Consider the following 143,388-nt stretch of genomic DNA (forward strand, 5'->3'; position numbering starts at 1 on the left):
GCTCTCAGTTGTGGGGTGGGTTCTACCGTTGTCTTTCAAATGATCTCCGCATTCTACTGGACAATGAATGTGACATACTCTTGTTTTACTCTGTTGCATCATCCCACCCACCAGGCATATAGAGTGCCCTGATTGGCCCACAAAGCGGATAAAGCTCTGTGATTTGTTCACTAAGCAGATAGAGCACTATGGTTGGCCCACCATTATGGACCAATCACAGCTCTTTATGTGTTTGAAACCCCTGTGATTCTGGCTGTGATTGGCCAGCCAGAATGCTGTTGGGGCTGCAGAGGTACCAGTGGAGCATGCCTAGACCAAACTTTGCAAAGCAAGAATTTGGTCTTGTTCACTAGGCTAGGTCCAGCGCACTTAGGACCAGATTTTCCTCAATGTGGCCGCTGACCTAAAATGAGTTTGACACCCCTGGCCTAAAGGAACAATACAGCTGAAGATTGTCAGTAAAGAGATGATAGGAAACATCATCGGTAAACTCCCGCATTATCTTTCCTAAAGGGAGAATGTAAAGCAAGAACAAAACCTGGCCCAAAACAGAGCCCTGCGGTACAAATTATTAAATTATTTTCTGTTCAGCTATTACCTTTACTTTCTCTGTGGTTTTCACCTCAGAAGAAGCTTCAATGGCGTTCTGCTGAGCTGTGGTAGCCTCAGGGAGAGGGCATCGGCTGGCATACTGCTGCTAACCACTTAAAAGTCCCGCTCTAATCATTTTTTTAGCTGTTTTAAATAGTTCTCAGTGGTCTTTGAACAATAATGATGCTGTTTTTAGTCAAAATCCCCAAACCTGTGCTGTTTTCTAGTACTTATTTTCTACATCATGGCAGTAGCTCATAAAAAAAATCACCCCTGGGTTGTAGGCGGAGCCATTGGCTTGGAGGACAGGGACACTCTAGAGAGGAACCCAACTTACACATAGTGTGTGCGTGTGTGTGTGTGTGTGTGTGTGTGTGTGTGTGTGTGTGTGTGTGTGCGTGCGTGCGTGTGTGTGTGTGTGTGTACGTGCGTGCATGCGCTCTTCTCAAGCCCCCCAGTGACTCATGAAGCCACCCGTTCATACTGAGCCAGGTTCTTTTCTGAACTTTCCTCCTGTTTAAGGGGCCTTTTCCTCTCTGCTGTCGCTACATGCTTTTTTACTGACACAAGTCGATCTGCTGAGTTTCCTCATGTAGGAAACACTTAACTAACTGGCATAACGAACTGAACTCAGTGCACTGATAAATACTTTCAATGGAAACGTTTATTTTGTGAAGTGCCGTGAGACCACTTTTGTTGTGATTTGGGGCTATATGAAGTGAACTGGATTGAATCCAGTTTATTATGGATTTGGGGGGCACCAAAAGTGTTTTTATTAGACTAAGTGTAAAAGGTCATTTGTGAACCATTAAACATTTATCACAAACAAACAACAACAAATATTCCTTTTTTTAATTTATTTTTTATCCACAAACGGCCAGTTAGATCAAACTTCTTGACCTTTCATGGCTGGTCAAATCCTTTTAACTTTTGTTTTTCCACAGATGTGCAGCTGCTTATCTTTGTGAGTATTCCCCAGATGGTTTGTGGGACTTAGTGTCCTTGTACTCAGTCAGAAACATGACGATTATCTATAATTTCTTATTAGGAAGAAAAAAGGAAAGTGACTCAAAAGGAAGTTTCTTTCACTTTTATTTTTTATTTCATCTTCAATAGCCTTTTAAACTGTTGTTCTGTTGGCCAGAATGATGCTTTTTTCATCTTCTTTATTCTCAGGTCAACATGTGTTTCATTTATTTGCTCCAAGATTTTAGTCACATCGCTAGATTAGTCAAGAACCTTTTAAACTTAATTCATCTTCTTCATTGAGGATCTATTTAATAATTGTTGGAGGAAGTGCTGTTTCAGTGAATCAGTGCGTGAGTTACCTGGAAACCAGGTCCAGTTTCCTCATCCCAGCGGGGTTAAAAAGAACAGCTGAGTCATGGAAACATGACCTGGGTTGATTTTCAGAGGAAACCTTTGAGTTTGTCTTTACTGGATACACAAAGACTGGGCTGCGTGTTGTTTTTATGCCTCCCTGCTGCAGCTCAGCAGACCAGAACCTGTTATTCCCTGAACAGAGTCGAGCGTCCTTGAGACAGCTGACCTCCTCCTCTTCTTCAGTATCTGAAAGCGAACTTGGAGCAGAGCCAGCCTGAAGCTCCAGTAACCTTCACGAGCTGCAGTGGTGTGCACGGAAGCCGGCACCCTGAATGCTGATGGGAAAATCAAGGAATCTCTGTGTTTGAGAACAAACAAAAAGAATCAATGATGCATGAGTGAATGGTCATCGTAGATTTCAGTTTCTCTTTACGTAAAGGGTAAACCGAAAGATGGCACGAATGCCCAGGAGCAAAGAAAGAGTTGTTTAATATTAGCACATCACTATTTAACTTTCCTTTCAAAGTTTTAATGTTGCATGTAATTTAGTTTATTCGTGCAGTTACTGAATTAATCATCAAATACTGCTGTGTTTTGCTTACACTGAACAAAAATACTTTGTTTTTGCTCTCATTTTTCATGAGCTGAACTCAAAGACGTGAAATGTTTTCTAAATACACAAAGACCCATGCCTGAATTATTGTTTACAGATCTGTCTAAGTCTGTTAGTGAGCAGTTCTCATTTGAAGAGATCATCCATCCCACCTCACAGGTGGACAGCATGAAATCTGCACAGGTGTGCAGTAGACTGGCCACAATAAAAGGCCACTCTGAAATGTGTAGTTTGACCAATGCCACATATTTTGCAACTGTTCCACAAGGATATGGAAAGTATTAAACAGTATAACTAAAAACCAATTAAAAAAAGCATTTCCCTGGGTACTTAACAAAAGGAACAAGAACTATTAATGATCTTAATGAGGTAGTAAATGATGTTAATGAATTATTTGTAATTATAGGGTTCAAACTGGCAGAGGAAATAAAGGTTGATGGAATAGATAGGGACACTGGTGAAAATATTGAAAGGAATAAAAATTCGATGTTTTTAAGAGCAGAGGAGGACAGGGAGATTTATGACATAGTTACAGGATTTAAGAATAAAACCAATACAGATTGGAATGATATTGATATGGTAACAATAAAGACAGTTATTGATGGTATTGTAAACCCAATAAGACATATATTTAGCCTGTCTCTTCAAAAGGGGGAATATAGTTTATGACCCTGAAAGAATAAACAACACTTTCAGAGACTTTTACCAAAACTTTGTACTCACCACAGATAAACCCATCAGATAACGAGATTGATGAGTTCCTTGACAGGATAACACTTCCTAAATTACCAGACAGCCAAGTTACAGTCCTGGACTCACCACTAACATCAGCGGAGCTCCAGGAAGCCCTTAAATCCATGACGAATAGCAGTGGCGGCTGGTGAAAAATATTTTTGGTGGGGCTGTGCTACTTTTTTTTTAACAAGCTTTTGCTTTCTGAGCTTTGTGCACAACTTCACTATTTCCTGAATTAAGCACAGCTCTTTTATTTCCTGTCTTACGTTATTGGACAAAGGGATTAATCCACGTGTGTCTGACTATTGGCACGCTGCCTTGCGGACCAAGGTTGAAAAATACTGCATTAAATTTCACATAAAATAGCATGACCATAAATGGTCCACATCCACATTACTGTTTGTGAAACTAACATACTGGAGAATTTCATCACAATAATATTAAATAAACAAGTATGTACCTGGTCTTTTGCATGCTGTTGGTGAAGCTCTGGATGACCCCTGTGATGGAGACAGAGTCAATGTTCCTCTTCTGCAGCTGGTTGAACAGCATGTCCACATGTGGCATGATCTTGTGACACAATGCCAGCAGAAAGCAGAAATCTTCTTCCTCCAGCATTCTCACAAAGCCTCCTGCCTCTCTCTCAGTGATTGGATCAAAGTCATCCGAGTCTCTGATCATCTGGAAAAATCTGAGGAGGCCATCCTTGTGCTCATACACTGTGTTGACATCTCTCTCTTGGACAAAATGTGCCGGTTCTGATCTACTTCTTCCTTGTGTTTCTTCACTGCAAGCCTGTGCCCCTCGTCTCTAGCTGCATGGCAATGTTAGCTCTGCCTAGCATAGCTAGCTTCACCGTGTTGTCCATGTGTGCCCGAGATAACTCGTGTTTCTTCACCTTCTCAGAAAAATGTTTCATGTCCGTAACTCCTGACTCAATCCTTGCCTCATCTGTCCCAGTCATTTTGAATAACAAACACAGAAAGCAAAATAACGCATTAGCGTGATTGCATCCATCTAGCCAAGCCTTCCTGGTGTACCAATTTCGGGAGAAACCTGTGTGTACAGTTTGCCTCTCTTCTTCTCCTGCTGGCTTATCTTTACGTCGGGCTGATCTGGTCCAAGCTATTTGACATTAAGTTTTTCCACCATAGTTCTCCTCTCGAACGGATACTGGAGAAGAGACCGAACTGAATTCAGTGGCTGCTTAGATCCGGTATCCATGCTGGTTGTAGGCAGTCACTGGCGGCGTCCATGTCTATTACATCTGCGTCACGACCAAAAACGTGCTGGAGTAGTCGAGACTCTGCCGAGTTCTACCGAACACCAACAAAAGCCTTGGGCGGTAGCTCTATTGCCCATCATGCTTCTGAAACAACGTCAACGCTGATTGGATACATTCCCATTCCTACCGTTTGATTTTCTTGTCAGCAATTGGTCGGCTGGTTCCGTGCTGTTTGGGCGATTCAAAAACAGCCTACAGCCTTTCTGTTGCCTCGTCTTTCATCATTATTTCTTAGCCAACAGGCTGCAATATGTACTAAGATGGTTGCAAGATAAACCACTAGATGAGTCCTGGTTAGATATAGAACAGACACTTTGCAATACAATAGAGCGTTCAGACTTACCATTTATTAGCTCAGTCATAAGAAAACATGAAGGCTTCAAAGTATTGATATCAGCACCTCTCTGGCAGCATGGTGGGAGTATCTAAAAATGACAGAGTCTTCACTAATACCATGCGGACGCATACCTATCTGAAATAATCCTGATATTTTGCAAAATAACAAAATGAGGAACCTTCCGGACTGGGAAAATAAAAGGAATCATATACCTGGAGCACATATATGAAGGACTGGACTTCATCCCATTTAACAGAATAGTCTCCTAATTTGGAATAGATAAGAATAGCTTTTTTAGAATATCACCAAATTAAATATGTAGTTGATCAAAAATTTAAGCTCAATAAAGTAGAATTAAAAACACCACCAAAGGTATTAGACTTCTATAATTTCAAACCCCCCAAACTACTGTCTAAAGTGTATAAGACACTGTCCAAAATAGACGATAGAATAGCAATCCATATTGAAAAATGGGAGGTGGATCTATCAGTCAGGTATGACCATAACTTCAGGTCCCAAACTTGTTTAAAAACTTTTAAAATGATCAGGCACCCCAATTTACAATAAATTCGGTACAAAATTCTACACAGAGTACACTATACAGGTCATCAGGTGTTTAGGATTGGGTTTGTATCGTCTGACACCTTTACACTCTGCCCAAACAACATTCCTGACAATTACATTCATGCACTGTGGTCAAGGCCGGATTAACCATATGGGCAACTGGGCAATTGCCCAGGGCCCACGAACTCTAAGGGGCCCAGGGCAGCAAGCGCACGAGCAAAATACTGTAGGCATATCTGTAATCTCCCGCATTATATTAAACTAGGGTGACCGTATGTCCGGTTTTCCCCGGACATGTCCACTTTTCACTCTCTGTCCGGGCGTCCGGACTGGGGGTCCGCGGTCGTATTGATGAAAATGTCCTGCTTTTCATCCAGGAGCAGGGATCGAATTATGGGGGAGCTGTATATCTTACACATCCAGGGGAGTCGGAAACAAGTTTTCTATCTATATTACATCATTTATGGACTCTTCTGAGCAGAGAGCACAGAGAGCGGCACAGCGCGTTCTTGCGCAGCGCTCCAGGCAGCTGCTTCCAGCGCACGGTCCATTCTCAAAGTGGCGCAACCAAAAAACTATAATTAGCACACGATCATTCAAGTCCGCACATATTCTCTATTTTCTGTCTTATTTGTGCCTGAAGCGCTCTGCTGCTGCGCAGCTCATCATCTGTGCTGCGCGGTGCTGCGCGGTGCTGCGGTGATTTCACCTCACTGACGCCGCATCGAAAGGCGCACTCCGCTTTGCGGTCAGGAGATCCCTTTGATCTGCTCAAAAGTAACTGATGAGGTGAAAAAGTAAGAATCCTGGCAGCAGCAGTTTTTTCTGGAGAGTTTAGAGGAGACGCAGGAAGATGAGAGACAGACAGGACAGGAAAATAGTTAAATAAAAACAAGAAAACTAAACAAAGTGTTGAAAAGGAAAATGTAGATTTATCTCCACTAAACGTTTTTACTTGTATAAAACAATAAGTTATACACATGTCATATTTATACATCTGATACAATTCAGATCACCTTCAAAACTCAGTCACACACCCAGGGCCGTTTCAAGACATTTTGGAGGCCAAGGCAAATGACCCCCCCCCCCCCCCACTGGGCTCCCCAGAAGCCTCTGTGTAATTCATACCCTCTCCAGTAGTGTTAGTTATACAGTGTTTGTAAAAGCCCCTCAGACATCACTGACATGGTCTAATATTATCAGATGAAAAACTAAATTATCAGACATGCTGTCTCATCTGCTTCTTTTCTAAACTTGCAAAAAGTAACAAAATCATTTGAAAGCCACTTGTGGATTATCTGAAAGTTTCCATGGAGTGTGTGACAACTTATTTTATCATTGATCCTATCGTCTAATCTCACAGCTGAAACAAGCATCCTTAATAATCTGTGCACAGGAAGCTTACCGATGCTGTAGTAAAACAAAAGGTATAATAATTTCTTATTAATAAAACCTTGTTGCAGCACTAAAGCAGAAAAATTAGATTTTGCAATACATATGCTAAATATTTACATATGAATTGTTTTAGAGCCCTTTTATTGGCAGAATCTGATATTAATTTAGTTCTTACAAAAAAATGGGTCCCAACGTGGTTTGTGTGGCGTTGCCATAGTGTGACGTCATAGGCACAGATCCCCTGTCCTCTTGTTTGGAAATGGAAATGTGATCACCCTATATTCAACAAACTGTCCACCCGGGCTTTTGCGCTGCACAGAGGCGCTTCGCTGCCTATGACTTTGAACGTCAGTTGAGAGTCAGTCTCATGCAGACTGACCAATGAAGAGAGGGCCTCAAGTTAAGACCCTCTCCTCATTGGTCAGTCCACACAAGGTGGGTCAAAGGTTATCCTGAGCGGGTTACGTGATGTCAGGCATTCAAGTATTGAGTATATTTACTGCATATTACAGTAATATATTCTGTATGTGACCATATTGTGGTGATCCTTGGGTCGTGATGATGGGGCCCTTGAATATTGTTGCCCAGGGTACAACGAAGTCTTAATCTGGCCCTGACTGTGGTCCTGTCCACCTGTCCAGGAATTTTGGGGTAGAGTATGTGAAGACCTGTCAAAGTGTCTGAAATGTCATATCCCAACTTCCCCCTCTCTTTGTTTGCTGGGAAACCTTGACGATGTCCCGATTGGAACATCTTTGGTTCACGTGGTTCTGACTGCCATATGCATCACTAAGAAAACTATCCTCATGAATAGGAAAAATAGAGATACTCTTTGCATTAACCAGTATAGAAATATTTTGTTAGATCATATTACACTTGATACAGCCTCTGCTTCCACTTCAAGTCAATCTCTTTGGGCTTCTTTGATCGGTTCCATCACATAGTAGGGGCATTGATATTGTCCTGCGGGATGATGTGGGTGATGGGGTGGAGGGTCTGAGTTTGGAGTATCCGGTCGTTCCCTGGGGGTGGGTTCACTGGAGGTTTCTGGGGCTGGGGAGCTGCTGCCCCCCTCTGGAGGTGCTTGGGTTGCCTCAGGGGGTGGACTACTGGCGGTTGTGAGTGGGGCCCCTTGGGGGTCTTGGTGGTGGCCATGGGTTGTTGCCTAGCGGCTGCATTACCCCTGAGTAGGTCTGGGTGGGGGCCTGGGGGCTCAGGGTGTGGGGGTGGCCGGCCCCGTGTGGGGATCTGGCCGGGGCCTTGGGGGTCGGGTTCTGACAGGTATGCTGCCAGGAAGAAGGTGGGAACATGCAGCAGTGCCTGGCCCGGGCTCAGGGGCATCAGGTAGACCTTGGCTCCTCTGCTGTCCCATCACAGCGGAGGGGGATGTCTAGGAGGGGGAGGACCCAACCTTACCTGGATGCCCTATGTTTTATATATTCTGGAAGCTGTGCAAATGCAGAGATAGGAGTAGATATTCTGCTGGGGTGGGGCTGCGTTGGTTCCTGCGGACTCTGTGGAGCTCTGTGATGATGCTTCTTTGGGCCCTGGTGACATGGGCTGGGGCCTCCATGCCCTGGGTGGCATTTTGGCAGTGGAGGTGCCTATTGGGGCCAGTGGGGGAGCTGGCTCCCTGGAGGGCTTAGGCCAACCAGCCATTCCTCCCCTTCCCCACATATTTTTTCTCCTGCTGCTCCCTCACATCATCATACAAATGTGCATATAGGACCTTGGGGGGTGGACAAGTCAGGGGGTGTGGGTATGGAGCCCATTTCCGCATTCCTGTGGCAGCCTGCCCCCCAATTTTATTTGCACATTCAAAACTTCCACCAACGACATTCCATGCAAACACAAACTTAGGGCCTTGGGAGTGAGCACATAAAACTACATTTGGCAAGGGGATCTTTCAGCCTCATCCCAAGTGCCAGTGCCCACTTCAAATTTTAAACTGCACTTAGACACAGAGGGCTGCGGGATCTGCATCCCTGGGCTCTGTTGGCCCCCCGGCGGGGCTGGTCGCCCCTGGGTCCCGTGTCGCTGAGTTTCAGGCTCGGGCCAATCTGTGGCCCCTCACACCCTCTGTTGGATTCTCCTACAGAGAAACTTTACATATACAAGCGCGTGTACGCACACAGGTGCTCACATAGTGCTCTCATAAGTATGGACTTGGGCACAATCAACACATGTCTTAAGGCTGTGGTTTGCACTTAATGCACTGTGATTTATTATCCTGATTGTTCAGTAAAAATGTTGATTTTATATTTCCTCATCAGGTTGACGCGGTGATAGTTTGCTCCTGTTGTATTGTTGTCTGTCCCTTTTATCTTTTTTTCTTTCTCCTTTTGCAGGTCTAGAAGCCGACTGTTGTTCATCATTGATTGTCTATTTTTGTGGACCCCCCCACCCCCCACCCCCAGACTCTGGGACCTTAATTTCCAAATGAAATGCTAAATTTACTTTGATCAGAGAACATAGCTTTGGACCACTCAGCAACAGTCCAGTCCTTTTTGTCTTCAGCCCAGGTGAGATGCTGCTGACACTGTCTCTAGTTCCAGAGTGGCTTCAGCTGAAACCTGCCTTGCACACGTCTGTGCCTGGTGGTTATTGAAGTTCTGACTCTAGCTGCAGTCCACTCTTTGTGAACCTCCCCCACATTGTTGAATGAGTTTTGTTTCACCATCCACTCCAGGGTGCAGTTATTCCTATTGTTGTACACTTTTTTCTACCACATCTTGTCCTTCCCTTCTCCTCTCTATTAACTCATTCGCTGCCAGCCATTTCCTGATCGGTAAAGCCCTTCACTGCCAGCGTTTCTCACCGTTTTCACAGTTTTTTTTAAGAGTCACAGAATGTTACGCGCTAGGATGATGTCGACGCCAAAACAACCAAAACAAAGTGGAGGCTCACCTCTTACATCAGGAAGAATCAGCACATTTCAAGCTTTATCCATTCTTTCATAATCCGTTGTTGACTTGTGATTGGTAGAAGCTTTTCTTGTTCACGCCTCACTTTTTTTTACAGCAGCGGCCCGAAACAATATCCTAACACATGGAATTTTTGGTTTCCTGATCACGTGATGTGTGACGTATGCAGATGAAGATTGACTTTAGAGCTGAGATTGTCATGTTGGGTTGTAGTTTTTTGACCCACGACATGCAGAATCACACAAGAGGCAGAAGGTAAGTAAAAATATTTATTTTTGCTCGGTGGAGGTGTAGACGAAGGTTGGGGTTCGGGTGGTTCCGATGGATTCCTGAAGCAGAAACAGGAGTGAGTAGTTGCAGATCAGCGGGCATAAAGTGTAATGAGAGTTGGCTTATGGTTTCCTGGTTGTTGTGGAGTTTTTGAGAGGAGGGTAAGTCAAGGCTCACTGAGCTGGTCGGGTAAGAGACAGAAGTAATGGCTGGGAGCTAAGCACCGGAATCCAAGGTGTCCAGGTTGTCAGGTGGGGTTGGAGAACAGGCGGTCAGGGGCGAGCGACGGGGCTGGCAGGCAGGGTTGATCCGATGAGTCTATTACTTTGATGATGGAAATAGGCAGGTGAACAAGAAGTACCTGAAGAGGTCGGAGGAAACAGGGCAGATTAGTACGAGGGAAGCGAGGTACACAGGAGACAAAAAAACAAACTAGAGACAGGCAAGGTACTGGCGAGAATACTAACCAACACTGAGTAATCATCCGGCACTGATGAGTTGTCCCGACACTCCTTAAATCCCCTGACCACTGATGAGCAGATCTGCAGAAGCTGCTCTCCAGACACACCCACCTGCACACAGAAGGACTCAGCACAAAACAGAAGTCAACTCAGCACAGACCATGACAGTGCCCCTTCTCAAGGGCCGCCATCCGGCGGCGAGGGAGAGGAGGAGGCGCGCGATGCGTCAAACTCCCTGATGAGGGACGGGTCATCAATCCAAGAGCCGTGGATCCATTGCTGATGTTCTGGACCATAACCCACCCAATCCACCACAAACTGGCAACCCCGACCACGGGGTCTGGCATCCAGGAGACGACGCACATGGTAACCCAGGCTACCGTTGGCAAGACGGACAGGCGGAGGAGGATCAGAGGCAGGGGCAGGACACAACGTACTGGATGAAATGGGCTTGATGAGCGAGACATGGAAAACAGGGTGGATCTTGAGTGAGGGGGGCAATGAGAGACGAACTGACCAAGGGCTGATGACCTCACTGATGTGTAGGGGCCTATGAACTGGGGGGAGAGTTTCCTGCTGGTGTCCTTTAGTTTGATGTCCCTGGTGGAGAGCCAAACCTGTTGCCCATAGGCATAAGGTGGAGCAGGACGACTGTGGCGGTCCGCCAACCGTCGATTACGCTCGGCCGTTCATTACAGAGCAGCACGAGTCTGGATCCATGTCTTCTTGGCCCTGCAGATGAACGGTGGCACTGTGGTGGCGGTAGGGTGATCTGACGGAAAAAGCGAAGGTTGATAGCCCAAAGATGATTCAAATGGAGACTGACTAGTAGCGGATGAAACATGGGTGTTGTGAGCGTACTCAATCCAGGGAAGTTGGGTGCTCCAGCTGGTAGGATTAGAGGAGCACACGCAACGAAGCATGACTTCCAACTCCTGGTTGAGTCACTCACATTGGTCATTGGTCTAGGGGGTGATAGGCGGAGATCAGGGAAACGTTGTCTCCTAGAGAGACAGCAAACTCTTTCCAAACCTTAGAGAGGAACTGGGGACCAAGGTCGGACAGGATCTCGTCAGGAATGTCATGAAGTCAAAAGACGTGTTTAACCAGCAGCTCAGCAGTCACAGCGGAGGAAGGAAGGGACGTTAAGGGGATGAAATGGCAGACCTTAGAGAATCTGTCGATAATAGAAAGTATAACAGAGAAACCCTTTGAGGAAGGTAGACTGGTAACAAAATCTATTGCAATGTGGGACCATGGACGAGAGGGAATGGGAAGGGGTCTTAGTAATCCAGCGGAAGGTTGATTAGTTCCTTTGTTACGAGCACAAACCTGACAGGCACTGATGTATTCTTTGATGTCGTTAAACATAGAGGGCCACTAAAAAGACCTGCGGACCAGAGCAAGGGTACAACCAACTCCTGGATGGATCGAGAACCTGGCCGTATGTGCTCAGTGAATGACTGACCCTCGGACCTGTTGAGGTACATATAATTTACAGGGAGGGCCGTTACCAGGGTCAGTTCGTTGTGCATCCAGGACCTTTTGCGAGATGTCCCAGGTAATAGATCCCAGAACACAGGACGGAGGGAGGATGGTAGTAGGTTCCTGGTCTTTGTCTGATGAATACTGGCAGGATAGGACGTCGGGCTTAACGTACTTGGTTCCGGGTCTGAAAGAGATGATGAAGTTGAAACAAGTGAAAAATAGGGACAAACAGGATTGTCTGGACCCATGCTTTCGTTGTGCCATGCTTCAGCGTCAGCCTGAAGAAGCCGGCAGCTGTTGGCGAAACCGTAGCTACAAACAGGTAAACAAAACTGTTTCTGTGTTTAAAAAAGAACGAAAGCATGGATTTACAAAGACACAGCAAGAACACACCTAAGATGTTCAAGGGATTGTCTGGAGTTGAGTCTTTTGGCTTCCTTAAGGTAGGCGAGATTCTTGCGATTTGTCCAGATTATGATGGGGTGCTCAGCTCCCTCCAGCCAATGGCACCATTCCTCCAAGGCCAATTTAACAGCCAGCAACTCCCGGTCACCCACATCATAATTTTGTTCTTCCGGCGAGAGTTTTCTGGAGAAGAAAGCACAGGGGTGGAGCAGGTTATCAGAGGTAGATGTCTGGGAGAGGACAGCACCCACCCTGGAATCCGAGGCATCCACTTCAACCGTAAATTGAAGGGAGGAATTGGGGTGAGACAGGATCAGAGCTTGGGAAAAACGAGACTTTAATTCCAAGAACGCCGTGTCTGCCTCAGTAGTCCATACAAAAGGTTTCATAGTGGATGTTAACTGTGTGAGGGGTGACGCTACTTGACTGTAATTGTGGATGAATCATCTGTAGAGGTTAGCCAAACCTAGGAACCATTGTAACTGTTTACGTGTAGTTGGGATAGGCCAGTCGGGTCTGTCTTCAACCGCCCCGCTCTCCAAGACGAATCCAAGGAACTTCACTGATGAAGCGTGGAATTCGCATTTCTCGGCTTTCACAAAGAGGCGGTTTTCCAAAAGTTGCTGCAGGACTGCACGGACATCATGGCGGTGTTCTGAGAGGGTGCTGGAGAATATGAGAATGCCGTTGAGGTAACCAGTAAAAAACTTTTCAATATAATCGTTGGGTACTGAGTTTACCAGTGACTGGAAGACAGCGGGGGCGTTGGCGAGGCCAAAGGGCATGACAAGATATTCGTAATGGCCCAGAGGGGTCTTTAAAGCTGTTTTCCACTTGTCGCCCTCTTGGATTCGGACAAGGTGGTAAGCGTTATGGAGATCCAGGTTGGTGAAGATTGTAGCTTTCTGAACAGGATCAAAAGTTGAGGACAATAGAGGCAGAGGATACTTGTTCTTTATGGTGATTTGATTAAGCCCTCTGTAATTGATGCAGGGGCGCAGGGAACCGTCATTTTTAGAAACAAAAAAAAAATCCTGCCCCCAGAGGGGAGGTGGATGGACGAATTATACCAGCAGCTAATGATTTGGAAATGAAGGTGGCCATGCTCTCACGTTCAGGCTTAGATAAACTGTACAACCTGCTGGAGGGTAGTGTGGCTCCCTGTAGCAGATCAATACAGCAGTCGTACGGATGATGGAGTGACAGAGAGGCGGCTCAGTCCTTACAAAACACAGCTTGAAGGTCATGGTATTCGGATGGAACCAAAGACAGGTCGGAGGAGTCGGTGAACTGGAAACCGGAACCGGGGCAGAGAGGTTAGCAGACAGGAGGCAATAAGACAAACAGTACGGACTCCAGGATGAAATCTGACTAGTTCTCCAATCAATGTGGGGATTATGGGTGACTAGCCAGTCATGTCCCAGAACAACCGGTGATTGGGGAGAAGGGAACACAAAGAATGTTATAGTTTCATGATGGTTGCCTGAAAACTGTAATTTAACTGGCGCTGTCTGGTGGGTGATGGTTGTTAATGAGTTACTGTCCAGCGATGATGCCCTGATAGGGGTGGAGAGCAGAGTGGTTGGTAAATGGAGTTGTTCCACAATAGTCTGGTCCAGAAGATTCCTTTCACAATTGGAATCCACCAAGGCCTTAGTGGGAAAACAGTCCTGATTGAAAGAGACAGAGCAAGCTAGAGCACACCGGGAGGATTTATCGTCCAGACTTCCACCCACTAATACTCCCGGAATTATTGGTGGTCTCTTCCTTTTGGGTGAACCGATCAACTAGACAGGAAGTGACCAGGCTTACCACAATATAGGCAAAGCCAGGAGGAGAATCGGTGTTGTCTTTCCTCAGGGAATGGACTGGCCCGGCCTATCTGCATGGGCTCGGGGGCTGAAATATGAATTGGTTTAGGGGGTTATGTGGAACGGACCAACTGGTTTGGCAGAGCTGGCTGAAAACATGACTGAGCAGGTTTTGGGCAGTTTCTTAGCCTTTTTTCTATGCGAACGGCGAGACTGATCAGGTCCTCCAATGTCTCTGACTCAGGGCAGAAGGGTAGCTGATCTATATCTTGTCAATAAGAGCTTGGGTAAAAGCTCCCTTCAGAGATTCTGGATCCATACCTGAGGTGGTAGCGAGTGTTCTAAAATCAATGGCAAAGTCCAACACAGTTTGCTTTCCTTGCTTCAGGCTCCAAATAGTCCTAGATATCTCCGTGGGAGTCTCAGTATGGTCAAAGGTGCTTTTAAAATCAACGAGGAAGTTGTGCAGGGAACCTTTAAGAAAATTGGGATCTCGGCTTTTTGCTTCCGCCCACTGTAGGGCACGGCCGCGGAGCAGACCTACGATGTAGGAGATTTTAATAGGGTCACTGCTGTAAGTTTCTGGAAATGTTTCGAATGTTAACATGCACTGAAGAAGAAATCCCCGTACCTGGCCGAACTCACCCCGGTAAGTGTCCGATTGAGAGGACTCCGGGACCCGGAAATGCAAATGGGGTGATGGAACAGCTTGAACCGGAAGTTCTTGAGCGGCTGGTGGAGGGACGGGAGGGGTGGACACAGTGAGCTTGTTGTTTAACTGCTGGATAATGGATTCAATGTGGGGGAAAACTTCCGGGAGAAGTAGGCGCATGGGTGAGCTTAAAGTCCGGATCCCGTTGTGAGAGGACGGCCCCCGCTCCCACATCAGAGGCGTCCACCTCCATGACGAAGGGTCGGGTCTGGTCCGGGTGGAGGAGGATGGGTTCCTTAATAAAGCGCCCGACCAGATCATGGAAAGCACGGACAGCCTCTGGAGTAAGGCGGAAAGGGCGAGGCTGGTTGGTGGTTTTGGTGAGGGAGGTCAGAGGTGCTGCGAGGGAACTAAAGTTGCGTATGAACCTCCGGTAAAAGTTTGAGAAACCCAGGAAGCTTTGCAACTGCTTCAGGGTCGTGGGTAGAGGCCACTGAGCTACTGCCTGAACATTCTGAGGGTCCATCTTCAGGCCCCGGGAGGAGATGGTAAAACCCAGGAAGGAGGTGGACTCCTGATGAAACGCACACTTCTCCAGTTTGCAGTACAGTTAATGGTCCAGGAGGCGGGACAGAACAGCCTGAACATGCCGGATGTGCTCCTCAGCCGTGCGGGAGTAGATGAGGATATCATTCAGATATACAAAGACCCAGTGGCCCAACATATCTCTTAGCACATCTGTAAAGAACCGCTGGAAGACGGCGGGGCTGTTGCAGAGGCCAAAAGGCATCACCAAATATTCATAGTGGCCGGTGGGCGTGATGAAAGCGGTCTTCCACTCCTCACCCTCCTTGATATGGATTAGGTTGTAAGCACTGTGCAGGTCCAGTTTGGTGAATACAGCGGCTTGGGTGATGGCGTCCAGGGCGGTGCCCATGAGAGGAAGAGGGTGACGGTCCTGGATCGTTATTTTGTTTAACCCTCGATAGTCAATACAGGGCCGGAGATCTCCCTCCTTCTTTTTTACAAAGAAAAACCCTGTGGCACCGGGGGACGTTGAGGGACGGATGAACCCCTTCTGGAGGGCATCAGTTATGTAATTGTCCATTGCCCGGGTCTTAGGGCTTAAAACATTTTTATTTGATAGGGCCTATGGTTAAAGTCTGATGTTAGCCTTTTTTTTTTTTACCGTGTCCTGTCTGGCTGTGAAGCAAGCAGAATTGATGTCTGAATGCTGGTGACAAGCCTTACAGATTTATTCTCAGGTGGAGCATCAAAGCGTTTGCTTTTAATGTCACGCCTGATACTTAAAACTTTATTGTTATTGTTGCTGAATGCTTTGTAATTCCGACCAGACACGGAGACAGAGGTGAAAGAGAAAGGAAAAGAAAAGGTGGGGAGAGAGAGGGGGGGTTCCACAAAAATAAACAATAATGAACAAGAGTCTGCTTCTAGACCTGCAGAAAAAAGACAAAAAAACAAAGGGACACAAAAAAGGGACACAACAACAATACAACAAGATCTACCTCTCACTGCGTCAACTTGATGAAAAGAAAAAAAAAAATATATATATAATCAACATTGCTTAACTGAAGAATCACGATAATAAATCACAACATATTAAGTGCCCACCATAGTCTTAAGACCTGTGTTTAACGTGCCCAAGCCCATACTTTTGAGAGCACCATGTGAGCACCTGTGTGTGTATACGCGCTTGTTTATTTAAGGTTTTTCTATAGGAGCGCCCAACAGAGAGTGTGAGGGACCACAGATCCATCCCCCAAAGATGCGCAGGAGACGGGGGGAGCTCCAAGTCCCAGAGATCCAGGCGCTGCCCCAGAACGCAGGAACCCCAAGGAGACTGCAACCAGGAAGGCCCCCGCCCCCCTCGAGAGGCACAGAGGATCGCCCCGGGGGGCCACAACCAGCAGCCGGCAGAGTCCCCGGAGATATCAGCGGCAAGCCCTCAGGCCCGCCCGCAGCCTCCCACCCCCTAGCCGGCCGAGCCCGGGACCCAGCGACCCGGGACCCAGGGGCGACCACCCCCGCCGGGGACCCAGCAGAGCCCAGGGACCCAGACCCCACCAGGCAGCCACCGGGATCTAACAAGCAGATGCCAAAATCTTTAAACCCCCAGACCCGGTTGCCACGAACACTCAGGCAGACCAAGGCACAAGCCCCCACACCAGGTGTGGCAGGGGGAGGGGGGACAGAGATCTATATCATCAAGAGAAGTTCCAGGAGAGGGGAGGACCCAAAGGCCCCACCTGACATATACAGTCATACACAAACACAGTCACACGCTCCCTCCCTCATGCTCACACATGCACATACAACCCAAGACTTACAAAAATGCACGCCGGACAACCCACTCATGCTCCCCATACACCCCCTATTCACTCTGGTCCCGGTACTGCTGCACATGGGGTACAACCATCACCGGTAACCAGAGTTTGACCCTTTCTGCTGGGGTGCTGATGAGCAGGCTCCCCCGCCCAACGCTGAGCACAGCAACCCACCACCCCAGACCCCAACCAGACGGCCAGATCTCCCTCCTAGCCTCCAGCCCCAGGAAGCCCAGCAACAACAGAGGTGGCTAAGACCCCTAGTCTCCCTCCGCCTGCTCCAATATAGTGTTGTGTGATCATGAGGTGTATTCCATGGCTGTGGTGAGTGGGCAGTGCGGGCATCATCCAGCATATGCCAGCTGATGCCACCGCACCACCCCACTTACACCCTCAGCCATCAGTGTCTAAGTGCGGTTTAAAATTGTAAGTGGGCACCGGCACTCGGGAGGAGGCTGAAATATCCCCCTGCCAAATGCCGTTGAATGTGCTCACTCCCAAGGCCCTAAGAGTGTGTTTGTGTGGAATGTCATCAGTGGAAGTGTATAAGGTGCAAATAAAATTGGGGGGCAGGTTTCCACAGGAATGTGGAAATGGGGTCCATACCCGCACTCCCTGACTTGCCCACCCCCCAAGGCCCTATGTGTATGTTTGTGTGATGATGTGAGGGAGCAGGAGGAGAGAAATATGCGGGGATGGGGAGGAATGGCTGGTTGGGCTTAGCCCTCCAGGGAGCCAGCTCCCCTACTTGCCCCAATAGGTACCTCTGTTGTCCAACTGCCACCCAGGGCATGGAGACCCCAGCCCATCCTGCCAGGGCCCAAAGCAGCAGCATTACAGAGCCTCACGGAGTCCGAGGGCACCAACCCAGCCCCACCCCAGCAGAATATCTATGCCCACCCCTGCATTTGCACAACTTCCAGAATATATAAGACATGGGACATCCAGGTAAGGTTGAGTCCTCCCCCTCCTGGACCTCCCCCTCCCCTGTGATGGAACGGCAGAGGAGCCAAGGTCTACCTGAGGCCCCCGAACCCGGGCCAGGCACTGCTGGGTGTCCCTGCCTTCTTCCCGGCAGCATACATGTCAGGACCCGACCCCCAAGGCCCCGCCCAGATCCCCACACGGGGCCGGCCACCCCCAAACCCCGAGCCCCCAGGCCCCCACCCAGACCCGCCCAGGGGCATTGCAGCCGCCAGGCAGTGACCCATGGCCGCCGCCAAGATCCCCAAGAGGCCCCACTCACAACCGCCAGCAGTCCACCCCCCGAGGCAACCCAAGCACCTCCAGAGGGGGGCAACGGCCCCCCAGTCCCAGACACCCCCAGTGAACCCACCTCCAGGGAACATCCGGATACTCCAAACTCAGACCCCACACCCCCCCCCACCCACACCATCCCACAGGACAACATCAACGGCCCCCCACCCTCGCTATGTGATGGAACCGATCAAAGGAGCACAGAGAGATTCGTCTGAAGTGGAAGCAGAGGCTATATCAAGTGCAATATGATCTAACAAAAGATTTCTATACTGGTTAATGCAGAGACTTTCTCTATTTTTCCAATTCAAGAGGATAGTTTTCTTAGCGATGCATATGGCAGTCAGAACCAGGTGAACCATAGATGTTGCAATCGGGACATCGTCCAGCTTCCCCAGTAAACAAAGAGAGGGGGAAGTTGGGATATGACATTTCAGACATTTTGACAGATCCTCACATACTCTACCCCAAAATTCCTGGACAGGTGGGCAGGACCACAGTGCATGAATGTAATTGTCAGGAATGTTGTTTGTGCAGTGTGTACAGGTGTCAGACGACACAAACCCCATCCTGAACATCCGATGAACATACTCTGTGTAGAATTTTGTACTGAATTAATTGTAAATTGGGGTGTCTGATCATTTTAAAAGTTTTTAAACAAGTTTGGGACCAAAAGTCCTGGTCAAAGCTAACTGATAGATCCACCTCCCATTTTTCAATAGGGATTGCAATTTTATCGTCTATTTTGGACAGTGTCTTATATACTTTAGACAGTAGTTTGGGGGGTTTGAGATTATAAAAGTCTAATACCCTTGGTGGTGTTTGTAATTCTATTTTATTGAGCTTAAATTTTTGTTTGACTACAGATTTAATTTGGTGATATTCTAAAAAGCTATTCTTATCCATTCCAAATTGGGAGACTATTTGATTAAATGGGATGAAGTCCAATCCTTCATATAAGTGTTCCAGGTATAGGATTCCTTTATTTTTCCAGTCCGGAAGGTTCATCATTTTGTTGTTTTGCAAAATGTCAGGATTGTTCCAGATAGGTGTGCGTCTGCATAGTACTAGTGAAGACTCTGTCATTTTAAGATACTCCCACCATGCTGTCAGAGAGGTGCTGATACTAATACTTTTGAAGCTTTCATGTTTTCTTATGCTTGAGCTAATAAATGGTAAGTCTGAAAGCTCTATCGTATTGCAAAGTGTCTGTTCTATATCTAACCAGGACTCGTCTAATGGGTTATTTTGCAACCATCTTGGTATATATTGCGGCCTGTTGGCTAAGAAATAATAATAAAAGTTGGGTAAATCCAGTCCTCCTCTGTCTTTGGTCTTCTGAAGTGTTTTTAAGCTAATCCGTGGAGGTTTATCCTTCCAAAGGAATTTAGTAATTGAGGAGTCCAGAGATTTAAACCAGTCAACTGGTGGTTTGTTTGGGATCATCGAGAATAAGTAATTTATTCTGGGTAAGACCATCATTTTAATTGTAGCCACTCTCCCCATGAGTGATATTGGTAAGGATTTCCATCTTGCAAGATCATCTTCCACTTTCCTTAAAAGTGGGATGTAGTTTAGTTTGGTTAGATCTGCTAACTTGGGAGAGATATTAATTCCCAGGTATGTGATATTCCCTGACTCCAATTGTGTATTAAGCAAATTGACAAATGAGAAATTAATTGGTAGAACTGTGGATTTTAACCAGTTTATAGAGTAATCTGAAACTCTTGAAAAAGAGTTTATCAGTTCTATTGCTTGGGAGAGAGAGGATTGAGAATTCTGGAGAAAGAGTAAAACATCATCTGCATAAAGACTGATCTTATGTTCTATTTTCTTACACTTTATCCCTTTAATATCTGTTGTTTGCCTAATTGCTGCTGCTAGTGGTTCGGTAAAGATAGCAAAAAGTGAGGGGGAGAGTGGGCATCCCTGCCTGGTCCCCCTCTGAAGACAGAAGCTAGCTGATATTTGGTCGTTCGTCCTGACACGTGCTGTTGGTGAACTGTATAATGTTTCTAGCCAGTTTATGAAGAAGTTCCCAAAGCCAAATTTATGTAAAGTTGCAAATAAGAACTTCCAGTTAACTCTATCAAAAGCTTTTTCTGCATCTAGAGATAATATACTAGTTTCTATGTTTCTACTGTAAGAGAAATCTATCAAATTAAGTAATCTACGTGAGTTTGTGGATGACTGTCTACCTTTAATGAAACCAGTTTGGTCAGGGTGTATTATGAAGGGGGTTACCTTCTCTAATCTTTTGGCCAGGGCTTTACAAATTATTTTGAGATCAACATTAATAAGAGAAATTGGGCGATAGCTGGTTGGAAATGCTGGGTCTTTGCCTGGTTTTAACAAGAGACTAATATTGGCTGAATTCATGTTTGGCTGTAATCTGCCGCTCTCTTCGATTTCCCTCACCATTCTGAAAAATGGTGGAGCCAGAATGATCCAGAATTCTTTGTAGAATTCTACTGGGAACCCGTCTGGACCTGGAGCTTTCCTATTAGTCATGGATTTAAGGGCTTCCTGGAGCTCCACTGATGTTAGTGGCGAGTCCAGGACTGTAACTTGGCTGTCTGATAATTTAGGAAGTGTTATCCTGTCAAGGAACTCATTGATCTCATTATCTGATGGGTTTATCTGTGGTGAGTACAAAGTTTGGTAAAAGTCTCTGAAGGTGTTGTTTATTCTTTCAGGGTCATTAACTACATTCCCGGTTGAGTCTTTAACAGCAGATATAGTAGTTTTCTCTTTATTTATTTTTAATTGGCTAGCTAAGAATTTACCTGATTTATTACTATGTTCAAAGTTTTCTATTCGTAGTCTTTGTGCTAAAAATTGTGTCTTTTTGTCAATAATTCCATGAAGTTCTAATTTAGCTTTACGTAATTTGCTCATTGACTCTTCTTCTGTGGATGCTTCTAAAGACTTGATGATTTCCTCTAACTCCTGAATAAATTTGTTTTCTGTTTTTTTCCTATGTGATGAGAAAGATATTATTTACCTCTCATCACTGCCTTTCCTGCCTCCCAAAGAATAGGTGCTGATGTTCCAGGCAGGTCATTATGTTCTAAATATAAAGCCCACTCCTTTTTAAAAAAATCTATAAAACCTTCGTCTTTAAGCAGTGATGTATTAAACCTCCAGTTTTTGCTTGGTGGGATTGTCTTCTTATTTACCAGAGTTAAAGAAACCGGAGCATGGTCGCTGACAACTATGGGGTGTATTTCAGTGTCTGAAATGTCAGCCAACAATGAGCTGCTGACTAGAAAATAATCCAAACGTGAGTGAGAGTGATGGACGTGCGAAAAAAAAAGTATACTCTCTACGGTTAGGATGAAGAGATCGCCATGCATCACAAAGCCCATAATCACTCATGTACTGTTTAACTATGTTAGTGGATTGCCAATTGCGCTGAGTCCCAGCTGTACTGAGCCTGTCTGTTAAGGAATTCATCCAAAAATTAAAATCACCTCCAAGTATAAGTGGACAGTCCAAGTGTTCGGAGAGTACAGAGAAAAAATTATGAAAGAATGGAGGGTCATCAATATTTGGACAGTATATGCTGACGATACATAAGCGTTGGTTCTGTACAGATAATTTTAACATTATAAATCTACCCTCTGGATCAGAAACTGTGTCCAATACTGTGAAATTGATGTTTTTGTGTATTAAAATAGCTACACCTCTTTGCCTAGAGTTATAGCAGGCAGAGAACATGCTGGGAAACTCAGGTGTCTTAAGTTCATCTGCAGATGTGGCAGATCTATGAGTCTCTTGTAACAATATTACGTCTGCTTGCACTCTCTTTAACTGATCAAAGATTTTTAATCTCTTCTCTCTAGAGCCAGCCCCATGTACGTTCCATGAGACAAACCTTAGTGCACCCATAGATGTGTGTGTGAGTAGCTAAAATATGACGCCTTCATGTGAATAGGATGGAATGAGTATATAAATGTATAAATAGTATGTTAATAAATAACAAAAAAAGTAAATAATAATAATAATAATAATAATAATAATAAAGATCCAACAGTGTTTGTGGTTGTATTATTTGACGCATAAATTATGATATTGTGCTATGAATTTAATATATCTGTGTGTGTGTGTGTGTGTGTGTGTGTGTGTGTGTGTGTGTGTGTGTGTGTGTGTGTGTGTGTGTGTGTGTGCGTGCGTGTGTGTGTGTGTGTGTGTGTGTGTGTGCATGTGTGCGTGTGCGCGTGTGCTGTGTGTGTGCGCGTGTGCACGTGTGTGCGTGTGCGCGTGTGTGCGTGTGTGTGTGTGTGTGTGTGTGTGTGTGTGTGTGTGTGTGTCGAGTCTGACGCAGTGTTGGAAAGTTGTGTGGTTGTGCCACACAGGTGTAAAGGAACAGAACCAAGTAAAGAGGAAGGGAAAGTACAGATACAGGTTAAAAAAGAAGAAAGAACTAAAAAGAAGGGGTGATGGGGTGTGAAGTGGTGAAGAACAGGTGACCTTATCATCTAGAAAACGGATTTAGCAGCTGTTTAATCCTGACGTGATCAAACCCAGTGAATCCTGATAAGAATAATAAATGTCTGACCTGATGTTGGGCTAATACAGCCAGTCAGTCACTCCTCGCTCCTTGTAAAGCTTATTGTCCACATAAAGCTTATCCACCAAGATGACAGCTCTCTTCCCATCCTGGATAAACTTTTTACGCAGCGGAAAGAGGACCCGGCGTCGATCCAGAATCTCCTTCAAGAACTGATCATTCACGCTGAAATCTTTTCCTTTGAGCTCTCTTCCGTGACTTTTAACAAGCTCTTTCTGCTTAAAATGTTCAAATTTAGCCACGATGGGACGAGGTCTTCTGCTGTCCACTCGTCTAGCTCCAAGGCGATGTACCCGGTGAAATGTGATGTTTTTTATTGTTTCTTCTGGAATCTTCATTTCTGTCTGGAGAAAGTTCTTGATTGTATGTTCGCAGTTCTCCGCCCCTCCCGTCTGCTCCGGCAGGCCTGCGAACACCAGATTATCCCTCATGCTGCGGGCCTGAAGGTCCAAAACCGTCTCCTTCAGAGTCTTGTTGTCCTGGGTGAGCCGCGTCATTCCCTCTTCCAGGGAAGAAACGGACTCCCGCAGAGAAGCGTTCTCAGCAGCGAGCCGCTCAACCTGCTCCTGGCTGAACTCCAGAGATGTTCGGAGGTTCTGAAACTCCTGGTGAAGAACCTCGAGCAGATGAAGTCGCCCCTCAAATCCCAGAAGCCGTTTATCAATAGAATCTAATAATTCTAATATGTCCTTACGGGGAGATGAGGCCTCAGGCGAATCCTGAGGACGGCTCCTCTTGGTCCCAGCAGGTGTTTCAGCCTCAGCTGCTGATTTCTTCGGACCCATGACGAATAACTCAAAAACTTCGTCAATATAATTTAGTAAACTTTCTGAATTTTCTTCACTTACCTCCAGATTGAGTGAGTTATACTTACCAGATTATTTTTTGCGTTGTCAGTAAATAACTTAGGCGAAAATGTGTCTTAATTGTTTGTGGATGTTTGTTAACGAGCTGCCATCAGCTTCAAACGCTGCTGTGTATCCGGTGATCGGCTGTCAGCGCATGCTCACCATCCTCAGCGCATGCTCACCATCCTCAGCGCATGCTCACCATCCAGTCTGATGTTAGCCTAAATCTGGACAAGTGGGGGAGTAAAGGGAGGTGGAGTGTACAGTCGGTAAAGACGGCTCTCCCTTGCCCTGACTCCAACATGCCTCAATCTAAATAGGATAGATTATCCTGAGTTGTCTCTGTAGTTATGCTGCTATAGGCTTACACTGCTGGAGGACACACTGACCACTTTTCACACTCTACTGCTTTCTTCTACAGTCTGCTCTTTAACTGTACTATTTTCTGCAATTTCAGCTGTTAACTTTATTTTCTCTGTAAGTGTTTTTCTCCCCAGAAGAAGCTACAACGACGTTCTGCTGAGCTGTGGTGGCCTCATGGAGGGGGCCATCGTCTAGCACACTGCTGCTAACCATTAAAACATTATCCCTCTCCTGATAATAACTTTTTGCTTTCCTTGACGTTGGAGGTGCTACTGCTAGTTTATCCGTTTAATTATCGATTCACTAGGATAAATACATTTAAGTTTATCTCTCACCAAATAGAATATTTACTAAGACATCACAATATAACTAAAGACACATTACTTGTCTTTGTGTGTGTGTGTGTGTGTGTGTGTGTGTGTGTGTGTGTGTGTGTGTGTGTGTGTGTGTGTGTGTGTGTGTCTGCTCTGTCTTCTCGATCCCAAGTGAGTCGTGGAGGATGGCTGCTTATACTGAGCCAGGATTCTCTGGAGGTTTCTTCCTGTCCACTGTCGCTGCATGCTTGCTTAGTATGAGGATTGCTGTATAGTCACTGACACTAGTCAGTGACTTGATGCAATTTGCTGAGTTCCTTATAGAGGAAACATTATTTCTGATTGGCTTAATGAACTGACTTGAATTGGAATGCTTATTATGTGAAGTGCCTTGAGATGACTCTTGTCGTGATTTGGCGCTATATAAATAAACTTGAATTGAATTGAATTGAATTGAATTGAAGTCAACTCAGCACAGACCATGACAGAGATGTTTATTCTCATGGTGCGGGGGCTAGTTCTGAGGCCAACACAGTAAAAAAAAATGCTAATGGCGACTTTAGTCATCATTGGCAGTGAACGGTTGGATTTAAAATGATGACTTTAGTCATCAATGGCAGTGAATGAGTTAATGTGCTTGGACACAGAGCTCTGTGCCTCTTCAGCAATGACCTTCAATTCAATTCAACTCAAGTTTATTTATATAGCGCCAAATCACGACAAGAGTCGTCTCAAGGCACTTCACATAATAAACATTCCAATTCACAGTTCATTAAGCCAATCAGAAATAATGTTTCCTATATAAGGAACCCAGCAAATTGCATCAAGTCACTGACTAGTGTCAGTGACTATACAGCAATCCTCATACTAAGCAAGCATGCAGCGACAGTGGAGAGGAAAACTCCCTTTTAACAGGAAGAAACCTCCAGAGAATCCTGGCTCAGTATAAGCAGCCATCCTCCACGACTCACTGGGGATCGAGAAGACAGAGCAGGCAGACAACGACACAGACACAGACACACACACACACACAGACAAGTAATGTCTCTATAGTTATATTGTGATGTCTTAGTAAATATTGTATTTGGTGAAAGATAAACTTTATTGTATTTATCCTAGTGGATCTATAATTAAACGGATAAACTAGTATTAGCACATCAAAAGTCAAAAACAAAAAGTTATTATCAGGAGAGAGAGAATGTATTAGTGGTTAGCAGCAGTGTGCTAGTCGATGGCCCCCTCCATGAGGCCACCACAGCTCAGCAGAAAGTCATTGTAGCTTCTTCTGGGGAGAAAAACACTTACAGAGAAAATAAAGTTAACAGCTGAAATTGCACAAAATAGTACAGTTAAAGAGCAGACTGTAGAATAAAGCAGTAGAGTGTGAAAAGTGGTCAGTGTGTCCTCCAGCAGTCTAAGCCTATAGCAGCATAACTACAGAGATAACTCTGGATAATCTATCCTATTTAGATGTAGGCATGTTGGAGTCAGGGCAAGGTAGAGCCGTCTTTACCGACTGTACACTCCACCTCCCTCTACTCCCCCACTTGTCCAGATTTAGGCTAACATCAGATTTTAACTATAGGCCCTATCAAATAAAAATGTTTTAAGCCTATTCTTAAAAGTAGACAAAGTGTCTGCCTCACGGACTAAAGCTGGGAGCTGGTTCCACAGGAGAGGAGCCTGATAACTAAAAGATCTGCCTCCCATCCTAAGTTTAGATATTCTTGGAACCACCAGTAGACCTGCAGTCTGAGAGCGAAGTGCTCGGTTAGGGACATATGGAACAATCAGATTACTGATGTATGATGGACCTTGATTATTAAGAGCTTTATATATGAGAAGAAGGATCTTAAAATCTATTCTGAATTTAACAGGTAGCCAACCTGTCGTGTCCTCTTTGTGTAAGTTGTCAATGGTCGTCTTTTGGGAAACTCTCAAGTCTTCCCCATGAGTGTGTTGCCTACATAATTAGACTGAGAGACCATTTAAATGCTTTTGCGGGTGTTTTGAGGTAATTAGCTGATTAGAGTGTGGCACCAGGGGTCTTCAGTACTGAACCTTTTCACAATATTTTAATAAACTGAAGTTTGGATTTTCATTAGTTGTCAGTTAATCATTAAAACGAAAAAAAATAAACATTTGAAATATATCAGTCTGTGTGTAATTGAGGAAGCTAATGTACAAGTTTTACTCTTTGAATAGAATTACTGAAATAAATCAACTTTATCATGATATTCTAATTGTATGACCAGCACCTGTATACACACCTCCACACTAGCAGATACCAGCAACAAATTCCCAACCTGTAGTGAGATTTTGCCAATGTTGCAAAAGCTACAGCCACATCGTATAAGAAGATGACTCTGTCTTCAGAAGGAGCATAAAACAGAGTATTTATCATTAATAAACTGACAGTTATAAAACAGGAGGGAATGTGCAATACTGTTTTTGCCACCCATTAAACTCCTCGGGAATTGATTAGGAATGGGATTATAGCCAGAATTGACAATGGCATTGAAACTGATAAAAACGTATCAATTCCCACCACCAGTTCTGGTGCATTTGGGCCGGAGTGCTACTGCAACCGTGCGATACCCTCACAAGGGACGAGCAAAATATCAAACACGTTTGAAATTCATGTGATTGCACAATTACTGATCGGGAGCAGGTTGTGAAGTGTTCATCACCTTTCATTACACCCTGTATACAACAACGCATGACTCCAAACTCGCTCTGATTTCTTCTCACACAAGAATAATATCGACTCAAAATGGACAAAAATTGCACAGTGGATTTTCAGCTTAAGGCGCACCTGTAAATTATTCAGGCTGTCAAATCAGCACCTAGATATACCACATCTGTGAGGTGGAATGGGTCATCTCGGCAAAGGAGAAGTGCTCACTAACACGGATTTAGACAGATCTAGACAGAATATTTGAAAATAATAGGTATTTTGTGCATTTAGAAAATTTTTCAGATTTTTAAGTTCAGCTCATGAAAAAAAAGGAGCAAAAACAAAAGCAACAACAAAGTTTTGCATTTATATTTTTGTTTAATCCATCCAGAGGTGGAAAGCTTAAACTATTTTGTTTTAATTTTGGTTTTTACACTAAACTTAAATCAACAACTTCATTATATAATAAACTGTAGAGTCTATCTCCTGGGCAACAAAATTTACTTCTGATTGGTTTATGTAATTAACAGTGGGTGGAGGGAAATTATGATTCTCTTTTTGTTGTAAATCTCAAAAAACAAAACTGTTAAAACAGACATTTAAGTGAGATATGCACTGTTTGCCGTAAGAACGAACCCTTTTTTAATGAAAGGAGATGTGAATTTGTGGTGAAAAGTGCAACAAATGTGTGCTTTTTGAGGTTTATCAGAGTTGTGAGCTATTTAGCTGAATTTGTTTTAGTCACTTTTATGGAAATGAAAAGCAACAACACGAGTCACCGTGGTCCTGCAGGGTGTGTTGTGTGCTGACTCCAGGAGTCTAGGTGTTTGTGCATATTTGCACCCACCACAGGACTTCTGGTGGTCAGTTTACATGGGATTCTATCATTGTAGAAACCGCGGGATTTCCTCAGTTTTGCCCAAGAAGCAGAAAATGAATGCTTTCTTAAATGTGGGATTCAGAGAAAACCTCAAAGGCCATTTTGACGCAAATATTCCTCGTTTCCCTCCATATGATGTTACCTTTCAGATTTCTGGAACTATTAGAATTACTATTTTTGTGTCAGTGTATGAGACATTGATAAAGTTTTAAGTAAACAGTGTCGTTTGTTTAAGCAACATAAAAAGCTTCAAATGAGTCACCAGCTGCTACTGAAATCTCCAGCCACAACACTAGTGTTGGTCCAATCATTTCAGGGGAAAGCTGAACTTCCTAGGAACCATCAACTGTCTGGACCGCTGATGAAACTGAGACATGGAGGAGGAAGTTGGTCACAAGTTGGCCTGTTTTAGCTAAAGCCACGTCAGAGCTGGCCAGTTTCATGATAGCAACCCCACCGTTAAAAAAGGGACTTTCACTGAGGATGTTGCTGATCTTTAAGGTGTTTAATTATATAACTGGAAAACAATGATGTTGTTGTGGGGCAATATTTTGTTTGGATTTTCCATTATCAGTAAAAAGGTTGACTTGAAAAACAAACTGTATAAGATGGTGGGTTATGATGAAATGTGATGAGTCATCAGAAATTACCTTTAATCAGAATGACAATAGTAATGCACATTATTATTTGTTGATATTATTCAGAATCCAGGACATTTTTCTCATTATATATTGTAGACTCCTCATTTAAAGGGATGCTCCACCCAATATAGACTTTTTGTCTGTTGACATATGTTCTAGAATTAGATAAGTGGGAAAAAACATTTGTAACCAGCCCAGTCAATGAGTGCGTTTACATGCAGCCAGTAACCCTTTTAAAACCCGAATATTCACAATAACCCGGTTCCGCAGGTCCATGTAAACACCGCCAAAAACCCGAATATGCTCATTACTACACCTGGGGTAACCCTTTTCTAACCCGAATGTTTGGTCGTGTAAACGCATATCGGGATATCCCCATCAAAGCGTGTGTTCTGCACATGCTCTGTTCGCAAGGAATCTTGGTCTTTTGAGTAGCGAGACGTCTTGTATGTGCCAGAACACCAGAAGTAAACAACAAGTTGGGAGCAACATGGCGAGTCGCGGCACAGCACCACACTTTTGGAGTGACGAGGAAACTAAAGCGCAAACAAACGCGGTCGCTATCGCTTCCGAACTGGGAAACATGTTGTTGTTTTCACGGATACCGGAACAAGAAGAACCGGAAATATTGCGTCTGGACATAGTTAGGGGTAACTCTTTCTATTTATGCTTGTAAACGGGTTATTCTGATCAACTCAGAAACCCGAATCCCGACCTTAACCCGATCATAACCCGGATATTGGCTGCATGTAAACGTAGTCATTCTCCTGACTTGGCTGTCCTACTTTAGCTTTAGCTTAGCATAAAACACAGTAAGTGAATGGATCCAACTAGCATTGTGAGTAAAAACGTCCTTAAAGTCACTCAAAAATGATCCCATATCTGCATGGTGACCTAAATAATCAGACTCACTGCAAGTGAAAATAGTTAGCAACATGAAGGAATCACAGGCACCATTTTAGACTCGGGACTACTTTATGACACAGCACAGCTGAAAGGTGCAAGGCAGCCCCAAAGACACCTCTGTAAACACAGATGCACACGTTGTTAGCGAACCGTCCACGTCTCTGCAGCGCTTCATTCCAACACAACACCCCCACTCTACCTGGGACAAGGCAAGGGCAGAGGCAAACCCCCACCCTGATTCTCAGTGCCAGCAATCAGTCCACCTTCTGGGATGGTGCTTCTCGCCAACCTCTCCTCCACAGGACTCGTGCGTGCACCTGGCAGCTTCTCCAACCAGCTTTTCCTCTATCTCTCAGGCCCTCCTCAGTCCCTTATATATCCCATTAATGAGTCTGTTGCACCTGTGGGTGTTCCACACCTGTTCCTGCCAGTTTACCTGTTTATCTGGGGTGCTCCAGAGAGGGAAAAACACTCAAATCACCAAAGCATATCAAACGAACATATGAAATCATGCTAATACAAACAAAAATCATGCCAAAATGTACACCAACCATGCAACTTCAACAACTAAAATACAACAATTTCCCACTGTGCAACACACACACACACACACACACACACACACACACACACACACACACACACACACACACACACACACACACACACACACACACACACACACACACAGAGAGACCTCACAGACTTGTGACATCACAAGGAAGGTAGAATAGAACTACCCCTCACACGCAAGAGAGATCAGCTGCTGGAGGCGCTGCGGCTCCCCTCCAAGCCCCTCCCAGATATCTGAGTTTCTTAGCTCACAGCAGCCTGAGTGGGGAATGGGTGGGCGTGGCCACCTCCGGCTTGTTATCTTAAAGTAGCAGAGCCCTCAAACGGCTCATTCTGGAAGGTACTGACAATGTCAAGAACAAAACAGCATGAACAGCTGTTTGTGTGACAGATTTAGTGCAGAGGACTTCCTGAACATATGTTTTATAGATCATAGAACTAATATAATTAAAGAAAAAAAATGTTGTAATGTGCTCCCATTTAAAGCTGCTTTCCAGAGTTTTCCCCTTTTAGAAATGATGCATGATTTTTCAGGAATCCGAAAAAGTGATTATCTCATCATGTATTTTGATAAAATGTAAGCAATATGTCTTTTTTTTTTTGCTAGGCATGACCCCTGCCCCACAGAGCTCAGTGCAATAGGAAACTGAGTGCAGACCAGAACTAACCAATAGCGTTAGACTACTGCTAACTTGCTTCAAATTTAAGAAATGCCTCGGCTGATGCAGAGTTGATGAACTTTTCACGAACAAGTAAGTCTCTGCCTTCCCCGTCGTGAGTCAAGATGGGTGAGCCCATGAATGTTAGTGACAGTGTGACGTAGATCTGTCAGGATTTTCTAATCCTAGAGTTTCACTGTCTATTTTCTATCAGAGGCTAATGCAGGAGATAGGTGTAGGAGACTATTTTCATGTTAGCCTGCATTAAAAACTCAGGGAGACTGATTAAAATTTAAAATAAGATTTAAAAAAATTTCTGTGAACCACAGCATTAAAACAAAGCTGGAGAGGGAAAAAAGTGTCGAATTTGGATTGATCCACCATCACAGCTGACAGCAAGAGGAAGTAACGTGAGATGGACGTGTTTGTGTTCAGAACCCGTTTGAGTCTTCTGTAACCATGACGGCATCACTGACCCTGTTCTTTGACACACTTTGGATATCAGAGTGCGTTGTATCAAGCAGCTCTAAGCGGAAGTTTTTCTTACAGATATTACTGAAAGACACTCAGAACTAAATAAAGATAAGCACAAATCTTGCATCTGACATTCAGAGTCATGATGAGTTTCAGATTTACTCCACGTAATTTCTAATGCTAAAAATACTGAAGTGATCCCTGTGGAAACCCACACGCCCACATCAGACTATGAATGATTTCACACCTCAAAGATCTCCCTTCTCGTTAAGTTTCCACTGTAGGAACTCTTCAGCTGACTGTCTTTCTTTTGAATAACCACAACAGGAACAAATAAAACATCTGAGCTATCTTTAGACTTTCACACTAAACGTTAATGTGCTGACGTTACCTCGTAATTCAGATTGTTTTGACAGAACAGATTTGAGGTCCCCATCAGCAGATCTGTATGTGGTGATAGTAGGAGGGGGATGATGTTCTGGTTTCAGAAGGGGAATTTAGAGCTGAGTCCTTGCACACACCACCAAACAAGAAAACGTTGGTGTTTGTGATTCTCCCTTTCAGAGACTTTTGTCATGTTGTAGCTAAAAACGAGGAAAGAGAAAAAAAGCTGACATTCAGAAACACCTAAACAAAATTTCCCAACCTAAATCCTTCTGAATGTCAGGGCCACTCGATACTCTTGTGATGCTTAAGCCGGGCGTACACTGTGCGACTTTTTCACTCGCAGCGTTCAGCTTCAGCTCACATGTACGACTTCCTCGCAGGGCAGATCTCACGAGTCATGTGCTCACACTGTACGGCCCAGTTCTTGGATGCGACCTGACTGCTCACACTGTACGTCTGGTAGCAACACGTCGGCCCTAAAAATATGCTAAAAATAGCAGTTTTTACTCAACACGTCAGACTTTTTTGTCTTGTCTTGCCTGTTGTCCTTCGGGAGTGCTGCAGGAGGACACACAGGGATTTATGGGGGTTGGATGAGGAAAACGAAATAAAGAAAGTAAATCTGGGTTTTATGATCAGTTTAATTTGACATGAACACGACAAACACGCTTTCTTGACAATCTTTGTGAGTAAAAAAACGTGTAGAAATAAAAACGAACAGCGTGTGTTATTAGGGAAATATCGGGTGAGTGGCGTTGATGCAGGATTGCGCATGCGCCGTGAGCGGTTCTGATACTTTTTGGATCGTAGCTGCTCGCTGCGCCTCTTCAACAGTGCGATACCCTCACGAGGGACGAGCAAAATATCAAACACTCCAGAAGTCCGTGCGACCTCACGACTGCTGATCGGTAGCTGGTCACGTGGTGTTAATCGCCTCTCGTAACCCCCGTACACTACACGACCGCTCGGCGCAAAACTCACCCCGATCTCTTGGATTATCGCACGAGTGGAAAATCGGCTCAAAAAAGTGAAAAAGTCGCACAGTGTACGCCCGGCTTTAGGCTGCATCTCCTCAGTAGGCCCTACCTGACCTTTGACCTTTATTTCACATCAGCTCATAATAAGAAAAGGAGGCTGAATGGAGAGTGAGGGAGATTGTTTAATGTTGTGTGTGTGTGTGTGTGTGTGTGTGTGTGTGTGTGTGTGTGTGTGTGTGTGTGTGTGTGTGTGTGTGTGTGTGTGTGTGTGTGTGTGTGTTGAAAATTGATGAGAGCAGACCAGCGTGATGGAAAGCCCAGCCGACTGCTAACGCAAACACACCGGAGGCTGAGCAGAATGACACAAGAGACAAGGGATGAGGTTGGAAAGGTGGGGGCGGAGTGATTCGTGTCAGCTTCACCTCACAGACAGTTGTCATTAAGATGTTGATGTTGGCCAGCACTGACATGTGCTTACACTGGAGTCCATTATCAAGTTTGCTCGGCAAAGAGAACATCCATATTTCATCCCTCACACACACACACCCTCCCCCTGTTAGCGCACAAGAGTAAGGAGTTTCACACACACCTATCAAAGAGCATGGTGTGTGTTTTCATCATTATCATAATTAAGAGTGACTGCTAAAGCAGGGGATGGAATGAGTGTTTGGCTCTCCTGCTTTGAAAACATCAAATCCTCATTTGATGAATGAATGAATGAATGAAAGGAGAGGCACATTTGGCTCGGGTCCAGTATCCAGAGAGCCAGACGGGGTCAAACTCAGTAGATAAAGGTTCTCCCGCTGCTGGCACGTCATCACAGCTCGGGCTTAAGCAGAGCATGTCTGTTTTATTTGGCAGACTTTTAAATGAGGCAACCAGGATCGTGCTAAGAAATGGATTAGCTATGTCCCTATGAGGCGCTGATAGTAAAGCAACACAAGCTCTTCTAAACAATAATTATAAAATACGACCATTTTAGCCACTTTGTCATCACATTAGTTTGGTAAATTACAATGGAAAGTGCATAACTCTTCAAACATAAATGGACATTACAATGATAAATGTAAATATTTAGAATCAAATAAAAACATGCAAAGATACATCTGATTATTTAAGATCTAATCCAAATATACAAAATGACACATATAGATGTTAAAATCTAAATAAAACATGCAGATTTGAAACCAAATGTTAAAGTCTGCTTCGTCACTGGAAGACGTGCCGGTGGGATTGAGGAGGTCTTTGAAGTACTCTGCTCACCGATCCATGTCCCGAGCTGAGTTCAGCAGCACACCGTCCCCGCTATAAACAGTGTTGGTAGGCACTGCTTTGTCCTCTTGAGGCACCGGGGGTTGGACCAGAATCTCCTTGAAGCCCTTGGGAAGTCTTGCTGCTCCCACATCTGGGTTTTTGCCTCTTTGACCACCCGGGCCACATTCCGCTACCATCAGCTGCCTTTGGAGTCCCACAGGCCCAACACATCCATTAGGGTTCTTTCTTAAGCTTGACGGCATCCCTATTTGTTGGTGTCAACCAGCTGGTTTGGGGATTGCCCCCACAACAGGCACCGGCGACCCTACAGCCACAGCTCCGATCGGCTGTTTTCAACTAACCTCCACACACTAGATGATGCTGTGGTGTTCATGTACTATGGTCAACCTTTAATATGTTAGAGTGATCTTGAATATTTTCTTTTTTAAATGATTATTTAGATTTATTTTGAGGTATTTTGGTTTTAGTTAAAGTTATGTATTTAATTTTATTCTAAATATTCAGGTTTAAGTTTAAATATTTATAAGCTGAAACTTAACGCAGGCCTATGTTTTTTATAATTTAGATTTAACACGTGTTTATATGTAATTCTTTATTTTTAGGTGTGACGGCAAATGTTTAAATCAACTTATTTTATTTGGGTTAAACTTGTTTTGGAGTTTCTCCTATACTTTTGATTGAATCTAAAAATTTTCAGTGTAACTATTTAAACTTTAAATGTTATACTTTTGTCCATCATTGAATCTAAATATGATACATTTTATGTACTTATTGTGATACTTTATAAACGGCGCCCCATAGCCTTTCTCTTCAGATGCGCAGTTGTTTAGAGTCTCTGGCTGCAGCTCAGCGGTGAGGAAAGATTACTCTCTCATTGAAATCGTTACACAATGGATCCCCCTTCCTCCCCCTCTGCAGCAGCAGCTTGTGAACCCCGCTACTGACCTCCGAGCACCCCCATCACCCATCCACCATCCAGCTTTGGGTTCCCACCCCAACAGAAGCCCTCGTGGTTCTCAGATGCAGCCTCATCCAAGGAAGCATTTCTGGAATGACCCGCATCTCTCTCTCTCTCTCTCTCTCTCTCTCTCTCTCTCTCTCTCTCTCTCTCTCTCTCTCTCTCTCTCTCTCTCTCTCTCTCTCTCTCTCTCTCTCTCTCTCTCTCTCTCTCTCTCTTTCTGTTTGTCCCTCCCTCTTCCACTCTACAGCAGGACTTAAACGCGTCGTTGCTATGGCATCCGCCTGCCTGAGTCTGTTCAATGGTTGAAACGCGCTCATTCTCCTGAACCTGGAGCGTCATGTGTTGGGTCAGTGTACCGGAGGAGCGTGTCGCCTGAACGCAGCTGCGCGAGACCTGGGAGAGGGTGGGGGGTGGCACACCTGAAAACAGATGGAGGGACGGTGTGAAACAGTCTAACTACGGCTTCACCTTGTCAACCGGGCAGCGCGCTTTGCTAAACTCCTCTGACCCGGTGATGTGAAGAGGTAACCGGGGTTAGAGAGACGTCTCTCTCTGCTTTATTTCTCTTTAAGTGAAGGACAATGTCGACGCGACAGTCCCGGCTTTTGTTCGTGCGGCCGTGGGCGCACGGATCTGAGTTTGATCCGGTTCCTTCTCCTTGAATCGTGGACAGGATGACGTGCTGGCCGCCCCGCAGCGACCCTCGTCTGTGCGTCCTGCTCTGCTGCGCGGTGCTCGCAGTCTGCGCTGCAGCGTCCAGTACCGGTGAGTGGGTCAAGGCTCATTAGGGACCAATTACATAACAACCCACAATAACTATATGGGCTGTTATGTATAATGTTATAGCTGTTATCAATAATTCCAGCGTTTGTACCTGCATGTGATGGATGAAAAAGGTGCGTTTATAATTTGGCATATGATGCACCAAATTATAATCAGCAGATTATAATCAGTAGGAAAGATGCCCCAGATCAGGTCTGGATGGTGAAACCTACGTTTCAAACCCCCAAATTGAACTCTGATCAATTATCAACCTGAATCAACCTGATCTGCTAAAGTCTGCAGGAACATCTCCGACCATCAGCAAACCAAGCTCTCCTCTAACCGCCGTATTGCATTAAAACCTCCACCCATCACCTATCTGATGGGTTACTAGAGGTCAGAGTGCTAATTGGGTCAGAGCTGCCTGATAATGGGTCTGTTAATGAGGCTCAGACCTGCATGCTTTCTCTGGCCTACATTCCAGCTCCATAAATCACCGAGAGTACTCTGGAAAATTGGATTTAGCAGATAAATTACTTCAGTAAATCATTAATCCAACTACAGGAAGCCCAAGGTGCACATTAGACCCTTTCTCACATCCTTGGTGTGTGTGTTTTTAAAAGTTTCAGTTTAAATAAAAGTTTGAGGTACTCCACGCATCCATTCCAACATTTCAAGCACCTGTTCCCACACTCACCAGTATGTGCTGGATGTGACCTATGAGATTCTGAGCGGTGCTTCCATCATCGAGGGGTAAACCAGATTTAAACGTCATCAGAAGCTGCACCGCATGGCTAATGCATGTTGACACACACACTCGTTCATATGCTAATCAGACACTCTTTTTTATCCTTTTTTCTGTGATTGTTGTTAGGAGCTGGTGTGTGTCAGTCGCCCGGTGTTGCCTCATGCACAGACTGCCTCTGCCGTGGACCTCAGTGCGCCTGGTGCTTCCAGAAGGTGTGTGTGTGTGTGTGTGTGTGTGTGTGTGTGTGTGTGTGTGAGCCAGGCAAAAGGGAAATAAAGCAAACAGTAGGAACGTGGCAGACTCAAGTGCATTCCTCAGATGACACGCACCAATGCTTTCATGGCATTCGCAAACAAGGATCGAATGTGTATGTTTGGGCTGAGTGGTGTGCATTATGTGATCTGTGTGTGTGAAAACGTCGGTGTGTGTTTTCTCAGATGAAGACACTTTCTGTCTTTGTGTTTAGTCTCTCCGTCTTTCTGCATCAGCCCGTGTGTTTGTCTTTATCTGTCTTGCATGTCTTGCTGTCCTGTGAAGAGCCCACCCTGATTTGGCCTTGAGAAGCTTCGGTCTATCAGTGCCACACCACACACACACACACACACACACACACACACACACACACACACACACACCACACACACACACACACACACACACACACACACACACACACACACAGAGAGAGAGTGACATCACACTGATTGAAAGTGTTTTTTAGACTTCAGGTGCTTTCCCACCCTGTTGAACCCTAAACTTCTCTGACATCATCTTTGGGTTGGGTCTACGTGTGTGTGTGTGTGTGTGTATGTGTATGTGTGTGTGTGAGGGCCTTCAAACATCACCCTTGTAACCTCTACACACACACGTCCACGCCTGAACGAGCTCTGAAAACACATCTGTAACTGTATTCATGTAAACATGTGCCCACGTGAGACGCTGAACTCCCAGGTCTTGTGAAGGAAAGTCCCGGGAAGTAGCCAGTCTTAAACTTTTTGGTGTTAAATGTTAGGCCAGTTGTTTTTGTGAGGATATCAAAGAGTATACAGAGTCTGGTTTTCAGGCTCAGCTCAGCGTCAGTCATGGTTGTGGAGTGCATGACGCCTGTGTGGTTTTTGTGCCCGAGTTCTGTAGAAAATGACTAATGAGGTTTAAGTTTGTTGTGCTTCCTGGGTGGTGACAAAAAGTGTTTCTGAATATCAGTCCTGAAACTGAGCTGGAAAGCTGGGTAACCAATAAAACACACACACATATAGTCATACACACACACACAGACCCAGCGAACATGCCCGTTTGGGCCCACCATGAGCTTCTGTGGGCAGGACAAACCCACACTTACCCTAGAGTTCACCCACAAGGATCTTGTGTATGTTTGCATGAATGGGGCCCATATTTGTTTTCCTACGTGAGCCCCCTTTAGATGTAGTCAAGGGTTAGGGTAGGGTTAGATTTAGTTAAGTGCAACCCACAGGTGCATCAGCCCAAATCCATCCCTTGTGGGGTGCCCTGGATCAGCCCAGTAGATACCTGTGATTATTTCTGTGGGCACCCCACATTGGGATCTGCCCTAAAACTACCCACAGTGGCCCCGTGAGTGTTAGCCCATGTGGGGAATTCAGGGGAATCAACAGATCTTTAAGAAAACAGAAATGTAACTTACATGACACAAGTTCTCTAAATAAGGTTTTAGAGCTATTGTAATATTTGGTGTTTGTAATGGTGGGGCAGCGGCAGCTCAGGTAAGAGAAAACGCTTTGGGTCGGATGAAAACTGCTACGTAAATGATGGAAAGCCCAGCCATGCCAGGGTTCCACCGAGAAATGAGGCGCACACGAGGGCCCCACAGCAAAGGGCCACAGTGGGGCCATAGCGGGAAGCCCACATGTGTGGGCCGTGCTCTGTTGGGCCCCTACATGGCCCCAAATAATTGTACCCGCATATGCCCTACATTTCACGATGGCTGTGGGTCCCACTGTTGGCAACCCTTCGTAGGCCAGATTTATGCCCAGAGAGATCACACACGGGGACCCAAACAGGCATGTTTGCTGGACACAAGAAACAAAGAAACACACACACACACACACACACACACACACTTGTATTTGTATCCTTGTGTCGACACTCCGTTGACTTCCTTTAATTTGAGTGACTCCACTATGCCTAACCCATACCCTAACCCTACCCATAACCAACGCTGTTCTATTTTTAACCCTAATCTAAACCAAAAGTTAAACATCACACCTCTAAAACCACATTTTAGGGTATTTTGTCGTTGTATGGACCAGCCAGATGTCCACCCACTACAGCTTCAAAGTTAAAATCTGTCCACTTAAGCATAAAAAAGACAAGTGCACACTTGAGGAGCAGTGACTGTGGTATAAATAGAAAGATTACAGCAGCAATGGGCCGACATTAGGAACAGATTTACAGGTTGTGTCTGACTTCATTTGTGTTTCTTGAGATTGTTGAGGAATAAAAAGAATTTGCTCAACGATTTACAGTCTAGAATATTGTTAAATAAAGAGGCTGACCTGTGTTTGTCCCTCAGGACTTCCTGTACGGTTCTGAGCCCAGCCGTCGCTGTGACCTGCCAGAAAACCTACGCAGGAGAGGCTGCGGGTCAGAGTTCATAGAGCAGTCTGAGGTCAAGGTGGAGATCAACGCTACACTCAGTGGCACGCAGGTGTCACCACGAGGCATCAGTATCACCCTGAGACCTGGTAGACCACCGTACTACTCCACATCTTTCATTTACACCTAATAAAAACAAGGTTATACCCGAATGTCATCCGTGTGTTCAGGGTCTCAAGCCAGTTTCATGGTAGCGGTGAAGCAGCTGCAGCGCTATCCTTTGGATCTGTACTACCTGGTGGACGTATCAGCCTCTATGCAGGAAAACCTCAATCATGTCGGTGTTTCGATTCTGGTGCTAGACACTCCTTTTCCTGTCTCGCCCTCTTCTGATTCTCTTTGATGTCTGTCTACGGTGCAGCTGAAGACGGTCGGCGTGGCGCTGTCTCTTCGTATGACGGAGCATACCTCAGACCTCTGGCTGGGTTTCGGCTCGTTTGTTGACAAACCCGTCTCCCCTTACATCAGCGTCCATCCTTCTAAGATCAACAACCCCTGCAGGTGAGGATTTTCTGCTCTGAGAAAGTGCCACAGTCCCTCAGTTTGCAACATATTCTGTTGGTCTTGTTGCTATAAATAGAGCAGATCTGTTGCATTCCTTAGATAATGTTCTTTTTTTAACGTCTTCACTAGAATTTTTGGACATAAAAAAGCCACAACGAATGTTTTTCTCAAGATGAACTAATGAAAACCCTTTATAACAATTCTCACACTAGTAAGTAAGTAAGTAAAGTTTATTTATAAAGCGTCTTTCACTGATATAAATCACAAAGCGCTGTACAACATGAGTGAAATCAGGGCAAATACCTCAAACCAATAAAAACATCATAAAAACAATAGCAGTGACGACAATAGTAACCAAAATCAGGAGTAAAAACAAAGTCAAGGTGTGAACAAGAACAAAGCCATCTTTTAGAATATTTAGCGGGGGAAAGCCTGGACGAAAAGGGTTAGGCTTTTAAGATGTTTTTGAAGACCTCTACAGATTTCAAGAGACGGAGATTTGAAGGTAGACTGTTCCAAAGTCTGGGGGCAATAGTCTGAAAGGCCCTGTCCCCTTTGGTTTTTAGTCTGGTTCGACGAACAGCCAGGAGGTTTTCAGATGTGGATCTAAGGTTCCGAGAGGTGGTGTGTGGGGATAAAAGCTCAGATAGGTAGCTTGGAGCCTGGTTGTTAAGAGCTCTATAGGTCAGGACTAAAACTTTAAACTGTATTCTATATTCTACCGGGAGCCAGTGGAGGGACTGTAAAACTGGGGTGATGTGAGCTCGTCTGCTGGATTTGGTTAGGAGTCTGGCTGCTGCATTTTGGATGGCTTGAAGGCGTGAGAGGGAGGTTTTGCTGAGACCAGTAAAAAGAGCGTTACAGTAGTCTAAGCGTGATGACACAAAGGCACGGATGATTTAATTAAATTAAATAAACTTATTCACTAAAGCAGAACCCCACAATATAAAATAAAATATGTCCGTGGACTTTAGTGTAATGTCCCTTTTGTTCCATATCTCAGGTTTTTGCTCAGCCCAAAACTGTTTTTTATCTGCTCATCCTTCACTAATCCCCCCATACGAGACTCTTATCCTGCTGCCATCATTTCTGCAGAGGCAGACGGTTAGACTGAAAGACTTTCTTTAACAAAATACATAAAGCAGCAAAACTCTCAGCTGGTAAAAACAGAGGAGAGGAAAGGAGTCAAAAGGAGTTTCTCTTCTTTTTCTCCCAGGTGGGATTCCTAGTATTGTTCACAACCCAAACAAGTGTGTAAGACTCACATCCGGATTTAGATATAATCAGCTCTGGATTGGATGGAAAGTACTTTGTGGACGTTTTTCTATTGTAAATGAAGACCGAGTCAGATTTTATGGAGATGACCTAAGTGTGTGAATCGTGAATTGTTGGAACAGCTTTCACCGTGAAGTGTCGTTGTTGCGAGACTTGAACCTGACCCTGAGTCTGATTTGTTGCTCTGGCCAGCGATTACGAGATCCGCTGCCGTCCGGCCCACGGTTTCCATCACGTCCTCAGCATGACAGGCAACATGAGCGAGTTTACGCGTGTGATCAAACGCCAACGCATCTCTGGGAACATGGACACACCTGAGGGAGGCCTAGACGCCATGCTGCAAGCTGCCGTCTGTCAGGTAAGCATCTGTCTGCGTGGTGCTGGCTCTGAGGCAGTAGAAGCACTCTGACTCAGCAGAGCACGCTCACACTGCAATCCTCTTTATTGCAGTTTTTCCCAACTGTTTACACACGTCTTCCGAAGGAAAGAACTCTGCACACAACTCACAACGTACAAAACTACACCTGTGTAAAAGAAAACTACATTTTAAACAATGCTTTGCTTTCAAATGACTCACACAGACCTTCTTGAGTTGACATTTATAAGAACCAGTTGAACACTGGTGTGTTAAATGTAAAACATTATGACCACCAGCATCATGGGTCCCCAGAAGAACGAAAAAAAGTCAACGGGGCTAAAAACGCTATTTTCTAACCCGCTTTGCCTTTCGCCCTGGATCACACATATGTTGTACTGCAATTTAAATGAAATGTACTGAGATTTATTAGCTTGTAAAAGTTCGTAATTAGCGTGACTACACACTAGAAATCGGCACATCGCATATGTGACGTCACCACATAATCTCCTCTCCCCTAGCGTAGCTGCTACTTACCACATGGCCATATTTATGGTGGTTCTTTCCTGCTGTGGGAAGTTTGCTGAACCTACAGCCATTTTCCCTCAGTTTCCTCCGTGTCTGGTTCGATGATGTCACTTCCGTGAAGCACATTTGTAGTTCTGGACTTATTTTCACATAAAACCTAAAATATTGTTACCCCCTGCTCGAAAATAAGCGCGTTCTTGGTATCAAAATGTGTCTTTCAAATTCACGGACATCATATGTGAAATTCATGGCACAAAACAAGCGGAATTGGAAAATAGAGTTTTTAGCCCCTTTGACTTGCATTCATTTTTATTCTTCCGGGGACCCGTGGTCCGGAAGTGGGCTCACTATTGTGTGCAAACAAGAAACACGCACACACACACACACGCACGCACGCACACACAAACACACACACACACACACACACACACACACACACACACACACACACACACACACACACACACACACACACACACACACGCCTGTCTTTCTATCATAGTGAGGACCCTCTATGGACTTCCATTCATTTTTGTGATTTTACCATGCCTAACCCATACCCCAACCCTAACCATAACCAACGCTGATCTATTCCTAACCTTGACCTTAACTAAAACTTAATTCACACTATACCTCTAACTGGTATAGTAAGCTTCTGTTTCTAAAAAAAAAGGTAGGACCAAAAAATGTCCTCACTTTGTAGGGAAAATGGTCAAAATGGTCCTCAGTATGTAGTATGCACACACACACACACACACACACACACACACACACACACACACACACACACACACACACACACACACACACACACACACACACACACACACACACACACACACACACAGTTCCATTTTCTCACACTGTCTAAGATGATTCACAGACATCCAGGAGTCTCATGGCTGATAGTGGAATTTCTGCAGCTTTTCTTATCATTTGGGTTACTGAAAGACCCGATCATCCTGGAAACTAATGCAGTTCAGATGAATAAAATGTCTGAGTGTGCGTCTTTCTTTCACCACACTTGTAAATCCTGAAAATACGAAACATGCAGCGTTCCCACATCAGTGGTCTTGAACGTCGATAAGCAGAGATTTATGGGATTAACAATGGGGGGATTGGAGAAACACATTTGTGGTGGTGTTTGGTATTAATGCAACCCAGCTTCCAAACAAATAAAAATCCACTAACACAATGCACATTGTGTCCTAAAGACTAGAGTTTAAGCTTTCTGTAACTTCTGTTAATATCTTCCCACACCATCATTCATATCACCATGCTAATCTATACCCAAAGTGTGGTTTTAAAGATCAGCTTCATTGAGAAACAGTTTTTACTTGTTATTTTTTAGATAAGATCGGTCACTTGAGTTTCACCACAGGCTAACTGCGAACATAGTCTTCTACCCCTATATCCTGCATGAGCTGCTGGTGGAAAATAGATGAAGAAACGCTCGGATTAGAAAAAAACGCTCAGATCTGCATTACATTGAAAATTAACCTTCGGGATCTCAACCACCTTTGCTCGTGCCTGGAGATGCTGTTGTTGGTTTAGCATCCAGGAAACAGCAGAACACGTCTTGAGCAGTAGAAGCTATCCAGAGCAGAGTCAGTGGTAGAGTCATGATGCTGTTGTCCAGATTTCCAAATATTACGAATATTAATGAGTAAGAGTCATAATCCTGCTGTTTTCTGCTCACCTCTGCTCTGGTTAACTTCTACTTCCTGAAACAGGAGCGCCAGAGCTTTTACCTACAGAGATGGACTCTATAGGCACTCATTTATACTTGAGAGCACGGCAAATGTGTTGTAAAAATGAGTGAATGAGAGCAGACATTAAATTAAAGTTTATATTTTGAAAGGGTAAGTACATTTCACTTTTTAAATAAAAAATTCTGTCTAAATGATTTGCAAGTTAAAATTTGTAAATGCCAAACGCATCAATGACATCACGGCCTTTTATCTGTATCCTGGTCAGAATGCGGTGGGATGGCGGCCAGAGGCGAAGCGTCTGTTGCTCCTGATGACCGACCAGCCATCTCACCTCGCCCTGGACAGCAGACTAGGGGGGATCGTTGTCCCACACGATGGCCAGTGTCACCTGGAGAACAACGTCTACACTGGAAGCACCAGGATGGTCAGCTAGCTCAAACTGGTGATTCTCCATGAAGATCACAAGGAGAAAAATTGTATCTTACTTAAAGGTTTTGTCACCTTAACAGGACCATCCCAGTTTGGGCCAGCTGTCTGACAAGCTACTAGAAAACAACATTCACTCAGTCTTTGCAGTGGAGAAGCAGCAGTATCAGTGGTATGAGGTAATCTGAGTAACAACACTGGTCTGATCTGCATCAGATGTCATATACAGAGATTTTGTTATTATTATTATAATTATTATTATTATTATTATTATTATGGGGCGACGGTGGCACAGGAGTTAAGTGCTCGCCCCGTAATCGGAAGGTTGCAGGTTCGAGCCCCGCTCAGTCTGTCGCTGACGTTGTGTCCTTGGGCAAGACACTTAACCCACGTTGCCTGCTGGTGGTGGTCAGAGGGACCGGTGGCACCTGTGCTCGACAGCCTCGCCTCTGTCAGTGCGCCCCAGGGCAGCTGCGGCTACATCGTAGCTCATCCCCACCAGTGTGTGAATGTGTGTGTGAAAGGGGGAAATGACTGATTGTGTTGTAAAGCACCTTGGGGGCTTCCAGGACTCTAGAAGGCGCTATATCAAATTCAGGCCATTTTTTTATTGTTATTATTATTATTATTATTATTATTATTATTATTATTATTATTATTATTATACTGACATCTCTATCTCTAGGAACTTGTCCAGCTGCTTCCTGGGTCCTACTTGGGAAAGTTGGGTATCTTCCAGGCTCCAAACCTTATAGATCTGGTGGTGGATGCATACAAGGTAAAGTCCCCAACCTTTAAGAGTGCTTTGTCTTTGTTTTCATTCTCTCAACAAAGACTCGGACCAGAGTCATATGTATTATTCATCAAAATGTTTCAGCTAAGTTGCTCCTCATGCTGTACTTTCTGCACGATAACTGCTACTTTTGACCTTGTCCTTTCCTTTTTAGATAAAATTTTATTTGTGTAATTAATGTTTTAACAACAACTGTTTTATTTCCTCTGTGTATTTAATGTGTTATAGAATGAAGCTGCATTGCCTGTATGTGGCGATATGAATGTAGCTCTTAAATGTGGAAGCATTGGTAAGGTGTAGGTATTTGCAGGACCCAAGGTTGCTGTTGAACAAGTAGCCTGGGTGCTAAGCGGAGGGAAGGTGTGCAGCTGAAAGGAAAAAACCAACAGAACCAGACACCGAGCAGTTAAACCTTCAAAGAGGCGATATGATTAGCCACTCTGAGTTAAACGTGCAGGCTGAGCATGAATATTGCATCCTACACTTATTTCCTGCATTATCAGAACCAGGAGGGTCTGACTGCCACATGTGTGAGAAATCACAACATTAGGAAATTGCTGCAGTACTTGCAAAAATATGAGATAAGCAAAAATAAGAAATAAGCATAATAAAATATAATATAAGAGGGCAATAATTAGAGGAACGGCTAATATATAAAAGACAGTGTAGGTACTGTAGATCAGAGCAGAACAGTGCAGGTGCAAACACAACACATGGTCAGGTGACTAGAACAAAGCACTGGAGTGGGCAGTCGGTCAATGATGTTCTAGAGGGGAAGAAACTGTTTCTATGGGAACAGGTTCCAGTCTGAATGGATCAGAACTTCCTGCCAGATAAAATTATGTCAAAAAGACTGTGACCAGGCTGACACGGGTCAGCTGTTATCCGACCTGCACGCTTCAATGTCCTGGAGGTGTACAGGTCCTGTATGGAGGGGAATTTCTAGCCAATGACCTTCTCAGCAGAACGTACAACATGCTGCAGTCTCTTCTTGTCCCTGGCGGTAGCTCCAGCATACCACACAGTGATTGAAGAGGTGAGGTTGGACTCGTTGACTGCGGTGTAGAACTGCCTCCTCGACTGTGCAGATAGGTTGAATTTCATCAGCTGCCTTGGGAAGTACATCCTCTGATGGGCCTTTTTATGACAGAGGTGATGGTTGGCTCACACGTGTGGCCCTGGGTGTTGGTGGTGCCCAGGGAGCGACATGAGTCCACCATCGTGATGGGAGTGTCAGACAGGGTTATGGGGGAAAGTGGGGCTGTGTGCTTCCTAAGCTCCACAAAAATCTCCATCGTCTTTTAGATGTTTAGCACCAGGTTGTTTGGGGCGATGGTGGCACAGGAGTTAAGTGCTCACCCCATAATCAGAAGGTTGAAGGTTCCAGCCCTTCTCAGTTTGTTACTGTCATTGTGTCCTTGGGCAAGACACTTAACCCCTCTTGCCTGCTGGTGGTGGTCTGAGGGAACGGTGATGCCTGTGTACGGCAGCCTCGCCTCTGACACAGCGCCCCAGGGCAGCTGTAGCTCATCCCCACCAGCGTATGAATGTGTGTGTGTGTATGGGTGAATGACTGATTGTGTTGTGAAGCGCCTTGGGGGTTCCAGGACTTTACTGTAGAAGGTGCTATATCAAATACAGGCCATTTACTATTTTACCATTTGTTGTGGCTGCACCAGGACACCAGCCAGTTCAACACATTCTCACACCCAAGGCGTCAAAATGTGACGCGTGACCAAGCCTCAATATATGACAATTCGGGACGCCCCAGCACGTCAGGAGATGACGATCAGGGACAAACAGCTGAAGCAGTGTCCCAGAGCGTCAGTATCCGACGCCGGTGGTGAGACGGACATTATAACTACTTGTGAACTACTTAACCTTCCCCTCACCCCAATCCTAACCTTAAGGTCACAGTTTATGGACCTCAAGGTTAGGATTGGGGTGAGGGGAAGGTTAACTAGTCGAGTAATGTTCATGTGACCACGCACATCAAACGGTGACGCCAGTGGAGCCAGCTGATCCAGCGCGTCCCTGAACATCGTCTCCTGACGCGCTGGGGCGTCCCGAATCGTCATATATTGACGCTTGGTCACACGCATCATATTTTGACGCCTTGGGTGTGAGAATGTGTTGGCCAGTTAGACCTCCAATCTGTAGGCAGACTCATCCCCGTCCGAGATGAGTCCGATGACAGTGGTGTCGTCTTCAAACTTGATAAGCTTGACAGACTTGTGGTTGGAGGTGAAGCTGTTAGTGTACAGCAGGGGAATTCAATGCCAGGCCTGGAGGGCCGGTATCCAGCAAATTTTAGAGGTTCCTCTGCTCCATCACGCTTGGTTTAGTGGTTGAATCATCTGTGCAGCATCTCATCAGGCTCGGCAGAAGCCTGTTAATCACCTTCTGATTGAAGTCAGGTGTCGGGTGAGTTAAAACTAAATTGTGCTGGATTTGGGCCGTCCAAGCCCAGAATTGAATACCCCTAGTGTGCAGGGAGAAGAGTAGAGGGGAGAGAACACATCCCTGAGGGGAACCAATGTTAATGGTCCGCAGATCCAAGACATCCTTCCCCAGCTTCACTTGTTAGCTTGTGATAGAAAATAGACGCGAAAATGCTCATTTAAAAAAAAAAACTGGCAGATCTACATCACAATCACTGCGTTTGCATGCAAATCAGAAAACCGACCTTACCCCTAAATAGACTGACATCTGTTTTTTAAACTACATGTAAACACGTTAGTCTTTCTGAATGTCCTCAGGGAAAAATTGTGTTTCACACTGGTCACTCAAAGACATCTTACTAGGGCTTAGCTACTGGTGCTACTTTGCGATTAGCTGCAATTTGTTCAATGTTGTGGTCTCAATGGTTATGGATAAATGTGTATACAGCCGCAGTAGGAAGTCTGAGCCGTATGTCCTAGCCCTACATGCATTTCTAACTAGTGTAGCTACATTAAAGTCGTGGAAACTGTGAGGAGGACCTTAGCGAGCTGGATGACAACACTAGCTGCTTTCAGATCTGCAGTGACAACCTAGAGTGGTTTATCTGGTCAAACAGGCTGTTGAGCTAGCTCTCTGATATCCATTCTCCTCGTTGTATTCCAGGGGGAAAGAATCAGACTGACTAGCAGGGGTTTCAGAAACTGCATTTGACTGATGAAGCTATTATGCTAACTCAGAAAAACCAGAGCAGCGGATTGTTTACATTAGCTTCCTGAAGGCTGACCTAGTATTGCGTAAGCAGCTACATAGTGTTTAGACAGGAAAATATCTTTATTTTTTCCTGTGCTCTTTAAAAACATTCGATTTTCTCAAAATCCAGCTGCTTCTTTCAGTTGGTGTTTTAATTATTTTTACACTTCTCATTCAGAGGAAATTTGCCTCTGGCCAGTAACTTTAGCATTCATGGACTCATGAATCTTGACCAGTGTTGGGCAAGTTACTTCAAAACTGTGATGCATTATTTATTACTTGTTACCCTCATTTTAAAGTAATTCATTACATTACAATATTACTGATTTTAAAATGTAAGGCATTACACTACTTTTGCATTACTTTAAGTTACTTTCACCAAAACAACTTCAGTATGAATCTGGTAATGTGACGCTCAGTGAGCTCATGACATATATGTGGAAGGTGATGTGGTGTCTGAGCTAGGATTGCTGTTAAAATCAGTCAGATATAATAACAGTGCTTTAAAATGATTGTTTATTAAATAAAAGCAACAACAATCTGTACTCTCAGCACGCCGCCATCTTAAATTAACTGAGCAGGGAGTGAGGTGGTGGGGGCTCTAAGCCTATATTTGCCTTGGTCCCCAAATGCCTTGATACGGCCCTGGATGTGGGACTGACTTCTGGGGTGATCTGATTCTATCACATGTATAAATATTAAATGCTTATATATTATTGCTTTTCACTGGTAAAAATGTGTATTGGGGATAAATCTACCTACTTTTTTCTTTTCAAGCACTTTGTTTTGTTTTCTTGATTTTATTTGAATAATTTCCTGCCCTTTCTCTCTCTAACCTTCCTGCATGCTGCATGTTTTCTCCGTCTTCCAGAAGAAACTGTTTCCTAGATTTTCTACTTTCTAACTAATCAGCCAAAGGGATCTACCGAACGTAAACAAAAATAAATAAATCAAAAAACTTCATATGCGCTGCGCTCCAGCAGCAATGAGTTGATATCACCAGGGCACAGATTATGAACTCAGCTGAAAAGTACATGAAGTACCAGAGAATATGAGCTGATATAAACGATCGCAAACGAATTACTTTGTTTTGGTGGAGTGATTTTGTGAATATAACAGCGGCCGCGCGCAGGACGTAGCTGGAGTATTTGAGCCATTACCGCTGCATCCTCTCTGCTCATAGAATGCCCGCAAAGCTGAGTCCATAAATTACGTCATATATGTGGATACTGGATCTTTTTACAGGCTTCCTGCAATTAGAATTTTTAGGAAACCCACATCTTGATTCTGGGTTTAAAAATGCATTGTAATTACCGTGTTACTGACAATTGTACCGAGTAAATATTACCATTTTCTTTCCCTGTAATGCCTTACATTACCACATTACAGCAAAAAGCAATGCATTATAGTAATTAATTACTTTTGTACCGCCTTACTCCCAACACTGATCTTGACTTACGCCCAGGAACGTTATTGTTGGTTTAGCATTCAGGAAACAGCAGAGAACGTCACCTGGCAGAACTCCTCCAGGCTTGTGTTATTTGTGGAGATAAAACATAAATGTTAGTCAGTGGTAGAGTTCCGTTGCTGTTATCCAATCAGAGGTGAGATGTCCAAATATCAGGACATAGGACTCCAAATCCTGTCGTCTGAGGCTATTTTCTCCTTCAGCTGGCTTCTATGCCCTCAAACTGACGCTCCAGAGTGTTTTTTCCCCAGAGAATGACTTACATGGCATTCGCTGCAATAAGAGACCCCTACAAATCTATTAAAAATACAGCAGACAAATTATTGCTGTTAAAGTGTGAATTGCGACACTACATATCCTCCATTCATCCCTGCCTTAAAAAGCATGTCAGTTTTTAACATGAAGCATCATTTATGTTGAATAGAATGTTTGTTACCATAGATGATGCTTTACTTTGTAACACAACGTTTATGCTTTGCAATTGAAGGTTCTGAATGTAGTAATTCAGCCTGAAGGAAGTTTGTGGTCATAGCTGGACTAGCTGACAAACAAATGGTAAACAGAGATCTTAGAAGTAGAGGTTACAGCAGGATGGGGTTTTTCTACAAGTGTCTGTTTGTGTGAAACTACGAGTTAGTCCGGCCTGGACTAAGCTGTAATCTGGCCTGCGGCACAGTGCTCTATTGTTTCCCCCAAGAATCTGCCGAATCCACAGATCTGGGCGTACAGCTACACACACACACACACACACACACACACACACACACACACACACACACACACACACACACACACACACACACACACACACACACACACACACACACACACACAAGCTGCGGAGGCTAAACAGAAGCTACTATTATAACGCCCATCAGATCCTTACGGAAAACCATGAGTCCTGATCTGGGGATGAACACAAAGATGCTATTTTTATCCCCGCCTCCTCGTTCCCCATAAATCCTCTTGTAGGTCAAGAAGAAAGAAAGTGAAAGCAAATGAAAGAAAGACTTATTGTGGTTCAGTCAGTAGCATCTGGGAACAAACTCTAAGTTCCTCCTTCTAGTTGATCTGATTTCGCCCTTGTTCTCCTCAGAGGTTGCTGTCAGAGGTTGCAGTGTCGGTGTCAGTGGAGGACTTGGCAGTCAGCAGGTTCTGGGTGTCCGTCTCTCCTATTTGCCCTCAAGGATCCACCAGAAAGGACCAAAGCTGCTCAGGAGTGCAGCCAGGCCAGACGGTAAACACAAACCTTCTGCTCAGAACGCTGAGGAGTTGTTTACAAATGTGTAATAATTTATATGTGATGGTGTGCTTTAGTTGTATCAGATTACTCAAACTGCACAAACACACCCACACAAACACATCACTGAGAGATTTATCTGACAGAAAAGATTTGGTAAATAATCCCAGCTGAGCGGATTATAGCCCGTATTTAACAGGAAAACATTTCCATGTGATTCTGTGACCTTTCTTTCCTAAAATCCTTTTCCTTTCCCAACACAAGGCCCTGTGTAAACAGCTAGGACACATATTTAGAAACGGGTTGTTGGACATGCCCTGATCATTACCTGGTCTGTTATCGGCCTTTGTTTAGTGTTGCTACGGGGCTTTTCAGCTGCAGTCATTCAAAAGTCTGGTCAAAATGTTTCAGTTGAGTTTGTAAATTAGTGGTTTCTCTGTTCTCTAAAGCTGTGAGATTTCCATCCATCATGAGATTTGTTCATCGCCACACTCTCCTCATAGTTACTGCTTTGTGTGCAGACTAATACTGAACCTTTTCATCCATGAGGGGATTTAACTGAACAATGGAAAGTCCTGAAACTTACCAGAAGGGTGATAAGCATCAAGAAATGGCTTGAGTAGAGATTTTAATCATTGTTACACAGAGAGTTCAACAGCAGCAGTGTGCTTATTCAGACTGAGTCAGACTCTAGTTAGACTTATTAGAAATTTCCCCTCAGTGAAAGGTTGTTGACACACTGCTAAATATTCTGTAAGGTTATTACCTTCAACCACACACGCATTTCAGGATTTGGTCAACAGAATCGATGAGGTTCAATCTCCACTGAGAGCTACAAAGGGATGCTGAAGTTTGGGCAGCCTTGTTAATCGTCATGATTTTCCTGTATAAATCGTTGGTTGGTACAATAAAACATTTCAGTTAAATATATCGTATAGGAGACACAGTGATGTTTGAGAAGTGAAACAAAGTCAATAGGATTTACAGAAAGTGTGCAATAATTGTTTAAACTAAATTAAGCAGGTGCATAAATTTGGGCACCACAAAAAATGAATGAATTCAATATTTAGCGGATCCTCCTTTAGCAGAAATAACAGCCTCTAAACTCTTCCTGTAGCGTCCAATGAGAGTCTGGATTCTGCTTGAAGGTATTTTGGACCATTCTTCTTTACTAAACATCTCTAGTTCATTCAGGTCTGATGCTTCTGAGCATGGACAGCTCTCTCTAACTCACACCACAGATGTTCAATAACATTCAGGTCTGGTGCTGAGAAGAACATTCCAGAACGTTCTACTTGTTCCTCTCCATGAACGCCTTAGCAGATGCTGAGCAGTGCTTAGGGTCGTTGTCTTGTAGAAAGATCCAGCCCCGGTGCAGCTTCAGCTTTGTCACTGATTCCTGGACATTGGTCTCCAGCATCTGCTGATACTGAGTGGAATCCATGCGTCCCTCAACTTTAACAAGATTCCCAGTCCCTGCACTGGCCACACAGCCCACAGCATGATGGAACCACCACCATGTTTTATTGTAGGTAGCAGGTGTTTTTCTTGGAATGCTGTTCTTACTCCTCCATGCGTAACGCCCCCTTGTTCTGCCCAAATAACTCAGTTTGGTTTCTTCAGTCCACAGCACCTTATTCCAGAATGAAGCTGGCTCGTCCAGATGTGCTTTAGCAAACGTCAAGCAGCTCTGTTGGTGCTGTGGGTGGAGAAAAGGCTTCCTCTGCATCACTCTCACATGCAGCATCTCCTTGTGTAAGGTGCACCGAATAGGTGAACGATGCACATTGACTCCATCTGCAGCAAGATGATGTTGTAGGTCTTTGGTGCTGGTCTGTGGGTGACTCTGACCGTTCTCACCATTCTTCACTTCTGTTTGTCTGAGATGTTTCTTGGTCTGCCACTTGGAGCCTTAACTTGAACTGTGCCTGTGGTCTTCCATTTACTCAATATGTTCTTAACTGTGGAAACAGACAGCTGAAATCTCTGAGACAGCTTTCTGGATCCTTCCCCGAAACCATGATGGTGTCAAGTCTTTGTTTTCAGCTCATGTGAGAGTTGTTCTGAGACCCCATGTTGCTGCTCTCCAGAGAATGTTCACAGAGGAGGGAAACGTGACCCCCTTAAACACTCTTCAATCAATTTCCCTCTGGGATTAATAAAGTATTTTTGAATTTGAATTGAACTGAATTTCTCATTTCTGGATTCACTTGTGTATGGAGGTCAAGGGTCACTGGACTTACCACACCAATTTTGAGTTTCAAAAATTTGTTCTAAAAATGTTGGTATCATTAAATGACAAATTTATGCACCTGCCTAATTTTATTTAAACATTTATTGTACAATTTCTGTAAATCCTATAAACTCTTTTTCACTTCTCAAACATCACTCCTACATGATATGTTTAACTGAAATGTTTTATAAGAACCAACGATTTGTACAGGAAACATCTGAGAGATTAACAAGGCTGCCCAGCATCCTTCTGTATTTCATTCTTAGAATTGCTGATCTGTAAAAGTTAAACCATTTTATGATGAATGGATGGAGTTATGATGTTTGTGGTCAAATCATGAAACAAACATGCACAATCTCAGTAACACAGACTAAGCTGGATAAGATGGCTGAGATTAGCAATGGCAGCCATCTTTATTTGGAAGTTTGGTAAAGACTAATAAAACATAACAACCCTCTTTCTTCTGCCAATCAGGTCTACTTCAACATCACCATTGGCCAACACGCCTGCTCTGCTGATGGTAAAGACAACGATGTAGTGGTGCTGGTTCACCCAGTGGGTTATAATGAGTCCACCGTCGTCAGAGTCCACTCCAAATGTGGCTGCAAGTGTAGACCAACAGGACACTGTAATGAAGATGTCCAGTCACCCTGCAGCAGTCAGGAGCTCAGACCAGATCACGGACATTTAAAAGACCTAAACATTGATCCGAACAGGAGCTGCAGAGCAGATGGGTGGAATGTAGACTGTAGCAGCCGTGGAGTGTGTGAATGTGGGAAATGTGTCTGTGAGCAGAGCAGACTTGGGCTGATCTTCGGGAAATACTGTGAGATGGATGACTTCTCCTGCCCGTACAATCGGGAGCTTCTGTGTGGTGGTAAAGACACACACTTTGACGAAGACTTACTTTCTTAATGATAACGCTACATCTCGGACTGATCTCCACGTTTTTGCTTTTTCCTCCCAGGCCACGGAGTGTGTGTGTCAGGGGAATGTGTATGCCAGGAAGGGTGGACGGGTGAAAGCTGTGGATGTCCCACCTCCCCAACAACCTGCCAGTCACCAGATGGCTTCATTTGCAGTGGGCAGGGCAAGTGTGTGTGTGGCAAGTGTGTGTGTGATGACCCTCAACATTCTGGAGAGTTCTGTGAAGGATGTCGCATTTGCCATATCAAACGGGAGATTTGGTAAATCTTGATTCACATCCAAATACAAAAGTAGACCTCACAGACACATCTACAGAGAAAACTAACACTCCTGTAACCTGTGTGTGTGTGTGTGTGTGTGTGTGTGTGTGTGTGTGTGTGTGTGTGTGTGTGTTTTATCTCTTTCCTTCAGTAAGAACGTGGACTGCTCCCACTCACTAAAAGGAGCGGAGCACTGCAACATCACCTGTGCTCAATTGGTTGGCCCCATAGAGGATCTATCAGGTATGTCAGGAGAAACTTACCAGAAAACAAACATCCTTTTAGCCTCTCATTTTCTCTTACACGAACAGAAATTTATATTCAAGTCAAGTCAAGTAGCCTTTTTTAAGGACTCAATCCAATTCACAAGTATAAAGACATTATGCAAATAAGATTAAACAAAAAACACAATTTGACATGCTAAAGCATACAGTATATATACATATATATATATATATATATATATATATATATATATATATATATATATATATATATATATATATATATATATATATATATATATCCCAGCAACCATCCAAACAACACAATATCTCAATCCAAAATGGCTTCCTATCTCTGGCTCCTTCAAAGGCAGTTCGAAATCTGGGTGTTGTGATTGATGAACACCTGACCTTTAAAGATCATGTTGCCTCTGTTGCTCATTCATGCTGCTTTGCGCTGTATAACATACGAAAGATCAGACCATACCTAACACAACATGCCACCCAGCTCCTTGTGCAATCTACTGTCATCTCCCGTCTCGTTTACTGCAATGCCCTTCTAACTGGTCTTCCAGGCTGTACTGTGAGACCTCTTCAAATGGTCCAGAACGCAGCGGCGTGTGTGGTCTTCAATCAGCCAAAAAGAGCACACATCACCCCTCTGTTCATTGAGCTCCACTGGCTACCGCTAGCAGCACGCATCAAATTCAAATTGCTAACGCTAGCATACAAAGTCCGAGACGGTACGGCTCCCATCAACCTGAATCCTCTTGCAAAGGCTTACGTCTCGGCCCGGCCACTCCGGTCATCACAGGATTGTCGGCTAGCAGTGCCTACACCACGCTCAGGACAATCCAGACTCTTCTCATGCATCGTTCCACAAATGTGGAATGACCTTCCAAGCACTACCAGAACCGCGGCTTCCTTTTCAATTTTCAAGAAACTCCTGAAGACCCTCCTCTTCAGAGAGCATCTTCTTAACTAGCACCCTCCCTGCACCAGTCCCCCCTCTCTACTGTCCACTCCTTTGTTCCCTCCTCTCCATGACTGATATCAAGTTGTTGTTGTTATTGTTGTTGTTAGCCTTAAGGGCAATATGCCGATTATCACTTGTAAGTCGCTTTGGACAAAAGCTTCTGCTAAATACATAAACATAAACACACACACACACACACACACACACACACACACACAATATATGTATATACAGAGGTGGAAAGTAACGAATTACATTTACTCACGTTACTATAATTGAGTAGCTTTTTTGTATATTTATACTTTTTAAGTCGTTTTTAAAAGCTGTACTTTTACTTTTACTTGAGTACGTTTTTAAAAAAGAATTGTAATTCGCTACATTTTAAATGATATCCGTTACTGAGTAAAAATAAATTATAGGCTTAATAAATTAAAAATATTACGTGTAGCAGCGTCGGAACGGAAATAAGACACCTGCATGAGCGCCGTGTCTAAACCGGGGAGGGGTGTGGGGGTGTACACTTTTGCTCAAAAACATCAGTTCAGTTCCTCAACTCGCTGTTTACCTCCTCTCTCCTCCCTCTCCTGTGGATTGGAACCCGCACCTTCGCGCACCGGTGTGACGTCATCAGAATTCTGCTCGGTTTGGTAGCCGCACTCGGTTCCGTGTTTGAATTGTGTTTCTCTACCGCTCCGCACGGCAGCGGCAAAATAACGTTTAGCGCTCATAACAAGCGGATTATCGGCGCTTTGCTCATAAAACAGAAGACCTGCAGGCCTCTGTGAGTTAAAACATCCTGATACTGTTCAGGTGTAAACATTGTGCTCCATCCCTGTGTTTGAACTCAGAAGATGCTCCTTGATGCCACAGATATGTGATGATTTAGCTTGTTTCTTTATTTTACTCCAGAATAAGAGATTGAATTATTACTAAAGCAGTTCAGTGTAGTTAAATTAGTCATTCACATGATTCTAACATGCTGCTGTGTGTGTGTGTGTGTGTGTGTGTGTGTGTGTGCTACACATATAGAACTGCATGAGAAAGCGTGGTTTCACCAAATCCATGCATCTTATATCTTGGCTGAAGTAATGGCTCAGGAAAATAACTCATATTTCATAAATAATGACGTCTTAATAGTGTCTGTGATAATGTTTTATCTTATCTTTGGTCTGGGAGGTGTAACTTATCATGATACAAGCCTTTTAAAACATGTTAGAAGTGTTACAAGAGGAGATAAATGCATGAATTTAAAGTTCATGTTTGGAGTCCAACCTTCACAGTTTGGAGGCTCACGCTGGTGAGGAGACACCGTTAGTTCTAGTAACACCTGGGCTCCCAAGGTCTGTTCTGACAGGATGGACGTTACGGGACCCTTAAGGATTCCAGTTGGATGATTGGAGGATTATTTAGGAGGATTGGAATAAACAAACTGATTTCAGTGGTGAAGGGTTAAATGAGTGAGTGAACCCACTACCAAGGATGAACTCTGCTAACTTTAAAAATCAGCTGCTCTAAATAAGCATGAAGGTCAGACAGGAGCTCTAGGATGGACATGGATAAAGGAACTGTGATGTAGAGGTAAAGTAGGGCAGGGCCAACGTTAGCAGCTGTCATACGGTCCATCTGAAATGTTTGACTTTTATTTAGCTTGTTATGTGACAGGTTAGAGCACAGTCTCATGTTAGAGTTTTGTCATGAGAACATTGAGATACCTCACATGCTGATGGCATCATTTCTAAAAATAAAGAATAATTTTAATCACAATTGAAACTTACCATCCTAGAAAAACCTCGTCCAATCAATGTGCACGTCCTGTTCTCACTGATTGGATAGAAATCCCTCCTTCAAGCTGTGCGTGTTTGAGTGTGTGTGTGCGCGCGCACACACAAGTGAATTGTGAACTGGCGTTGTGATTTAGCACTACGTAGATGTAGCCATCCTTACGCTGACAAAAATGTAACTAAGTAACTTTTACTTTGGGTACATTTTGTTTACGATACTTTGTACTTTTACTTGAGTAAAAATGTAGGCAAGTACTTTTACTTGTAATTTAGTAAAAAATTATCAAAGTATTGGTACTCGTACTTAAGTAGGACATTTTAGTACTCTTTCCACCTCTGTGTATATATATATATATATATATATATATATATATATATATATATATATATATATATATATGTGTGTATACGTTGGGGCGACGGTGGCACAGGAGTTAAGCGCTCGCCCCGTAATCGGAAGGTTGCAGGTTCGAGCCCCGCTCAGTCTGTCGCTGTCATTGTGTCCTTGGGCAAGACACTTAACCCACGTTGCCTGCTGGTGATGGTCGGAGGGACCGGTGGCGCCAGTGCTCGGCAGCCTCGCCTCCGTCAGTGCGCCCCAGGGCAGCTGTGGCTACATTGTAGCTCACCCCCACCAGTGTGTGAATGTGTGTGTGAATGGGTGAATGACTGATTGTGTTGTAAAGCGCCTTGGGGGGTTCCAGGACTCTAGAAGGTGCTATATCAAATACAGGCCATTTACCATTTATATATATATGTATATATATATATATATATATATATATATATATATATATATATATATATATATATATATATATATATATATACATATATATATATATATATATATATATATATATACATATATATATATATATATATATATATATATATATATATATATATATATATATATACGTATATATTATATATATGTATGTGTATATATATGCTTTAGGTTTTAGTCGACAAAGATTTTTGTTTTTACTTTTATAAAACATTAAAGAGAGTATTATTCTCTAACAAATTAATTTACATGTCAGGCGTGCACTCTGAGCTATGGGAGTGAGTTTCATACCAACATCCTTTATTTTATGGCTCTGGGACAAAATCTCAGCTGCCCCAGATTTTGTAAAACAATAATTCCCAGACTGGTATCGTTTTTTAACTTCACTGATTTTCACAATAGGATCATTTATTGATGCAGATCTGTGCATCATTCTGTAAATTTCCACTAAAGAAATGTATGATTTTCTTTCCTTAGCAGAATGGACTCTTAGGGAGCATACAAAGTATTCTACACAATATTTATACAGAAATAAAGAAATGTGTTTGTTTGATTTATTATTTTTAGTTTTCAGACCTCCATCTTCAATGTATATTGCGGAAAAGTCCACCTACTTAAACGCAGTCATGTTTTTCCACAGACTGCTATGTTGAGTTTTCCCAGAATGAATATAAATAACCCAGTTCTGCTCTTGAGCATCAGCAGAGATGCTCATAAACATTTAGATGGGCTTAAACTGTGATGCTGTTGGGTTAAAAAGCAGGAATGTGACCCGTTATTAGAAACCAGGGAGCAGAGACAACAATCCTGTCACACTAACTTTAAAACCTTAAACATGTTCAGACCAAACCTGTTAAAAATTGTCATTTATTTCCATGTATCTGTCCGGAAGCACACGGATAAGAAATGTATTATTATGGATATGTTTAAAAGTAACAATGCCCTCGGACTCCGTGGGGCTCTGCGATGCTGCTGCTTTGGGCCCTGGTGACATGGGCTGGGGTCTCCATGCCCTGGGTGGCATTTTGGGAATGGAGGTGCCTATTGGAGCCAGGGGGGGAGCTGGCTCCCTGGAGGGCTTAGGCCAACCAGCCATTCCTCACCATCCCCATGCATTTTTCCCTCCTGCCCCTTCACACATTCATGCACATAGGACCGTAGGGGGTGGGCAAGCCAGGGGGTGTGGGTATGGATCCCATTTCCGCATTCCTGTGGCAGCCTGCCCCCCAATTTTATTTGCACCTTAAAGACTTCCACCAACGACATTGCACGCAAACACACACTTAGGGCCTTGGGAGTGAGCACACAAAACGGCATTTGGCATGGGGATCTTTCAGCCTCATCCCGAGTGCCGGTGCCCACTTCCAATTTTAAACTGCACTTAGACATAGAGGGCTGTGAGGAGAAGAGGGGTTGTGTGGTTGCATCAGCTGGCGAAGGTCAGACGATGCCTGCACTGTCCACTCACCACAGCAATGGAATACACCTCATCAACACACAACAACACTATATTGGAGCAGGCGGAGGGGGCCTAGGGGTCTTAGCACACCTCTGTTGTCGCTTGGCTTCCCGGGGCTGGAGGCTAAGGGGGAAGCTGGCCATCTTGTTGGGGTCTGGGGTGGTGGGATGCTTTGGTCAGCGTTGGGCGGGGGAGCCTGCTCATCAGCACCCCAGCAGAAAGGGGCGAACTCTGGAATCCGGTGATGGTTGTACCCCTTGTGCAGCAGTACCGGGACCAGAGTAAATAGGGTGTGTATGGGGAGCGTAAGTGGGTATCTAGCATTCATTTTGGTAAGTCTTGGGTTGTATGTGCATGTGTGAGCATGAGGGAGGGAGTGTGTGACTGTGTCTGTGTACGCCTGTATATTTCAGGTGGAATCTTGGATTCCTCCCCTCTCCTGGGACTTCTTGTGCTGCTACACATCTTCGCCTCCCCTCCCCCCGCCACATTTGATGTGGAGTGCGGTGCCTTGGTCTGCCTGAGTGTTCTTGAAGCCCCCTTTTTTTTGGTTTGTTTTTTCTCTTTCTGCAGGTCTAGAAGCAGACTCTTGTTCATTATTGGTCAGAATAATATAGCATGAAAAAACAATAACTATGAAGTTTTAAGTATCAGGCATTACATTAAAAGCAGACGCTTTGATGCTCCACCTGAGAGTAAGGCCTAGTCCACACGTAGCCGGGTTTTTTTAAAAACGAATATCCGCCCCTCCAAAAACTTGCATCCACACCTCCTCGTTTAAAAAAAAACTCTGTCCACATGTACCCGGATAAATACGTTGTTAAGGACATGCCAGACCTGTAGGCGGCAGTACTTCCCCTGTTCTTAACCTCGTCCTTCGTCTGTGGTCTTCCGCAAGGAGCAGTAATTCCGCTTGCAAAAACAAACAAGCAAAAAGCGCTTGGACAATTGATAAAGCGAGTGCAGCTCTGAGGGCATCTGAGGGCATCCATGCTGTCGACTAGAGTAAACACAGGTCGCACACGTGATGTCAGCATTTTTTTGTCGCGGAAAATGACGTTGCGGACCTTAAAACTCCGGTTTTGTCTGTCCACACGCAGACACCCAAAACGGAGAAAACGCAGATCTTCACTTTGGCCGGAGTTTTTAAAAAGATCCGTTTTCGTGTGGATGACAGGCCAAAACATAGAAAAATGTCTGCGTTTTGGCAGATCCCCGGCTACGTGTGGACAGGGCCTAAATCTGTAAGGCTTGTCACCAGCATTCAGACATTAATTCTGTTTGCTTCACAGCCAGACAGGACACGGGGGAAAAAAAAAAAAAAAGAAGTAACGTCGTCTCTCGTTGAGCAGCTGAGTGCTTTGCATTTCCGCAGCAGGGAAGCGCTGAGCCGAGCTGAGTGAAGTTAGCTTCACTCACATCAGAAATCCATGCAAATAGAGTGATTAATGCTCTTTCGTGTGGGTGAGGAGCTGGCTTCACTCAGCTGCAGCGCTGTTACTTGTAACTTTTGCGAGACAGGCAGAAATGTGCACTTTGAGCATAATTTTCGTTTAGTCTTGGCTCGTTAACGAAATCTACCATTCATCTCGTCATGTTTTAGTCACCAAAGAGCTATTTTTAGCTCGTCAGCGTCTCGTTTTTGTTATGAAAAAAGGGCCGTCAACTAAACCAATTCATCATAGTTGTCTTTAAAGAAAACGTGCAGTCTCTGATGATCTGATATCCAGCTGTAACAGAGAGAAACTCCTAGAGCTCTGCATCGCTCCAGCTTATCATCTCATCTGATTCTGTTAATGTTGCTCAGTTGACGCTTTTAAAAGCAATCTGAAAACTCATTTGTTTCTCCGGGCATTCTAAACATATTTTGTATGCAGCTTGGCTGCATACGACTTTTTATGTATATTGTGACTGTATTTTACAGTAGCCTATTTATGTGTTGTTTTAACTTGTGAAGCACTTTGTGACCTTTTTGTCTGTGAAAGGCGCTATATAAATAAAGCTTACTTACTTAATTACTTCTGTTAAAGCAAAATTTGCGGCTCGTCTGTACTTTCATATTTAAGATAGTGGCCGGCCGGAGCTCGGCAGTAACTCCCCTCGTGATCATGACACCTCCCTTTGTTGCGCCAGGGCGCAATATGCATTCACAAGTCCAGCGCTGCGGTAACATTACTACCAAGCATGGTGGCACGTATGCCACAAAATTCCTGCAACGCCATGCTGCCACAACACGTTTATCAGATACACCATGGCAGCAGTATTACGCTGATTGCTGGCATGGTGTGTCTTCTAAAAAGGGCTTTTATTTTCTGGGAGTGATGACACACATGACGCAGCTAAAATCCCGGATTGTGGGAACTGCCCACACCGGGATTAAATGTATGGGTGGCGGCGCAGAGACTTTGTACATTTTATTATACAGTCTCTGTTTGGTTCACCCGTTCCATTCGTTGAGCACCTTGACTGTCCAGAACACAAAACGGCAGCTCAGATGATCAGAATGAATGAAGCTAAAGTGCACAGAGGATGCAGTGGGATCCTGTTTTTCTGAGCTGCATAGAGCTACAGTGTTTCATGTACACACAAAGTGTCCTGGGCCACATTCAAAGGCTGCCCACTCAGCTGGCAGCTTTCCTCCTGCTGATTCAGAACAGCACATTCTGTAGCGTCCCTCACCAGGTACTCATCTATCCTATCAAAAGAGATACATTTGGTGCTTCGAGTCAGCTAAATGCAAGTGAAAGTGTCCCGTAAAACCTGGATGAGGACAAACATAACTGAGTTTAGATCAATTTAGAGGGAAGAGAGGGGTCAAACAACTAAAATCTGCAAAAACCACAACAAACAAGCTAGAAAGAGAAACGATGGGTGGTTTTGCAGTAGCTGAATCAAAGTCTGAAAATACAGAAATCTTAAAAGAGCAATAAACAAACAGAAAGGGAGATAAAATGTCTTCGTAAGGAGAGTGGTGCTAGTCCTGGTCCGGGTCTTTAACATGTCTGAAACGTGGGTCCCGTTAGTAATGACAGCTGTCACCGCTGGTCTGAAGTCAGTCAGTTTCACATGCACACCAGAGCAGAGTGAATGTAAACACACACGCTTTCCTTGGAGGTCACTTCCGCTGCTACCACGGCTGCAGGAGTGCACCCTGGTGATTTGAGTCAGCAAGCGTCCTGTCAGTTTTACAGCTGTGTTTCACATTTACCCCCCCCCCCCCCCCATGCATCCAAACGTTTCAGTTCGTTCTCTCCCTCTAAATTTTTGGAACAGCTCTGTTCATTGTGCATCCACCCCCCCACTCCCACCCACCAGGACACACTCTTCCCGCTCACGCCCTCTGCTCCCCGAGTGCAGCAGAAGCCAGGTTTCCATGGTAACCCCTGTTACAAAATGTCAGAGTTCTCTTTGGGCTCTTTGTGTTGTGTGACTGGCTCGTCATCTGCACATGCTTCCCAGCAGATCCAGGGCAGGCCGAGTGTTTGGAGAAGCACCGCTGGCCCAGCTGCCTCTGACAGTATGTTTCATTCTTTCTCACCTGAGATTAAAGTGGATTCTACGGATTATTGCCATTATAAACCATCTAAAAACATTACCCTGAGTTCATAACTTACTTCATTGATTTTATTTGTCACCTCAGGAACAGAAACGTGAGTTATTTTTAAATAATAAATGTGAAAATTCCTTTTTCAAATATTGTTTTATTTATGGAAAATCATATTCAGACATTTGAATTCTCACTCAAAAGCGGAAGACTCACAACTCCTGGGTTTTGGATACTATAGTTTCTGACTTTTATCTTACTTATCTAACAGTAAGATGCATATTTGTTCTATTGATATGTATAAGAAGATGTGATTATCTCATTATCAGGACTAGGAAGCATTAGTGCCTTATGACTGAAAGGCTCCGGTTTAGCCTCTACATGGTGGAGTATGAGGAGGAAAACTGTGTTTGACGGTCTAATAAATAGCTTAGTGCTATTGCTAATGATGTACTGCTAATTTCCAGTAATAGTGCCATCATGTAAACAAAAATAACATGAACCTCAAAGGTGTTTCCGGCCTGTTCAGCAGCACTTTCTCTTTTTTATTTTAAATGTACACAACTTTTTCATATTTCTAAATCATTTTTGAGCCAGTAGGAGCTAAAAAAAAGTTACGCCAAGTCAAAATGTGTTTCTGTTGCACATTTCAGTTTCAACAGCCGTTGCCCCACAGCGCTGAATGCAAAGTGATAGGCATTACGTAGTAGAAGGACTGAAACAATAAATTACATTAAACCACAAGCAGAAAATCAAAAAATACACAACAGATTCCAAAAAAAATGAGAAGTCAGTCAGGCCCTTCCTGCTCCTTGTGGGCAGAATACTGCAATTGCAACTTGAGCCTCTCCAGACCAGTGAGCTGAAGTATCGCAACGTTTTGCTGCGGGAAGCAGTTGCACTTTATGGCAATCCTTGTTTACATCTCAGATCAGGCGAGCTATACCTTATTAGCATGTATTGTAATGTGTCATCATGATGGAGCCTCTAGAGAAGCAGAAAACCTTCATCTGATGAAGCTTAAATGAAAACAACATTCAACCACATGAGGGGTCAAACAGGGTCGGGAGTTTTCTGAACTCAAAGATGAATTCAGTTCCAATTGAATTTGTTTTTTTTTTTATTAAGCACCAAATCACGTCAAGAGCCGTCTCAAGGCACTTCACATTTGAACAACTTCCAGACTACAGAAGAACCCCAGGTACAGTTGGATCCTCCTTCTCCAGTTCAGGAGGTCCACCCGAGGCCCCCCAGGCCAGGCAGGCGTCGCTCCATGCTGCCCTTCTACTGGCTGCATACAAGCCAACCCCCAGGCCCAGCCCGGGTCTCCACCCAGGGACGATACAGCTATCGGGCAGCGACACATGACCGCCGTCAACTAAAATGACCAAAATTCTTTTAAATTTTAGTCACAATTTAGTCATCCAATTAGCTTCAGTTTTAGTCCCATTTTAGTCGACCAAAAGGCAAAGCTATGTTGGTCGAATAAAATATATTTATTTTTCTTCTGATGCAAAAAGTTTCAACGTGTGTAAAGAAAATGTTAACGACACCTAATGAAACTGTAAATAAATATGTAAAAATCACGTTTTATACTTTGGATGAATAAAACTCTTCATTTATATTTGCTTCTATAACAATAATTATTGGAAAATACCTAAAGACTCATCAGGGGATGGGAAGGTGGGATACCCACAGTAGTTTTGGCTCGTTAAATAACAACAGACAGCTACAGCTTATGAGCTTGTCTCTCCCATAATACCAGTTAGAATTGACAAAGCTCCTCGGATGAGAAGTGAAACGTCTTCAAGAAGCCAAAGAAGTCCAGTTGCCTTCATTCGAACCCTTTGGGTAACTTGTGTGTGTGTTCAGGTTCATTCCCCCTCTGGAGTTAAACCCATTTGTGTGTAAATGTGTGTCCAACAGAGCGTGTCAGCAGCGGCCGACTGCTTGGAACTTTCCTGAGTGTATGTGTCCTGACGGTGCTGTGTGGCCTGGTGGTGGTGGCGGTGTCACAGCTACTGATGCAGAAGAGGGCGAGGTCACCAGGGGGCGCCTCTGCAGAGGGAGGCTACCACTGCACTGGGAAGGTAAGCAAAGGGGGACCTGAGCTGATTACCATGCAGTGACCACAGAAAAGTGGAGGGAAAAAATTGACTCCGCTGTAAGACGTCCAGATGTTTATTACATTTCTTTTCAACTCCCAGTTCACCATCAGATTTTTGGCCCTATATGAAACACAACACCTTTGAGAAGATGTTTATGAAATCTGTGAACACAAGGGAGTGTATTCCTGGGATACAGACACTTGAGCTGCTCTGAAGGACTTAGGAGGATTTGATTCCTTTCATAAATGGATTTTGACTCTAAAATAGATATGCTTACAGAAAGGTTTATGCTTTTAGATTTGTTCAAACAAGTTTTAAATTGGCTTTTGAAACTCTTAAATATGAGTTTTGCCCTAAATGAACTTAAGGTATTAATTTTGTGTTCATGCTTCAAATTATTGCAGTCAATACTTTTTGCCATTTTTAAGAATATATGAGCAAAAATACAAATGATTACTATCTTGTATCTTGTGTAAAATCCTACAGAAATCACCTTAACATTCTAAAATATTGACGTTAGAGCTGTGTTTTATGTTTTGGGTGAATGTAAAGCCTTTTTATTACTTTTTCTTCTTAATATTTGATTTTTTTTTTTTTTGCATTTGTTGTGGATGTGACTGACTGTAACATCAAAATTTCCCCTCTGCAGGATCTTAGCTTAACCCTTAAAGATGTGTTTCACTCATTTAATCAATACATTTGTAGTGGTCTATAGTTGGAATGAGTGCCTTGTAAGTTGCACTCTGGGAAAAAAAATCTCTAATTCAAGAAGTACAAGTCGTCTGGAGGAGAAGGTAGCTTCAGACGGTAGAATTTGGAGTCTTATTCCTGATATTCGGATGTCTCTCCTCTGATTGGCAAACAGCAACACGACTCTACCACTGACTCTGTTTGCTCTGCTTGTTGATGTTTAATCTCCACTAATAACACAAGCCTGGAGGAGTTCTGCTGTGTGGTGGAGTTGCTAATGCTAACATTTAGCTTCTACTAGCCAAGACATTCTCTGCTGTTTCCTGAATGCTAAACCAACAACAGCCTTCCCCGTCGTGAGTCAAGATGGGTGAGTCCATGAATGTTAGGCGACAGTGTGATGTAGATCTGTCAGGATTTTCTGATCCTAGAGTTTCACCGTCTATTTTCTATTAGAAGCTAATGCAGAAGATAGGTCTAGAAGACTGTTTTCATGTTCAGCCTGTATGAAAAACTAAAAGTGACCCGTTAGAATCAGAAATAATCATTAGAATTTTGTTTTTCAGTGAACCACACCTTTAAGTTTTCTGGTCCTGTAGGATAAACTTCATTTCTTAGTTCAGAAGAAGAAGAAGAAGAAAGCATCATTTCTATAGCGCCTCTCAAGATAAAAATCACGAGGCGTTTCACAAAAACAAAAAATGTAAAAATATAAAAAATAATGTAGAAAATGTTTGAAAAATATATTTTAAATGAGTAAAAATGGGCAATTGTGATTAAAAAATGTTAAGAAAGAGAGAGAGTGAATAGGAAAGAGGGAAATCAGTGGATCCTGAGGAAGGTGGAATAGGTGGGGAGAGCAGAATAAAGAGAGAGTGGTGAAGAAGATCATACAAAAGCCAGCTTGAACAAGTGAGTCTTCAGCTGCTTTTTAAAGGAGACCACTGAGTCCACTGATCTCAGGCTCAGGGGGAGAGAGTTCCAGAGTCTGGGGGCCACAGCAGCAAATGATCTGTCACCTTTGGTCTTTAGCCTGGTGCTGCACAACCAGTAGGCTTTGATCACTGGACCTCAGGGACCTGCTGGGGGTGTAGGGACTAAGAAGATCACCAATGTAAGATGGTGCTTGTCCATGTAAGGCCCTATAGACCAGAACCAGGATCTTGAAATGAACCCTGACGTTGACTGGCAGCCAGTGAAGCTGGAGGAGAAGCGGGGTGATGTGGGTGTGTTTGGAGGACTTGGTCAGAAGCCGAGCACAGGCGTTCTGAACCACCTGTAGACGGTTCAGGGAGGTTCTGCTCAGACACGTGAAAAGAGAGTTACAGTAGTCTAAGCATGAGGAGATGAAGGTGTGGAGAACTGTCTCAAGTTCAGAGCGGGACAGAATGGGACTCAGCTTAGCAATGTTCCTGAGATGGAAGAAGGAAGAGCGAACAAGAGAACTGACATAAGAATCCAGGGTGAGAGCTGGGTCAAAGGTCACACCAAGATTCCTGACAGAAGGTTTGGAGCAAAGCTATCTAGGATGACGGGTCGGGTTGGAGTCGGGAGAGGTAGAGATAAGGCTGAAGGAGAGATGCTAGATCTAACCTCATTGACTTTGTCCACAAAGAAAGACAGAAAGTTCTCACAGTCTGCAACAGAGTGGATGGAGGCTGTAGGAGAGGTAGGAGAGACGATGCTGCTGATGGTGTTAAACAGCACCTTGGGGTTCCCTTTGCTCTGGGACACCAGGCTGGAGAAATAGGAATCCCTAGCATCTCTGACTGCAGAGTTAAAGGATGTCAGAAGATCCTTTAGGTGCAGCAGATGGATGTGGAGATGGGTTTTCCTCCACAAACACTCAATTTTTCTGCATTGGCGTTTTAGGCTGCGAAGGCTGTCATTAAACCAGGGAGTAGGGTTCACTGCAGGAACTGATCTGGTTCTGACAGGACAGATATTGTCCAGAATGGAGAGGCAGTGCTCGTTGAACTGGGAAGTTAAGGAATCTGGGTCGTTATCAGAAGAACAGGGTGGATCAAAAGCAGCAGAAAAATTGCTAGCTGTGCTCTCATTAAGAAAACGAGAACTAACCAGACGGCGAGCAGGAGGTGGGGACGCAGAAACTGACAAGTTAAAGAAAATGCAATGGTGATCTGAAATATAAATGTTCTCAGGACAAACACTGTCAGCATTTAGACCCAGGGTAAAAACAAGGTCTAGAGTGTGTCCCCTGGTGTGTGTGGGGCCAGAAACATGCTGGGTAAAGCTGAAGGAGTCCATAAGGCTGGAGAAATTCATGGCAAAGTGATCAAAGGGATCATCAACGTGGATGTTAAAGTCACCAACAATCACCAGTCTGGACAGCTTCACAGTGGAGGATAGAAAGTCACTAAACTCCTGAAGGAAAGAACTGTTTGGACCAGGTGGACGAGAGACCACAGCACAGTAGAACGGGTCCTTACGCCCGACTTTAATCAGCTGCAGTTCAAAGGAAGCAAAGTGACCAGAGGTTGTAGAGCTACATGGAAGATGGTCTCTGAAAACAACAGCTAGGCCTCCACCACAACCAGAACCCCGGGGCTGGCTAAGAAAAGAATAACCACTCGGGCAGAGTTCAATCAGACCAGAATAATCAAATGTTTGCTGCCAAACTTCAGTCAGAAACAGAAAATCCAGGTTTTTAGAGAGATTTACATAATTGAGCAGGAAGGGCTTATTGTTAACAGAGCGGGTATTTAATAGAGCCATGCTGAGTGAGGTGGAGGAATCAGAAACTGCAGAAACAGCTGGAGTTAGTGGACCTAAATTAGCAGGGTTAGATCCACGGTGTTTATAAAAACCACTTATGGAGGGAACAGGAGGAGAAACCACTGAGAAATGAGGATAAACCGACCTTAAAAAACTTGGTCGGAGAAACCGCTCCGTAATGCGGCCTGGCGGGAATGTGGAAGTGACGCTCAGGTCACCAAACAAAAGACAAGAAGCTAGAAGATCATGCCGATGTTTACCAGATAAACCACGCTTTAAGAGAAGTCTTATTCTCACCTGGATTCCAGCTCCTTTACCTCTTTTCCCCCGACGTTTTCCCGGGACCGGATAAACATCGCTGGAGGTGTGCAGGTTGGGATCGTTGTTTGGCTCCGGGCCAGTGCGCCACTCAGATAAATAAACAGGGAGGTACGTCCTCGGTGCATCTTGGGCGATTGTGAATGAACGGAAGGACAAAAGAGTCTGGCGATCATCGGAGATGGTAGCGGGGACACTACTGAAGAGGGTCGCAGACAGGAGCAAGGTGGAAAAGAGGAGGTTAGTGGAGAAAAGTTTGAAAAAATGGCCGGTGACCGCGGCCAAGCCAAGCACAGGCGCCATCTTGTTATGGACCGGAAGCTAGGACTCCATCTATAATGAGTAGCCTTGTAATTATTTACAAACTTTACATTACTGCACGTCAAAATGGTCAAAAACCTCTTTTGTACATTCATTCTGTGTTTATCTCCATGATCTATTTTCTTGTTCTTGTTTTTTCAGTTTAATAAAATTTCGTTTTTTTACCTGACATGTTTCAGCTAGTGTCTCTAGCTGTCATCAGAGATCGCTGGTGTTGGTGGCCTCACTTCAATTTAGTCGTGAGCAGCAGAGGACAATGCCGCCCTCTACTGCCCGAGTAGAGGCGATGGAGTATTCCCATTGGATCATGCATGGGTCAGTGTCATCAGCAAGGAGGATGTGGGCAGTAGGATAAAAGGAAGTGATGCCATCAACACCGGCGATCTCTGATGCTGGCTAGAGATACTAGGTGTAACACGTCAGGTAAAAAAAACTCATTTTTACTAAAACTGTGTAAAAAAAAGAACGAGAAAATGATCAAAAAGTTCTTGTGAATGAGCTTTTCTACTGATTTAAAAGCAGTTTACAGATTTTGCCAACAAGAGAGAGTTGGTAATCCCAAAAACGTCTCAGTGTTTTTTATTAATTTATGACTCTGGAAAGTAGAAGTAAGAATGAGTGTTGCGCTAGTCTTGTAGTTAGTTTCAACAGCTGCACATGTTAAAAGCATTTCCTTTGAAATGATTGAGGCTCACGTAGAAGGGAGTGTTTCTACACCACACACACACACACACGCGTCCAGAAAAGCATGCTTGTGGATATTCCCACGTCTCCTCCCTCCTCACCTATGCAGTCTTGCATAATCAGTCCTCCCCATGAGCACAACACAGAGCGTTGGGGGGGGGGGGGGGGGTGCAGAAACTGTAATCTTTGCTAATATTTTTCGCAAACTGCACTGCAGCAGCTGCTATTGTAGAATACAACATACCTTTGACCTACCGTTGCCACAGCAGTAGCTCAGGGGGCAGAGCGGGCTGTCCGGTAATCGGAAGGTTGCAGGTTTGATCCCAGGTCTGACCAGAGGGTGCTGCTGTTGTGTCCCTGAGCAAGACACTTAACCCGCCCTTGCCTGCTGGTGGTGGTCGGAGGGACAGGTGGTGCCAGTGCTCGGCAGCCTCGCCTCCGTCAGTGCGCCTCAGGGCAGCTGTGGCTACATCGTAGCTCATCACCACCAGCGTGTGAATGTACGTGTGAATGGGTGAATAACTGATTGTGTTGTAAAGCACCTTGGGGAGTTGTAGAACGCTAAGATGGCACTATACAAATACAGGCCATTTACCATTTATTTGTCCATTTTAGGATTTAAAAAGTTATTTTAATACTTGTTTTCTAATATTATCTAATAATTATATTTTTAATTGCTTTCATATCTATTTCATGTTTATTTAGTCCGGTTTTGTTATAAACAACTAGATTTTTCTTTTGCAGATTTGTTGAAAACATTCTTTATTTATTCATAGAAACTAATTAAATATATTTATTTAAATTGCAGGACAATGATAGTTGAATGTGACATTAATCTAATAACATTATTTAGAGTCTGCTTACTTATATTTTTCATTTATTTATTTATTGTTCTTTGGGAGGGATTTTTGTGTGCATGTGGGCCTATTACTGATTCTGCACTTCCCTCCAGGATGTGTCCTATATCCCTAGAACCAATGAGAAAACGGTGACCTACAGGAGGGACCGCCCACCCGACCACCTTCTGGAGATGCACATACAGGTCCCTAAGATGCCCCTGGGTGACCTCTGGCAGTACTGACAGCAGGAGCTAGACATGGACATCTGAAGGGAAGCAGCAAGGACACTCGAAAGGAGAGCTTGACCTAAAAACTTATTTTCTTCTTAAAGGGGCCATATCATGCAAAATCCACCTTTTGGAGCTTTTTACCATGTGGTATTGTTTCCTCGTGAAAAAATAACCCCAACCTCGTTTTTGGCTGCATTCATGCATTTTCCTGTCTCAGCGGCAAGTTTTCAGATTCTTGACGGACCCACATAACCCTCTCCGTGAAGCTGGTCCCGGTCTGAAACACGCCTGCCCTGGAAGGAGGACGCTAATGCCCACTCTCTCTGAGTTGTGAGAATAGACCAGTTGATTTTATTGCTGCAGCTGAAAATGTTTAGTCTGACCTTCAAGTCACTAAGTACTGCTTTAAACCTCCACCGGTACCAAAGGGGATTTTCTGACAAATGACTTCTGCGTTGGGGATAAACACTGTCGTAAAAACATGTGTTCTGTCCACAAAAACACACGTAATGGCCAGCTCAGGATGTGTGTGTTAGGTGACTAGAACTTTATAATAGCTGTGGTGGTTTAGTGGATAGAGCACCTGCCTTGCGTGCTGATTGGTTAGCACCTTACATCAGCTCTCCGTCTCAGCAGTAGCAGTCTTTTTTAGCTACACTTGCCAGTGTTACGCTTTCAGCGCTTTATTGGGAAACAGTTTTAAATATAAGACTAATCTTTTTTTTCACTTTTTTTGTTTAGCCAGTGGGAGTCCATGTGAGGTGAGCAGAGTAGATCGCTGCTTGGAAATGACCAAATTCAAAGATCTTTAGAGACACAAAACATTTAGCAGAAAATAAAACAAAAAATATAAGAATTGAAATCTGCTTCTGCTGGCTAAACTAATTACTGTCAACACCGGGAGTCGTACAGGTGTCGGGGCAGAAAGAAGGCAACAGGTAGATGCTTTAACCGCTAAACCACCATGCAGCTGTTGTACGGACATTTTATCAGAGACGTTGTGGGCGGAGCACCAGGCGTTTTCTTCCTATTCGTTGCTTCTTTGTGGCCAACGTTTTTGCGGATTATGTCATGAATGGGTGGAGTTCACATGGGTGGAGGCGGGGTTTCACTTAATGCAAGCATTTGAGTTCCAGGTGCAAGTACAGGAAGACAAAAGTAACTAATATTAAAGATAAAAGGACATCTCAGTAGTGCCAACGGTAATATTTGATCATATGTTGTGCCTGCCTTTGCTCTCAAAGGTTTAGAATAGCATGATCTGGCTCCTTTAAATAATGGTGATCGAGCTACATGTGGACTACCCGAGGAAGGTAGATCAGACTGTGAAGCCTCCATGAAATCAGATTTGACCAAGCTAGTACAACTCCAGTGGCCAGTATCCTCTGATTCGTGATTTCAAAAAGCACAAAGGCCCTCACTGATTCCTCCTCAGGGTGCTGACTATTTCTACAGAAGAATAGATGATTATTTGTTGATTTTACTGTTTGAGCCATATGCTCTAACTTGTGTGTGTGTGTGTGTGTGTGTGTGTGTGTGTGTTTGTGCGCGCGAGCTCTATTTATGACGTAATTGTGAAAACACTACATTTTAGATGTTTAAGAGACCTCCAACTGCATCGTCTCTCTGTCTTTGTCTGCCCTCGTGTGGTCAATACGAGGTATGACATGTTTTCCCTAGACAAACTGACCTCTGATCTGGTGCCTTGGTGACACCAGTGACTCTCAATGCCTTTATTATTACCTTTTCCAAGCCATTTGTGGGATTATTCTAGTGTTTTAAATGTTCTTTTGTCTTGTTACAATCGATCCCATTCGCAAATAATGTATTTAAATTTAGTTTCCGTCTAATGAAAAACTGCTGCATGTTCTTTACAATCTGGTGAAACTTGCACTTGTTGTGTTGTACTACTGACAACTGGGACAGGAGAGCTGTGGCAGTGTCTGTGAGCTCATTTGGGGCATTAGAAGTCATCTGTGTGCATCTGAAGCTAACAAGTCCACCTGAACACTGGAAGACTCTCATTCATATTTGTGTGTAACCAAACAGAAGAAGGTGTGACCTCATTGCCATGCCCCTGATGATTCCAAAACCATCTAAACAAGTAGAAGAGTTAAAGCAGGAATCTGCTTTTTCCACGTGGACGTTCATGCTACAGAGATCGCCAGAATCCTGAGTGAGAAGAAAGCTTCTTCTCATGGGTTAACTGTTTAGAGCTTTCTAGATTTACTGTAAAATGGGAAACACTAATCGTTGTTTGTTTTGATCATGCTGTAGGATATTTGAACTCATTAGTATTACTGGATGATGGATATGCAGGTATTTATATAGGCTGTGGACAGTCTAACCTTAAGAGGTATTTAGCAATAAGGTACCTTTGTTAATCATCTCATCTGTTTTGGTACTGACTTGTGTTTTTGTTTGAGTTCTTTAAGTTAAAGCAGCGTCTCTAGATTGTAATTTAATGTTACTGTTTGACAGTTTATATAAAATAAAACGTGCAGATTTTTCTCTTTTAACCAGTTAGTTGTTTTTACATTGACAGTTTATGTACTGAACAAGGCCTAATGCATATGATGAAACCGTGAAAAGTCTATTTCACCTATTTTAATGCTCTTGAAGATCAAAGCAACTTTTGATTTCAGCTTTAAGACCCTAACAAGTGTCGACCAAAGATAGATGCTAAAGCAGCTGGAGAAATCTGGGGAGTAGTGCCACTTATGTTTTTGATAAAATGCAGTTTTTGATTAATTAACTTGTAGTTATGGTCTGTGAGAGCTGCAACATGCAGATGAAATTATGTGAAGTGAGCTGCTTGACTGACCTGAAGGATAATTCAAAACTTGAATCATTTAATGCAGAAAACCAAATAAATCACATTAGTTGCTCAATTGCGAGATTTTTATGTTGATAGGAAATTTGTTATCTGATTATTTTCCTTAGAAAATGTTTACATTTTTGCTATCAAACACGTTATATTGTTGAGTTAAAACTAAGATTTATTATCACTCCTACTTCTAGAGAAATAAATAAAAGATTAGAAATCCTAATAAAATCAAAATGTTTATTTTAGGAGCTAATTCAGAATGTGGCCCTTACAGAAACCTGATAGCTTTTGGATTCCAGATGTTTCTTTGAAACTTTTTTTATGTATTTAAACTCAGAGTTAAATGTTTGGAGTTAGGCTGTTATGCGGCCAAACTTAGCTAAATATTGCAGAATAAAGGCACTGTTTCTATTGTACTTAATTATTCTGAAGCACACACACACACACAATTAGTCTTTCTGAATTAGAAAACTTTATGTCCTGTAATTTTCAGGAAAATTTAGTTTTATTAAAAAAATACAGCAAACATAAACGTTCTAAAACCTGAAAAAATGCTACTTTATTTATAATCGTGACTTATAGGCAACAATCACAAATGAAACACGGCACATAAACATTTATTTTAAGATTATAAAGCAATAAAATGTTGTATAAAATAAATTAGGTGCATAAAAGTAAAGAAAAGAGTAAACTTGGTTTTCTTTGCGAATCTCAGATGAGGTAAAAGAACCAGAGCTCACGGCTGAAGATTAAAGTGCCTTTGACGTTTTTATCCAGTGAAAGTGAACCAGACTCATCCACCTGCTGCTCACTGCCCTTCCTCGCTCGGGGCGTCGCGCGCTCCCGGAGCGCCGCCCGAACTAGCGGGCAAGCTGTTATCCAGGTCCCCTTTCCCAAGTCCCGGTTCCTCATCTGAACCCTCCGCGGTGTGTGTCCTCAGGTGTTTGCTGAGGTGATCGGAGCGCGTGAAGCGTTTACAACAAATCGGACACTCGAAGCGCTTCTCCCCGGTGTGCGTGCGCAGGTGGCGCTGGAGCTCGTCGGAGCGCGTGAAGCGTTTCCCGCACGAGAGCCAGTTGCAAACAAACGGCCGCTCTCCGGTGTGCCAGCGCAGGTGCGCTTTCAGGTGGGAGGTTTTACCGTAAACCTTCCCGCATCCCGGGATGTGGCAGCTGTGTTGTCCCTTTGCCCCCTTTAGACTCGGAGCCTCCGGACCGAGGCTCTCCGCCTCCTGGCAATTCGGGCAGTCACATGTGGCTCTGCTGGAGTAGCGCCGCGATGAGGACCGGGAAGGCGCGGGCAGAGGAACCGTGGGGGGTCCCGGCCTGGGAGGCGCCACTGTGCTTGTAGGCTCTGCGTATGGTGGTCTGAAGCCGTCAAACAGGTGCTGCGTGGCGGGGAACAGGTGCTGGGTTGCTCCAGGGCTGAAGACGGAGCTGTACTCGTTACTGTAACCGCTCAGGGAGCAGGGCAACCCGGTTGGGTTTTGCGCGTCCACCCAGCTGGTGCTCCTGTCCCACCACGGGGACCCGTTGCCGACCTCTCCCACGGGTTTGAACCAGGAATCATAGGGATGCACTCTGGGATAAATCATGCTTTCCACTGACGAAGGGAACTTTGGCATGAACACCTGGCGTTGAGAGGAGTCAGAGACGCTGTCTGAGGACGACACCGCGCTCTGGTACGCTGAAAAGTCATCTCCTAAAGAACAGCTGGCGGCTTTCAGGCAGAAGGCGCTGGAGGCCTCCGTCAGTCCAGGCCCATTGCTCCTGGATGTCCCGGAGGAAACTGTGATGGGGGAGAGGCAGGAAGCCAGGCTGCTGCTGGTCTGGGGGCTCCCCTTCCACGGGTGAAACCCCTTGGTGAGTCCAGGAGCTCCATCAGAAAGGGCTGGGGAGCAGGAGGGGGTGGGGTCCCCGATCCGGCAGCAGGTGGCGGCCAACAGGGCCAACGGGGTGCTGCCCATCCGTGGTTCCTCCTGGAGAGCACAAATAGCAGGTTTACGCTCAAACTCAACCCCAAACACTATTATTATTAGTAACATATTTAAAAAACGCAGTTTATCAAATATTTTTCACCAGAAAAGCAAACAACATTTTTTACTTTTCCAGCTTCAACATGCGCGTTATAAACGACAACTTTCCTCCCTGCAGTGCTGGAAACGCGCTCCGGTGAGCCTGTGGCACAGGCGCGCAGGCTTTTGGGCCATCTCGCCACATCCGGGGAAGAGCCTAGCAACATATTTCCACCAGAAAGGCGATTCGTCGTCTCCTTGAGTAACTGGCTCTCAGTAGGCTGCTTTTCAGCTCCGGAGCGTTTCTTTGCGGTGCCGCCGCGGGACCGCACCTCGTGCACGGGGAACGAAGATGGACAGAACACCACAGCTCTCTTTTATCATTTGCTCGGAACCCGACATACTTCCAAACTGCAGAAGTCATTTCCCCCGACACCAAGTCACCTAATGCGCTACCCGCTGCCATCTTCCCCCCCTCTCTCTCTTCAAGGCTGTCACATGATGACATCACGTCCATAAACTGTGTAGAATGTCTCCAATCTTCGGCCGTAACATATTAAACTAAATAAAATAAATTAAAAAATCGACCATACATCAGTTTTAAACGTTAAGTGAGTTATTCGTATTTAATCCTGATCTCCTATTGCAGTATTTATTTATTTATTTATTCATGATGGAATTGTCACTGATAATAAACACCGGCTGCATACTTTATTACCATAATACTGGCCAAGCCTAAAAAGTACCAACTGCAGAGTTTTACAAACATACGGTTAACAGTGAAACTCACCCCTAACAGAGCCGTCGTGAGCCGTGCTGGTGTCTGCAGCAGACAGAAGGAATTAAATGAGTGGTGAAGTGGCTGTGATCACACTGAGTCTGGTATCTGACTCCTTCACTCGTTCTAGCTTCTTCCTGGCTTTGAAGTGCCGCTGGGCCAGCGCTGACCAATCAGAGAGCAGCCCACCATGTTGACCAATCAGAGGGGAGCTATAGGCTTGCCTCTGAAAAGGCGGGCTGAGCGAGATCCTCATAAATCAAACAGCTTCAATGTCCAGAAACTTGCAGCGAGATTTGTTTAAATTATTAAAGAGGCCACAGCATGAAAATCCCCTTTCTGGAGCTTTTTACTTCGTAGTTTAAAAAAATAACCCAAAAGCTGTTTTTGAACGCTTTCTTGCATTTCTTGTCTCAGTTGGAAGTTTTCAGATTCTGAGATGAGAATGTGTGATCAGGCCTTTCTCCTAAAGCTAGTGGATCTGAAACCCGCCTCCCCTGGAAGTAGGTCACTTACGCCCACTTTCTCCTAGCTGTGAGCATAGAGCAGCTGATTTCATGCTGCAGTTGAAAATGTTTTAGTCTGTGCCCATTATTCCACAGATGACTGCTTTAATAACTTTCACCGGCGGCAGCGGATGTTCTGACCAATTACGTCTGCAGTTTGTCTCTGTTCCTACATTACAACCACCCTATGGAGAGACCGCAATGCTGGTTTATACTTCTCCATCAGCTTGAGTGTGGAGTGGCGCACACGGATGGATGGAGAGGTTTTCCCTTCGAACTTCTTTCGTCAGTTAGGGAGTATTGAAAAGCAGTTCCCTGGCAGGGAAACAGAGGGCGTAGCGCTTTTGGGGGTCTCCTGCCACCATTACAGTCACCTAACTGGTCCATGATGGTGTTTATGTATTTCAGGGAGTTTTTAATGCAGATAAAGTTGTTCTTCATTCTCCTCCGCTTCTTAATGCAGTCGCCACCTCTAAACCCACGTTTCCCATCATTTCTATCCACAAATAAGACGCTTGCTGCATGTATTTGTATTCTTAAAGTCACGGGTGAATAAACGTTAGTAGATTCGGACATTTTCCATAAGACGTTCTTCAGTTGCATGCCCGGAGACAGCTGGAGATAGGCGCCAGTGACCCTGCGTGGATAAGCGAGTAAAGAAAATAGATGGATGGACGTTCTTCATTCGGTTCTGTCGTTCTCTAACTTTCTTTGGCTCTTTCTTTATTCTATGAGGGGGACAGTAATGGTAATAATATTAAAAATAATAATACAGTTTATTTATAAGTGCCTTTCAAGACTCTCACGGTCACTGAACATAAAACATGAACATAAGTACCACAGTTTATAAACAATGTAAACAAATCACTTGGAGTTAAGAACATCAACAGAGCACATAAAATGAATGAGGGCAGGTTAAAAAGTAAGGGCGGATAAAACAACAAACTAAAAGGAATTACAAATGATGAAGTAGAATATGCACCCCTGAATAAATGAGTTGTAAGTAGTACGGATGCACTGATCGGTGCCGAGACAGATACCGGTAAAAGTTAACAGATACCAGTAACTGATACCAATGCAGTTGCTTGAAAGTGACTTCACTGTAACTTGTCCTTTCTGTTCATCTAATATTTTAGTTTTGTGATCATTTATTTTAACATATTTTACTTTTCATCTACCTCACAGTCTTTTCATATTGAAAACAGAGAAGAAAATAAAACCTGTATACCAATTAATTGCATTTTTTGGTGTGGTATCGGTATCGGTAATTGGCGAGTACTCAGATCCAAGTATTGGTATCGTATCGGTTTGGAAAAAAGTGGTATCGTTGCATCCCTAATAAGTAGTGATTTGAGTGTTTGAACAGATGGAGCTGAAAATATTCCAGTATATTCCAAATATGACCAGTGTCGCATGTTGGACACACAGGTGTGTGACGGTGTGTGTATCGACCACGCAGTCACTTTGAGATTTATCAGCTTGTAAAATTGTGTCTTACATATTGACACATCCAGTGTCCACTCCTGTAGACGAAGACTGAGGAGACATTTCAGCTGTTAGATCAAGATGTTAAAAAGACAAACGCACAGCGAGGAGACAGGTTTCACTTTTGCTAACTGGACCCTAGGGGTGTTTAAAGAAAGCCAGCGCTTCTCAAACACGCTGACTATGGGGGATTAATCAGAATGTTTTAAATAAAATGAAATGACATCCTCTTCTTCAATCTGAATTGGTTTAATTATAAGAAACACTTTAAAGGATACATTTAGTTAGAACTTCAAATTCATTAAGCAAGAATTTCTTAATTTATGGGTTAAATTGTTTTTTTATCCTCTCTTTGTCCATATAAACAGTTTTATTTGTGTTTTAAATTCGCCAAACAACACATTTGCTTTAGAATACAATGTATTGGCACCTCTCAGCATCACAAGTAAGTAAGTAAACTTTATTTGTATAGTACCTTTCCCAGGCATAAGCCACAAGGTGCTTGACAACATTTTAAAAGTTTAAACAAGAAATGAGAAAATAAAAACTGTGAATAAAAACAGTGAAGTAAAACAATTAATAAAAATAAATGAAAACACATCATAAAAGGCCAAGACCACACAGAAAGCATAACAGCTCTAAAATAACTAGACGAATAACTGGACAAATAAATGAGTCTTAGGCCTAGTCCACACGTAGCCGGGTTTTTTTTAAACGAATATCCGCCCCTCCAAAAACTTGCATCCACACCACCTCTTTTAAAACAAAACTCTGTCCACACGAACCCGGATAAATACGTTGTTAAGGACATGCCAGACCTGTAGGCGGCAGTACTTCCCCCGTTCTTAACCTCGTCCTTCGTCTGTGGTCTTCCGCAAGGAGCAGTAATTCCGCTTGCAAAAACAAACAAGCAAAAAGCGCTTGGACAATTGATAAAGCGAGCGCAGCTCTGAGGGCATCCATGCTGTCGGCTAGTGTAAACACAGGTCGCACACGTGATGTCAGCAGTTTTTTGTCGCGGAAAGTGACGTTGCGGACCTTAAAACTCCGGTTTTGTCCGTCCACACGCAGACACCCAAAACGGAAAAAACGCAGATCTTCACTTTGGCCGGAGTTTTTAAAAAGATCCGTTTTCGTGTGAAAAAACTCAGTTTTCGTGTGAAAAAACTCAGTTTTCGTGTGGATGACAGGCCAAAACGTAGAAAAATATCTACGTTTTGGCAGATCCCCGGCTACGTGTGGACAGGGCCTCAAGCTCTCTCTTGAACTTGTCGACAGAATCAATAGAACGCAGAGTGAGGAGTAGGTTATTCCAGAGCTTAGGAGCTACAGCTTCAAATGAACGGTCACCTCTAGTGTGATAGTAAGTGCGAGGAATTTTAAGCAGATTAAGATCCCCACTCCTCAGAGCATAGGGGTGTAGGGTTGGATCAGTTCTCTAATGTAGGAGGGAGCTTGTCCATGCAGAGCTCTGAAAACACAAACCATAATCTTAAACTTAAACCTAAAAGACACAGGCAGCCAATGAAGTTCCTTTAGGATGGGGGATATGTGAAACCTCCTATTTGTGCGCGTCAGGATTCTTGCAGCAGATTTCTGCACTAGATCACAACATACCCTACAAGTTAAAATTTGTACGTCGCTTTGGATAAAAGCATCTGCCAAATAAATAAACATATACATAAACACTAGTTGCAGACAATGGAGCTCCTTCTTGTTCAGACTAGAAAATAAACTATTACAATAGTCTAAACGGAATGACACAAAGGCATGAATGAGGAGCTCCAAATCATTTCTTGACACCATACGTCTAAACTTCGAGCTGTTCCTTAGTTGAAAAAAGCAGTTTCTAGTTATCTGCTTACAGTGCTGCACAAAAGACGTTTCACTGTCAAAGATGACTCCTAAATTTCTAAGGCTTAATTTCACAGATTGGCCCAAATCGCCCAGGTACTGCTTAATCTCCGGGGCAGAACCAACAGGGGCAACAACCAGAGTTTCTGTTTTGTTAGCATTTAGCTGCAGGGAATTTTCATTAAGCCATTTCTTTATCTCCACTAAACAATGGCGCAAAGAGTCTAACTTATTCAGCTCAGACTGCTTAAAAGAGCAGTATAGCTGAACGTCATCAGCAAATAGGTGGAATGAAATGTCACTAAACCTTTGAATGATCTTACCCAAAGGGGTCAAATACAACTAGAAAAGAACGGGACCCAGGACGGAGCCTTGGGGCACTCCACTCAACAATTCTGCAGATTTCTGACCATAACACTAAAGCTACGTTCTGATAAATAAGAGGAGAACCACTGAAGGACTGTCCCTGATAGTCCAATTTGGTCCCTCAGTCTCATCAGCAGAACCTGATGATTAACTGTATCGAAGGCTGAAGAAAGGTCCAAGAGAACCAGAACAGTGCGTTTTCCAGAATCAGCTGCCATCATAATCTCACTGGACACTTGCAATAAAGCTGTTTCCATAGAATGGTGTTTACAGAAACCAGACTGAAATGGCTCAAGGATGTTATTTTGGTTGAGGAAGGTAGACATCTGTTCATCGACCACCTTCTCAATAGGTCAATAGTTGCTAAGGTCAGTTGGGTCTAAACCTACTTCTTTAGTAGTGGCTCCACAATGGCATGTTTAAGCATGTTTAACACACCAGTTGTTAGAGAGAGGTTGACCATTTTGGTAATACACGGGCCTATTACCTCAAACACTTTTCCGAAGAGCCTACAAGGAATGACGTCAGATGAACAATATGAAGGCTTCATCTTAGCCACCAGCGCCGATATGTCAACAAGCGTCATAGTCTTGAAAGAGCACCACATACTAGAGGCGGGCTCAGAGACTGAAGGAGAACCTCCAGGGGAGGACAAAATATTATCTTTAATCATCTTGATTTTGTCTGTGAAAAATCTCAAAAAGGCGTTGCTATCTGCTTCACAGAAAACAGGGGTAAGTGGAGGCGCAGGACATACAAGGGAATTTATCATGTCAAATAACACTTTGGGATTTTTCTTAGATGAGGTTACCAGTTGACAAATATTATTAGACCTTGCATTTTCAACCATCTCATTATATGATGACACAAGATCCCTGAGGTAAAGTCTATGGACCTCTGATTTGGATGATTTCCACAAGCGTTCAGTCTTTCGACTTAGCCTCTTTTGACTTAGTTCATTCACAACCTCACAAAGTTAATAAAATAGGTTCTATTTGTGGTCCCTGCACCTCTCAGTGAACCCAACAGATTGAGAGGGTCCCAGCCCCCAGCCCCCCCGCCCCCCCCCCCAGCCCGAGGCATGTGCACAGGTGGAGTTTACTGTATCCTACGTTTAACCTGATCATCATCCTCAAAAGCCACCCAAACAGCTGTCCCTCTCTTTTGGAAGCATTCTTTTCCCACACTGAAAGTGTGTGTGTGTGCCTGCTCTTAAGGGTGCCCAATGAAACCCTGTCTAAGCCCAAAACCTGTTCCTTTGGTGATGATAATGACCACATTAACACGCACCATCGAACGTCAACAAAAAAGGCTGTTGTGTGCTTTCCAATCACTTTGTGGGCACTGGGACAGAAAGAGCCGGGAGAAAAGGGTGAAATAAAGATCTGGCACTTCTCAAGGAGAGGGGAGGGTGATGTATTTGTCCCGATGCTTCCCTTCGTCCCTTGGGCTGCTTTTGCAGCCACATCTTGGTCAGCTGCCCCGCTGAGACAATTAGCAGCAGAATTACAGAGTCAAAGGACAAGCTGCTCACCACTGAGGAACATTCTTCCTGCCCAGCAGTTTAAGTCAGTCCATTTTTGTTTCTAGAATAAAAAATATATTGATAGGTTAGAAAATCCACAAAGCCCTTTGAAACATTTGAGACAGCCTTGCAAATCTGCTAAAACATTTCCTATCTATAGTCATTTGTCTTTTCATGCCCTTAAAACTCAACCAAAAACAACTTGGAGCCGTTTTACATAAGAGGGAAGTCATCCAGGTGAGGCTGGTGCCAGGATGTGCCTGGAGCAGCTCCTCCTTTGCTTCCTGTAATTACTGAACTGAGCGGGCACGTCCGCTGTCTGTCAGCACCTGGTTGATGGACGATTGTGGCAGCAGAGCCTGGAAATTTTCTTTTGAGTTGCTGAGATGAAACTATAAGAATCCCGGTCCGTTGCTCATCAGTAGATCTCTTTGTAAACCTTCACCATACCCCCCACATCCACCCCCCAAAAACTAATGCTGATGCAACTGTTTACAGCGAGGCTAATAGCCAAGTGAAAAATGTAGCCTCACTTGAAATTAGTTTGATTTTTGCTTTTTTTTTTGTCACCCTAAAATGTTTCAGTTTCAAATTTAGACAAAGAGAACCTGAAAAAATACAAAATTCTGTTATGAAGTGACGAAGAGAGGAAAACAAAAAAATGTGTGCATGCGTGGGTTCTCTCCGGGTACTCCGGCTTCAGGTCAGGTTTATTGGTTTGTGTCCTGTGTGTCTCTGTGTTGCTGCAGCTCTGCACTTCCCTCCTCCGTTCATTACGCACTTGCACATTTAGCAACAGAACACCACTGGTACACTGGTACAGAGAAGGAGAAACAGATGGCTGCTACCACTTCAGCTTTAGGACAAACTACCAGAATCCCTAAAAAATACCATTTGAAGTCGTGGACAACAAAATATGTTCGGCTCTAAAAAACTGAAACTTGTGTTTAGTGCTCTCTCGTCCTCTGACAATGCTGGTTTCCAGTTCTGGCGGGTGTGACCGAGGGACGATAGCCTACCTGAGGGTTGAATGTTTCGTGACTTTGCATTTAAAAGCTAGCTTGTATTTGTAGATTTGCTGCTCGATAACTCGATAACTGGTTGTAACACTCGGTAGTAACAAGTGGATCTGGTAATAAATCTCTCACATCTGTGTGGAGGAAATATCTTCCTCTCTTCTTAGATTTAGCCACTTTGGAGCGTTTTACTTCCTGTTTAAGATCAAAATCCAACATTCTCCCTCAGGATGTTCTACTAGAGAACAACATGATTCCATAGGTGGTCCAGGTCCTGAAACAGCAGCACGTCTAAGTGTTGCTATGGTGATGTTTTAGAGGAACAGGGTGCACATTTTCCAGAAAGTTCTGCTTGTGTCTCATCAGCTCACATAATACTTAGAAGGTCCAGAGATCAAGAAGAATGTGGGATGAGTCTTTGCAGTGTTTCTTGATCACCAGCGGCCTTGAAACTCTCTCATGGAGGCTTTGTTCCATTGCCTGTCACTTTCTAATTGTTGAATCGTGACTTCTGACCTTAAGCTTAACCAAATGAAACGTGCAGGGCTTTAGATGCTGTTCTTTTCTTGCTTTTCATAAAAGAGTACTTCAAGCAGAAAAGATGCTTCCTACTATACAGTTGACAATAAAATGAGTCTTACATTTCTCCTGATGCTTTGCATGTTGGATAAAACAAAGACGACTACTTATTTGTGTACTTATTACACAGCGGCTTCTGGGGGGGGGGATTTGCTGCTTTTTGAGATCTTTTAGCCTACATCACATGTTCAGAAAAGTTCAGCTGTAGTGATTTCTTAATTATTGCCCTCCCTGTTCAGTAATTTCCACACAATGTGATAACTGATGGTTCATTTATGCTTTTGGGGGGGGGGGGGGGGGTACCTTTTCATGTATTGGTTTAGATCCTCAAGGAATGAAATCCTCATTTAAAAACTGTATTTTGTTTTTAGTCTTGTAAACCTTGTCCGAAAATGTGTTTGTTGATCTGAAACATTTCTGTGAGGTTAAAAAAATAAATAAATCCATACTTTTCAGCACCACATCCAGAAAGGACTTCTCATCACTTTATGAAGATGTCTGAGGAGCTCCAGGCCGCTCATGTACAGCACCCATATGCTGAGACCTCTGCTGAAAGTTTGCAGCAGAACAGAAACTGCATCTTTTGACCAGCAGCTTGTTTTTCATTCGGTGTTCACTCTCAAGTTTGGTTGGTGCTGATGGATGCTCTGGGTTTGCTAAGCCATTCATCACAGAGGTCATTCAACCTGCCAACACATCTGCCGTCTCTGCCCTCAGACAGAGAGAAGGCGGTGGAGTGTGGAGAAAGATTTATAAAGGCGAGGAGGAGAATTATGCAGGCGGAGAGAGGATGAGACTCTGATTAGTAACTGTGAATGAAAAGGTGGCATTCAAGTTGCATTTACTTGGTAAAACTGTATGTTTATAGTCCCTGAACATCCATTCATCCCCAAAATCACTTAAAGCCATAAAGTTATTAACGATTTAAAAGAAACTCCTTCTAATACACACTGTACAATATATAATAGCGTTACTATTGTCTAAAATCTGAAAAGGCTGATACCAAACACATTTAAATGTTTTAAAATCTATTTGTGTGACGACTAACTTTGTCTTGTCTTTACTATGTTGTAGTAAATCCTTTTCTAAAGATGTTCGTCTCCTTGACCTTTGATAAGGGGTTTTGCCAGATTAGCCTTAAAAGTTCCAGTTCATGGAAATATTTAAAACTGGTTTGTACAAGTATGTTCTGTCAATAAAAACATAAAAGAGTACTTCAAGCAGAAAAGATGCTTCCTACCTTACACTTGACAATAAAATGAGTCTTACATTTCTCCTGATGATTTGCATGTTGGATAAAACAAAGACGACTACTTATTTGTGTACTTATTACACAGTGGCTTCTGGGGGGGGGGGGGGGGTCTATTTAGCCTTGGGCCCCAAAATGTCTTGAAACAGCCTTGAGTGTGGGACTGACTTTTGAAGGTGATCTGAATTGTATCAAATGTACAAATATTACATGCTCATAAATTATTGCTTAATAAAGGTTAAATCATGTAGTTCTACCTACATTTTCCTTTGCAAGCAATTTGTTTTGTTTTAACTTGTTTTTATTTGACTTTTTTCAGGCGCCCATACTTCTGGGATGAAAAAGAAGCCAACACGGAAGTGGGGAAAGTGCGGTTCCACCCTCATCCACTAGGGGCTGGCACCGGAAGTGAGCAAACCTCAGTGACTACGTTTACATGCAGCCAATATCCGGGTTATGATCGGGTTAAGGTCATTATTCGGGTTTCTGAGTTGATCAGAATAACCCGTTTACAAGCATAAATAGAAAGAGTTACCCCTAACTTGCATAACCCGATTTAAATGCTGACGTTGGGGTAGCGTCTGGACGTAGACGCAATATGCGTCATTTCCGGTTATTCTTGTTCCGGTATCCGTGAAAACAACAACATGTTTCCCAGTTCGGAAGAGATAGCGACCGCGTTTGTCTGCGCTTTAGTTTCCTCGTCACTCCAAAAGTGTGGTGCTGTGCCGCGACTCGCCATGTTGCTCCCAACTTGTTTACTTCCGGTGTTCTGGCGCATACAAGACGTCTCGCTACTCAAAAGACCAAGATTCCTTGCGAACAGAACATGCGCAGAACACACACTTTGATGGGGATATCCCGGTATACGTGTTCACGACCAAACATTCGGGTTAGAAAAGGGTTACCCCAGGTGTAGTAACCGGGTTTTTAAAAACCCGGTTATGAGTATATCCGAGTTTTTGGCTGTGTTTACATGGCTGTGCGGAACCGGGTTATTGCGAATATTCGGGTTTTAAAAGTGTTACTGGCTGCATGTAAACGCACTGACTGACTCTCATGTTCATAATTCCTTGGGACTCTAAAATATCCCATCACAGAAGACTTGAAGCGGTTCCTAGGTGGAAACGGAGCAGTCCTGGTGGTTTTTAACTGCAGTGTTTCACACCGTGGTTAAGAGTCAAACTGGTTAATCCTTGCAACCCTAGTTCTACCGCGGTCAAAGACCCACGAGGCCGCCATTGTTGATGGTCCCAGCTCTAGGACTCGACTCTCGGCGTCATGTTGACACGGCGCCAGTTGCCAAGTTGACATTCCTGAGTTGTTGAGTTGACTTGGCTCTTGGCTCCATGTCAACACAGAGCCGAATGCCGAGTTGCTGCTCCTAGAGCCGGGACCGTCGACAACAGCAGACTCGTGGATCTTTGACCACAGGGGACCAGCAAAGCCTGATATCCTCGGTCAGCTTACCTAGTTACGATTTTGGTACCAAGCAAGCTGGAGGTGCCTTCACTATGGAGTTGCTCCACCACGTATTTCTTGCTAAAAAGGCCTGAAAAACTCAGTTAGCTTTGGGTTAGTATGTAGCTAATGTCCCGCTGATCTCCAACTGTGGAGCATGAGCTGATGTAAAAGGCCACGATGCCTGGCTACGATCGCAGCGGTCTGGCTCTGTTTATAATTTAACAGTCCCAGTTCATATTAGTTCTCCACAAGAGACCAGCATGAAACCAGCCGGCCGTGCAGGTTCGCTACCCCTGTCCCCGGAGCCCTTCTTAGTTTCTTGGGTTAGCTAAGTTGGCTAGAAGCTACATTGGTTCATTTGTCCCAACTGTAACAGCCTCACCATCAGTTCCACTCTTTTCCTATTTTTGAATTGTCTAGGCATGACGAGACGTGTGACACAGACAAAATGGCGGTGGTGGTAAACTCCTATTTGGAAACAAAACCTCATAATTTGAGCCTACAAACATCAAATGTTCAGTATATATGTTGATGCGTTTTTCCTGTCCTGTCAGTCTCTAACCTTCCTGCATCTCCTCTCAACTCTCCAGAACAACTGCTGCCTGCTTCATCCTTTTTCACTTTCTAAACAGTCAAAATGTGTCCTCACAGCAAACTAAAGACACACACACACACACACACACACACACACACACACACACACACACACACACACACACACACACACACACACACACACACACACACACACAGCTCTTAGGTAAGGAAATTAATTTACTGGAGTTCATGTTTCAGTTTTTTGTGTCTTCTTTTTGCTTAATCTAGATTTTCATTTAACCTTTGTTTATTCAGGCACCAGTAAACTGTTTGAGAACCACTTCTCATTTACAAACATGACCTGGCGAACCTAGATTGATGGGTGGAAGTTCAGAACTGTAATCAAACGCTTCCTGATTTCATTTTTCTCTGTCAGGACTGATGAATGGACTTGGTGCAGCTGATCAGAGGTAGCTGGTGGTGAGGTCATCCCGTGTTTCAGTACCAGCAGGCCATCTCTCTGAGACCAGTAGTAAACATCACCTCCACCCTCACCACAACCACTCTCATACTTCAATAACCACCAGAAGTCCAGTTTGAGTTGGTCTAGTCTTCTCTACCTAAAAAACAACCTGCCCTAGAAACCAGATGTATCAAATCTTAAATATTTTTCTTAAATTTCTCAAGTTTGATTTTTTCTTATTTGCAAACTTTCATATGCAAATTAAGACTTTTCACACACAGTTTTTATAGTTTTCTATAAAAGTTTTAACACTCATATTCCAATCATTGCTCATGGCTAAAAGCAACCGGATGCTTCAACTCAAGTTGTAAATCAAGTACAGAGATCTAAAAACTACAGGCCTAAAACCTTTGTGATTTGCAAATGTGCTTCTGTAAGATATTCTTTATAATTAAAAATATAAATTTTTTGTTTCACATGATCAGAGAAACTGTGATAAATATTTAAGACATTTAAATGTGACAAAATTAAGTTGAAAACATATTGAAGGCCTCTGCAATTATCAAAAGAAAGGTGAATTTAGTGCTTTTTACAAAACAGCTGAAAAAGAAATCCCCAGTGATTGGTGACAGATGGCTGCTAGTGCTCACACTAAGCCAGGTTTTGTTGGAGGTTTCTTCCTGTTAAAGAAGTTTTCCTCTCCACTGTCGCTACATGCATGCTTGTAGAGAAGATGGTGGTGGCTTGCACAAGGCGACAAAAGGCCCTCCAGAACCAGGCCGTGAACGGTCTGAGACAACGTCGAGCAGGAACCCATGGAGGCGGACGGCATGTTGTAGAAGGAGCTCCGATGTTTCTTTAGCCGTAGGGAGCCCCAACAGGGCCACCAGGTGAACCACCTAGGAGAAACGGTCCATGATGGTGAGGATGGTGTCGAGGCCGTTCACGTTCGGCAGTCCAGTGACAAAGTCCAGTCCCAGGTGGGTCCATGGTCTCCGGGGATCTGGGAGAGGAGCCAAGTTGCCGGTGGGAGGTTGCGTGGACGTCTTGCTGCAGGCACAGGTCTCCCAGGCAGCCATGTACTCATTTACGTCCCTTGCTATGGTAGGCCACCAGAGGGAGCACCACAGTATTGAGAGGGTGCTCGCTGCAGAACCACAAAGGCGGAGCTGCACCATAAGGTGGAGCTGCACCAGAGTCAGCCCCGCCCATTCACACAAACAGCCTAGCCCACTGACTTTTTCTGTATTTTTTATTTTATTTTATCGCAAACTAACCTGACCCACATGAATTACGGCTGTTACTAGTTTACAAATGTTAATGCTATGTCCTATGCTCCAATTAAGCAAGATAAATATAACTTGCTACATGACAAAGCCTGAACATATCCTGAAAAGAAAAGGTTTCTTTTAGCGAATATCAGCGCATAGCTGCTCCAACAGAACCAGCCTACAAAAGCATTTAAGGCTAATTGTTTAATGGGTTATGGTAGGATACTGGCAAGATCGTCAAACTTAAGTTTTGCTTTCCCCTCAGCTGATGTTGGTTCGACTCTCGGTGGGGTCGGCAGCAATCTATTTAGCCAGCTGAAACATTAAATTTGTTTATATTTTAGTTGTAATGTTTATTTTCTGCAACATATTCATTTATCTAAAAGTTCTTTGAATTTGGTCGTTCCTAAACAGCGTTTTAGTTGAAACTCTGCTCACAAATGGACTCACACTGGCTAAATAAACAAATACATAAAAAAACACATTAGTCATTATATTTTAAACAGTATACCAATAAATGGTTGTAAACATAGTACTGGCAAGTGTAGCTAGAAAAGAAGAAAAGTTTGCACCGCTACCAGGAGGCGAACCTGCGCAAAACCACACACTAAGCTGACTGCACAACCACTTCACTACAACATCTGATAACAAGCTAGTGGCGTCACATGTAATTGTGTCATCGAGTGTGTTTTTGTAGATGGGATGTATGGTTTTTCGGCGGTGTCTCGGTAGAAGTCATTTCAGAAGTAATTTGTCAGAAAATTCACAGAATTTCCAGATTTGAGAACCAAGACCAGACCCGCTTCGGAGGAGAGGACCACATTGAAGCTGAGATGGGAGGAAAATGGGTGAATGAGGCCAAAAATGGCTTTGGCAGCTTTCTCTAATTTCCCTCTGGGATTAATAAAGTATCTTTGATTGATTGATTAGGAGGACATGACAACATAACATGATAAAAAGTTCCAAAAGTTAGATCTTTAATTATATAGAACCTTTACAAAAATGGTTCAAGTAACCTCTCAACTCAGTCCTCAATCTTGCATTTTAGATGATATTAGCTATAACACCCTCTTTGGTTCCAGAATGCTATCAAGTCTGACAAATGGAAGGAATTGGACTGACTCTGATGGAATGGGCGGGGCTTATTCCGGAATGGGCGGGGCTGACTCTGGTGCAGCTCCACCTTCTGGTGCAGCTCCGCCTTTGTAGTTCTGCAGCGAGCACCACTTGACAGTGTTTGGATGGTACATGCTGCCCCGGGATGGCCGGACCATTTGGAGGAGTGACCCCAGGTGAGGGCCTCCTTGCGGCATGCTAGGGGCAAGTAGAGGTGATGAGCCGGCGTCTCACGGGTACCAGATTTATGAGGAGGGCCTGGTAGATGGACACCTCAGTGACATATGTATGGCCTGGCGGGTACGGATGAGCTGGAGGTGGGAACGGATGGACTGGAGGCAGGAACGGACGGACTGGCTGAGGAGTCAGGTAGCCAGGATGAGGGGCTGGAGGTGGCACAAACTGGCTTGGCTGAAAAGCCGGAGGTAAATGTCCCCTCCCTGCTTCAGCAGGTGCCCTCCCACCTGCCGCACTTGCAACCGGTGGAACAGCATGCATAGCATCAGCCAGAGGAGGAGGTGGTGATGGAGGATGAGGAGGAGATCGCTGGAGTGATTCCTGTTTTTCTCTTCTGAGTGCAGAAATCTGTGATTGTCAATAATCCAGGTCATTCTCTCGTTGTGCTACCTGGGCTTTAAGTGCAGTGACATCATATTTTAAATCATATTTATCACTTTCCAGGATGGTAATTTTCTCTTCCAGCTGACCCTTGTCATCTAACAATTTTTCAATCTCTGTCTGAGCTGTTGATAGCTGGTCTTGGGTTTCTGATAGTTGTTGCCGAGCATTGCTCAGCTTCTTCTCAGGGTCAGAACCACCTGCTTTTGACTGTTCAAGAAGAGCACGCATTTTACCTTGTGTCCACTTCTCTGTCCCAGAGGTGCACTAACAATACAGCGAACTCCACCAGGGACTCTGTGCGGGCAGCTGATTTAAGAGGTTTACCTGTGTTGGGCAGATTTCCAATCTTAGTTTGCAATAACTTCATCAGTTCATCAGCTTGGTGATTCTGCAAACCTTCAGCAAAGCCGTGATTAGACAAGTTTTCCTGTCCTACAACAGACTCAACTGCATCAATAACCTGTTTTCCCAGTGAGGGAAGGGCTAATTTCTCTCCTTCAGACATTTTTTTAAAATCAATAATGACTTTTCACCAAAATGAATGTAATGAACAGAAAAACCCGCCAGATGGCGGCAGAGCACCAATGGTGGGTGCGGGCGGAGGTGCTGACGTCACCGTGTGTCCGCCTGCGTACTCTCAAAATGGTGGCGAGTCGGTGACATCACCGGGAAGTTTTACAAACAAACAGTGAATAAAACACCTCTAAACTTGCACAAACTGGGTTCGGAGTTTTACTCTTAGGCATAGCGGATTTTGAGACACAGACACACTACGTCAAAACGGCTTGACAGGTTGTCGGGACGCGTACACCGACTGTCTCACCGGTTCCGCCAGTTAGCATAAGTGCTAACTAGTGGGGCCTAAAACATTCGTGTGCGTTATCTTTATAATTCGGACTATAGCATATGCAGTTCGTGTTTGCAGAGACGCTCTTTTGTGTTAAAGCTCAGTTATTAGCGGTTTAATGCTAGTAAGCTCAACCGGGGTGGTAAGCTGGGGATCAGGCGGCCACCGAGGGAAGCGGACTTCCAGCGGGGATATTCTATCTCCGTTACACAATAAATTGTGCACAGTGCCACATACACTCGAAAAAGGACATGAAAATATACTGTATTCACCTTAAAGGAGCTGGAAAATCCTAGCCTATTGAACTAGACCAAATTCTTGCTTTGCATAGTTTGGTCTAGGCACGCTCCATTGGAACCTCCGCAGCTCCTACCAAAACTCTGGCTAGCCAATCACAGCTCTCTAGAGGGGTTTCAAATGCATAAAGAGCTGTGATTGGTCCATAATGGTGGGCCAATCATAGTGCTCTATCTGCTTAGTGAACAAATCACAGAGCTTTATCCGCTTTGTGGGCCAATCAGGGCACTCTATGCCTGGTGGGTGGGATGATGCAACAGAGTGAAACAAGAGTATGTCACATTCATTGTCCAGTGGAATGCAGAGATCATTTGAAAGACAACGGTAGAACCCGACCCACAACCGAGAGCCGTCAATGGAGCGTGGCCAGACTAAATAATACATTTATTTAGTTTGGCTTGCCAGGCTAGGAAAATCCTTCAGTGCTAAACTCAAAATGGCTGCCGTTGTCATGGTGTGAAGGGTGGAGATGGCGGACCAAGTGTGGTGGAGGGTTCAGGAGGCAGGAAAGCAGGCACGGATGAAAAAATAAAAATGGTTTAATGGTGGAACGGGAGCGACGGGACAAAACACGCATGAACAAACAACAATGATCCGATGAAGACAGCAACAAGGAGGGAGGTATAAATACACTGGGGAAAATAAGGAACACATGGGCAGAGTAATGAGGGACAGGTGAGAACAATAAGGTTAATCAAGGCAGGAGAGACACAGTCAGGGAGGCCGGGGCGGATCATGAGAGTACCCACCCACCCCCCCACCCTGCCTTAAGGGACGGATACCAGACGCCCATAAGCCACATAGCACAGGAGACTCGGGAACAACGAAGACTGGACTCGGGCACACATGACTAGGGAACACAGAAGACGTGACTAGGGAACAAAGAACTCAGTCCGGGGCTGCGGAGCAGGGGCCTCTGGGATCAGGCGGCACAACTCCGACTTACAAAGTCTCCTCGAACTCAGACCAGGGTCGCGGAGCAGGGGCCTCTCGGATCAGGCGTAACAACTCCGACTTACGAAGGGTCTCTTGAGCTCGGACTGGGAAACTCGGACTCGAAGACTTGACTTGGGACGGACTGGGAAACTCGGACTCGAAGACTTGACTTGGGACGGACTAGGAAACTCAGACTCGAAGAATTGACTTGGGACAGACCAGGAAACTCAGACTCAAAGACTTGGGACCAGGGAGACTCGAAGACTTGGGACCAGGGAAACTCAAACACTTGACATGGGACCAGGGAAACTCGAACACTTGACTTGACAGGAACACTTGACCTGGCTGGACAGGAACACTTGACTTGGCTGGACATGAACACTTGACTTGGCTGGACACAAACACTTGACTTGGCTGGACACAAACACTTGACTTGGCTGGACACGAACACTTGACTTGGCTGGACACGAACACTTGACTTGGCTGGACACGAACACTTGACTTGGCTGGACACGAACACTTGACTTGGCTGGACACGAACACTTGACCTCGAACACTTGACCACGAAGACTTGACCACGAGGACTTGACTTGAACCACGAAGACTTGACTTGAATACGAAGACTTGACTGGACAGGAAACAAACTGCAGCAGCAGGCGTGGGACCCAGTAGGAACTGCAGCAGCAGGCATAGGACCCAGCAGGAACTGCCACGTGAAGGACCTGCAGGCACAGACCCTGCAAGCGTGGACCAGGAAGTGGGACGAAAACCGCAGGAGCGACACGAGGGAACCAGGAGCGGCAGCAGGTACTCGACCACGGTTCTGAGTAGGTGCACACCGTGACTCGACAGGATCCTCAGGCAGGCTCGGGTGAAGGGAAGCAGACCACGGAGCAAGAAGACCAGCCCTACCACCCCGGAGAATGATGGCGTGCGTAGGGGTTTTTACCTCCATCAGAGTACTCCAGGAACAGCAGCTTCCGTGAAGAACGGGACGGGGCAAAACAGCAGGAGAGGAGAATGACCAACCTCCCGGTCACATTCCAGCTGGACCAAGGGCCGGTCCCACTGGAAGCCCTTCTCGACACCGGCGCCGCAGAATGTTTTACTGACCAGGGACCTCACCATCACCGACCGGTTCTCTAAGGCCGTGCATCTAGTGGCCTTGGATAGTCTCCCCACTGCCAAGAGAATGGCTGAACTCCTCCTCGACCAAGTGGTGCGACTCCATGGCTTTCCCCAGGACGTGGTGTCCGACAGGGGACCCCAGTTTGTCTCACGTTTCTGGAGGGCCTTCTGCCGTCTGGTCGGTACTTCCACCAGCCTCCCCTCCGGGTATCATCCTCAGACTAATGGCCAGACGGAACGGGCGAATCAGCAGCTTGGACGCTACTTGCGCTGCTTCGCCTCGTCCCAACCGTCCACCTGGCCCCACTACCTCCTGTGGGCGGAACTCTCTCACAACCTCCATACCTCCTCTGCCACGGGTCTTTCTCCCTTCGAGACGTGCTATGGGTACCAGCCCCCTCTGTTCAGCCATCAGGTGCCTGAGGTGGAGGTTCCTGCTGCTCAGACTCTGGTCCGCCGCTGTCGTCTCACCTGGATCCGGGCCCGTGAAGCATCAACTGGGCCAATAAGGAATACGTACGTCAACATCGCCGCCGCCACCGGCCAGGCCCCGTCTTCCAGCCTGGTGACCAGGTGTGGCTCTTCCACCAATCTGAGGATGCCGTCGGGCTCCCGGAAGCTCGCTCCCCGCTTCCTGGGGCCTTTCCCGGTCCAGAGTGTCATCAATCCGGTTACTTACCGGCTGCGCCTTCTGACCGCCCTTAGGATTCACCCGGTCTTCCACGTCTCCCAGCTCAAGCCAGTGGTCTCCTCTCCTCTCCACCCTCCTCTGACTCGAGTGCCTCCGCCCCGCTGTGTTGAAGAGGATCATGTGTACTCTGTTCTCAGGATTCTGAATGCCCGCTGCCGGGGACGTGGTTGGCAGTACCTGGTGGACTGGGTGGGCTATGGCCCGGAGGAGGGCTCTTGGGAGCCCGCTCGCTCGTTTTTGGACCCGGGCCTGTTGACTGAATTCTGGTCCCGCCGCCCTGGGACTTCTGAGGCCGTCCCTCGCGGGGGGGGGGGGGGGGGGGGGGGGGGGGGGGCTGTCACTAACTCCTCCTCCTGACCATCTCTACTTGCCTCGCAGGCGGAGCACTACACATCCCAGCATTCCCATCGCCGGCGCGGCTCTGCAACATCATCACGTCAACTCTATTTAGGGAAGTGCCACCACGGAGTTGTCACTCAGTCATTGTACTAGACATACGTCAAACCTAGTTCTCAGTATCGTCCACCATCAAACCAGGGAAGAGATCTTTCCTTGCTTCCTACCACCGGTAAGACAGCTTCTTTAATTATTCGGAACCGCCGCTCAGCCTCGGCTCTATCTGAGCGCTGCGTCGCCGTTCCTAGATCAAAGCTGTGTGCTCTGTTCAACCTAACCCTAGCCACTCCGCTTCTGGGTCACACAGCCACGCTACAAGCAACCTCCACTACGCTTCAGCTCAGCCAATCCGACCTGACATTTTCAACCCACTTGTGATAAAAGGAAGGGTCAGTTGGGGACTTTGAGAAGTCTTAGGGCTGAAAATGATAGCCTCTGTCTTGGCATCATTCAGCAAAAGAAAGTTTTCAGACAGCCAGCTCTTCACATCATTGCAGCATTCAACAAGAGGCTGTAAGGAGTCATTAGGCTTCACAGAGGCATATAATTGGCAATCGTCTGCATATAAATGGTAGTCAATGTGGTGTTTTTTAAAAATGTCACCCAGGGGCAAAATATATAAATTAAATAAAAGTGGTCCAAGAATAGAGCCCTGAGGAACACCACAAGTCAAAGCTGCAGAGGGGGAGGCAGCACTACCCATCATAACATTAAAGCTGCGGTCACAGAAGTAGGACCTAAACCAATCTAAGGCAGTCCCCTGGATGCCGACCAGCTGGTTCAGCCAAGTCAGCAGAATAGTGTGATCAACCGTGTCAAAAGCAGCAGATAGATCCAACAAAGTCAGCAATACATTAGAACCAGGGTCAAGGGTTAATAAAATGTCATTAAAAACACGAAGATGAGCTGACTCAGTGCTATGGAGGGATCGGAAGCCTGACTGGAAGGGGTCCATTAAACCATGATCATCAAGGTAAGAAATAATTTGGTTAAAAACAGCACGCTTTAGTAGTTTTGATAGAAATGAAAGCTTAGAGATCGGACGAAAATTACTCAGAACAGAGGTGTTAAGGCCAGGCTTCTTCAGAACAGGTTAAACTACTGCATGTTTAAAAGCACAGGGTACAACACCAGTGGATAAGCTGTTGTTAATAATGTTCAGCAAAAGGGGGCCAGTGACAGAATATGTCTCTTTAAGGAGGTGTGGAGGGACAGGGTCAACAGGAGAACCTGACGGCGTCAAGGCAGACAGGAGGTTCTCAAGAGAGGACAAAGAAAGTACGTCAAAGTTATCAAGAGACCGATGCAGGATTGGTTCAGGAAAACTAGTGACATAGGGAGAAGAAATCTGGGACCGGATGCTAGCAATTTTTCCTAGAAAAATTTTCAAAAATTTAGCTCATTGAGCATCTGAGGTAGTAAGAAAGTGGTGGTCACTGGCTGAAAGAACAGCATTGAGGGTCTGATACAGGACACGCTGGTTGCCAAAGGATGCAGTAATAATATTTGAAAAAATTTTATTACGGGCATCTCTAACTACTTTCTGGTAACGAGCCCAGGTATCTAACATTATTTGGTAGGAAATCTGGAGCTTATCCTTTTTCCATCTACGCTCGGCTCTTCTGCACTCATGCCTGACAGATCTGGTAGTTGCATTGATCCAGGGATCCGACTGAACTTTAGAGCGTCTAGTTCTCATAGGGGCTATTTGATCTAACACAGTAAGGCAGGAAGATTGAAAAAAGTGCAACAAATCATCAGGAGCTCGCAGGGCCGGCTCTAGGTAATTTGGTGCCCAAGGCAAGGCTGCCCATGTGCCCCCCCCCCCCCCCTCCGCGCCTGCATGCCTCTCACCCAAACCCAAGTCCACCCACCCACCACACATTGGAAAAAGCAACTCCACAGTTATTCCTTGGTTACTAATTTTTTATTTTAAATATTCACACAGCAACTCTTTAAAGTCAACAGCCTGAAGAATAAATGTAAGCTTGAAAGATAAGTAACCTGAGAATATTACAATAACCAACAACTCAAAATGTTGTGCAAATGTCATTGGAGGACGCAAAATCAACAGCAGCATTAAACTGTGCAATCAAAAGAAAAACTCAAATATCAAAGTGTCATCACAAAGAAAGTTCTACTTTCCATTTTGTTCAACTGCTGTGGCCAGTCAGCAGGATCCATGGGGCCAGCAGCTCCTACATGTTCACAGACATCTGTTGAAGCTGATGATGGTGTCTCTTCAGGCTGTTGGATTGGAGCACTGAGTCTGCTGGTGTTGGGTTCTTCTTCTGTGAGAAAATAAACACACGCACGCACGCACACACACACACACACACACACACACACACACAAAGCAACTTAACCCTCTGATGCATGAATTAAGAACAGTGCCACTTTCACATTCAGTATTCCTCAGTCATGTGCAGTGATGCTTTTCATTATTTTTAAGGTTACTGGACTTTTTATTTTATTGATCTTTTTTTTATCTGTTCTATGAAAACATGAATAAAATGATCAAAAACAGGTGGAAGTGAGCACATCCATGGGGAATATTTGAAAAAAAAAAGTATGTCTCACTCTCAGGTGCTCTTCAGCATCAACTAAATTGTAGAATATGAGGAAGAAGAACCGGTGATCTGAGGCACTCTGAGGATTTCATTTATTAAACAAGGAAACACCGACGGGTTTCGGTACTACCTTCTTCAGGGCATAAACCTTCATGCCTTGAAGATGACTCACTAATGTCACAAAAACTAATGTCCATTCTTTTTTACAAATTTACAGCCTAATTGACAATAACATCTTAAGGAGACAATCAGATGTGTATGTTCAGATTATTTATTATTCTCAATGCTAAATCAGCGCTGCACTGATTGTGCCAAAAACAAGTGTCTGGTGTGTGGATTTAAATAAATTAATTTTGCATATCAATATATGTGATAAGCCGTTTAATTTGAAAAAGTCCATTTCTACTGCTGATTACAAATAGCCTAACAAGTAACTCACCTGGTTCTAGATGCTGAGATTGTAGCTCAGTAAATGTTCTGCTGCTGCGTGATGCCTGGATAGAAGACGCTGCAGCATAAACAAGAAAGAGACGGCATAAGATGTCATGCTGTGTTTAGGCAGTTCTTACTCCCCGCCGGGCCCGGCGGCAGCGGGGGAGCCCCCGCCACGGCCGCGGCCCCTGGCTGCATCCCGGAGATCGGGGCGGGGCTAAATGTGGGTGGGGTTAAACGTTTAGAGGTGGGTGGAGACAACTATTTGACTCCTGCCCCTCTCTCAATGGAACCAGGAAACTGCGAGTAGCCCCTTTCTAAGGGTTAGAAAGCCCTAAAAACCCACAAAACCCATGTAAAGCATAACATTGGTAATCAAATGACTTGTTTGCTGGATGTCATGATAATTTTAAAGAGCAGATAATTACAGGCGCCATTTTTGATCCAATCTGTTCTGATATTTTTATTCTTTTTTCTACTTTTGTATGGTATGTGTATTTATAGCACATAGGTATTTGTGTCTTTTAGCTATACTTTTGGTACCTATATAAAAGGTTCAAGCATTTACAAGACTATTCTTTAAACCTGTCAAAACCATTTTAATAGTTGATTTTATCAATGCTGCCTTTATTTTAATAGTCATTTCCCAAGTGAGTGTAAACAGTACAGACAGACACGGGTAAACTTGTTGTACACTCAGTTATATCAGCTACATTAAGAGGAACAGAGACTTAAATTGTGCTGATACTTCTTAAAACATGCCAGGGTTTGAGGCGGGGTGGTGAGACATTGTGTGAGACACCCAAGAATGCAGACTACATTTTTCAAAAAAGGTAAATTTAATAGAGCAAACAGCCAACACAGGAATAAAAAAAAGTACAAACAAATGAACCAAAAAGCACACAAAAACAAGAGAACCTCCAAAAAAACAATGTGAGGAGGAAAAAGAATGCAAAAACTGTGACACCGCTGTACTATGGCATTTCAAAACCAGAAAACACCTTCATCTTCCTTTTTTCCTCAATTTCTCTGCAGAACTCCTCATAGTCTGACTGAAAACTAAACATGAACAGGAACGGTTCCCTGCAATCGTTCATCTCCTCTTCATCCAGGCCATCACAGAAGCATAACCTCTCCACTGCCCTCCGGCAAGCTTCCCTGTCCATGGTGATGACCTGGGGAAGGGAAAGGCTTCCTTTGAAGGACCTTGTGGTACACCAACTTGCTGCCTCAAAGGTGTCCTCAAGCAGAGAATTCTCCTAATCAAAAATAAAGACAATATTAAAATTACTGCTGTCAAGAGATTAAAAACATATTTTACATTAATTATGTATGATCTGAAAGTAATCTAATCTTTCAATTTAATCTAATAACTGTACATAATATAAGCCTTATTTTCAATGCTAACAGCTAGCCAAACAGCTGATGCTGTGGTCTTTCCAAACTGCAGCACGGAGGTGCGTCTGATACAGGAGAGAAGCTGTCAGCAGCCTTGATGCTCAGTGACACACCCATTACATCCAAATGGTAACAATAACTTTGGAAAAAGTTGCAAGAAGGGTGAAAAAAACAGTAAAGATAACAAGGTCGCTGAAATAAACACTGCTGCAGCTAATCTCTCACTGGTCTTGTCACTGTAATGTCAACCCTTCAACTTATGAGTTTACATCAACCCTTCAAGAACAAGAAAAGAAAATGGTTTATTTAAAAGTCCCATAAAGAAGCAGTAGATTAAAAATGATAAACATAATTAAAATATACAACACGTTAATCATGGCTGTAAAAAATTAATTGCAAGTAATGGAATTATTTGACACCTCTAATTAAAATAGAGGTTGGAGAAGAAACAATGACACAAGAAAAGCCGACAATATAAAACATACTCTGTTCCCTGTGTCCAGTTCCAGCAAGTTCTCAGCCTCTGCTAGAAAGGAAAAAGACTGTGGTTCATAAAAAAGCATATTAACAGTGCAAGTTGTAAAAAAGATCAGTTCCTTAGCATTCTGGATTAATGAAAATAGAGAAATGACTGAAAAACTTGCTTTGAAAAAAAAGTGCTCTGTCTGGAACGGTCTTAATTTTCTAATCTTGGCAAAGTAAGAATTTCATTGTGCAGAAAGCGTGTTTTTCTAGCTGTACATATGACAAAAGGTTGAATCTTGAATCTTCCCACATCCCATTTCGACAACCTAGGGGGTTGTGTACAATAATACTTGTTTGAACAATACCTGATGCTGCACAGACTAATTCAGTATGGCAGGACTTCTTAGGAGGGACCACTTCCAGGCCCTGAAATAAGTGAAGGAATTATGCTTCAGTCTGCAAGCAACAGTTAAACTACAAGAATTAATCAAATTGTCTCTCACCTGTTTTACTCTTTCCTCTCTCCGTCTTTTTCGTGCCTGCACTCTTGTCTTCCTCAGACCTTGGTGATACAATGAAAACATTCATTCACTATGAAAACATTCATTTTATTCTGTTGACACTTGACTGAGCAAAACGTTTATATAATTACACATATCAGATTAGCACTCTAACCATAATAATAAAGCCCATCAGGTGTAGAACTCAGACACGAACATAAAAAGCTTAAAAAACTAACATATTTCCCCCTGTAAAATATATTTTCCACCAAAAAGTAATCATGACCACACAACATATCTCCCCAAAGCTATAAAAGTGTTCCTACAGGTTTCTTCAACTTAAATTTAAGTCTGTTTAAGATCTTTCTAAAGCCATATGGAAAATTAATACCTATTTCACGGCACTATCAGCAAAAAAGTAAATAAATAAAATAAAATTATTGAACTAGTTTTCATTTATTTATCTATACAACTTTACCAATATATTTTGACAAAACACTGGGTGGGCACTTGGTAGAAGATCGGTTATATTTTTAAACAAATGGTTAAAAATATAACCGATCTGGTTTGACATTAGAGCCATAACAATAATTTTTGTTGCCTATATTTTAGTTTAATTTTAAGACTTTTTTTTATTATTGCTAATTTTATTACCCTAATTTCTTGCAGTATTTCTATTGTATAAAAGCAACAGTGCAAACAGTAAAGACACAAAATTGAAATAAATGTCTAAAAATAGCCTTTATTAATACGAATGCTTCTCTTGGTGTCATCACTTGTTTGGAATATTTTGATGAACTTCAGAAGAAAAATGCAGTACAGAAAACTTACATCCAACACAAATTTTAAGACCCAGATGCCAAAATTGAAGGGTTTCTCCAGTCTTTTAAAGGTATTACTTTCAAATTCATAAAGTCAATGCTTTTAAGACTCCGTGGGAACCCTGTAAACATTTCTCCTCAAAAGTAAGTCGCCCCGCATGTGTAAAATAGGCTATATGTATCATCTAAAACTCATAATGGGAAAAAAAACCTTTAATTTCCAAGTTAATAAAACGTTCGCCCAACAATGGTCCTCGATATTGTTAAAACAGAGAAAGAAAAATCCTAGCTTACCTCCATTTTGGCAGCTACTTCCCTCTGTCCCGACACCTGTCACAGCATTGCACACACACATAGCATAGCGGTTTCCTGGTTCCATTGAGAGAGGGGCAAGACGCAGGAGTCAAATAGTTGTCTCCGCCCACCTCTAAACGTTTGACCCCGCCCACATTTAGCCCCGCCCCGATCTCCGGGATGCAGTCAGGGGTAGTTGGTGCCGCCCGCCCGATGTGTCGGACAAAGTTGAAAATTTGCTACACCCACACCTAACGTTCTTCTGATATACAAATATTAAATTCATATTGTATGCATACTTAAAACTTGAAACAAGGCTCATAAAAGGCTGCAATCAAGCTCCAAAAACCTTACATTCTTCATCATCACAGTGAGACTCAACATTGTCTCACTGCATCTGGACACGACGATTCAAAGGTAAAATTAATGGGTTAAAGTTACAGATACTGTATTGTGTGTGTAAACAGCTAGCGAGGGTCCGTCCGTGGACCATGCGTGGCAGGAGAGGCAGTTAGCTACAATGCTAACACAAAAAGTTCCTTTGCCAAATGTATAAAGTCTACATACCTCTGCTTTGGGCCCGTTTTTTTTTTTCTTCCTTCCTTCGCTTACAGAATGCTGATCCCGATGGCTTAGGTGTTCTTTTCATCATAAAAGATATCAAAAGTTTCAACGCAACGACAACAGGATGTCCCACAGTGCTAACCACGCACGTGACTACGGCAACCTTAACGGTCAAATGCATCGGAGCGGTGGCCCAAGCGAGAGCTCGTCATGCAGCCAGATCATTAGAATTTAAATATTGATGTTTTAATTTCATGTCATTTCAGAGGGGAATTTTGAGTATGTAGAGAGTGCATTTCATATTACAAACATAAATTTAATTAACGTTTCTTTTTTTTTGCGCCCTATCCATCAGATGGCGCCCCAGGCGGCCGCCTGTGTCGCCTGCCGACAAAGCCGGCCCTGGGAGCTCGGCAGTAACTCCCCACGTCATCACGACCCTCTCTCCATTTATGTAACAGACAATTACTGCAATATTACTACCAAGCAAGGTGGAACGAATGCCACAAAAGTCATGAAACGCCATGCCGGCATGGTGCATTTATAAGACACACCATTGCGGTAACATAACGCCAATTTGCCGGCATAGTATGTCTTGTAAAAAAGGGCTTATGAGCCCTGACCTTGGTTCCTATTGAGCATCTTTGGAAGGAGCTGAAACATGACATCTGGAAAAGGCGTCCTTCCATCTTAAGACAACTGTAGCAGTTAGCTCATGAGGAGTGAGCCAACATACCTGCTGAGAGGAGCAGAAGTCTCATTGACAGTTACAGGAATTGTTTGATTGCAGTGATTGCCTCAAAAGGCTGTGCCACAAAATATTTAGCTAGGGTCACCTTCATCTTTTTTGTCCAGGCCTGTTCAATGAGTTTATTTTTTAAATGATTCCATTTATGTATGGTTGAAAAGCAATTTCTGACTTTCATTGGTTAAATTTGATAGAAGTTTTAGTTATTATTACTTTTGCCAGATTCAAGTGACCATTGTGAGTTTGTCTTTCACTGAGTGAAGGGCACCAACAATTTTGTTCACGTCTGTAGGTTCTGTTGGAATGTTTGCTTTGTAAAGTGCCTTAAGACGACTGTGACACTCTCCTAGCTTTTTTTAGCCCGTGAGCCCTCCCATGATAGATATATGACCAACTTCTGGTCCAACGTTTGTTAACATGGCGACCATTGATGATGAGGCCATCTGTTCGCACTAATACATTTTTATGGGCTTTTTAGAGACGTGGGAACACTAGTTGTCACAGCTCAACACCTTTACAATCAATAGAGGAGCCAAAGCTAACACACAGTAGCATTTTTAGATATTATGTCATGTCTGACAGCGAGGCATTCTGAAAAACTCAGAGGCTTATCAGTATCTACATAGTAATAAGGTTGGTTGTGTTTTGTTGAAACAAAGAGGTTGGACAAAATCTTATTTACATAAAAGCTGAGTTTTGGCTTCGATATCAGCCCAAATAAAACCTGCTGGGTCCTCGTGCATTGATCCATCCATCAATCCGTTTTCCTCAGCTCATCTGGGGTCAGGTCACAGAGGCAGGAGCCTGAGCAGAGACCCAGACTTCCCTCTCCCCAGCATTTTTGGGCCAGCTTCTCCAAGGGAATCCCAAGGCGTTCCCTGGCCAGCTGAGAAGCATCCCTCCACTGTATCCAGGGTTTTCCTTTAGGTCTCCTTCCTTTAGTCTGGACGTGCCTGAAAAACCTCATCAGAAAAGAAGAAGAAGAAGAAGAAGAATCATTTCTATAGAGCCTCTCAGGATAAAAATCACGAAGCGCTTCACAAAAGCAAAAAATGTAAAAATATAAAAAAAGCATTTAGAAAATGTTTAAAAATATATTTAAAATGAGCAAAAAATAGGCAATTGTGATTAAAAATAAACACATAAATAAATAAATAAATAAATAAAGTATCCAGGAGCCATCCTAACCAGGGGCCCGAGCCAACTCAACTGGCTCCTCTCAGCATCAGTGGCCATCACAATTTAGAGTTTAAACATGTAAAAATGAAAAAGCAGAAAAAAAGTTTTCATATGTTATAAATTTCAGATATTGGTGGTCTTTTAAGTTCAAGTGATTTTTTTTTAGATTTGAAAATATTGCAAAGTTTGTGTTTATTGTTATAATTGTTGCCAGGAGAAAGAGCAAGATGTAATTTAGGTAAATTCTTATATTTTAGTTGGTAGTGGTAGAACTCTGGACGTCCAGGCGCGCGCACGCACGCACGCACGCACGCACACACACACACACACACACACACACACACACACACACACACACACACACATGTGCTATCTCCTGGTTAACTATTCTCCACCCACTCATTACACGTCCCCTCTCTACAAAGCCTGCTGTAAGATCAAGAGGTTGGGGGTTAGGGGTTTAAGGAAAGCACCAAGACAGGGCTTGATGTTAAATTGACTGGAAAAAGCTGCTTGCTTTTTCATGCTAATTGTCGTGAAACAAATTGTAAATTTATTCTAAAAAGAAATGCAAAACACCTCCAAATGTAGCTGAAAATGTGTCCATCTCTCTAACTGAAGGAAATACGTAGTCTGTGCACTTCAAAATCTAATGTTTTAAAAACTGACTGACAAGTCAGGGCAGGTTTGGTGAAGGCAGCAAAACATACAAACACACACACGTCAATACACATCTCTGAGTCTCTGATGCTTTTCCCCTTTAACCAACAAACAGATTCACACACATCTCCTCAGACCTGAATCAGGTAGTTTTGACTCAATTTAACAGCTGTTGTTATACTTTTATAGTTCCCGTCAAACGTGAAACACTTCTCTTCCCAGCTAACCACACACACAAGCACTGCCTCTGGGCTGTCAATGACACACAGACAAGACGCTAAAACCTGGTGTCAGCTCTACCAGGTCTGCAAGTCATGTCCAGTCCTGCCTAAACTACACACACACGCACACACTCGCACACATACACACTCGCACACACGCACGCACGCACACACACACACACACTCGCACACACGCACACATTTACATACTTATCTTGGATCTTTATAGTATGCTGCACCCTCCACTTAGTTCTGCAGTAAAAGTATTCCTCTGCTCATACAAGAGGGCTATCTTCAAAGAGGTAAATGCGCACACACACACACACACACACACACACACACACACACACACACACACACACACACACACACACACACACTGAAGATCTATGCAGACTTCTAAGCCAACTCATTCACTTCACATTTAGCTTCAAAGAGACTGTTTAAACACATACTTGCTCTTGGTCTGAAAGCAGCACAGCAGGGGTCCTGTCCTCTTTAATCATCTTTTCCTTCTGCTTAATTCTGCGTCGCTGAGTTTGGCTGTTTTTGTTTCTAAACACAAGAACTATGGAGCACTCTGCATCTCGCGTCACTCTTAAAAATACTGCTTGGCTTGTTTTGTGTGATTAAACACTTTACATCTAAAAATGGAGTCGCTCCATTTCTCACTGGAACCACGATAGGTCAGAGGTCACTCTCAGTTCAAGGTCTTGCTCTTGCCTCCATGTCTGATAGTTTCCTCTTCCTTCCCCAGGTGCTCTTCATACGGACCTGTGACCTCTCAGGATCATTTATAGTTCTAGACCCTCCAGCCCTCTGTAATACCTTTAATGTCACCTGTTTACCTAGGAGAAGAAGAATGGGAGGCCACCTGGACTAGACCATTAATAATGTATGGGCAGGAATGTCCGTAACACTACAGATGAATCAGTGGAGACAAGAGTCTGAGATGATCATAGTAAATGCCTGTAGTTGTTGCCAGCAGACACATTCTATACATCGTAGTCATTCAGACCGTGTGTGTTTCCCGCACAGCAGGTCTCGCAATCACAGTTAATGTCAGGACAAAGACCTACAAACAAAGCAGTAAATGCATGGTATTTTTATGTGTGAGCACTATTTAAAATGGCGAGATGAGGGTTTAAATAAAGATGTTCATTTAAACCCTCATACAGGATTAAATCCATACAGGATTTGAATCTTAAAGATTCAAAATGATGCTTTTTTACACCTTTGAGAGCAAAGTTAGGCACAACATAGGATAAAATACTACCAATGGCACTGTTGAGATGTCATTTATCTGAAATGTGAGTTATTTTGGTCAGCCTGAATTCGTAGCTGGAAATGAAAAGTTTTGTTTCAGTGACGCTCTGCTCCAAGAAGACACACCTACAAGAGTGTCTTAGGTCAGCCTGCTGTTGTATTGTTTTGTTAGACCTGTTGATATAAAGATGGTCTTTCACCTTGTTTTGCCATGCACTGACCCCGGTTCAACTTCCAGTGCTGTAGGCAGTAATTTATTTAACCAGCTAAAGCAGATGACATGTTTTTTATATTTAATTTTTATTATTTTCTGCTAAATATTTGTGTCTCTAAAGATCTTTGAATTTGGTCGTTTCCAAGCAGCTTTTTAGTTGACGCTCTGCTCACCTCACATGAACTCACACTGGCTAAATAATCAAAGAATGTAAAAAAATAGATTAGTCCTTCCTCTTCAAACTGTTTATTAAAAAAGGATTGAAAACATAATACTGGCAAGTGTAGCTAAAAGAAGAAAGAATTAAAACATTACTGCTCAGACCAGGATGTGAACACTCACAAAACCACATACCAGCTTGGCACTTCAACTACTAGACTATCAAGTCTGCCAGAAGCTAGTAGTCACCTAAGATACAGATCCTGTGCTGTCCAGAGGAGACATGTTTCAGATAGCTCCTGGGAGAGGAGCAGGAAATGATAATGCAACTCATTTCCATTGACACTTTCACAGGATTTTCAAAGTAAAACTCAAAATATGCAGCTGAAACAGGAAAATGCATGAATGCAGCCACAATGTTTCTTTTTTTCATGAGGAAATAACAATCATAGAAGTATTTAAAAAGCTCCAAAAAGTGGATTTCTATGATATAACATTTCACAATAGAAAAGGCTAACCTCTAAAACTGGTGCTAATCACAAAAACATGATTGTTATGAAACAATTTGTAAAATAAACTTTCACATAGTTGTCAATTTCACATCATAGGTCATTTATGTATTTGCAGATGTTGATAAGTAACTTTATCATAGCTTTTATCCCCTACTGCAAAAAAAAAAAGGCCAGAATATATATTGATGCTTTGATTGCTTTACTTCATTGGTATTTAATGAATAAAAAGGAAGAAAAAGTCAATGGGACTCTCAAAATCTTGTGATTTATCTTAAACACAGCTGGCTCAGACACATGCAAAGCCTGAAAACCACAAACTCTATGAAAGAAATTTAAGGGAAATGATTGCATCCTGTGAGAATTCTTAAATGAGCCACACCACTGCAGCACACCTGTCAAACAAGTTCCTCATCTTTAATTGTCCAGATTTTAAAAATATGCTTCTATGTAATTTTATTGTCTTTCAAAACTGTTCTCTCCGGGTTCTCCGGGTTCCTCCCACAGTCCAAAAACATGACTGGCAGGTTAACTGGTCTGTCTAAATGATCCATAGGTGTGTGTGTGTGTGTGTGTGTGTGTGTGTGTGTGTGTGTGTGTGTGTGTGTGTGTGTGTGTGTGTGTGTGCGCGCGTGCGTTGCCCTGCGATGGACTGGCAGCTTGGGGTTTCCCAAGCTGACTGCTGGAGATAGGCACCCCCACCTCCCCATACCCCCCCCCCCCCCCCTGCATAAACAAGAGGGTTCAGAAAATGAATGGATGGACGTTCAAAACTGACAGAAAAGGAAACAACTTGTTACATTCATTATTTCAAGGTATAATGTGTATGTGTGAGTAAGGATGTTTTCTTTTTATTGATGTTTTTGTAAATGTGGATTGTTGTTCTATATGTATCATTGTATATCTGGATTATTATTTTATGTTATATCGACTCGAGGAAGAGTAGATGTACAAGATTATGTGGATCGAAATAAATAAAATGAAATGAAACTAAACAGCATTCCTTGCAGAAATGCTGTTTGAATGCTGGTTGCTGAAAATGATAGCTGAGGCTGCTTAAGAACTGAAGTGAAGCTGGAATTGATCTAAAATGTCTTTAAAGTTAGGCCCCGCCCAACAAGTACTTGGCCAGTTTCTTTCTTTAAAAATAAGCCAAACTTTTTTCAGAAACAATAGGGAACTGTTAAATATCTTGATGGAAGCTTTGAGGAATTTAGGATTTCAGCTCAGGTGGTAAAATAAAAAAATGCTGATAATTTTGAGTGTATGCATCTCTTATTTTTCTAGATAATAAACCACGCTCTTTAAAAAAACAACCTGCTTTTCTGCTCTTCTGTCAGTCTCACCTGAATTTTGTTGCCAGAAACATAAAATCCTGCATGGTGTGGCAGCTTCTCATCTGAATTCATAACTTTGTTTTTACACTTTGACTGTCAGGACAAGTTCTGCACTTATTCATTTACTCCAAACAGCCTGACTGAAGGGAACACTCCATCATTTCCTCTCAACACTTTAAAGTTTTATGACTTGTTGTTCACCTGTGAAAGTATGTTGGACTTTATGGGTTCCAGACACTAAATCATTGCCTATCCAGTAATAATCAAGCATCTGGATTTGTGAGGGGTTACAGATTCTGGTGTGGAGGTTTAAACCTTTGAGGATTTTCTCTTGAAGTTATTACGTGATGATGCTCAAACTTAAAGTGTAAGTAAGATATAGGAATCCATGCCTAATCTTGAAAAAAATTTAAAAATAAAAACTGAGATTTTAAACAAGAAAAATGCTAATTAAACTTTTTTTCCTTCACTAGATAATACTCTAGACCAGTGTTTCTAAATTAGTGGGGCTTGAGGAGTTTCCAGGGGGAGAAATAGTTTACTTGTTTACTCTTAGCATCATGCTGGGAAGCTAAAGCAGCCTCAGTCAGTAGGTAGCAGCAGCGCTCCGACCAGTCAAAAGGATGCCATTTTAAACCTGCAAAAGATCAATTAAATGGTTGTAAGAGAGGAGACAGCGGCAGGAAAAGATGAGAAAAAAGCTTTCACAACTACCGGATTAACTCTGAATGGAAAAACCGCAGCAGCTGCTTGGTGGAGCTAATTTGCAAAAATAGTTTTCCTGCTTCAGTCCAGAATAAAATGAACTGTTAAAAATGGCTACAGCTCCACCGCAATAATAAATAACAGCAGAGCTGTTAAAGTTACAGCTAATGCAGATGTCTGTGGCTCTGATCAATGTAAAACAGCAGACAAACGCTGGTCAAGCATTCTCCTAAAAACCTAAAAATGGAAATTTTAAAAAAATTCTACCGAAGATGTTTCTTGAACTAGGCTGTAAGCATGTTTATTTCTGCTATGAAGTTGGCTTTCTTAACATGGGGCTCATTCGGTTTTTGTCAGACACGTGAGCAATCAACACGTTAACCACACCCCCTGAGCGCCATTTTAGTGTTTGACCCGCGTTGCTAGGGGAAGCTGCAGCTGAAGCCGCACAGGAGTCAAAAAGAAGGTTGGATAAAAAGAACAAAGATGAACGCATCCTTTACATGGAGAAACTTGTGGAGGAGGACAGGGATCTGTGTTTTCAGAAACTGTTTACAATCAACAACGTAGCTCCCTACGACCTCAGATGTTTCATCACCTGAGTAAGCGTAGCAGTCCTTCAACGTATTTATAATCAAGTAAAAGTAAAAAGTAGCCATCCAAAAGCACAACTCCCTACCACAGTTTCTGCTCCAGGTTTTATTTTCTGGATGAGCCTCAATTAAACTGTCATGATCCGCCCCAGCCTCCCTGACTGTGTCTCTCCTGCCCTGATTTGCCTAATTGTTCTCACCTGACCCTGATTACTCTGCCCATGTGTTCCTGATTCCCTTGTGTATTTATACCTCCCTCCTTGTTGCTGTCTTTGTCGGTTCATTGTCGTTTGTGCATGTTCGTTCGTCCTGTTGCTCCCAGTCTACGATTAAACATCTTTTTATTTTTTCATCCGTCTGCCTGATCTTCTGCCTCCTGAAACCCACCACCACACATGGTCTGCCATCTCCACCCGCAGAACATGACAGAATGAACCGACCAAACCTGGACCTGTGGTGAGCTAACACCTGCTTCTGGAGGATTATTTTTTCTTTTTTTTTCCCCTTTCAGCAGAGGGTGATTTCTGGCCTGGAGTTTTGTGTTCGGCGCATCCTACCTGTTATCGGGGTGGTCGAAGTCCTCTGGGAGATCCTGGCGCATCCTACTTTTTCTTCGGGGTGGTCAGGGTCATTCACCTCCTGCTGTTTTTGCCCCATCCCGTTCTTCTCCTGGAAGCCATGGATCCTGGAGCCTCAAGGGAGTTACACCCCCTACTCACGCCATTGTTCTCCGGTGTGGTAGGGCTGGTCTCCCCGCTCTTCTCCGGCTTCCCTTCACCCGAGCCTCCGCCGATGGACCCAGCAGATCGGAATGTGCACCTGCTCTGATTGGATGTCGAGTACCTGCCACCGAGCTGGGCTTCCACACGTCGCTCCCGCTGCTCAACCAGTTCCTGGTCCACGCCTGCAGGGTCTGTGCCTGCAGGTTCTCCACGCGGCAGTTCCTGCTGGGGCCTATGCCTGCTGCTGCAGTTCCTGCTGGGTCCCACGCTTGCTGCTGCAGTTTGTCTCTGTGTTCCTGGTGTCAAGTGTTCGAGTCAAGTGTTCCTGGTGTCGAGTGTTCGAGTCAAGTGTTCCTGGTGTCGAGTGTTCGAGTCAAGTGTTCCTGGTGTCGAGTGTTCGAGTCAAGTGTTCCTGGTGTTGAGTGTTCGAGTCAAGTGTTCCTGGTGTCGAGTGTTCGAGTCAAGTGTTCCTGGTGTCGAGTGTTCCTGGTGTCAAGGTGTCGAGTCAAGTGTTCGAGTCTTCGTGGTCCAGGTGTCAAGTCTTCGTGTTAAGTCTTCGAGTCCAAGTCAAGTCTTCGAGTCCAAGTCAAGTCTTCGAGTCCAAGTCAATTCTTCGAGGTCAAGTCTTCGAGTCCAAGTCAAGTCTTCGAGTCCAAGTCAAGTCTTCGAGGTCAAGTGTCCGAGTCCCCTGTTCCCGAGTCTTTGGTTCGAGTCCGGGTTTCCCAGTCCGAGCTCGAGAGACCCTTTGTAAGACGGAGTGCCGCCTGATCTGAGAGGCCCCTGCTCCGCAGCCCTGGATGGTGTTCCTTGTTCCCTGGTCTCGTCTTCTGTGTTCCCTTGTCATGTGTGCCCTAGTCTGGTCTTCGTTCGTGCCCGAGTCTCCTGTGTTTTGTGGCTTGTGGGCGTCTGGTATCCGCCCCTTAAGGGGGGGGGGGTACTGTCATGATCCGCCCCAGCCTCCCTGACTGTGTCGCTCCTGCCCTGATTTGCCTAATTGTTCTCACCTGTCCCTGATTACTCTGCCCATGTGTTCCTGATTCCCTTGTGTATTTATACCTCCCTCCTTGTTGCTGTCTTTGTCGGTTCATTGTCGTTTGTGCATGTTCATTCGTCCTGTTGCTCCCAGTCTACAATTAAACATCTTTTTATTTTTTCATCCATCTGCCTGATCTTCTGCCTCCTGAAACCCACCACCACACATGGTCTGCCATCTCCACCCGCAGATCATGACATAAACAAGTTATTGTTCTATGTGTAATAGACCTGTGGGTGTAAAGATGGCCCTACAGTGGACAGGTACTCAAAATTGTTATTTATTTTTGCTATTAAGCACAGCTGTTGAAGACTTTATTGCATTGAGCCCCTCCATTTGGACTTCCGTAAGTCAAGCCAACATATTTCATGTTCAGAATGCACACTGTCCACTGAGGTGCACATGTAAAAAGTAAAAAAATATTAGTAAATTAAATGTTACGAAACATATTTGTGGAATTTTGTCTCATTCACACCTAAAGATGAATGAAAAAAATTGTTTAAAAAATCATGGTTGAAGATTTCATAACTCAAGCAGGACCAGAAACATTATCTTCATGCTCGACATGTTTGTTTTCATTTTGACAGACAGAGTTTCAAAATCTGTCATGATTGCTTCCTCCCGTCATTTTCATTTCTCAAATAATAACAAATAAAAATTCACAGTTTAATTTTCATTCATATTTAGTCAAAACAAGCTGACCAGCATGTTCAGCAACATGTGTCACAATTAAGTGATTTCACCTAAAGCAGGGATATTTTAACTGCTGCGCTCTGGTTCTGCTGGGCTGTGATCCACAGACACGCTCCTAACTGCTCCCACAGCCAAGGGCGCCCCCAAGGGCTGAAAATTGCTGCCCCCCCCCAGCAAAAACCATGAATTGATCTTATTTATTCAAGACATAATTGTAAAACAAAATTAAAAAAAATAGTACAACTAATGAGTAAAGAAATTATCTGAATTAAAAAAATACTTATGTTTCTGCTGCTCACCATTTTAACCCCGGGTTTCCACGGGAGCCGTCAGCAGCACATTACTACAGCAGCACGTCTTGCTCGCGTAAGCTGCTGCTTGGCCCTTCCCACGAGACGCGAAGCAGCAGGGGAGCAGCTGCCACTGACAGAGTACGAAGTCACACGAGTGACTTCGTCAGTAAACACAACAACAAGCAGGAGAAAACTACAACATGGTTTGTGTTTTATGTTCTGTCCGTTTTATAATCGCCAATACGGACCTGAAAAACAAAGGAGACCGCTAGCTAGGTGATAACTTCTCACGGGGACGCACAGTTAGTAACCTTTTTTAAAAGTGAAGCAACCGGAAGGCAGTACGTTCTTTATTCTGAAAATCTCTGTAGCTTCTCTTCATTTCCGCGTCCGATTTCCTGTCTTTTCTTCCCCAAAAATGTCGAACTTGACCCGTTTCAGAGGCGTCGCGCGTAGAAAATAGAACCGGCGCGTAAAGGCCGCGACATGCTGCTCCTGAGACGCGGCCGACTCGCGCTGCTGACGGCTGCCGACGGCTCCAGTGGAAAAGGTTCTGTTGACCACAGAGGTTCCTATCAGCAGCTATGACGTGCTGCTGCAGTAACGTGCTGCTGACGGCTCCCGTGGAAAGCCGGGGTAACCCTCTCAGGCTCAAAATACGTTTTGATAAAAGGAAGAACAACTAAGTCCTTCAAGGGTACATCTGAGTAAAAACAATGCTCATGAAATACGTATGTGGAGTAACCAGGTAGGTAGGTTTTAATGTTGCTAATCTGCATCGCCTGCCTCCGGAAGGTTAAAAAAGTTTTTATCTCCATAGTTTTTTTGTGAACACAGCAACAGGTGAATTAAACTACAGAAATATATAAAATTTTAAATAACTAAAATGTATTTTTCTGAAATGTTTGTAAAATTTTTGTTAAATGTTTGGATACGTTCTTTTTTATATATATATAAACAAATAAAGGAGAAATGCAATACAATTACATATGCCACCCCAAAAATGTCTTTGGCCCCGTCTGGCCACCCCTATCAAAATTTTCTGGAGGCGCCCCTGCCCACAGCTTCTCAGCACGTTGACAACGAGCTGACCTGATTATGGTGTCCAGGTCTGAAATAATGCTTAGATGTTCTGATAGGAATAATTTCTTGATTGATTTGTTACCTCTGTGATGTATGCGTCGGGATCTGTCAAAATGATCAACAGTCTTGAGATTTCTCCGTCAAAATAAACAGATAAATACGGGAAATATCCGGTAAATGCGATCCCTGCCTAGACTGCCTTCTTGTAAAGAAAGCATGGCAGCTCTTCACACAACAGGAGTGTACCATTTTCTACAGGTTAATAAGCTCACGACACATAACGCCGACCAATGTGTCCGTTGTATTCACACCTAGCTATCCCATCATGCAACGCGCTACAGCACCCGATACGTCACCTGACAAGGACTGATGGGAACTTGCTCCTTTCTGGAGCCAGCCTCTAGTGGATGAGGAGGGAACTGCAATTGTTGTGGCTTCACCTTTGGCAGCTCGAGTTCCCCCTTGGAAACACATCAAATGGGTGAAGAATGCTAAACACTGAAAAGGTCTTTAGAGAAGACAAAAAAGCACAGTTATTATATGTTTTTATGCATTAATAAGTGCTTATAAATAATGTATGGCTCCGTTCGACTGCAGTAGGTTAAAGTGTGTTGCATCATTTATTGACTTTCTCTAATCATGTTGGGTGTTGCACATAGAAAGCAAAAATAAGGATGTGGTTTCATATATGTGCAGCAGTATGTAGTTAATTGTTAAAAAGGCCTGTTGTGTGATTTATTTGACTAGAAGTTTGCACTGATGCCTTAACCTGATTTTTTTCCTGTAACTCTAAATGTCAAGCTGAAGATTTAAAGTACAAACCAGTAAGGTAACCTGCAGCACCAGGCCTCAACACCTTATGAAGGACAGCTGAAGCATGTAAAACAGTGTGTGCATAACGTCAACAAACAGTAGAGAACGCGTTAGCATTAGAAGAAGAAGAAAATATCATTTCTATAGCGCCTCTCAAGATAAAAATCACGAGGCGCTTCACAAAAACAAAAAATGTAAAAATATAAAAAAGTATTTAGGAAATCTTTAAAAATATATTTAAAATGAGCAACAAGAGACAATTGTGATAAAAAATGTTAAGAAAGAGAAAGAGAATAGGAAACAGGGAAATGAGTGGTTCCTGAGGAAGGTGGAATAGGTGGGGAGAGCAGAATAAAGACAGAGTGGTGAAGAAGGTCATACAAAAAAGCACAAAAAAATTAGCACAGATTAGAACTATTTTAGTAGATATTCACAGGCCTAGCACTGGTTGAGGGAGTGCATTTTACCCAAGCCCCCATAATTCGGGTCTGAAAATGAAGCCAACATGACAGTGAAATAAACTGCAGTTCCACCCTCATCCACTGGGGGCTGGTGTCAGAAGCGAGCAAATCCTCATTGACTCCCATGTTAAAAATACCAATTTCACAGCAGAAATAAACATGTTTACAGCCTGGTTCCAAAACATGTTTTAGGTTTAATAGATCTAGTTTATACTCATGACAACTCTGAGAGGGGTGAATTTTTTGTCACTCTTCTGTTTAAGTGTATTAAAAGCCTAAACTTCTGAATAATTAATGAGCATCAGACCTACTACCGCAGAGCTAGCTCCGTGGAAAGGCCTCAGCCTGAGCCTCGGCCTCGCCTGAAAACTGTTCCACGATTTTTGGTCTTTCAACTTAGGCCATTAGTTGTAGCGTTTGTGCGTTCTTTTTGGATATTGTTTGTGCAATTGTTGGACAAAATGACTTGCTGTGGGATTAATTGCACTAATAGTGCGTCCAAGGAGTCTCCACTTAATTTTTTTCGATACGTAAAATTATATTTATGTATTTATGTCGATGATTTTAGGTAACTGCCACTCTTGCACTAGCTGAGCTGATTTTAACATGTACTGTTTAACCATGAAATTTAAATGTAATACGGTAAAACCCAGTACATTTAACATAACGCTGCATTTTTGAAAATGGGTTGAAATATAACATGTTGGTGGAGCTGGATTCTGGATCCTCGGCTGCAGCTCGGCGCATCTCTGATCGCAGCGCCTGTCTGCTGCGCGGCTGCCGGCTTGTGGAGCTCTCGGGAGACTTCAGTGTTCCACCTGGTTTTACCTAGCGGTCAGCCCGGCGTATCTGTGATTCAGAAGCTCCGGTGTTGTGCACAGTTAACTCCGGTTGTTGCTACCTAGCCACCTCCGCGTTAGCTTTGGCTTGTAGCTACATCGCTTCAGTTCGACGAGTGTTGTCATTTGATCCCAGCCTTACAGCCCCACCCTCAGCTCCACCTCTTTTCCATTTTTTGGAATTGTCTAAGTTTGACGCAACCTGTGACACGGTCAGAATGGCGGTGGTGGCCACCTCCCATTTTAGCACAAAAACTTATAATTGGAGCCTATGGAAACGAATTGTCCAGTATATATGTCGATGATTTTACCTGTCTGTCATGTCAGAGTTTACAAAAAGATACGGTGCTGCAAATATGTGATTGAATCTCAGGTGAAGAAATTATAGCTCAATATCTGCATTATTCCTTTAACCAATGTTGATTAGCTGTGGCAGCCATCTTAAGTGGGGCTGGCCTCAAAGATTAGTTGGCTGTAGATCTGTCTAAGAATTTTATTTAAACCCATCCAATGGTTCGTGAGTTATCCTCTTAACAGACAAACAAGCACATGCACAAACCGTATCTTTTGCCTTTTGGCAGCGGATGAGAAAAAGGGCACGAGATGTTCAGATGGCCTTTCACACAAGCTTCAGTTATAGTCTGTGTTTCTAAAATGTAAAAGTGAATCAGCTCACAACAAGAGACAGCACAAGGAAATTAAATCATCTTGACAAAGATATTTCTCATTCAGAACATCTTGAACACACCCTAAGCTGGCCCGGTGCCCGCTGGGTCTGTTTTGATTCAGACAGCAGGAACATCTGTCATCGACATTCGTTACTGTTGGACTCTGCCACCTTTCAGAGTCCTGCAAATCCAGCTCAGCCTCACAACCTGTGCGTCATTTTTAGGAATGATAGATGCAAAATCATTTGATTGGATGAAGGAATGTGTCTTCCTATTCATGAACTAAATAAATAGAAGGAAAGAAAAGCCAGCAGCTCCAACAAGCATCTCAATCCAAGAGTGAGTAACAGATATGAAGTGACCCAAAGTCTTTTCAATCATCTTCATGAGCACAGAGTGATGAGTAATGTTTGACTAGTACATTTGTCTGTCCACAGATTTATTTATCTATCTGTCTATCACTAATCACAGCTTGTCTCTTTATCAGAAAGAAATGTGAAACACGTCTGTCCTCACACGGTCTGTCACTGCATTCTTCAGGTCCGTGCACACACACTCACAGATGGCACGAACATCAGAGGCCACTGCCAAAACATGAACTCACGCTCAAAGTCATAAATCTCCTCGTGTTTACAACCTAACCTTTAGGAAGAGGAGACATCCTGACGCCAAGGCTTCAGGTGACAAATACACACCTACGCTCACGCGTGAGCAGAGACTTTCACGGTTACACGCAAGGCGGACAGCTGCACGCAGACGCACTTTTGCATCCACGCACTAGGATCGCCTTTACGTTCTCATGCAAACACGCAGCTTTTATTCATGGAAGATGCAACAGTACAGCGGGGAATGCACTCCCCCCAGCTGTCTGGCATGGAACTGAGACGTCAGAGGTGCAACACCTGGTGCACAGCTTGTTTACAACGTTTATTATTAGAAAATAAAACATACTGGATCCAGAATTTATTTCCAATGAATGAAAACCTTAGATTCTGTTATTGTTTGCTTGGAAGACACCCTTTATACAAATCTGTTCTTCCAAATTTGTTTCCAGATAAAGCCCCAGACACTTTCTTGTGAAATGTGTTATTTGTATTCTAGTCTTACCTTTAGAAACTTGAACATTTATGGAAACAAATTGGTTTAAAATAACGATTCCACTGCTAGCTATGGTAAATGTGAGTGAATGAAAGGGGGAATTCTGTGTGATTTAGCACAAAATGTAACTCTACACTTTTACTCTAGAACAGTCTGAAAGTTTCTCAGAGTTGCCGTAAATAAAAAATATGATAAACAATCTAATTAAAAGGGAATCAGATAAACCAATACAGCACACACTACAAAACACATTTAAAGTATTTTAAAGTCAAGTAATTTTTTTCTGAGCTAAATTTTCTCCCAAATTCTTTTTTTCTTCCAGATTATGCCTGAAGATTCCCAGATTCCTGAACTAAAACTGTATATTCTGAGATTTAAAAAAAACTGAAAAATAACATTTCAGGGTACAATGACTAAAAATAAATGTCTGAATAAATAATAATAATAATAATAATAATAATAATAATAATAATTCCAAGTTGCTGACTCTATTAGTGCATGGCACCATCTAGTGGTAAATGAAAGCCAAATCACTTTTTGACAAATGAAAACATGAACTTCTGCATTTCAAGATGCACTATTTGCTTTTTAATCACTTAATCACCTGCCCTTGGACTTTCTGGAAATGGGATATCCATCATGGTCCCCATGTCAGAAGATCGTGAGGCTGGAGCTCTGAGCAGGGGGGTCATGTAAAAAACAAACAAACAAAGAAACAGTAAACATGTTCATAGTTGTTTTTAAGAACACACGTGTTACAATAAGCTATAAAACAAATACAGGTGGTAATGAAAAGATTTCCATAGACAGATAGTCTTGTAGCTGACAGAATCAGTCTGACAGACAAATTCTTGGGTGTCTTTAGCCTGAAAAAAAAAACAGCAAATTGTGGGAGTTTGAAAACAGATCACTTACAAAACTAACTGTCCAGTACAAATGCATTTTATCATGACTGGTGCGTGATCTGACTGCTTGTCAGTGGTACCTGTGTCCGTAATCAGACATGATTTTTGGCAGTATTCACTAAATGAAGTGAACCACGCCTCTCTCACTTCGCATTTATAAATATAGCAATTATAGCTGAAATTATAGCTGCAAAATCACAAGTCCTCATATTTCAGATACTTCCATGAAAAGTTCATCAACTCTCCATCAGCTGAGGTATTCCTTAAATTTAAAGCACGTAAGCGGTAGCCTAACGCTATTGGTTAGTTCTGGTCGGCGCTCAGTTTCCTATTGCTCTGAGCTCTGTGGGGCAGAAGAAGAAGAAGAAAATATTGTTTCTATAGCGCCTCTCAAGATAAAAATCACGAGGCGCTTCACAAAAACAAAAAATGTAAAAATAAAAAAAGAATTTAGAAAATGGTTAAAAATATATTTTAAATGAGCCAAAAAACAGACAATTGTGATTTAAAAAATGTTAAGAAAGAGAGAGAGTGAATAGCAAAGAGGGAAATCAGTGGATCCTGAGGAAGGTGGAATAGGTGGGGAGAGCAGAATAAAGAGAGAGTGGTGAAGAAGGTCATCCAAAAGCCAGCTTGAACAAGTGAGTCTTCAGCTGCTTTTTAAAGGAGACCACTGAGTCCACTGATCTCAGGCTCAGGGGGAGAGAGTTCCAGAGTCTGGGGGCCACAGCAGCAAATGATCTGTCACCTTTGGTCTTTAGCCTGGTGCTGCACAACCAGTAGGCTTTGATCACTGGACCTCAGGGACCTGCTGGGAGTGTAGGGACTGAGAAGATCACCAATGTATGATGGTGCTTGTCCATGTAAGGCCCTATAGACCAGAACCAGGATCTTGAAATGAACCCTGAAGTTGACTGGCAGCCAGTGAAGCTGGAGGAGAAGCGGGGTGATGTGGGTGTGTTTGGCGGACTTGGTCAGAAGCCGAGCACAGGCATTCTGAACCACCTGTAGACGGTTCAGGGAGGTTCTGCTCAGACACGTGAAAAGAGAGTTACAGTAGTCTAAGTGTGAGGAGATGAAGGTGTGGATAACTGTCTCAAGTTCAGAGCGGGACAGAATGGGACTCAGCTTAGCAACGTTCCTGAGATGGAAGAAGGAAGAGCGAACAAGAGAACTGACATGAGAATGCAGGGTGAGAGCTGGGTCAAAGGTCACGCCAAGATTCCTGGTGGAAGGTTTGGTGTGAGAAGCAAGCTGACCAAGAGAGTCTCTGACTTTGGGAACCAGCTTGTCTGGGGCACAGATGAGGATCTCAGTCTTATCTTCATTCAGCTGTAGAAAGCTCCCAGCCATCCAGGTTTTGATAGAGTCTAAGCAGGTGTGTAACAGCTGCAGCTTAGACATCTCATGGAGCTTAAAGGAGATGTACAGTTGGATGTCATCTGCATAAAGATGGTAGGAGATTCCTTTGAAGGAGCTCAGGATGTGCTGAAGAGGAAGCAGATAGAGGAGGAAGAGCAGAGGCTCCAGCCTGTCACCATTATTTTTGCAGCAGTATAAATAATGACGAGTTTTAGAAAATTAAGTTTATTTATAACAATTATTAACAGCTTTTGTTTCATTTTTGCTCTCTAATGAATTATTTGGAAATCACTGATTTTGGGTTTGTGTTCTAAAAGCTACATAAACAAATTACATCTTGTAAAACCTCCCATAATTCAGTCAGATTCAAAATATTTCATTTCAAGGTATTTAGTAGATGAAGAGGTTTTTTTTTCTTATATGGTGCCTTCAAAAAGGTGATTCACAGTAATAATCCCACAGTAATTTATGTTACATTAACAGACTAAATATCAATGCTTCAACCTGCCCAGCATCCAAAACAATCTATACATTTTTACTGATTGATATATATAATTATCATTATGTGGAAAAACAATGTGTTTATCACCAAAAATAGCCTTTTTATATTCCTTTGTGATACTGATAGAGAAGAGAGCCTTAAGTGATTCCCACAGACCCCCTTAAATGAGGCTGCTAGCTAACATGCTACATAGCTCACCTTCTTGAGGTTCATTGGGTTGTGAGGGGACACTTGCTGACATGTCATCAGTTGCTGATTCTGGTAGGGACAAGGACAACAACCCATTTACCATGATTATATGAAACATAGTTCCTCTCACTGTGGATATCAGAGCTAGCAAACAGGTTGAATTTAACCACTCACTAACTAAACCCACCTTTCTTTGAGAAAAACTGTGTGACATACCGACGCCCTCCTCTGCCTGTCCTCTTTCTCCTTTCTTTCTTTCCTTTTCTGTGACCCAGACTTTGTTCTTGCAGACATTTTTACTGCAGCCCTGACGCATTCTGCTGTCTGGCTGCAGCATGAGCTGGCCCTGGCCTCGCCTGCTACGCGCCCCTCGGCCAGGTGGACTGTACCATTTTATGCCGTTAGGGGGGAGGGGGTTCAAATTAATTAGTCAAAATAAAGTAGGGACCTCTGAATAAATACACATTTCATAAAGACTAAAAGATTGTTTGTTTAATGTCTTAAATGAGAAAAAATACTGCAAAATAAAGTACTTGTGATTTTTAAACTTTATTTTTTTATTTAACTTTGAAACTTTTTTGGGCCCCTGACAGCTGTGGGCCCTTAGAATCTTCCTAATCTTTCACCACTTTACAGTGCCCCTGTGTGAGGGAGTAAAGAAAGCTAACTGTGAAAGGAAACAACCAGGGTAAATCTTTTAAAAGGGAGTTTATTAAAAAAAAATGCTGCTCTCTAAGCCGAAATAAGAAATAAGAAACAGAAAGGTCATCCAAATTTGGGGTATAGTAAACAAAGGGTCTTGAATAACAAAAAACAATCTCTAATAAACACAAAGCACCGGCACTTAAGGCTGGGGAAAAACTAACTAATAAACACAAAAAGCTCCACCAAAAGGGTGAGCTGAGTCTGTCTGAATGAGGACAATTCAATATAACAACCAAAACTACGATGTGTCACTTAGTCAACTAATACCACTCAGGTTTCAAAAGCTATGACTCTAACATCTGCACACACAGGAGGGAGAGAAGAGTACAAACACCTATGCGTCAACACTCAACTGGTCCCACCCCCTTGGTGTCTCCAGGTGCTCCCTTTTAACAGGGATCACGGTGATTGGAATCACCTGCAGCTGGGCAGGCAGCTTGCTGAGGCCATCTAGTGGCCGTAAACAGACAGGGTCTGTGACAGTGTATATACACACACATTTTGTACATGAGCATCATCACTTTTAACTTATTTACAGTGACATATAAATGTAACATGTTTACATGCTTATCAACATTCATGTTTATCTATTTGCCTATTGTTTTGTAGAAAACTTTCGACAGCCTCCAAGCCACTCCTTAGCTGGGTCAGGACCTAGCACGGCATTTACGGGATTTGGGAACTCAGGGGTAGGTTTTCCGATGATAAAATGCTACATGAAAGATAAAAACTAAATTAGTTATTGTTGCGTGTTGGGGCTCCATACAAGACTTTATTGTAAACTGACAAAAAAAAAAAAGTTGTGGAGCGTAAAGACAAAACACACAGCAGCTAATGTAGCTAGCGTTAGCTAACATGTGAACTAATGTCTTAAGCTAAAGTGCTCGTTAAACTTAACTTAGACAGTTGGTTAACGTTCTAGCAATGACTCCATGGTAATCATAAGGTTGGGCCCTTTTGTTTTCTAGATTGTAGATATAGACAACATTGTATCTAGTTAGCCATTATTCTTACTTTTGAGCAGACGTGTGCTTTGGGAAGTTATAAATATTTAACTGGGAGGGGGCCGTCCACACTGTTTGATCCATATCAAGCACCGTTCACCTTGTTTTCGGCTTTGGGAATGAATGGAACACAACTCCTCCAGACAGTCTCTCTAGGTATTGACTGTCAGACTTACAGAAGCCATGGGTGCAATGCTATCCATCTAGCTTGAAGTTATCGGACTTCCTCGCACAGTAAAAGTTTCTATGATGTGTGGTTGGACAATAGCCATTTTGGGGGCAGGGCCGGTGACAGGTCAATTACTATTTATATGCAAGAACTGTTGATCTTTTACAACAAGCACTTATTGGGCAACTAAGGGGTACTTTCAAGAATATATATTGAGCCGTTAGCAACAGCTGTTAATCTTTTATATTAATGCACTTCTGCGTCCGTAACAAAGGTGGGTTTAATGAGCCATTAACAGCTGTTATTTTTATGTAAATAAAACTGGATTTTAACACAAATGTTAACTATTGTTTTAATCTCTTAATAATTGTACTAGTTATCATATTTATTGCACCATTACACTGTTTAATGTGTTTATATGAAGTTAAATGAGCTAGTTGACTTGCTAACAGTAATTTATTATTTAAGTTGAAGCTGAAGTTAACTCAAGCACATTGAATTGCCTCTGTGTATGAAATGTGGTATATAAATAAAGCTGCCTTGCCTTAAATTTAATGTGTACTCATTAACCTAATGTACATTCTTCACTAATATTTTATTCCATTTAAAAAAGCATTTCTGTTTGGGTGTAAATAAATGCTTGAAATTATGAATAATTATATTTGATTGACAGGTAGCATGAGAGTCAGAGCCAGCGCCAGCGGCTAGGTCCAGGCAAGACACAGGCGGCCGCCCACTTCTGCCTCCAGGGGGAGAGCCAAGCTACATGACCGCCTGGCTTCCATGCAAGGCTGCAGCCATGCTGGTCACCTGTGGAGCTCTCTGAGGGAGACCACACAGTGTGTGCGGTCGGTAGATCCCTTAGAACTGCTCAGGGGCGCCTCCAGAGAATTTGATAGAGGTGACCACCAGACGGGGCCAAAGAAATTTTTGGGGTGGTACACCAAATAGGTCCTTGTGGTAACTTTGGGAGAATTGTGGTGATGTATTGCATTGCTCCTTTATTCATGTTTATTAAAAATAAAATAAAACAGTTTGTATCCAAAACTTTTAACTTACATTTTACAAACACAAACATTTCAGAAAAATACATTTCAGTTATTTAAAATGTAATTTCTAATTTTATTTTAAAATGCATTATTTATTTGTTTAATTCACCTGTTGCTGTTTTCACACAAAAACTATGGAGATAAAAACGTTTTTAAAATGGTGAGCAGCATTGTATTTTTGTATTTATTCAGATTGTTTATTTACTCATTAATTGTATTATTTTTATTTTGTTTTACAATTATTACTTGAATACATAGGATCAATTTATGGTTTGAGGGAACATTAATATGGTTTATTAACACTGGCTTTTCCTGGGGGGGCAAGTAATTTTCTAGGGGAGGCCATGGCCACCCCTGGCCACCCCTTGGGTGTGCCATTGGAACTGCTTGGTTCAAAAGTAACTCATGAAGAGAAAATATAGGCAGCAGTTTTTCTGTAGGATTGAGAGGAGATGCGGGAAGATAAGTGAAAGACAGGACAGAAAAATAGTTGCATAAAAACCAAGAAAACAACATAAAGTGTTTGAAAAGGAAAATGTAGATATATCCCACTGCACCTTTAACTTTCTAAAGCAATAATTTAAAAGCATGTAATATTTATATATTTGATACAATTCAGATCACCTTCAAAACTCAGGCTGTTTCAAGGCATTTCGGGGGCCAAGGCAAGAAATAACACTGCCATGAAAACTGCCACTGAAAGTTATGCTAAATAATAGCTAATCTGTTAAACGACATAAACACGTCCATGCGAGGCATGGCCAAGACTCCAACGCTTTTATACCCCACAGCCGCATTGCTGTAGCATGGGACCTTTCAGCTATTGGCAAACTGGATCCATATTCAATGTGTTTCATAGTTTGAAGCTGAAGAGGGCGCAACACTGACGGTTTTTGGCTGAATTTTGACTTTTTAAGGAAAATGCATCAAGATGTAAAAATAATGATAGCATATGTTTACAGCACTATTAGACACTTGTTTCTACAGGAAAAAGTAATTTGAGTTTGGTGTGACTTGCTCTTTGATTTTGTTAAGAATTTTTATTTTCATGATCAGTTGATTCCCCCACAATGTTGTTGCTTTGTGTGTGTGTGTGTGTGTGTGTGTGTGTGTGTGTGTGTGTGTGTGTGTGTGTGTGTGTGTGTGTGTGTGTGTGTGTGTGTGTGTGTGTGTGTGTGTGTGTGTGTGTGTGTATAAAAACAAACCACAGACTTCTCTCTGCCACACCTCCCTCCATCACTTGCATTCAAACATAGATAACACGCCTTCTTCAGAGCAGACCTCGTTGCCTAGCAACGCCCTGCAAGTGGCCCAGGGGGCGGTAACAAGGCCCTCAGCTTCCGCAGTAATTACAGTGTGTGTGTGTGTGTGTGTTTCAGGGCCACACCAGGTGCGCTCTCTCTCTCTCTCTCTCTCTCTCTCTCTCTCTCTCTCTCTCTCTCTCTCTCTCTCTCTCTCTCTCTCTCTCTCTCTCTCTCTCTCTCTCTCTCTCTCTCTCTGGTTGTAGTTTCACAGAGACAACACATAGGAAGAGATGAAACCTTGAAGTCTAACAGGCCTTTATCAGTAGAAATACTGTATACGTCATTTACATTAATGGTTTACATCAAGACTGCATTCTGGCACTGTTGCCATGCATGTGTGGATTTTCTCCTGGTGCTCCTGTTTTCTCCCACAGACCAAAATCATGTATGTTGTGTTAACTGGAGACTCCAAATTGTTGCTGGGTGTTAGTGAGTTTGAATTGTTGTTTGTCTGCATGCACCTGTGATGGACTAAAAACCTGTTCAGGGTTTCTCTCACCTGATGAATGTTGGAGTTAGACACCAGCTGCCTGAGACCCTAGTAAGAGTGAAGCATGTCAGCGAGTGAGCGAGTGAGTGTTTTCAGTAAGGAAACATAATACTTTTATGAAGTGCAGTGAAATGAAAACCTCATTTTCATAATTTTAAAATTCATAAAGTTAAGATCTTCAAGTGCTGACATTATTAGTTTTCACATGAGGTAAAAACAATGAATAGAAGTGTGACACTAGTGCTGAACATCTTTTGATCACACTATTTGAATCTTAGCATTAGTGAGACTAGTGAGTAGTGGCGGCTTGTCTATAGGCGGCGTGATGGCGCCGCCCCAGCAGTCTCACAGGAAGAAGATTTACAGACTATAAGTGCTGTATATAATCTGCATTTAAATGTAGTTTAAAAATGTTTTAAAACTGGTGCATGCACGCTAGATCCCCCTCCAATACAAAGAATAGGAGAGCCTTTGGTCGCAGAGGTTTGGGACCGAAACCAGGTGTGGTCTCAGCTCAGGAGGTTCACCCAGAACCTCAAACTCTCCACAGTTCACCATTCTTTTTTATTTATTATTTTGTCTCACTGTGTGGTCTTTTTTAGAGCAGCTGGGTACACCTCATGGAGTTTTTTCATTATAAAGAACCGGAAAATGATGGAATGTGACTTAGAAGAATTGTAAACACTTTTCAGCAGGTAAAAAAAGCCCCTAAAACAGTTAGGAATCAGCTCAGGGTGATGTTGGAACATTGGATTAGGCAGAGTGTTTTGTTTTCACTATAAAATGGATTATGACCATAGACCAGCAAAAGTAAGACTGAATTTACGCTTTTGACTTCATGAAATTAGCTTTGCTGTTGCATTGCTTCATGGGTTTTGCAGGTAGAGTAATAGTACTTTATTGTTGTCGACAGGAGAGTCTGGGCTTTAATTTGAACGGCTGCTTCTGTGGATGGGATCATATTGAACAGTTTCTACTGTGTTATACTTAATATGTGTATTTAGCCTTTTTATTTAGCATGATTGGGTGTTGATGTAGAAAACTGGATTCTATCATAAGAATGGTCATTTGGCATCCCCTGGTAGTGATATGTGGTTAGTGCATCTGAAAACAGAAGGCATAAATGTGCCCCACCCAAAAAGAAATTAACCATCTGACAGTGGTTATAAAAAACTTTGGTTAAAACAGTGAAATGCATTTTTACTATGTGTTCCAACAGATAAAACCACAAATTAGACTTGTCACTCAGGACTTGTCACTCAGGACTTGTCACTCAGGTCACTTCTGGTCTAAAAACCAAGGAGCCCTCTAACCTCAAATGCATGTTGCAGACAATAAAATTATAAGCTGAAACATTTTTGTTGCAAACATTTTGTCTGCATTCAAAGTAATAGTAACTAAGTAAAAAAAAGAACACAGTTTACGTTTTGTGTACTTAAGGGTGTGGTTTACTCGTTTACTCAATGCATTTGCAGTGTTCTCTAGGGTAAATCAATCATTTAAGAAAAAAACTAACTATGCTCCTTTTCTCAGATGCATAGGTTTGCTGGTGCAGAGGTGGGCTGAAAACAGCAGGAATACTCCTTATGATATAGACATCTTGCTTCTGATTGGCTACTAAAATGCATTCAGCCATGTTGCAAAGTCACTATCTTCTTCCGGCTCTTGGAAAGTTCAGACGCTTCTTTTCCTCCTCTCCTCCCTATCTTATCCCAAGGCTCTTTGTCTGTCTTTGGGTGTACAGCGCTTCTGCATTTTTTCTGGAAACTGGAAATTATTATAATGGACCTGGTCAGTTGGTCTCTCAATGTGATTGACAAAATTTTTGCAACAATGAGAACGGGAGAAGGGGCTCCCGGTTGCCCCTCTGGGACAGAGCCAGCTGGGCATATCATGGACTCCTGGAAACAGTGGAACCTGATCTGCCTCTCTCAACTGTCTGTAGAGGATTCTGAAGACGTCTGGATATTTGCGGTGTCGGTGTCAAGTTTTGTGCTGTTTGGCCTGAGCGGTTACCTGGCTTGCCGGAAAATTAATGAGCTGTCGAGGAATACTGGCTCAATCCCGGAGCTCAGGGATGGATTACACCACGCTGTGAACGCACAAACTCATATAATTGTCGAGATGAGTCGTAAGCTTGGAACTTTGGCTGAGATTCAGACTCAGGCAAAGAAGGTTGATGCCATCAAGGATAGAGCACGGATTGGGATAGATTAATTTACGCCATTAATGGATTCAGAGGGGTTGGAGATCAACAGAACTTTAAGACAGAGAGGAAATCATCTCTGTCTGGCCCCAAAACAAGTTCTTATCTGAATCTGGTACCCTTGAGCCTGTGAGGCTGAAGAGATTACCCCCCTCAGAAGAAATGTGGAATGCTGCCATCGCCATGGTAACTCTGTCTCCCTACCCCAGCCTGGGCGGGACTGCGATCGGTGAAGGCCGCTGAATCGTTTCCAGGAGTCACTCTGCTCTCTAACCCAAATACCTCCTTCCCCTGTCCAGACGGAGGTGACGAGTGTTGCCTATCGCGGCTGCATGCACTGATGTGAGGATAGTCCCCAACCCTACCTCCCCATAGTGGACCCTTATGTTGTGTAATGTCTGAAGTCTGTTGCATTTCTGTCTGAGGTGTTTTTTTTTTTTGCATAGCAAAGCTGCCCTCCCTGTGGAGGGTAACTCTGAAGTGCCTTTTTTTTCCTCCACCTGACCCAATCCTCATGTAAACCCTCTGATCTCTATTAAGGTAGCGCGACTCGGGTTTCGAATGACCACAGTCACCAATTCTTGTCATGTGTCTAAGCCTATGTATGTATGTCTATCTCAGAATTGTGTGTACTGAAACTCTATTTTCCCTCTGGGATTAATAAAGTATCTTTGAATTGAATTGAATCATCAAGACACCCTTCGCTCTCTCTCTCTCTCCTCTCGGCACAAATGTTTTTAAAAAGCCTTCCTGTGGGCAGACATGAGCCAAGATGAGCGAGTCCATAATCGCAAATTCACAGTGTAATATCACAATGTGAAGATTTTCAAATCCTAGCATTTCACTGTCTATTTTCTATCAGAAGCTAACACAGGAGATAGGTGAAGACTGTTTTCATGGTGAGTCTGCAGGAAAATATCAGAGTGACAGATTATAATTAAAAATAATGAAATAAACGTTTTTTTCAGTGTTCCACACCTTTAATCAAGTAATTTGCAAAAAGAAATTATAAATTACAGAAACATTGCAAATGTTTAAACTGATAATATCCATCCATTTTCTGAACCCACTTGTCCACATAGGGTCGCGGGGGGTTGGTGCATATATCCAGCGGTCAACGGGCAATTAGGCGGGGTACACCCTGGACAGAGTGCCAGTCCATTGCAGTAAACTAATAATATTTCAGTCCAAAAAGATAAATATCAGTGCATGCTAAATGAGTTTTTTCATAGTTGTTCAAATAATATATATAAATAAGATATACTTTGCTGATGCAAAGCTTCAGGTATATGCATAATATGCTGTAAAGAAATTTGATTAACAACAACAGATTATTTGACATTTGAACCCTAAATATGTGTGCGTTTTTCTGCTCTGATGTTGAACTATAGCCTATATTATTTTTTATTAATTAGAAAAATAAACATTACATTGTTAACTTTGTGGTTAATTTTTAGTTAAAGGCAGAATTGTTCGTTTCCTGTTGAACTTGATGGATGAATTATTAATTTTTGTATTAAGTGTTGTTTTTATCCATGGTTTTTATCCAGTATGTATATGAAAAGCTGTTTTCCGGACAAAGGCGAACCTAATATTGTCTGTAATGTGGTTCTTTGACTAAAATGTCTCTGCTTCATTCATGTTTATGTTTCCTCTCCTTTCCTCTCGCACGCGCCTCTTCTTTCCCATTCGCCCAACCCCCATCACACAGCAGGCTCCGCCTTTCCCCTTCACTCTACGTAACAGCCGCTAGAGAATCATGGGAGTTGTAGTTCCGGCCGCCTTCGCATGTTCGAGAAGGCGAGGCTTCGTCAAAATACAACTCCCATCTGGACCCTCGCACGCCGAGCCTGCTCGTCCAATCTGAATAAGTGGGAGGAGCGCGTCCGCCCACAAAAGCCCGAATAACCCCTAAAAAATCAATTCAGCTCGAATTAAAGGGAATTCGCTACAAATACAAACAGCAGGGACTGCCGGTGTTCGATGCGCCACGGACGGCGACGAGGCGTCCCGGTGTCGTGTGTCGGGGGGAGCAGCGGCGGTGACAGGCAGCAGCAGCGAGGAGGGTGTTGTCCTGATGCTTAAATGGAAGTGGGTGGGCCTCCATGGTCACACACTGCCAACTCCTCCGAAGATATCACTCTGACAAGCACAAATTAGCTCTTTTATGGACTGCCTGCTCGGGAAAAGGGACGCAGGAACGAGCTACGAGGCGTCCGTGGGAGCGGGGACGATCACCGCACTCCCCGTTGTCTCCGTTATTTTTCAGGCAGGTCGAGTGTAAACGCGCTTGGCACCGCCCTTCCTGGCTGGTGGGTGGTTTCGTCAAACGGGCAGATCCGCTACGGCCCAGAGCTGAACGTATAGGCCGTCCTCCGCCTCTGTACCCGGCCGGCCTTCCACCGCGAACTACACCCTCTCCCTCCCGGTATATTAATGCGTTATGAGCGGTAGGTACCCTCCCCCTCTCCGTCTCCACCCCTCTCTCCGTCTGACAGATAGATAGGAGGCTGCATGCCCCTTTGGTACTGATGAGGTTATGCTGTCTCTGCTCTTTATTGATCACCTTTGTTGTGTTAAACCTCCTTTTAGTCCACATCAGATTTACCTGCTTCTGACTTGGTAGAATCATTCCAGAAATCCTGGAATGACAGAATTACTGTTCTGGAATTATACTTTCTTTCCACAGACTCAAAGAAGGAATCAGCTGGAACTGAAGGAGGGAAAGCATCTAAACGGGCTAAAAGTTCTGGATCACAGGTAAAGCCGTGAAAGTTTATTGTAGTTCATTAGTTTCTGACTTGCCTGTAGGCCAAAAATGCAACCCCCCACCCCCCCTTTTTCAACCAGCCAGACACCTCTGGGGGCGTTTCTCTGGTGGATTTCACTTCCTGCTTCTGTGCCTCATGAATAAGCTTTCACACTCCAGCAGCTGTACTTTGGAATCGTGTGTTTGAATGAAGATCTTCTGTGTGAAAGTCGTTTTTAAAGACTGAGTAGAGGTTATATAAACATTATTTAGCCACAGCGGTCGTACTGACGCACACCTTTGGTTGCTGGCGAACGTTAGAGGCTCTGTTGGTTTTCCTCATGCTCTCATGGTTGTTTGGGTCTTTTTTGAGTGTCAGAGGTGCAGCTTCTGAATTCGCCTGCGACCTAGTTCTTTTACAAAGAAGCAGAGAAGGCAGCATTTTTTTCCAGTGTTCTGAGAAAAGAGAAATGTGGTTCTCACACGCCCACCCACTCGCTTCCTGTAATACCGCCCACTTCCACTGACAGCTCTGTCTCTAAGCTCACCGTTTCCTTTTGCTCTACCCCTCGATAACTCTGTCTTTTTTCTCATCTATAATCGATAGCGTGACCTTTGTTTCATCTTTGTTCGTTTCGTTCTTATTGCTTCTTGTTGTCTGTGCTTCTCATCTTGGAACTCCTCTCCATCACGCCTCCTCCCTCTTTCCGTTTCCTCCAGGATTCCTCTCAGCCCTCACCGCTGGCTCTGCTCGCAGCCACCTGCAGTAAGATCGGAGGGCAGGGGGGAGCAGAAGGGGCCCAGGCAGGAGCCCAGCAGATCCAGGTCCAGGCTGGTCAGATCCAACTACAAGCAGGTCAGATAGTGGTGGACGCAGCTGGGGGTCAGGCCCTGGTGCCCCAGCAACTGGAACTGGTCCCAGCTCAGTTCGCAGGTAACAGCTGGCAGGTCATCACGGCAGCTCCAGCGATGGCCAAGGAGAACACGAGTCAACCTGTTGCTGTGACAGTGGCCACCACGCTGGTCAACGACAGCTCACCTGCGGGGCGCAAGGTGAGTGGATTTCAGAAATCTGTTGATTTTGGGAAAATCTTTGTTTTTTTTTCTGTTTGCTAAACTGTTTCTGTTTTGCAGGTGAAGGCAGCAGGTGGGACGAACAGCGTAGCAACCAGTCAGCCGCAGCAGCAGTTCCAGATCATTCAGGTTCAGAACCTGCCCAGTGCTGGAGGCGGAGTCCAGTATCAGGTCATCCCTCACCTGCAAACTGCAGATGGACAGCAGATCCATATCAGCCCCCAGCCGGCTTCTATCGGGTCTCTACCTGAGCAGGTTCAGCTCATCCAGACCCCAAACTCAGGCCAAACCCAGGCTATCATCCACCCGGCCAACCAGCAGGCTATCCTACCAAGCACAGCCAATCAGACGGTCCCACTCCAGATACGTCCTGCACAGTCTTTCCCACTTCAGCTGCAGACGCTGCAAGGCTCCCAGACTCCTGTTATGACCACGGTCCCCATAAACCTTGGTGGCATGACCCTGGCTTTGCCCGTGATCAATAATGTTGGAGGGGGCGGGGCTGTGCAGCTCATCCAATCAGCAGATGGCACCTTCTCTGTTGCTAATGGAAGCCAGATGGTGACAACAGCCATGTCTGGTGGAGCTCCTGCTGCAGCTGGATCCGCACCAACTCCAACCGAAGGTGACGGCGTTCCTGATGGGAGTCAGGTGGTTTCTGCTGGACCCGAGGACGCATCAGTTGAAACCAAAGTGCAGAGCAGCGAAGCTGACTCTCAAAGCCAGAACCAAGCCAACGGACTCCAGAACCAGTCAGAAACACAAGGAGCCATCCAGCAGGTGATTGTTGGCCAGGTGGGACACCAGCTGGTGCAGCAGATCCAGCTGCAGCCTCAGGCTCAGAGTCAGGGTCAGATACAGGGACAGCAGCAACCTCAACACATTCAGACCCTCCAGCTGGCTCCGGGACAAACCCTGCAGCCCATCCAGGCTTTCCAGAATCCAGCCCAGGTTCTCATTCGTGCTCCGACCCTGTCAACTTCAGGGCAGATCACCTGGCAGACGCTGCAACTTCCCGGAGGAGTGTCCCTGCAGGGTGGCCTGGGTACAGCTGTGCCACAGCAGCTGACTCTGGCCCCGGTGGCTGGTGGGACGGCAGTCGGTGGTGGAGGGCTGGTTTCCCTCGGTGGAGCCCCATTAACACTGAGCACAGCCCAGATCAACCCAGGCTCAGGTGTGCAGACAGTCAGCATCGCAGGACTGGGCACAGCTGGAGTCCAGGTGCAGGGTGTACCTCTCACCATCACTGGTCTGCAGGGTGAGAACAAAGAATCTGTCAGATTATAGCTGACAGCTGTTACTGTCACTGTCATCATCTTTTTTTTTATTCATCTCTAGGTCAACCACAGGGTCAGGATGGGGTCAAGGTTCAGTCCTCTCCTTTGACCGTGACTGTCGGCAACATGGCTTCAAGTTCAGCCATGAGTCCGGACCAGCTGGGCTCCGTTCAGAGTTCTTCAGACCAAGAGGGCCCGCCCGGCAAGAGGCTGAGACGCGTCGCCTGCTCCTGTCCAAACTGCAGGGACGGCGAGGGAAAGTAGATAAAGTTTTACCATCTGATTTTGTTATTTGAAAGGAAATAAACGTGGAAAAATGTCGTTTGATGCAACCTTTGGAAAGGAGATTGTATTTTAGACACCAGAGTGGTTTTATATTATTTTTCTGTCAGCTGTAATCTGAAGCAAAAATGTCCCCCATTTTTAACTTAATATGCCGTTCTACAGAGCAGTTTTCTTCTTCTGTCATCCAAAAGGACGTGTGTCATGTAAACTACAGAGTCCTTGTTTATTCTAAAAGAATAAGAAGTGTGAGAAGAAGCTTTTGTGTGGGGTGCCGTCCTCCAGCTTCCTCCTAACCAGCGACTGTTGTTTCAGGAACAGCGGAGACCCCACAAAGAAAAAGCAACACGTCTGCCACATGGAGGGCTGCGGGAAGGTGTACGGTAAGACCTCCCACCTGAGGGCCCACCTGCGCTGGCACACCGGCGAGAGGCCGTTCATCTGTAACTGGATCTTCTGCGGGAAGAGGTTCACCCGGAGCGACGAGCTGCAGAGACACCGGAGAACACACACGGGTAGGACAAACAACACACATGCGATCATTAAAGAGGACCGTTTGTTTCTGATGAAAACAACAAGGCTGCTCAAGATTGTTTCTAAAAAAAAAAACAAGCTTTATGTTTGTGTTTGGCCCCCCAGGAGAAAAGCGCTTTGAGTGTCCCGAATGCTCCAAGCGCTTCATGCGCAGCGACCACCTCTCAAAACACATCAAGACTCATCAGAACAAGAAGAGCGGCGCTGCCGTGGCGATCATCACCTCAGACGACATAGAGGGAGAGGTCCCCGAAGGTCTGTCGGACTCCCCTCAGATCGTCTCCATGGGAACCCTCACGCGGGACTCCGACCCCGCCACCTCCAATCACCTGGAGGAAGGTGAAGAGGAGGAGTTTGAATAAGCCAATCAAAGGCCAGCTTCCTGTTTTTGGGAGGTTTAGCGAGAACTGCAAGGGTTAATTTTATTTTTATTCATTCACATACATTTTTTTAATTGTTCGTTCCTGAAAGACTCCAAGGAAGGCATTTATAGAGCGTCGGACCACTTCACACTACAGGCCACACACACGGAAATCAGAGGCTACACGAGGTTCAGCGTCTCGCCCAAAGGCACGTCAACGGGTGATGGGGAAGCAGGAACTGAACCGCCAACCTTCCAGCTGCCAGGCGACTGCTCCACCCGCTGAGCCACAGCCGAGGAGACTGAAAACCTACAGATGAGGAGGAAACTAACAAGCATCATGAATTTAGACTGTATGAAAATATTATTTGGCATTTATAAAGTCGGTTTAGGAAATTCCACGTGCAGCGGAGAAAGGAATGTTAGATAAGCACAAGACCAGAGAGCCGGTGAATCGGAAACCCTTCGACGACGAGAAGCAGTTTTCTTAACAGAATCAAACTCTATGCACAAAGAAAGTTGTTTTTCATACCTGTCAGACAGTGCTGAGGTCAATCATGGTACAGAGGGGCTGTGGAGCAGCTGGGACAGCGTGTGTGTGTGTGTGTGTGTGTGTGACCCGCATGAATGAGTGTGTGTTTGTCATTCACACGCTGTCCCTCAGAGGAGCTACCTAATGTTTTATTTATGGTTGAGGTTCAGTCCTCAGATCAGATTCAGGTGTTGATTTGTTTGATTAGTCAACAAATAAAGCTATTCTTGATTGAAATGGGGGATAAATCCTAAAAGGAAGAGTAGAGCAGGAAAAAAGCACATATAGAAAGTTTTATGAATAATGCATTCCTATTGCGGCACAGTGGCCATTTGAAAATAAAAAAAAAAGGTTTCTATCGAGAGAAAAGAAAACAATCTAGCTTTCTACAACGTGGTTTGTGTAGTGAAAGCAATACTTTAACGACAATCCTAGTGGAACCATGTTTACATCGTCAGGGGAAGTTTTCTTAGTTAATGAAACAAGCGTGTTGTTTTCCTGGGATCAGAGGGGGGGTGCTGTCTGAGCAGTACGGGTTTGGCTAGATAGCAGCACAGGCTGCTTGTGCTCTAGTGACCTTTGACCTTTAACCTGACCAGAGCACGAGCAGCCAGGGGAATAACGGTGAGGCCCTCTGCGGGTTAGCTTTGTGGATATAATATTTTCTGGTGGTGTTGCTCTGTGTTAGTTAAGTGCGTACGTTCTCTTTAAACAGAATTCTTTTGAATCCATCCCCCTTAAACCCGCTTGTGTTAACACACAGGTCCCCGCTGTGTACAGTTAATTTATTATTTATCCTTCGTTTGTAAAATTGCCTTTTTGCTGGACTTGTATTTGTGTGCGTTGGTTCTGGTGTACAGCATGTTTCAGTTCTTTGCCGTTAGACGTCGCTGCTTCTTGAAATCATTATTAAACCCAACAGTTTGATTTTTCTTTTTTTCTGCGCCATAATGTGTTTTTGGGAGAAAAAATAAAGAAGACGAAAGCAAAAATTAAAAGAAAAAGTGTTGCTATTGTCTAAAACCTTGAGAGGTTGATACCAAACAAATTTAAATGTTTTTAAATCTATTTGTGTGACGACTAACTTTGTCTTTTTTTCTATTTTGTAGTGACATCTCATTTGTAAATCCTTTTCTAAAGATGTTTGCTCGTCTCCATGACATTTGATAATGGGTTTTTTGCCAGGCTAGCCTTAAAGGCTCCAGTTTATGGATATTTTTAAAACCAGTTTGTACAAATATGTTCTGTCAATTAAAAAAAAAAGACTTCAAGCCGAAAAGATGCTTCACCTGCTTAACATTTCACAATAAAGTGAGTCTTACATTTCTCCTGGTGGTCGTTTGTTGGATTAAACAAAATTACCCATTTATGTCAAAATGAGCAAAAATGGGGCAGCTGCCTCTGAGTGAGGAAAAGTTTGTGGCTTTCGTGATCATCCAAATCCGCTCAACATTGCCAGGACAGATAATTGCCAACTTTAGAAAAGATTTGAAAATACAAACCAGACCTCCTCCTTTCTACTTATGAAAGGCCTTTTCATCTACAAATACACTGACCCACCAAAAGAAAAGTCACCATCTAAAAAAGTCACACTAATATTTAGTTGGACCACCTATGAGCTTTGATCACAACAGATATTCGCAGTGGCATTGTTTCAATAAGCTTCTGCAAGTCACAAGATTTAGTTCCATCCATTTTCTTCTGTTTATCTGGAGTCGAGTCACGGGGGCAGCAGCCTAAGCAGAGAGGCTCAGACTTCCCTCTCCCCAGCTTCTTAAGCCAGCTCCTCTGGGAGAATCCCAAGATGTTCCCTGACCAGCCGAGAGACAAAGTCCCTTCAACGTGTCCTGGGTCTACCATTATGTCTCCTCCCAGTTGGACCTGGCTGGAAAATCTCACTAGGGAGGCATCCTAACTAGATGCCCCTGCCACCTCAACTGGCTCCTGTTGATGTGGAGGAGCAGCGGGTCTCCGAGCCTCTCCTGGATGACCAAGCTTCTCGCCCTGTCCCTAAAGGAGAGCCAAGACACTCTGCAGAGAAAACTAATTTCGGCCGCTTCAAACTGCAATCTCATTTTTTCGGTCACTACCAAAGCTCTTGACCATAGGTGAGGGTAGGAACATAGATCGACCGGTAAATCGAGAGCTTCGCCTTCCGGCTTAACTCTCTTAACCACAACAGATCAGTATAATGCCCACATCGCTACAGACACTGCACCAATTCATCAATTGATCTCACGATCCATCTTTCCCTCACTCGTGAACAAGACCCCAAGATACTTAAACTCCTCCACTTGGGGCAGGACCTCACCCCTGACCTGGAGAAGGAATTCTACCTTTTTCCGACTCAAGACCATGGTCTTGGATTTAGAGGAGCTGATTCTCATCCCAGTTGCTTCACAGTCGGCTGTGAACTGCTCCGGCGAAAGCTGGAGATCACATCCTGATGAAACCAAAAGGACCACATTATCTGCAAAAAAGCAGACACCTGATCCTTAGGCCACCAGAGCGGCGTCCCTCACCACCTTGGCTGCGCCTATCCTGTCCATAAAAGTTATGAAAAAACTGCCTTGGTTAAGTCCAACTCTCACTGGAAACAAGCCCAACTTACTGCCAGGCAGGGGCGGATTTAGGGCTGAAGAAGATCCGGGGCTTAACACGCGCACGCACGCACGCACGCACGCACGCACACACACACACACACACACACACACGTGACGCGCACTAGTCAACATCATATATATTTGTCTTGTACCACATCATTTTTAATCTGAAGCTACATATTCAGCATATTCAGGGGAGAGTATTGTTCCTGTTAGTGTTTAGCGTGAGATGATAGTAAATAATATTCCCGCATTCTTTCTCCAACAACTTTACCTGATAGTAAGCTAACTTTAGGCAAACCAGCAGCACAACAAATATTTTCAAATAAGACTCACTTACATTTGCATTTCAGGCAGAGACTGTAGAAGAAGCCAGGCACTGTAGAAGAAGAAGCCGGCTGCTGAAGGGCTTCTTTAGTGGTGGAGGCTCAGGCAGGCTGTATACAAACTACTGCCAGCTGCTCCCTCTCTGGTGGAGTACCCTATATTCACAGAGTCCCCCCCCCCCTCCCCCCCGGGCCCTTGCATTAATGTATCACCAAGATCTTGCATAGATGATGGTAGAGTCTGACCACTAGACAAAGCCTTCTCCAGAACATCCCAAAGATTCTCAGTGGGGTTAAGGTCTGGACTCTGTGGTGGCCAATCCATGTGTGAAAAAGATGTCTCATGCTCCCTGAACCACTCTTTCAATATCTGAGCCTGATGAATCCAGACATTGTCATCTTGGAATATGCCAGTGCCATCAGGGAAGATGGAATAACCTGGTCATTCAAGATATTCAGGTAGTCAGCTGACCTCAGTCCTGGAGCACATCCTGTTGCTGAACCTAGACCTGATCAACTGCAGCAAGCCCAGATCATAGCCCTGCCTACCCCCACAGGCTTGTACAGTAGGTACTAGGCAAGATGGGTGCATCACTTCATTTGCCTCTCTTCTTACCCTGATGCACCATCACTCTGGAACAGGGTCCATCTGGACTCATCAGACCGGTTTTGTAAGGCATTGGAAAGTTCTCAGTTGTTCCTGCATCTCTCTAGATGTTTCCTCCAAATCATGTGGGGAACTACCGACCTATCTCTCTCCTCCCTTTTCTGTCCAAAATCATTGAAAGGGTGGCTTTCAAGAAGATCACAAAATACCTCTCACAAAACTGTCTGCTTGACCTTTACCAATCTGGTTTCAAAAAGGGCCACTCCACTGAAACTGCTCTGTTAGCAGTGACGGAATCCTTAAAAGAAGCTAGAGTGACCGTCAAATTCTCAGTGCTTATCCTGCTCGACTTATCGGCTGCATTTGACACTGTCAACCATGGCTTCCTTTTGTCCACAATCTCTAGCATGGGCATCACAGAGAAAGCGCATGCCTGGTTTGAATCATTCCTCACAGGACGATCATTCAGTGTATCTTGGCTTGGGCAATTCTCTACTGTGCACCATCTTGCCACAGGAGTTCCCCAGGGCTCTGTACTAGGACCTCTTCTCTTTGCCATATAGACCACCTCACTGGGTGAGATGGCTTCTCCTACCACTGCTATGCAGACGACGCCCAGCTCTATCTGTCATTTCTACCAGACGATCACACTGTCTCTGCACGAATATCAAACTGTCTCTCTGACATATCAAAATGGATGAAATCCCACCATCTCCAACTCAAACTCTCTAAAACTGAACTACTTGTAATCCCAGCAAAACCATCCATACAGCACAATATCTCAATTCAAAATTACTTCCTATCTCTGGCTCCTTCAAAGGCAGTTCGAAATCTGTGGGTTGTGATTGATGAACACCTGACCTTTAAAGATCATGTTTCATCTGTTGCTCGTTCATGCTGCTTGCGCTGTATAACATACGAAAGATCAGACCATACCTAACACAACATGCCACCTAGCTCCTGGTGCAATCTACTGTCATCTCCCGCCTCGATTACTGCAATGCCCTTCTAACTGGTCTTCCAGGCTGTACTGTGAGACCTCTTCAAATGGTCCAGAACGCAGCGGCGCGTGTGGTCTTCAATCAGCCAAAAAGAGCACACGTCACCCCTCTGTTCATTGAGCTCCACTAACTACCACTAGCAGCACGCATCAAATTCAAATTGCTAACACTAGCATACAAAGTCCGAGATGGTACGGCTCCCATCTACCTGAATCCTCTTGCAAAGGCTTACGTCTCGGCCCGGCCGCTCCGGTCATCACAAGATCGTCGGCTAGCAGTGCCTACACCACGCTCAGGACAATCCAGGCTCTTCTCATGCATCATTCCACAAATGTGGAATGACCTTCCAAGCACTACCAGAACAGGGGTTTCCTTTTCAATTTTCAAGAAACTCCTGAAGACTCTGCTCTTCAGAGAGCATCTTCTAATCTAGCACCCTCCCTGCACACGTCCCCCCTCTCTACTGTCCACTCCTTGCTCCCTCCTCTCCATGATTGATGTCAATGTTGTTGTTGTTGTTGTTAGCCTCAAGGGCAACATGCTGATTATATCTTGTAAGTCGCTTTGGACAAAAGCATCTGATAAATACATAAACATAAACATGTTTTCTCTGTTTGATGCATGCAATGATCTGACCCTTCTCCAGCACACAGCACCAGTTGGTGTTAAATAAGTTGTTAATTGCCAGCTGAATGATAATCACCCATGCAGTAATTGTCCACTAGGAGGCTCATACTTATTTGCTTAGTTAAATACAGGTGGTGACTTTTTGGAGGGGCTGGCCAATGTAGATCTGCAACCTTCAGTGTGAACTTTAACAACTATCAGGGAGTGGCTTAGGGTAGCACATGCTACCCTTCAATTCTGATTGGCCACCCCATGTGCAGTCACACTGATTTCCATTAAGAACAGGAAAGCTGCAGGTCCTGATGGGCTCCAGACTACTCAAAGTCTGTGCTGACCAGCTTTGTGAAGTGGTCACGCACATGTTTGTTGGTTGGAATATGACAACTGTAATTTGCATATAAATCAAACATGGGGGTGGAGGACGCCCTCATTTACCTGCAGCTCCAGGCTCTGACTCACCTCGAGATGCCACAAAGCACTGTGAGAATCATGTTCTTTAACTTCTCAAGTGCCTTCAACACCATCCAGCTGTGTCTACTGCAGCAGAAGATGAGGAGTGCAGTAGTGGACAATCATCTGACTGCACGGTCCACCAACTACCTCACCGACAGGCCACAGTACGTGAGGTTGCACAACTGTAAATCTCAGGTGGTTGTGTGCAGTACTGGAGCTCCACAGGGTGTAGTGCTCTCACCCTTTCTCTTCACCTTCTACACCTCATACTTCACCTAAAACACCATCAGCTATCACCTCTAGAAGTTCTCTGGTGACTCGGCCATCATCAGCTATGTGTCTGAGGGGAATGACCAGGAGCACAGGTCAGTCATCATGGACTTGAACACCAGTAAGATAAAGGAAATGGTGATTGACTTCCAGAGAAACACTCCTCCTCACTCACCTTTAAACATCCAGGGAGCAGATATTGAGGTGGATACATGTAAGTACCTGGGTGTTCACCTCAACAGTAAACTGAACTGGTCCAACAACACAGATGCTCTGTATAAGAAGGACCAAAGCCGCCTCCACCTCCTGAGGAGGCTGAGGTCTTTCAGAGTTAATTCCCAGCTGCTACAATCTTTTTATCACTGTTGTGGTCTGGTGGGATGCAGGCAGCTCTGACTGAGACAGAAAAAGACTGAACAAGCTCGGTTCTGGGCTGCCCACTGGATTCAGTTGAGGAGATGTGTGAAAGGAGGATGATGGTGAAGATGATATCCATCTTGGAAAACCCCTCTCACACACTGCTTACCACTGTGGAGGCCATGGCCAGCTCCTTAAGACGCAGAATGACACGTCCCAGATGTAAAACAGAATGCTACCATAGGTCATTCATCCCCACTGCAGTAAGAGTGTATAACTCCTCAGTTTAACTGGTACTGGCATTATCCTGTTACACAACATCAGTGCAGTATTCAGTATGTGTTCAGTACTTGTGCAATACTGGATTTGCATAGTATGTGCGTGTCCCTTACAGTATGCTGCAAAGTATGAACTCAAGTTTTATTTCTGTTTTTTTTTTTTTTGTAGTGGTCGAAGGTTACAATAAGAGCCGGTTTAACGCAAAAGCAAAGTAGGCATGTGCCTAGGGCCTGATTGGCTGGATGGGGCCCAGACAGAGTGACAAAATTAAAAATTAACTAAAAATAAAATGTACAAATGTCCTATGATAGGACTCCTATCTACAATTTATTTCAAGATTTATTAATTAACTAAAAATAGTGACAATGTTTATCTTAACCATAGACTGTTATATTAGCTACGTCACATTAACGGCAGCCCATGACTGTAGCCTACAACTTGGGCGCCACCCAATTAAGGACATCAGAGAAGCAGTCAGAGTCAGAGGGGGACACAACAAAGCTAGCAAGTTTTTTGAGTAGGCTAACTTTCACAATGCTTTCGGGTGCGGCAAAACGTAAAAAGAAAAAAGTGAAGAGGAACAAAAGAAGAGACAGCGGGGGGCTTTACAGAAGTTTCTGTCGGGCTGCTCGGGCAGCCGTCCGACAGCTGTGAACCTGCTCGAGTCAGCAGACCCAGAGGCCAGGCAACAAATGCAGCCTGCCTAGAGTAGTCCATTTATTTAATCTGGCTCTGGTTACAATAATATCTTACTGGCCTGTGTGTACGCTCACCTAAGGGATTATAAGGAACACCTGTTCAACTTCTCTTAATGCAATTATCTAATCAACCAATCACATGGCAGTTGCTTCAATGCATGTAGGGTTGTGGTCCTGGTCAAGATCATCTTCTGAACTCCAAACTGAAGCAATTTTGAGCATGGCATGGTTGTTGGTGCCAGACGGGCCAGTCTGAGTATTTCACAATCTGCTCAGTTACTGGGATTTTCATGCACAAGCATTTCTTGGGTTTACAAAGAATGGTGTGAAAAGGGAAAACATCCAGCATGCGGTAGTCCTGTCGACAAAAATGCATTGTTGATGCTAGAGGTCAGAGAATGGGCCGACTGATTCAAGCTGACAGAAGAGCGACTTTGACTGAAATAACCACTTGTTGCAACCGAGAAATGCAGCAAAGCATTTGTGAAGGCACAACACGCACAACCTTGAGGCAGATGGGCTACAACAGCTCACCAGGTACCACTCATCTCCACTACAAATAGGACAAATAGGCTACAATTTGCACCAGCTCACCAAAATTGGACAGTTGAAGACTGGAAAAATGTTGCCTGGTCTGATGAGTCTCGATTTCTGTTGAGACATTCAAATGGTAGAGTCAGAATTTGGCGTAAACAGAATGAGAACATGGAACATCATGCCTTGTTACCAATGTGCAGGCTGGTGGTGGTGGTGTAATGGTGTGGGGGATGTTTCCTTGGGACACTTTAGCCCTCTTAGTGCCAATTGGGCATGGTTTAAATGCCACGGGCTACCTGAGCAATGTTTCTGACCATGTCCATCCCTTCATGACCACCATGTACCCATCCTCTGATGCTACTTCCAGCAGGATAATGCACCATGTCATGAAGCTCCAATCATTTCAAAGTGGTTTATTTTACATGACAATGAGTTCACTGTACTAGAATGGCCCCCACAGTCACCAGATCTCAACCCGATAGAGCATCTTTGGGATGTGGTGGAACAGAAGCTTCGTGCCCTGGATGTGCATCCCACAAATCTCCATCAACTGCAAGATGCTATCCTATCAATATGGGCCAACACTTCTAAAGAATGCTTTCAGCACCTTGTTAAATGTCACGTAGAATTAAGGCAGTTCTGTGGGAGAAAGGGGGTCAAACACCATATTAGTATGGTGTTCCTGATAATCCTTTAGGTGAGTGTATTTACATGTACCTTTGTTATTTTTATTCAAATTATTCGCTTAAGTGTTGGTGCTGCTGTCACAAGTGAAGTGGAATAAATTAAGTTTATTCTATTAAATTTGACTTTAAATTGTCCACAAAAGGCTTGGGGTTTCATACTCCATAACAGTAGATGGCAGTATGTACCTTTCAAGCCCCAGTCCAACAGAACATCTGTGTGTTATTTTTTATTCTTTAGTATTTTTTCAGATTGACAAAAATTGTATCCAAAATCCTGGTTCCAGTAGGTGATGGTAATGCACCAAGAAATGACTTGCCAACTACCACAAAACATCTGAAAGATTGTCATAGCACAAGGTAGAGCTCACAAATTCACTTGTGTGCATATATATATATATACATAAACATACATATGTATGTATATATAATTATATAGATGTATGTATATATGTATATATATACTTATATATATGTATGTATGTATATATATATATATACCTGTCAAAACTGCCCAACGGTAAGTGTGACAAGCTTGTGGCATCATATTCAAAATGACTTGAGGCTGTAATTGCTGCCAAAGGTACATCAACAAAGTACTGAGTAAAGGCTGTGAATACTTATGTACATGTGATTTCTCAAGTTTTTTAATTTTTAATAAATTTGTAACAACTTCAAAGACACTTTTTCCACATTATCATTATGGGGTGTTGAATTTTATGGGCAAAATGAATTTAACCCATTTTGGAATGAGGCTGTAACATAAACAAAAACGTGGAATAAGTGAAGGGCTATAAATACTTTCCGGATGCACTGTATGTATGTGTAAATATATATATCCATCTTACCCTCCGCAGGTGGTCTCAACCTTCCAAGCTCGGGTCCTGGGAGCTTGAGGGTTCTACAGTATCCTCGCTCTGCACTTTTCTGGACTGAGGTGTCTAATAATTTTCCAGGGACCTGCTTTATCCACTCCTCCAGTCAGGGAGTTACTGCCCCAATGACCATGGGCACCACCAATGTCTTCACTCTCCAGGCTTTCTCAAGTTCTTCTTTGAGGCCTTGGTACTTCTCTAGTTTCTCATGTTGCTTTTTCCAGATATTGCCATCACTTGGTATATCAACCACAACGGCTGTCCTGTTTGTCCACCAACACAACATCTGGCATAACCATGTGTATACAAGTGCCCCACCTGGGCCACCTCATTTTAAGACCAGAAAACACCACTGA

At 43.8% G+C, this 143,388-nt stretch overlaps 3 protein-coding genes across 4 annotated transcripts; 2 read left to right on the plus strand and 1 right to left on the minus strand.

Moving 5' to 3' along the window:
• The first annotated feature begins 35,496 nt into the window (after positions 1-35,496).
• On the plus strand, positions 35,497-70,913 carry itgb8 (integrin, beta 8). 2 transcript variants are annotated; one of them, XM_015955875.3, is made up of 15 exons: positions 35,497-35,729; positions 36,601-36,686; positions 39,023-39,194; positions 39,276-39,382; positions 39,467-39,606; positions 41,077-41,242; positions 43,745-43,903; positions 43,989-44,084; positions 44,591-44,683; positions 50,455-50,595; positions 53,306-53,708; positions 53,799-54,018; positions 54,170-54,261; positions 64,719-64,882; positions 70,602-70,913. In XM_015955875.3, the coding sequence occupies exons 1-15, from the start codon at positions 35,639-35,641 to the stop codon at positions 70,728-70,730; spliced, it is 2,259 nt and encodes a 752-aa protein (XP_015811361.3). In that variant the 5' UTR covers positions 35,497-35,638; the 3' UTR covers positions 70,731-70,913. The 2 variants fall into 2 exon arrangements, with proteins under 2 accessions (XP_015811361.3, XP_070397562.1); XM_070541461.1 differs by lacking the exons at positions 64,719-64,882; positions 70,602-70,913 and having other exon boundaries at positions 54,174-54,261.
• Positions 70,914-74,239: 3,326 nt separating this feature from the next.
• On the minus strand, positions 74,240-76,465 carry sp8a (sp8 transcription factor a). The gene is made up of 2 exons (XM_070541466.1): positions 76,350-76,465; positions 74,240-75,523 (listed from the first exon to the last, which is right to left on the minus strand). Exon 2 carries the CDS (start codon positions 75,509-75,511, stop codon positions 74,354-74,356), a length of 1,158 nt encoding a protein of 385 aa, XP_070397567.1. The 5' UTR covers positions 75,512-75,523; positions 76,350-76,465; the 3' UTR covers positions 74,240-74,353.
• A 52,714-nt stretch (positions 76,466-129,179) lies between these two features.
• Positions 129,180-133,429, plus strand: sp4 (sp4 transcription factor). Its single transcript, XM_015955879.3, has 7 exons — positions 129,180-129,357; positions 129,597-129,667; positions 130,377-130,709; positions 130,791-131,988; positions 132,069-132,267; positions 132,605-132,804; positions 132,929-133,429. The coding sequence occupies exons 1-7, from the start codon at positions 129,351-129,353 to the stop codon at positions 133,183-133,185; spliced, it is 2,265 nt and encodes a 754-aa protein (XP_015811365.3). The 5' UTR covers positions 129,180-129,350; the 3' UTR covers positions 133,186-133,429.
• The last annotated feature ends 9,959 nt before the right edge of the window (positions 133,430-143,388 follow it).

The sequence above is a fragment of the Nothobranchius furzeri genome, chromosome 11 (genome assembly GCF_043380555.1).
Source record: "Nothobranchius furzeri strain GRZ-AD chromosome 11, NfurGRZ-RIMD1, whole genome shotgun sequence".
In the NCBI taxonomy this organism is placed as follows: Eukaryota; Metazoa; Chordata; class Actinopteri; order Cyprinodontiformes; family Nothobranchiidae; genus Nothobranchius; species Nothobranchius furzeri.

What these genes read in the sequence shown, in the direction of transcription:
- itgb8 (XM_015955875.3), top strand. Translation starts at nt 35,639, where the DNA reads ATGACGTGCTGGCCGCCCCGCAGCGACCCTCGTCTGTGCGTCCTGCTC. An exon ending in GAGTGCAGCCAGGCCAGACG is followed by an intron (nt 50,596 to 53,305) that starts GTAAACACAAAC and finishes TCTGCCAATCAG; the next exon opens with GTCTACTTCAACATCACCAT. An exon ending in CATATCAAACGGGAGATTTG is followed by an intron (nt 54,019 to 54,169) that starts GTAAATCTTGAT and finishes TCTTTCCTTCAG; the next exon opens with TAAGAACGTGGACTGCTCCC.
- sp8a (XM_070541466.1), bottom strand. Translation starts at nt 75,511, where the DNA reads ATGGGCAGCACCCCGTTGGCCCTGTTGGCCGCCACCTGCTGCCGGATC.
- sp4 (XM_015955879.3), top strand. An exon ending in CTAAAAGTTCTGGATCACAG is followed by an intron (nt 129,668 to 130,376) that starts GTAAAGCCGTGA and finishes CGTTTCCTCCAG; the next exon opens with GATTCCTCTCAGCCCTCACC. An exon ending in ACACCGGAGAACACACACGG is followed by an intron (nt 132,805 to 132,928) that starts GTAGGACAAACA and finishes TTGGCCCCCCAG; the next exon opens with GAGAAAAGCGCTTTGAGTGT.